This window comes from Xenopus laevis, chromosome 4S (genome assembly GCF_017654675.1).
Source record: "Xenopus laevis strain J_2021 chromosome 4S, Xenopus_laevis_v10.1, whole genome shotgun sequence".
Classification (NCBI taxonomy): domain Eukaryota; kingdom Metazoa; phylum Chordata; class Amphibia; order Anura; family Pipidae; genus Xenopus; species Xenopus laevis.
In genome coordinates, this window is record NC_054378.1 from 107,572,020 (window position 1) to 107,716,198 (window position 144,179).

Genomic DNA, 144,179 nt, shown 5'->3' on the forward strand with positions numbered 1-144,179 from the left:
ATAAAAATATATACTCATTAATTCAGATTAGGCACTGAAGGTCGATATAATAAACTACAAAAGCTCTGTTCCTCATTAGTGCTCATTAATTTCCAGATATGAATATTAATATTATACAAGTGTGATTTCCAGAGAATGCACTTTAGAATCTAATGGCACATTCCGATGGGTAATGTACAGGCAAAGTAACATTATGGGGGTTATTTACTAAGCCCCGAATGCAAAAATCACTAAAAATTTGTGATTTTTTTTAATAAAATCTGGCTTTTAAAAAAATCACGAATTTTTCGGAATTTATTAAACCCCGAGGGTTGAAAACTCCTAATCTGAAATCCCGGCATCTCAGACCTGTCGAAGTTGCATATAAGTCAATGGGAGAAGTCCCAATGATTTTATTGATTTGCGCTGGGTCTCGTGCCCAGAAGTTTTCGGAGGTTTTGGGCAAAAATCTGAGGTTTTGGGGGAAAACTCAGAAAAAATCATGAAAACCAGGTGAAACCCCTGAAAAAAGCGTGAAAATCAGATTTTTTACCATAAAGCAAATTTTTGGGAAAATGCAATATTAAATAAGCGTTAAAAACCCGAGCGGCTTAGATCGGAGTTTGTAGCAGCAAATATTGAGATAAATTCGCACCTTGATAAATAACCCCTTATTGTCAGTGTCAGGGCCGCCATTAAAAATCATGGGGCCCTGCACAACAACATTTTCTGGGCTGCCCACCCCAGCACCCAAGCACCACCCCAGATCTCGCCCTACCCACACCCCAAGACCACACAGACATCAGCGCTAAAAACAGTAAACCCCCCCACAAGCAACAATGAGGGCCCTTTACAGTATAAGCTAAAAAAAATGGTGGCGCTAGGGCCTCCCCCCCATAAAAGTTTTTTAAAAAACATTGGTGGTCAGGGCCCCCCTATAAGTGAAAAAAAACATTGGCGTCAGGGCCACTCATAAAAGTTTGTTGTTAAAAAAATATTGGAGCCAGGGCCCCCCGTAAAAGTTTTTAAAAAATGATTGGTCGTCAAGGCCCCCCAAAAGTTTAAAAAAACCTTGGCACCAGGGCCCCCCCGTAAAAGTTTTTAAAAAATCATTGGTGGTCAGGACCCCATAAATTTGCAAAAAAAATGCTCCAGGCCCATCCATAAAAGTTTTTTTAAAAAACATTGGCGCCAGGGTCCCCTTACAAATTAATAAGAAACATTGGGGTCCCAGCGAATATTTTTTTTAAAAACATTGGTGGCAGGGGCCTATAGACTATTAAAATAATACATTGGTGGTCAGGGGTTTATAATGGATTTGGAATAAACTCTTAAACTGGGTTCATATGGGCACATGAAGCCAGCCGACATCTTCAAACTTTAGCTGGATTGAATCAAGGTAAATTGAAGTTGGCCAATGATCATATTGGCAGATGTAAATCATGGATCTCTTGATTTGGGGGGAATTATTAGTAAGGTTCTCGCTTTCATATACTTCCTCAGTTTTGAAAATGAAAGTTGTAGGCCACATCCTGTCCATCCCACCCTAACCCTGTCCAGAAGGCCCCTAATCCACCAGAAACCTCAACTGCTTTAGGGCATGCAATTTGGACTGTACTTCCTAAATCAGGGTGATTGGGGGGTTCAGAATTCAGATGTTGTTGAATTAAAACTGTTTTCGCTGACTGCCCCTGACCATTGCCTGGTTTTTGACTTTGTCACTGTTCTCGCTGCCGGCCCCTGAACATTGCCTGGTTTTTGGTGACGTCTCTTGCTTAATCCTTGTCTGTACTAAGCTATCGGAATCCCCTCTGTGTCTCAAGCTCCATGTTGATCCTGCAACTGAAAGTTCCTGGGCCCCAAAAGGGCGTTTGTGAAGACCGTGTTGGCAGGGGTTCCTTTTTGCACTAAGAGGGGTTTTCCCAGCAGTCATAGGGCTTCTGATTAACGGTTACAACTATTTGCAGCACTATGTGAACATCATGCATTTCCAGGGACGGGCAGGTCTTCTTTTTGGTTTACCCACCTTGTTGAAAACATCTCCACAACCTTGGAAACAATCCACTTGGTTCATTAACTGATGGCGATTGCTGTAAAAGATGTTAGTTGGCGAAAATATTGAATTCTTTTGGTGGAATTAATTGTGCTTGTGATTCAAAGGTATTTTTTCCCCATAGCACTATAATACTTGGTGTCTGTTATTCCATGCTAGGAATGTACCCCGTATCGCTTGATTGATTGCATGTCACGTGACCTGTTTTGACCGCTTAAATGTTTCCATGTGGTACACATTAGTCATGCGTCTGACAAAGAACACTGAGACATTTGAAACTTTGCATGGATTTTTCTGGTAGTTGTGAGTGTGTTCTTGTAATGAATGCATTCATGAATTTTTAAGTTTCTGGTTAGGAATTCTGTGATTTTTCCTTAGACTAATAAACTCTTTAGCGTGCTAATTCATGGAAGGTTACATATACAGAAATGCTGCTGTTTGCATTTTACCCAACTATTTTCCCATTAAACTGCTTTTAAACTGTTTGCTCAAAAGATACGGTAACTATCACACTATCATTAGCATCATGTGCAGGCTCCTACCTACTGCCTGTCCTGATAAAGAATTTAAGTAATCAACACTTTGCTGTCTGTTTAAACACTAATCATGTACAGGTATGGAATCCATTATCTTGAAACCAATTATCCGTAAAGCTCCAAATTACAGAAAGGCCATCTCCCATAGACTCCATTTTATCCAAATTATTAAAATTTTGAAAAATTGTTTCCTTTTTCCCTGTAATAATAAAACAGTACCTTGTACTTGATCCAAACGAAGATATGATTAATCCTTATTGAAGGAAAAGCAATCCAATTGGAATCGGATGAAGATATGAAGATCCAGATTATGAAAAGACCCCTTATTTGGAAAACTCCAGGTCCTGAGAATTCTGCATAGCAGGTCATAACAGGTTATTTGGAACCAATTATCCTTAAAGCTCAAAATTACAGAAAGGCCATCTCCCATAGACTCCATTTTATCCAAATTATTAAAATTTTGAAAAATTGTTTCCTTTTTCTCTGTAATAATAAAACAGTACTTTGTACTTGATCTAAACAAAGATATAATTAATACTTATTGGAGGAAAAGCAATCCAGTTGGAATCAGAAGTTGATATGAAGATCCAGATTATGATATGTCCCCTTATTCGGAAAACTCCAGGTCTGAGAATTCTGGATAACAGGTCCCGTACTCTCAAAAGTATACATGTTCAGCCCAAACAACCCATGGAACTCATGACATACATGACATACAGTATGTTGCTTGGGTTTTTTTGCATTTGCAGTACTTGTGTCATTTCACCAGAATTTTCTCAATAGATGCTGGCAGAAACATGTGATTTTAGCTCATTAAAATGTTGGGTTTTGTAACAAATTTAGATGTAATTCTCTGCATCTCCTTGGTAAAAAAAACAGTGATTTAAGGTGGCCATACACGGGCCGATAAAAGCTGCTGACAGACCATGTCGGCAGCTTATTGGCCTGTGAATGGGGCCCCCCGACGGGCAGGCCCGGATTTGCGGCAAGGCCGCATAGGCCCGGGCCTAGGGCGGCAAAAAAATAGGGGCGGCATGCCTCCCAGCCGCACTATGGGGACGCGTGCGTCCCCATTCAATTACAGCAGCTGCGCCGGCGAAAAAACGCCGGCGCACTGGGAAGGGGAGGTGAGGTGGGCGCTAGGACCGCGCGGCCGCCTGGTCGGACCGCGCGGCCGCCTGGTCGGACCGCGCGGCCTAGGGGCGCCGCACATTGAAATCCGGCGCTGCCGACGGACTTCCCTGATTGAGATCTGGCCGAAAGACGGCCAGATCTCGATCGGATGGGACGAAAAATCCAGTTGGATCGCAGCCTCATCTATTCATTGATGCGGTCCCGCGATCCGACCACCCATTACTATTCGTTAGGATCCGATCGTTGGGCCCTAGGGCCAACGATCGGATCAGCCCGATATTGCTGGGCATATCAGGGAGAGATCCTCTCGTTTGGTGACATCGCCAAATGAGCGGATCTCTCCCCGATATGCCCACTTTTACTAAGGTACAAATCCCCCCCAAATATATTTGCAGTTTAGTACTGCTCATTACTAGTTTTACTACTAGAATGAGGAATAGGGATCTGCTCAAACATCACATTTGCCATTTTGTCCATCCAGAGAATGTCATTTTATTCAGTGTCTCTAGTAAATCATGAATATGGGAGATGTACACTAGAACCAGCTGTAAAAAAGACACACTTAACCGAAAGGTCAGGTCATGGGTTGTTGCTAATAATTGACTGTAGGTATATAGGGCAGAGTTACTAGAGGGCAAAAAACTCTATGCACAATGACATAAGATGACTCCCGTAATGTACTAACATGGCTTCTGCTTTAGGAGGGTAAAGAATAAAAGGCATTTTGTTTGGGCTGAAAGCCCATAGGTGTATAGATTACATTTCTAACCCCCTTTGATTATATATCCAATAAACAGTACCATACAGTAAACAAAAAGGACATTCTGAGGCACCAAGCATTGAGTCGAGAGAGAAAACTGCACAGGACCGAGCTCTGATCACTGCCATTGAGAGAGGACAGAGGCCTGATATAAACGGAACACTTTAGACCAGGAAGGCAGCAAGGCCATGTGTTTCAGTTAAAGGAACCCTCCAACAGACAGGGGTCAAATTAAACCTTTATAAGAAACTAGACATTAAGCCTGTTAAATTAACGGGCGCTAGAACATATGTCGTCGCATACCTCCCAACATTTCAGAATGGGTAACATTAGAAGGCAGGGCCCCCTTTTTAGCACTGGTGGCCAGGGGGTTAATGCTGGTGCCCAGGGGGTGTTAACATTGGTGGGAAGGGGGGGTTAACATTGGTGGGTAGGGGGGGTTAACATTGGTGGCCAGGGGGGGTTAACATTTGTGGCCAGGGGGTTAACATTGGTGGCCAGGGGCGTTTAATATTGGTGGCCAGGGGGGTGTTAACATTGGTGGCCAGGGGGGGGTTAACATTGGTGGCCAGGGGGGGTTAACATTGGTGGCCAGGGGGTTAACATTGGTGGCCAGGGGGGGTTAACATTTGTGGCCAGGGGGGTTAACATTGTGGCCAGGGGGAGTTAACATTGGTGCCAGGGGGTGTTAACATTGAGTGCAGGGGTCTTTAACATTGGTGCCAGGGGGTTGTAACATTGGTGCCCAGGGGAGTGGTTAACATTGGTGCCAGGGAGGGTTATAACATTGGGTGCCAGGGGGTTGTTAACATATGGTGGCCAGGGGGGGTTAACATTGGTGGCAAGGGGGGTTAAATTGGTGGCGGCAAGGGGGGCTTACATACTGATGGCAGGGGGCTTAAAACACTTGGTGGCCAGAGGGGGGTGTTTAACATTGGTGACCGGGGGGGGGTTATTCATTGGCTGGGCCAGGCGGGGGTTTTAACATTGGTGGTTGAGGCGCGGGAGTTTACATTGGTGTGGCAGCAGGGGGTAGTTAACATTGGTGGCCAGCGGGGGGTTACAACATTGGTGACCAGGGGGGTACATTGGTGGCTAGGGGGGTTAACATTGGGTGTTGCATAGTAGGGACATTGGTGGCCAAGGTGGGTTACATTGGTGGGCAGGGGGGTTAACATTGGTGACCAGGGGGGTGTTAACATTGGTGGCCAGGGGGGTTAACATTGGTGGTCAGGGGGGGTTAACATTGGTGGCCAGGGGGGGTTAACATTGGTGGCCAGTGGGACTTACCTGTCAAGTTCGCCTGGGCCCTTTCACGCAGTTTCTCCTTAGTGACATCTTCTTCCTCTGCAGTGGCTTCTTCTTCTCCTTTGGCGGCGGTGGATCCTCTCTTCAAACGCCGGCGGTGGAACCTCTCTTCAGACGCCGGCGGTGGATCCTCTCTTCAGACGCCGGCGGTGGATCCTCTCTTCAGACGCCGGCGGTGGATCCTCTCTTCAGACACCGGCGGTGGATCCTCTCTTCAGACGCCAGCGGTGCATCCTCTCTTCAGACGCCGGCGGTGGATCCTCTCATCAGACGCCGGCGGTGGATCCTCTCTTCAGACGCCGGTGGTGGATCCTCTCTTCAGGCGGGGGTGGATCCTCTTCAGCCGGCGGTAGATCCTCTTCAGGCGACGGTGGATCCTCTTCAGGCGGCGGTGGATCCTCTTCAGGTGGCAGGCGGCAGATCCTCTCTTCGAACAGGTAATTCCAGCAGCTAACGGTCCGTGGGGCACATGCGCAGTAGCGAATTCCACGGACACAGGGACTGGACGCAGAGACACTTGGACTTTATTATATAGGATTGTATCATCTAGTTATGCACAATGAGGCAATAAAAAGGTTTTCCTATTACCTTCCATTTATTTTACTGTGCAGCAATTTTTATCAAGGAGTAAATATTTCACTCAACAGCAAAGACTAAGTTAGTATCTTATTGACCCATTTGTGGGGCCAAAACAACAGCCCAATGGACAATAATTGTCTTTATTGTGCAGGTGAGGACAGCATTGGCCCAATGGTTTACTTCTCTTCCAATTGGTCTGCATAGGGCCCTTTCATGGTCTGATCATTGTCCTTGGGGCCAAATGATTGGATTGGCTGAATCAGAACCACGGCCTCTAATAGAGTGAAGAGCATGTGTGTGTGGCTATCTTAAAACTAACATTGTACTGATGAGACATGAAACAAGTGAGTGTGTGCCTCTGGTATGGATGGAAAACCTCACCAATTTAGTAAACAATTCAACAATTGCTCACATTTTGTGCAGACTCTTACAGAATATTGTGGCAGTATTGTATTGTGACAAATTATACAGCAATGGGAATATTGGCCCTCCAAAAATAACACTTTTTGTTAAGAACTGCAGGAGGTGCTAAAAGAAATACAAACATTGCCTTGAGAGCTGCAGAAGGTTTTGTTCTATACTCTGTATGCAATCTTCATGTATGTTTTTATAAATTGTGAACATGCTGGTCAGTATGACATCAAGCTGTCCTGTCCAACTTTTTTCCATTTAGTGAGCCAGTGATCTGGCAGACCCAGATGTTTGGGGGTTAGGTGTTATTGAAACAATGATATCATACAAAATAATGCGTTGGAAGTCGCATGGTTGCCTGGGGTCCGGATGTGGCAGAACTCCAGATGGACAGGTCTGCTAGATACTATATTGTGAATGAACTTATCAAGAATACAAGTCTTATTAATAGATCCTGATTTCAGGTCATTGTGACCATTATTAGAAATGTGCCAACTGTTAGATACTGAGAAGGCAAAGGAAGGATAGGAGCAATGAACTCTGGGCTATGATATGTGGTATCATATTTTGGCCCTACTGGGATGGATGGGACTATGTTGTCTTCATTCTAAGGAAGTAAATCTGTAATAACTTACTGCCCTGGTGGTCCAGCAGTGCGGCAGGGACGCCCGCCACGCCGCTCCTTTTCAGTATGTGCCGGTAACTAGGGCGTGTGCGGCGCTTCTTCTGTATTTATAGGAGCATGCGCGCTGGCAAGAAAGTTGAATGCATTTTAAGGGACATTTTAGATTTTGTCACTGCCCGTTATAGGATCATTCTTTTGAGTTCCTGGTGCTTATGATCTGTGATTCTGTCTGTTATCTGATACCTGTTGTGACCCTTGCCTGTTTTGAATATTCTGATCTCTGAAATCCTGACCCTGCCTGGTAACCGACTCTTCTATATCCGTATCCCTCCTGATTGATCTCCTGGTTTGACCCTTGCCAGTCTGACTCCGCTTGTACTCTGCCTGCCCCGACCCGGCCTGATTTGACTATGCTTTCTGCCTATGCCTTGTACTGTGACCTTCTGCCCAAAAGACTTTGCTTTAACGTCGTGCCCCTTTGCTCGTCCAGAACCCTTCGCTTGGCACCTCTCTTATTAAGACCTGGCGGCATCCGATTAGCCGAGGGCTCCTCCCGAGGTGAAAGGCGGCTGTTAAAGACAGAAGCAAGAGCCGAGAACAGGGTGCTTAGAATTGGCTCTGGATTTAGGGTGCTGAATGTGACACTCTCCTAGTGAGACAGGAACTCATAAAACGTATGTTATTTTATATCATGGTCCATTGTTATTCTGGGTTTAGCAATGGCTTGCATAGTTGGGAGGATATATTTGCATAGACATATTATTATGGGGTTTTTTGCCTTAAATAATTTAAAGGAGAAGGAAAACTACCAAGGTAGTTTATTGCCAATAGATTATCCACAATAGTGCAAGCTACAATGCTATATTTATTCTGTATAATGCTTTACCATACCATACACAACTCTAGAAGCTCTCTCTGTTAGTTTAGGATAGCAGCTGCCATATTAGCTTGTTGTGGCATCACTTCCTGCCTGAGTCTCTATCTCTAGGCTCAGATTACAGCAGGGACTGGAGGAGTGAGGAAGGAGAAAGGAGAGAGGAGCAAACTGAGCATGCTCAAGCCCTAACCCTGGAGTTTGATACAGTCTGATACAGAAGCCCATGTATACACAATAGAAGGGGAAAAAATGCAATTTTAATTTTGACAGAGGACTCAGATCAGCACTACTTTGAGAGTTTACTGGTGTATTTATATAGACCTTTCTGATAAAGCTTAACCTTCTCCTTTAAAGAAGGGCAATTTTTTTTTTGATATCCAAAGGGTGAGAGTTCAACAACTTAAAGGCACAGTCATTACAAATTAATAAAAATTATTCACAGTTGTAATCTTAATTTAGAGTTATTAATCCGTGCACACTTGAAAAGGATGTCCAATATTATCCATTTATGTGGTATTGTACTTACATTATGGCTGGAAAAAGCATGTTACTACTTTTTCCAGCCATGAACACATGTATATAAAGCACAGGATTTCCTGTGACCTCAACTCTGATGAAGTGCCAGAAAGAGGCATGAAACGCGTCAGGTGACCTAACATGTCATAGGGTAGGAGTACATCTGTAATGGATGCCTGTTTGTTGTTTTTAATCACCTTAATAAAGCCGGATTCTTGATTTTATTCTACACGTGTGGAATGGTTTTCTCAACCACTAAACCCCGTATACATGATGTCTACTGGAATGGAGACCAGCTAGAGGAAATCTACACACCGTTTAGAATGGGCACAATGGAGGAGTGGCCTATCTGGCGCGGACATGTGAGTCTTTTTTCTAATCTATGTGCATTGGTTCCCTAGTTCCTATGCATAACAATTTATTTGTTTTGGGGGAGGTGAGGGGCAATCCTGGACAGTGCAATATAGAGAGGAACCAGGAACAAAATAATCACATTTAATTGTGCCATTCTGCATGAAGATTGTTACATTGAAGTAAAATTATCCAGTTCCCAGCCGTTCCACTCAAAATTGTACAGTTGCTTAGGCTGCCTCCAGGGCCATCAGGGAAGGACTTCTAAAGAGTGCTGGTAGGCAGAAAGAAATGCCAGCATGGCAATAATTGACTGAAATCACTTACTATGGTAATAGGATGTAATACTACTTTATTTTAAAAATAAAACTCCCTTCCAAAACACATTCCATCCAAAACACTGTACAGGCAAACATACTTATCTCAGATGTGTCAATGACATTCTTCTACCAAAAATCTTTGTCCTAGTTATGTTCCATTACTCTACTCACAATAAAAACCCCAATTAACTGTCTTCAGTAAATTTAGAGGAGAAGGACAGATAAAGTCAGTGGGGGTGCCAAATTGCTGGGCACCTCCAGTAATTCTAATTGCTTACTTGTTAAGTTGGGCTGGTGCGCCTCTTTTACACCAGACGAGGTGCTGTATATTGAGCACCGTGCTTCCATCTTCTTTCATCTTCCAGTCAGGCTTTGGTGAGCACATGCATCCTACTAGAAGTTGCACAGCGGACATTAAAAAATGATGATCTGGCCTTCAGTAAACAGTACCCTGGGCTTGTAGATTTTTTTAAGAAGAGAAGCACTCTAAGAGGGTTATTTATCAAAGTTAGTTTTTTTTCTGGTTGGACTTTAAAAGGGGAAAACCACAATTTTTCTTATTAAACCCTGATGGTGATAAAAGCCAAAAAAATATGTACTCCAACTCAGACCTGCCGAGTTCATGTAGAAGTCAATGGCAGATGTCCTGAATTGCACAGATGCACTGAATTTTCTGAAAAAAAGTCGCGGTATTCGGGCATCAGATCTGAAAAAGTTGCGGTATTCAGGTGTCAAATCTGAAAAAGTTGGATTTGAATTTTTTTAAGATCTTATAGAGAATTTTTAGGGAAAATGTAATGATAAAAAGGGGGGGAAAGTCCGTGCGGATTTCCAATAATAGTGAGATAAATTTGGATTTTGATAAATATTCCCCCAAATGTATGTGACTGTAACATTGTCACGTCCAGTATCCTAAACCGAGAACAAACAGCAAGGTTCTATCATGGCTCACACTTCTGCCTATTTCAGCCACCTTTCACGTCAGGAGGAGCCCTTCGCTACTCAGATACTGTCAGGTAAGAGAACCAAGGCGGCAGTCGTGGGACAGGCCTGGGTCAACACCAATCAGACCAATCAAACCTCCCAACATTTTGAAAATAGAGGGACAAAAAGATTTGCTGTCCAAAGCACCATGAAATGTTTTTGAGCATGCCCGTTTTGTGGCCACACTCCCTAATTACCATGTTCATTTTAATTTGGCAGCTTATGAAAGTTTGAAAAATATTTCTGTAGTTTTTATGTGTTATTACATTTTTGCTAATGGAGGTGAATTGTCCTTTAAACTGCAAGTCACAGTTTCTCCAAGAGACCTGCTTATCTTAAATTGTTACAAAAATATTATTTGTGGGCTCTCTGCCAAAAGCCAATTAAGTTAGAATTGTTGTTTTGCCTGCGAAAAATCTGCCACGTTGAAAATGCCCATTGACTATAATGCATCAAAATAGGTGCACTTTTGACAATTGTCGCGCGGCAAAATAATTGTGACGCCCATTGACTTCAATGCATTTCGTGAGTTTTTTGGCGAAACAGGACAAATTCGCCCATCACTAGTCAAGAACAAGAAAGCAGACTATACAATAGACCCATGTTTCTGAATTTCATCTCACAGTGCGCTGAAAAAATAAAAGGACACACCAGCGTTTTGATGCGCACGTCAAATGCAAGATGATAGAAGCGGGCGTCCCCACAGTGAAAGTGGAGGGTGTCCCCATCACCCCACTGGACTAGCAGGTATTCTTACAAATAGTTTAGTGATTCAGGGCCAGACTTACTAAATCACTTCCGTAAACATGAGAAGGGGGAAATAAAAAAAGATCTTTTACATTTTTTTAAATAAAATTAAAAAGCAATTGATAAAAAATATAGTTCACAAGAGCTTATATGTAGAGTGTCTCTATAGCGCTGTCCCCCTTTCCTTTACATTGTAATATATTCCATAATTATTGTATATAATGAATTTTTCCCTTCCACAGTCAGCTCTAATCTTCAGATTCAGGATGCTACAAGTTATAATGGAGTGTAATTGCTTTCTCTAACTTCCTGAGAAACCCCACATATGTTAATGTCTGTTAGTTTGTGCATTTGTTTACATATATTATAGCTGCAGCTGGAAAAACATTTCCCATATGCCCATTGTTACTGCAATGGCAGGCTCCTGGGTAGATTTAAAACAGAAGAGAGAGGGGTGCACTCCCATAGGGTCAAACCAAAGATAAGTTTTATTAAGATAAAAAGATATGCACTGAAGTATAAGACAGCTCATCAATGAAATGTCCCAACCAGAGCTTCTAAATTACAGGCCTCTGGCTCTGATTCGGTGTCACTTTCATCCAGAGGCTGAAATTGTTGTTGCAATTGTTTAAACCCCTTAGGAAGTCCAAAGACCGACGAAACGCATTGAGCCATATAATTGATGAGCTGTCTTATACTTAAGTGCTAGTAAGTGTATATATTTTTATCTTAAAGGCAAGTCAACCCCAAAATAAAAAAAATTGCCTAATAAACGAAAACATTATTCTAAGCAACTTTGCAATATACCTTAAAGGACAAGGAAAATCTAAAATAGAATAAGGCTAGAAATGCTGTATTTTCTATACTAAACATAAGCATGAACTCACTGCACGACAAGCCTAATCAAACAAATGATTTATGCTTTCAAAGTTGGTCACAGGGGGCTGTCATCTTGTAACTTTGTTAAACACATTTCCTGACCCTGACCCTGACCCTGCACATGCTCAGTGTGGTCTGGGCTGCTTAGGGATCGTCATAAACAAAGCTGCTTGAGTTCTGCATGGCTGGTAAGTAAGGTGGGGGCTCCCCCTGCTGTTCATAATTATGATTGTTTCCCTGCTCAGCAGTTAGGGACCGTCTGACAATTCCTATCCACAGCAGTAAATGAAGGGAGGATTTCACTGCATACAGTCAGGTTTCTTATAAAAATGGTACACATTTTTTAATTAAAGTATATTGGAGATAGGTTTCTTTTTCATTAAAGGAAGTAAACATGGTATATTATTTTTTTGCCTTTCCTTGTCCTTTAATTACAAATTTTCTATAGTTTTAAAGTTATTTGTATATATGTATTGCTGTGCAGTGATTGTCTGTCCTTTTCTATTCTCTGCCCTGATGGCTAAGACTGTTGATACAGTGTAAGACAAAGCAGCTGATTAACAGCTGGGGAACTAAGGGGAAAATTTACTAAAGGTCGAAGTGACTAACGCTAGCAAAAATTCGCCAGTGTGACGTCATATCGCAACTTCGCCGTTTACTAACGGGCACTGGCGTAAATTCGCTAGCGAAGGAGATAGACTCTAGCGCTACTTCGCACTCTAACGCCAGGCAAATTTTCGCTCTGGCGAATGGATGCACCCAAATTCACTAAGATGCAGATTTTATTGAACGTTACCTCTTGCGCCAGACTTGCCTTCGCCACCTCAGACCAGACGGAGTACAATAGAGTAGATAAGAGTTCCCAAAAAATGCTGGCATCTTTTACTTTTTACAGGGTGATAGGCTGAAAAAGATTGTACATTTTTTGGGGGTACCCTCCTTCCCACCTACATTTCCTAACATATGACACATAAATTATACAGTGGGCTCATGTGTAGGGCAATATAACAACTCTATTTCATTTTATTAAGGTTCCCTGGTCTTGTGTAGTGTAATGTATTTGCTGCAACATATATTCCATTGTACTTTGACTTCACGCCGTATGCTAATTATGCATCGCTAGCGTAAATTCTAATTGCTTATTGTATTATCGCTAGAGCAACTTCGCAAGCGTTTGGAACCCTGTAAGCTTAGAATTACGATTTCTTTTATTAGGCAAATTTTTATTTTTGGGGTTGACATGCCCTTAAATAAAACTTATCCTTGGTTTTACACTATGAGACTACGACCCTCTTGCTTCTGTTCTATTTGTAGTTTATTGTAGTTTGACCTACTACGTTGAGGTGGCTACCTCCATGAAAGGAGAACTAAACCCTAGAAATTAATTTTAAAAAATGCATATATTATATAATAAACTTATTTCACCAGCCTAAAGATTGAGTTTCTCATTAGCAACAATGATCCAGGACTTCAGTTGTATGTTAAAATATGGGATTAGAACTGCTTTCGGGATTGTTCTGCTCCCTGTGAGCAATTCATAGCTGGTCGTCTAACTTTAGAGAAGAACAATGCTTAGGATGATAGATGGCAGGGCTGTAAATACTGTCAAAAGATTAGCAGAAAGCTAATAGGTGTTTATCCTATACATACAATAAGAATGGTGTATTGACAGGAGACAACCAGTTTTAAGAACATACAGGTCATTTATAAACACTGGACATATCTGCTCCTGGCCAGTAACCGATGCCAACCAATCAGATGTTTGCTTATATTGTTCTACCTACAGCTGTCTGATAAATGCTAACCCCTGATTGGTTGCTATGGGTTACTGCCCGGGTGCAAATGTGCCCAGTGTTTATAAATGAGCCTCAGTGACTCAGCTGTCTGTTCTCTGAAATGTTGGCCTGAATTTTTGGGAGAAGGTTCTGTGAAAGAAAATTGCCATGAATGATGCAAAATGTGGTCAAGGGTTCATTTCCCAGATTACCCATCTCTAAACCCCTGCATGGGGAATTGTGCAATGGTCCCGTCACATTGCAGATTTTTCAATATCATTTTCCATCTAATTATTTCTGTTCATGAAGCCCCTTCTGGGACATAATTACACCTTCCCATGATAACCTGCAGCTCTAAATATCTGTAATTATTAACTCTCGTTGCTTCAAAAATGAACAAGAAGCTCATGAATCTTAGTCCCGTAATGAGAAGCCATGCTGTTGGTGATTATTGGCTGTAGCAAGTGCAAGATGCAGAAATGAAAATAGCTAAAATATATTGGGTTGAAATGTTTTCCAGATTTAAACTGGGAAAGCTCAGCCCACTTCTCTGCCTATTCCAGGGTTCTGCTGCATATTGCTTGTTTTTTCCAATAATAAGGTAATATTTTTTACCAGATGTCCTCATTCTTTTGGGACATAACATCATCGGCAGCTGCGTGCCTGCAAGTACATTTTTCCACATCCTAAGATCTAAGTTAGTGCTTCAGACCTTTCAGTGCTACATTCCACCCAATTTTCAGATGACAGTTATCAGAGACAGGGCAGTGATATGGGAAGGCTTAGGCAAGGGATAGAACAACGTTGACTCTTTATCTTCTTTCACACCCCACTGTTTCCAAGAATCTGTCTTAAAGGGGCCATAACACTATGAAATATTGACTCAATAAAACTTTTAAATAAACATTTACTTTATTTTAAAAGACCTATTGAGAGTAAAGAGGTTCTGTATGTAGAAAAAGCCGCACCTCTCACCTTTCCTTTGGTATTCCTTCTTCGGTGGTGCAGAGTTCTCTAGACGGTCGGCACACGTCATAACAATGCAGAAATTTTAAGAGAATCGCACAAACACCAAATATGTTGCAGGTGGGGAGATTCCCATTTTCTTTATTGTGACCACCTGTGCATCAACGTTTCGGGGGGTATTAACCTGACGAAGGGAGGGTCAATCCCCCCCCGAAACATTGATGCACAGGTGGTCACAATAAAGAAAATGGGAAGCTCCCCACCTGCAACATATTTAGTGTTTGTGCGATTCTCTTCAAATTTCTGCACTATTGAGAGTGAAACCATAAGGTATGGCATCTATTATCCAGAACCCCATTATCCAGAACACTACGAAATATGGAAATGCTATTTAGGGACCCATGTTTTTAGTATTTCCCTATGGCTTTAAATCCCTACACTTACTTATCTCCCTAGTTGCTGGGCAGATGCCCACATATTTAGTTACTTTAGTCTACTTCCTCTTTGGCTCCTGGTAGCTGACCCAGCTGGATCTGTTCCAGGTAGCCTGGGTACAACCACGATAGCATGAACAGTCTTGTGCTCCGACAAGGATTTGAAGTCTCTAAATCTGCCAAAGGTGAAGGGGCTGCAGCTGGATAAGGTGTCAGGCTTTAGAATTATTCTCCCTGATTTTTCCACTGTTTGGGATCTTCTGGGCATTCTATCCTAGAGGTGCACCTTAAACTACCCTAACTACATCCATATGGTGCCACATTGAGCTGTCTCTACCAAACTGTCTCTTGCATCATAAGTATAATCCTTGTCTTGGACAATAAAATATTTTTTTTTTGTTTGCTGCTAGAACCTCCTGTCGTCTTTTATTTAATTTTGAAGCACAGTAGCCTATTTGAGTAAAAATACACCGTGACAATCTGACAGAGCAATATACTTTTGCCGCAGGGGTCAGTGACCCCAATCAACTAGATAGCATTTAAATCGCAAATTGGAATATGCAGAAAAAAAAGCAAAACATTAAAAAAAAATACAAAAAAAGAAAGAGGCATTCTATAACATACTGAAATTAAATTTTAAGATGAACCATTCTTTAAGGTTTAATTCAACTCCCTATTATTGTGGGAGTGCATGACAAATAGAAGATGTGATACAGCATTAACTGCTTTTTAGGGGATTGAGGGTACCTAGATGTGTGTAACTTGGCACTCATTGGTGTTATATAAGTGTTGTTAAAGTGTGTAAATTTCCATTACCAACCCTGTAGATTCCAAAATTGTCAGGCAGTGCTTTAACTTTATGGTTAAGGGCCAATCAAACCCCCACAACTGATCTAACAAAATTATAAATATTATATTACTGTATATTATTATATTATTGTAGTCTAGTTGAAACATGTGCAACACAAACTGAATTGTTTGGTTTATCAACTATTATTATGAAATATGATCTGTAGTTAAAGGGGTTGTTTGTTTACCTTTAAACACTTTTTTTCCATTTTAGTTGTTTTCAGATAGCTCCCCAGAAATAAAGACTTTTTCCAATTACTTTCTATTTTCTATTTGTGATTGTTTTTCTGATATTGAACTGTAAAGTTTCCTTTGTCACCTTCTAAAGCAGCTCTGGGAGGGGGGGTCGCCGACTCTTTTTTTTCATTTGTTATCTTTGTCCCTGCTGAGCAGAGTCCCTGAGTTTCATTGAAGGCAGCTGTTAGAATTGATACAATAGTTGCTAATATTCCATAGATTCACTGCTGAGAAATGTATCAACTAAATGTAGCGAATTGTAACAGTTCAGATGTTCCTGGATCACTGAGACACATACATTAAATTAAACTTTAAATTTTGAAAAAATTATAAAAAATGAAAAAAGTCTTTATTTCTGGTAAACAACCTGAAAACAACTGAACTGAAAAAAGTGTTTGGAAGGTGGGGATGCACCGAATCCAGGATTCGGTTCGGGATTCGGCCTTTTTCAGCAGGATTCAGATTCGGCCGAATCCTTCTGCCCAGCTGAACCGAATCCAAATCCTAATTTGCATATGCAAATTAGGGGCATGGAGGGAAATTGCATGACTTTTTGTAACAAAACAAGTAAGTAAAAATGTTTTCCCCTTCTCACCCCTAATTTGCATATGCAGGTTAGGTTTCGGTACGGTATTCGGCAAATCTTTCACAAAGGATTCTGGGGTTCGGCCAAATCCAAAATAGTGGATTTGGTGCATCCCTATTGGAAGGTGAACAAACCCTTTTATATATCAGTGGTTTCAGAATTCTGGTTCAAGCACCCATTTTAGGTCCAACATTTGGCCAGGTCCCCTTAGACCAGGGATCCCCAACCCATGAGCCACATTTAAATGAAAAAACTTGGGGAGCAACATAAGCACGAAAAAATTTCCTAGGGGTGCCCAATAGGGGCTGTAATTGGTTATTTGATAGCCCCTTGTGGACTGAAAGACTACAGGTGGGTCTGTTTGGCAGTATCCTGGTCTTTATGGTTCCAAAACTTGCCTCCAAATCAAAAATCCAAAAATGAGCACCTGCTTTGAGGCCACTGGGAGCAACATAAGGAGAGCAGCATGCTTCTCACCAGCCACTGGTTGTGGATCACTTAGATGATATGTGTTTAGCATGAGGTTGGCTCTCCAAAAGTCTCTGCCAGGTGGCATGAAACATGTAAAGCTTTAATTATGGTTAGGTGCCAGACGGCATGAAACATGTAAAACTTTAGTTAAATACATATCTTTGGAATACATTTTGTTTTACTTGGGCCTGTTTGTGAAGTATTTTGGAGTGCTAACCTTGTATTACACCCATACGACAATCTGCTTCCTTAGCTGAAGGTCTGGGGATTGGCATCAAGACCCCAGGACTCTACTGAGCCTTTCTACTAAACATTACCTCTACACTAGGAATCCCCTCTATCCCTCATAACAATCTTACAGACCAGTGTCAGCCATTTATCCATAGTTCTAAAAATAGCTAGGACAACAAATAAGGGCTCACCTCATATATCTCCCTAACTTCAAGATTGACTTCTAGGAGTATTAAGAGTATCATTCTCACACAATTCTCACAATTTAGTCCATTAGGACTGCAGAAGAGGGCCACCCACAGTTTGGGAGCCTGTGCAGTAGATGAACAGCAATAGAGGTGGGAAAGTTATAAGGCAAACCAGCAGGAGGCAAGGCAGACGAACCAGGAACATGTTTAGTTAGAGAAGTATCAAGAAGCAGGAATAGGAGCAGAAGCAACTGACAATATATACTGTACTGAGAGGCAAGGGCAAGGAAAAATGCATCAAAGTCAAATTATACAGATGAAGATTGAAGAACCAATTAGCAGTACTATATACAAAATCACACGAGAGATAAACATTGAGATGACATTGATTTGTGCAAACAATAAAAACGTAGTCTGTTTTTGAGCATAATAACCCCTCTCTCTCTCTCTCTCTCTCTTTCTCTCACTCTCTCTCACACACACAGGAAAATATACAAAATAAACCTTTTTCCTTGGAAAACAATTATTCTGTTTACCTGTTAACTGTCTGGAGAGATCTCTTTGCTGAATAATATATTCTATCCCTAAGTGCTCTGAAAATGCCTGAAATTCAGGGCTATTTAACTTAAGTTCCTAGGGGGCAAAAGTAAATTGACTTTATCATACACATATGGTACTGTTCTCCTCATATTACATACAACACATTCTTTTTTTTTTTTTTTTCCTTCTGGAGACGGATTCTCTGTCTCAGCAGCTCACTAGACAGACTTTCAGGAGAAGTCGCCTTATTCCGAATTTGCAGGTCAGTCAACTTTTTTTTTTTTTAAAAAAAAAAACAACTTTTTTCCTAATGGAAAACGTATTCATGTTTTGCACGTAATTAGATGTGTAGTAAATGCGTTTTCTTAATTAAATTGAGTTTTCAGCTGATTTTTACAGTGCAGTAAAGGTTTAGTGCACGCTTCTCACTTATGTTGTAAACTGCAGGCTGTTTAACTGGTGCCCGTGAATGTTGTCGTGTTTCAACTCAATTCTTGGTGGCAAGGCAGGATTTTTATAAACTTTCAAAGAGGTTTGGAGAGTCAACAAACAATATAAACAGAAATATACAATTTTAAGAAGACACATGATATCTGCATTTTGGTGTTTAAGAATAATTTGCCTTAAAGGTTTTTGCTGTATGCAGAGAGGCGAGAAGTGTTTTAAGTGAAATATAACACAACTTGGCATAAGTTTAAAAATACCGTAAAAACCTAAGAAGTAGAGCTGCTGGCACTCACTACTGAAAAGCCACTCTAAAAGCATGGGACAGAATTCAGTAGAAGTGATAAAGTTACAAATATATGAATTTATAAATATTTTTTACTTTGCGTGTATCACTAATCTGCCCCCAGAAAAAGATTGCATTTTGGCCAATATTTAGTAAAAACTGCTATGCACTATTAAAAATTTGCATTGTAATCAGTGTGTAAACAAACAATATAAATGAAAAATTACAATATCTTTAATCTTTTATTTTAAAATTTTCTTTACATTTTTAAATTTTCTTTCATTTTTAAAAATGTAAATCCCCTTAGGACTTTATTACCTTCTCCCAATTTGTTTCCATTCAAAAAAATACTTTCAGATGTTGATGGCAGGTCATGTCCTAGTGCAGTGATCCCCAACCAGTAGCTCGTGAGCAACATGTTGCTCTCCAAACCCTTGGATGTTGCTCCCAGTGGCCTCAAAGCAGGTGCTTTTTTTGAATTCCAGGCTTGGAGGCAAGTTTTGGTTGTATAAAAACCAGGTATACTGCCAAAGAGAGCCTCATGTAGGTTGACAATGTACATAAGGGCTACAAATGGCCAATCACAGTACTTATTTGGCACCCTAATAACATTTTTCATGCTTGTGTTGCTCCCCAACTCATTTTACTTCTGAATGTTGCTCACGGGTTCTAAAGGTTGGGGATCCCTGTCCTAGTGTGTCCAGAGGCAAGCATTTGAGATAAGGCCTTTAATGTGTCAGTATCGTAAATAATGGAGGACCACCTGAAGGGATGGGAATTGCCTTCAGCCCAGCATGAGTGACAGAACCAGCAATCCACATACCTAAAGGAATACTGTCATGATTTTTATGGTGTAGTTTTTATTTCTAAATAACACTGTTTACTAGGGTTGCCACCTGTCCGGTTTTGACCCGGACAGCCCGGTATTTTGAGGGGCTGCCCGGGTCTATACTTCCTGCCCGGTTTTCCAAATAATGGAAACCGGGCCAGATTCCCTTGATTGACACGGCGATCGGCCAATCGATGATCGCCACACCATAGCCCCACCCGCTGACGTCACGGGTCCGCCCACTGACATCACAGACAGGCCCACTGACGTCACGTGACCCCCCGCCCGGTCTCAGCCAGACATAAAGGTGGCAACCTTTACTGAACCAGCAAGTGTATTTTTGTAAATTTATAATATTAGTGTGTAGGCAGCCATCTCAGGTCATTTTGCCTGGTCATGTGCTTTCAGAAAGAGCCTGCACTTTAGGATGGAACTGCTTTCTGGCAGGCTGCTGTTTCTCCTACTCAATGTAACTGAATATATTGCAGTGGGACCTGGATTTTTATTGAGTGCTGTTCTTAGATCGGCCAGGGAGCTGTTATCTTGTGTTAGGGAGCTGCTATCTGGTTACATTTCCATTGTTCTGTTGTTAGGCTGCTGGGGGGGGGAAGGGAGGGGGTGATATTACTTCAAATTGCAGTACAGCAGTAAAGAGTGACAAGAGAGCACAAGTCACATAACTGAGGGCAGCTTGGAAATTGACAATATGTCTAGCCCCATGTCATATTTAAAAATTAAATATAAAAAACATCTGTTTACTCTTTTGAGAAATGGATTTCAGTGCAGAATTCTGTTGGAGAAGTACTATTAACTGATGCGTTTTTAAAAAAACGTGTTTTCCCATGACAGTATTCCTTTAAAGCTAAGACCACAAGGGGCCTAAATCAGCCTGCTAAAATGAGCAGGTCGATTTCAGTCCTTACTGCAGGCAGTAGCCTCACTCTTCTGTTCGCATCCAGAACCAATATGTCTGCTTCAGCACGAACGCGCTCAGCGGATTTCGGTGAAGAAACTTGTGACTTTGCATTTTGCACCTAAATCCACCAAGTGTGTGGGCACCAGAGCCGACACAATGGTTCAGGACGCGAAAGAGGAAGGAGGCTACTGCCAATGGTAGGGGCTGAAACCAGCCTGCTGATTTTGGCTCTGTGTGCCCCTAGCCTAAGTCAGGTCGGAGTATGACTTTTAATAAACTCTCAAAAACTGTCATTATTTGAAATGCGTTTTTGGGTAAATCATTTTGACCCCTGTAATACAGTACATTAAAATTTCTTCCCACAATGGAAACTGGCAATGTAAACATGTTGTGCACAACTGAATCTAAACTAATTCCTGGGTTACCTAGTTGTATAATTTAGAATATGAAATAGAAATAAGCAATGCCTTTTGTCTCCTTCCTCATACTAAGGGTTAACACCTTTTATTTTTTAGGGCAGCATCAGATTTAAATCTGGCACTGTCCTAGGAACACCCACCCGTGGCTTCTCCTGTTCAATACGTTTTTTGTTTTTCCGTAGGGATGTTCGGGTCACAACCTTGTGAAACCCAAACAATAATCTGGCCAATAACCACCTCTGATGACAAGGCACAAATATGCCCCCCAAATGTCATTACCACACCCCCATATATCACTGCTCTGCCCCCGATGTCATCATTCCACCCCCTGTTAGTTTATTTTTGCAAAGGTTAAGGTGACAACCCTACACATTTGCAATGGCTCCCACTCTAGCCTATATAGTGGAATACACAGTACCGGTAAGTTTTGGGTTGTTATTAATCATGTAGGCACTTCTGGCTGCTGTATGTTGAGAAGACTGTTGCAGTCTGAATTTGTATGATATAAAGAATAATATGTGCTTATTCTAATCATATGAATCATCTGGTAGCATCTACTGTAAGTGTGAAGACCAACTGCAAAACATTTTTTGAAATTCCACCATCTGCTACATAGTAAAGGTTGATTTTTCTGCAATTTAAACACAGTAAATCTCTCTACAGTCAGTCTGCTATCACAGATTAAGCATAAAAAGGCAGCCAACAATTATGTATATCAGCTTCAAATTGATTCTTGACTGGTGTCTAATTAATTTTATCCTTTTTTTCTAGGTGTTTATTGAGAAACATCAATAAAAACACTATACATTCATTTTACCAGATGTTTTGTGGCTTTATGTGTAACAATGGCCTCTGATATCTGCAGAGACATCTCCACCAGTTTTGTATGCATTGTAGTCCTGCTGCTGCTTGGCTCACAGACATCTCTGGCTGGGAAAGACTGCACAGATGTGGAGTGTAAACCCCCAATAAACTGCATTGAAGAGGCAATTGAGGGAGACGCTTGTTGCCCCACATGTGTACAGTTGGGCTGCGCGTGTGAAGGGTATCAGTATTATGATTGCGTTAATGTTGGATTTAAAGATGGCAAAGTGCCTGAGGGAGAATCGTACTTTGTTGACTTTGGAAGTACCGAATGTTCCTGTCCAGCTGGAGGAGGAAGGATTAGCTGCCAATTTATTCCTTGCCCAGAACTGCCACCGAACTGCATTGACATCCTTCAACCAGCAGACGGATGTGTTCAATGCGGAAGAATAGGATGTATCCATGGGGAAGAGAAGTATGATGCAGGACACACTTTTCATATGTCCTTGTGTAAGTTTTGCCATTGCCCCAATACGGGCGGTGAGTTAATGTGTTATGAGATTCCAGATTGTGACCTGGAATTAGATAGCACTACTCCGCTTATGGATACACCGGACAGTGATCCGGAAAGGCTGTACGATTATCCATACAGTCAAGAACATGATGCCAATGAGTTGGCCAACCCAGCAGCCTCCGAGAAAAACAATAATTACAAAAGAAATGCATTGCAAGGTCACTCACTTTTGGACTATGATGATGGCTTGGGTGACTCTGTAAACTCTTCAACTCTTTATCCTTTTAATGAGGTTGATTTTACCACCTCGAGTTATAAACTACATCATTCATCTGAACGCAAAGGTTTAAATGCAACTTCCATGGTTAATGCATACAGAACAGAGTCCACTACCACAACATTGAATTATAATGAAAGCCACTTGGAAGAAACAACAACACATCAAAATACTTTGCGTCCACATACTGAGCCAGAAGAAATTCTGAAAGATCCAGTCAAGTTCAGCAATGTTTTGCCTATGGACAGCAGTACAAGTAGTAGTACAAGTAGCAGTACAAGTAGTAGTACAAGTAGCAGTACAAGTAGCAGAGGAGACTTAAAAACAGACTTTCAGTCTACTACAACATCATACACAATGTCACCAATGAGTAGGCATGAATCTCCTGAAGAGAAGAGAGAAGAAGAGACTAGCACGCAGTTAAACTCTAGTCCTACTTCTGGTCCCACACCACAGCAGAAAGAAAATAGTCAACAAATGACAACACAGTCACCTACACCTACTACCCTGCCTCACTACATAGAAGAAAGATACAATGCGCCTCACATTTTTAATATCTCCAGATTGCATGATGGTGAGTCATATTGTTCATTTTATTTTATTGGTATTGTTGGTAGAGGTATGGGACCTGTTATCCAGAATGCTCGGGAGCTGGGGTTTTCCGGAGAATGGATGTTTCAGTAATTTGGATTTTCATCCCTTAAGTCTACTAGAAAATCATGTAAACATTAAATAAACCCAATAGGCTGTTTTTTCTTACAATAAGGATTAATTATATCTTAGTTTGGTCAAGTACAAGTTACTGTTTTAGTATTACAGAGAAAAAGGAAATAATTTTTATTAAATTTGGATTATTTGATTATAATGGAGTCTATGGGAGACAACCTTTCCGTAATTCGGAGCTTTCTGGATAATGGGTTTCCAGATAAGGATCCCATACCTGTATTTTTTTTTAATATGAGGAACTTACAAGATTGATTTTTCTTTCTAGTTGCCAGTGAACCCATATCCCATAAACCAGACAATTTAACAACTTAGGCTGAAAAGAAAGGCAACAAATATCAAATGAACAAAACCATATTATAATAAGTTAAGCTTATTATTTAGGAATAATAAAAAGGGATAATAAAGTAATCCCCTATTGTCTTAAAATAGTTGTAAAGTGTTGTCTTGGAGTAATTAAAGGAACTGTGAACCCTCAAAACAAATTACTGTTAAAGTGCAATTGTGGGCACTTCTGCAATTTACATTGTTTTTTGTCTAGTTTTTACTCTGCTTATATAATACATTTGAAATAGCAGTGCCACCTGTTCTTTGATTCAACTAACTGACACAGTCTGTAAAAATATAATGCGCTACTTAGAATTGAGCAGAGAAACATCAAGCGACTCCTCTCTGCTCTCTAACTTCATTTTCTGACCAGAGCTACATTCCTTTTCACACTAACCTAATTGTGCTGTTGTTTCAATTTGCATTTCTGTGTAGCCCTTCTTTAACCTAAAGCTATATATGCTGTCTGACTCCTAGGATAAGGGATGACTGGCAAAGAAAAAAATCAGTCTGGAAGTAATCTTCTACTGGGTATTTGTTCATATTTATTTTATTAGCAGTGTAAAAACTGTTAGTATATCAAAAACTAGAGAAAAAGTAATTAATATAAATTAAATAAGTGTTCAGAAGTTGCACTGAGAGCAATTCTACGCTATTTCGTTTAGAGGGTTTGCAGTTCCTTTAAATCAGATCAGACCATATGGAGTCTTTCTATAACACCAACCCCCATATTTAATAAGAGGCACTAAATTTGATACAATAACCCACAACAACAAATGAGATGTTTGATTTAAAGGAAAACTATACCCCCAAAATAAACACATAAGCAACAGATAGTTTACATCATATTAGGTGGCATATTAAAGAATCTTACCAAACTGGAATATATATTTAAGTAAATATTGCCCTTTTACATCTCTTGCCTTGAGCCACCATTTCCTGATGGTCTGTGTGCTGTCTCAGAGATCACCTGACCAGAAATACTACAACTCTAACTGAAACAGGAAGAAGTGTTGAAGCAAAAGACAGAACTTCTTCTGTTAATTGGCTCATGTGACCTAACAAGTATGGTTTGTTTGGTTTGTTTGTGTGCACCGTGAATTGTACAATCACATGGGGCGGCCCTTATTTTTTAAAATGGCAATTTTCTATTTATGATTACCCAATGGCACATACTACTTGAAAAGTATATTATTATGAAAATGGTTTATTTACATGAAGCAGGGTTTTACATATGAGCTGTTTTATGCAATATCTTTTTATAGAGACCTACATTGTTTGGGGAGTATAGTTTTACTTAAAATCAGATGACCAGTGAATTCTACCTGCTAATTCCTGACTAATAATAATTTCTATGCCACTGCTCTGTTCCATGGATTGCTCAGTGTTATGCAGTGATAACCTTATGCAACCAATCAATGCATGTGTATGAAATATCCCTATTAATGATGTGCGGGTCAGGGTTTTTGTGACCCACACCCGACCCTAACCCGCCCTGCTCCAGCCCGCACCCGCCCGCACCAGCGCTTCCGTGGTCCTTTTATAGACCCATGCCTACCCGCCCCGCCGATGATGTCACGATGACGTCACAAAAGGGGCGGGGTGAGCAGACGCGAGACTATAATACTGGAACCCGGAAGTCGGAAGCCGGCATTTGAAGGTGGCGGGCATGCCATGATTTGCTGTCCTTAAACCATCTGCATCCTAAAAGTGAACAACTGTATACTGAGATGAGTTTATCTTGGAAAAGTAGCAAGGAAGCTCTCAATGGAATGCATGATACTACAGTAAGTGCAGCACTCAACGCTGTTGACATCCAGAAGTGTTATAATAGTGTTCTTTTCCACCACATTGTGCCAGTGTTAAATGTAAACAAGTCCAATCTGTATTTAATAGGAAACAGCCTAAAGTTTTTGAGAGAATTTGAGGTGGGTAAAAAGAATAGAACAGTACATGTCTGTGCAGTTATATCGAATCACTTCACCTCTGCTACTTTCACCAAAATGTCCACTGAGTTGGAAATGGCCAGGGCTAAAACAGTTTATTTTATATTTCTTAAGAGCCTTACACATTTCGTGCCAGCGGGTATGGGGCCTATACACCAGCCTGTATGGAATACTTCAGACAATTAAAAACTATGGCATGAACTGTTTCAACCACTTACCACCTGGACCACTTGTATGGTATGGCGAGTAAACATTACTATGTAACTGTGTAACTCGACCTTTAAAGAAGAACTAAAACCTTGAAATTAAGTATTTTATATACGGAACTTATTGCACCAGCCTACAGTTTCAGCTTTTCAATTGCAGCAATGATCCAGGACTTGAGGTGCCATTAAAGTTATGTATTATACTCTTCACTCAAATTATTTAAAGGAGAACTAAACCCTATAAAAATTAATATGGTTAAAAATGACATATTTTATATTATGAACTTATTGCACCAGCCTAAAGTTTCAGCTTCTCAATAGCAGCAATGATCCAGGACTTCAAACTTGTCACAGGGGGTCACCATCTTGGAAAGTGTCTGTGACACTCACATGCTCAGTGGGCTCTGAGCAGCTGTTGAGAAGCTAAGCTTAGGGGTCGTCACAAATTATCAAGCAGAAAATTAGGTTTGTCTGTCATATAAGCTGATGCTACAGGGCTGATTATTAAATTCTGATGCTAATTATGGTGCTTTTTGTGCTGCCATGTAGTTATTATCTGTATTAATTACTAATCAGCCTTCTATTGTGACATTTCTATTCTATGTGTACTGTATATTGTGAGTGGGTCCCTCAGCTCAGTAAGTGACAGCAGCATAGAGCATGTGCAGTGAATCAGCAGAAAAGAAGATGGAGAGCTACTGGGGCATCTTTGGAGATACAGATCTTTACTGCTAAAGGGCTGTGGTTGTATTGGACTGGTACAGAAGCCCAAAACACAATTTTCAACATTTCTAGCTTCTTCTTTAGTTAAGCTTTAGTTCTCCTTTAAAGAGGGACATGGGGCATTGGCAGCATTTTGTGAGTAATTATCTTTATCAAGTGTTTGGCTTGGCATATTATTTTTACTATAAAATAATAACAGTCTTTGTTTCAACCCAAATGAACTAGGTAACAACAAATGCAACATGCTAAGTCCAAACAAATGTGCCATGTTTTCAATGTTTGCAATGTTCTTTCCCTAAACTACAGGGTAGTTGTGTCTGCCGCAAACAGACACAAAGTTTTACAGAATACTTAAAGATTTGTGCTAGTTAGTGAATTGTGTGTGGCCCAACTGTAGGTGGGTCTGAGATGTGTATGAGCAGTGTGACTTGATGGCAGTGTACCTCAGGTACCTTTATGTTATGGGCAACACCCAGTGGTGAGCAATGGCCCTTTAATTTATCCTCAGATGGGTCATGGCTTGTCTTTTGGTAAATAGATCAACCCGCTTGGAAATAACATCAGTCCAGAGGGTGCTTCAAACCAAATGAACTTCTTTATTGAACAAGACATGCAGTTTAACTGTATCACCATGGTCAAATAGCAGACTTTTCAATCACATTCAGTCCAATCAGCTGAAAACCTTCACACTTTGAGCTAGATTCAGATCAGCCCCTATTAGGTGGTAGCACAACCTGTCTTGGTGAATCTTCCCCAGCACTTGGGATCCCACAGGCTATTTGGCACTTTCCCTGTTTCTGAGCTCACCCACTCATGTCCCTGTCTTGAAGCTTGTTCACTGCAAGGGAACTAATCTAAAGTTGTTGGAGCCAAAGAGCTGCTCTCTAAATAATCTGCCACTAGCTTTAGCTCCTAGAGCGACTATAACAAAGACTTCTATGACTAACAGAAAAGTCCCTAACCAGGGCATGTCACCTGCTCAGACCCACTCCTGTATTCACCTCCCCTCCATGTGTGATCCAGGAAAAGAGCCCTGCACACGTGTGCTTCCTTTTATACAAAATTCTACTGCCACCTACTGGGCAACCTTTGATTAGATCAAATTACTGGTACCATAAGAAAGGGAAATAGCTTTCTAGGGTGAATCAAGGACCACTTAGGTGTCCAAAATACCTGGGAAATGTCTAACCCTCAGGGTCTCTACATGTGCAAGATGTGGGCACACACTTCAGTTGCCTGAGATGGCACAATCAAGTGCCTATAGGCACTGCACGCAAATGGAGATGTACTTAATCCCTGTCAAGCTATATATTCATAATATGGCTCCCTTGTGCCAAAGTTCACTGCGCCTTGCATCTGAACAGACAATGCCAAAAACTATGTATATGGCATTGTAATGGTCATAAAAGCTTTGTTGAGCAAGGAATAACAGCCCTATAAACGTTTACATGCTAAGGCAGTATATCAGTTGTATACAGCAAAGTATTCCTCAATCAGAGTTGTAAAAAAATAAATACCAGTTCATTTTTAGGTGAACAGTCTCTTTTAACCTTTGAATTTATTCAGTTGAAATATTATTTTTAATTTTTTTTTCTCTGTATAAATATTTTTGCTCCGCTGAATCACTTTGCTCTGTTACATTTTCATTCCTGGTTTTCTAAATTCCAGGTTTTTTCCCGTGAGTCTTACACGTTAATCCTTAGCTTGTAACTATAGGTTTTATTGTTCATTCCAAAGTGTATATTTTGGCACTGCTCTTTGTGCATTCCAGACAGTTCATTTACAAGGTTTTTTGCATGGCCCAATGACAATCCAAGAATAAATAATTTTCAAAATTGCTTCCATAAATCACGGTAGTTACTAGTACTTTGTGTCCTAAATTTAATGTACAATGTATTGATTCCCATCTGATGCACTTATAGAATGTCACATAAATACATTGGCTCCACTTCGTGGAATGGCAAATATTTTATTAAAATACAATCTATTAATAATCTGTATTTTGGTGAGATAAATGATAACAGGTGCATGCAGTTTTGCGCATGTTTAAAGCAAAGCCCCATCAAATGGCTCTGTTAAAAAAAATAAAAATTCTGTTATGATGTAAGAGTAGACGTTTTGTATTAACACATTCTTTAATTCAGAAGCTGAAAAGAGTTGTAAGTCCCATATTGAAATATTGGGAATTGTAATTGAACAGTAAGTTGATATGTCAATATGTTTTTTTGGCTTATGTATGTCTATGTAATCTTAATATCAAGTCTGTTATGGGTCCTTCAACATTACTAGGGGAATCATGTGTATCAGGGGTCCCTAACCACCGGACCATGGACTGTGCTAATCCGGACCCCCTCTGGCTCCTAAAAGCTGCAAATACAATTAAAAAAGCCCCAATTACACCAGATACACCAGCCCAGGGCCAGGCCAAGCCAACCAGGTGCCCTAGGCAACCCGATATGGCTAGCCCTGCCCCCCCCCACGCATGCCAAAAGGAAAGGGGAAACGTAAGGGGAGGGACAAAGGAAAAGGAAGGGGAGTGACAGAGGAGGGACAAAGGAGAGGGAAGGGGAGGGTCAGGGGTAGAACTGAAGATGGGAGTGAATCCAAACTAGGGGTAGGCAGAAGAATCTTGAACAGACACCTGCCAGCGCCCCCGCATCGTTGCGCCCTAGGCAGGTGCCTCTTCTGCCTACCCCTAGTTCCGGCCCTGCGCCATCCCCATGACAATAGTAGCACAAATCCTTGGAAACGTTCCACTGATCGCGTAAAGGACCAAAATACTGTTTGGACAGTGTTTTTTGGTAATCCTGAAATGCACCCTTGCATCAGCTCGCCTCCACCCAGTCCTCGAAAAAATTGTCTTGCTTTAAACTGGTCAGCGGCGCAAAAAAGGTTGGGGACTGCTGATTTATATTAGAATACTGTCTGAAACGAATGGCCTTTCCCAGATTTGTACTGTTAACAGGTTGGTTATCAGTTTGGGTATTTAACCTGGGCCTCTTACTTCAAAGAGTTTCAGAGGGACATAATCAAACGGTGCATCTATATTTATAAAATTACTGTATTTAACAATTGTAGGTAGGTAGTTGCAGTTGAGTCTTTAGGGGTCAGTTATGGATCCTTGGGTCACAAGTGATATTGCCCAGGGAATGTTGCCCTCTACTCTTTGTATCAGATTGAACTTGTGTCAAAAGTTGTGTGTAGAGGGCAGGAGGGTTTCATCAACATGCCTTACCTAACCTTCCCTGTTTGTTAAAGCACAGCTAATGTAGAGAGCACTCTATTCATGGGGCTAGCCTCAGGTGTCTGTGCTTTAAAACAGAGTGCAAAAACCTGTATTTCAGAATGAGCAGAATGTTCTGTGCCAAGTGCAAAAAAAGGCCCATTGAACCTTGCACACAGCATTCTGCATTGAAAATGACCCTTGCATCTCTTGTCTTACTGAGGCTCTGATTACACTTTCTTTATCCACACCTGTTCTTTCATCTGCACTTCAGCTCTTTTCTCACTCCTCCAAATAAATATAAATGGCAGAGGGCCAGAGGCAGATGGATAACAGACATTTTAAATGTGGGAGAACTAAACTTCACGGAGACTTCACATCTGGAGTTACATGATATGTATAATTATAATCTAAATTAAACATATGGTAACTGCCTAATTTGATTTCTGTGAAGCCTTACAAGAAGTATTATTGTTGATTAGTGTACGGTATCACTCTGTACTTAAAGGGCATGTAAAGTCTAAAATAGAATAAAGCTAGAAATGCTGTATTTTGTATACTAAATATAAACATGAACTTAATCAAACAAATAATTTATGCTTTCAAAGTTGGCTACAGGGGGTCAACATCTTTGCAAGACTAAGACTGTGCACATGCTCAGTGTGGTCTGGGCTGCTTAGAGATTGTCATAAACAAAGCTGCTTGAGTTCTGCATGGTTGGGAAGTAAGGCGGGGGCTCCCCCTGCTGTTCATAAGTATGATTGTTTCCCTGCTCAGCAGTTAGGGACCGTCTGACAAGTCCTATTCACAGCAGTAAATGAAGGGAGAATTTCACTGCATACTGTCAGGTTTCTTATAAAAAGGTACACATTTTTTAATTAAAGTATATTGGAGATATTTTTCTTTTTCATTAAAGAAAGTAAAAATGGGATTTTATTTTTTTGCCTTTACATGCCCTTTAAGGCGGTACTCTTTTGAATGGCATAAAGTAAAACCATCAAAGTTGTCTAATCTCACAGAAAAATAATATTAATGAAATTCCCTAAAAACTAAGCAACATTGAGTAAGTAGGACAATGCTCTCATGATCCACAGTCAAGGCAGGTACAGAAAATAATGATATATAGATATATATGTAAAGGTCAGTAGAAATGTTACAAGACAACTGCTTACTCCTGTTTTGGGTGAACAACATAGTAATACTCCCAGCAGAATGAATCCAGGGAGGAACCACAATTTTTCTCCTTCTCTGGCTCGGCATTTGCTGATCAGTTGGTTTTACTAATATTGTGGAATTGCTCTGGTATTGACACACATCCTTTGCTTTCAGTAAAGTTTCTTCTTCTATAAATTTGTTATTTAAAGGAGAACTAAAGCTTAACTAAAGAATTAGGCTAGATATGTTGTACATTATGTTTTGGGCTTCTGTACCAGCCCAAGGCAACCACAGCCCTTAAAGTAAAGCCAGTAAAGATCTGTGTCTCCAAAGATGCCCCAGTAGCTCCCCATCTTGTTTTCTGCTGATTCGCTGCACATGCTCTGTGCTGCTGTCACTTACTGAGCTTAGGGACCCACTCACAATATACAGTACACATAGAATAGAAATGTCACAATATAAGGCTGATTAGTAATTAATACAGATAATTACTATATGACAGCACAGAAAACGGTGCAATTAGCATCAGAATTTTAGCATCATTTTATATTACAGGCAAACCTCACGTTTTGCTTGATAATTTACAATGCCCCCTAAGCTCAACTTCTCAACAGCTGCTCAGAGCCCACTGAGCATGTGAGTGTCACAGACACTTTCCAAGATGGTGACCCCCTGTGACAAGTTTGAAGTCCTGGATCATTGCTGCTATTGATAAGCTGAAATTTTAGGCTGCTGAAATAAGTTCAGTATATAAAATATGGCATTTTTAACCATATTCATTTTTAGGGTTTAGTTCTCCTTTAACAGGTAAAACAACATCAATGCTAAATATATACAACGGTACTAAAACTCCTGCTGAGACTTGTAATTACCATTTCTAGTTCAAAAGTGTTCAAGAATTTTTGATGTGCAGAGACCAGCAAGAGAATATGGATGTTAAGTCAGAGCTATCAAACAATATATGACGTTCATCAATTAATTTCTGTGATCATTGTCTCACTGGATTTCTTTCTTTCATGGATTTCTATTCATGTAAGATGAAAGCATCAGTATGTTTAGTAAACATCATATTTCACTTACTTTCTAAACATTCTGTTGGCTTCCAAAGTAATTTATGTGCAAATAGCATAAGCAATTACATTCATTTACATTTGTATCATATTGTATTGCTCTGTAATGTAGTTAATACAGGAACATGGCCTGGAAAAATGGCATTTTCTCATTCTGCACACTATAATATTTATGTTTCCCCCATATATATCAAAATAAACTTACAATTTACATATCAAACTTAATCTCAGAATAATGACTATTACATATTAAAATTTAAAGTACACAAGTTTATTTTGTCTTCTACCATACAAGGGGGTAAGAGGCAGAAGAATGTATGAGACACTGGCTGTAGCATATCAGATATAGTAGGAGGCTGTTGGCTGAAGGCCTGTAGGATAAAGATTTTGGAGGAGGGAGGAGGAATTGATGCCAACAATAGCAATTCAGATGGTTATAGTAGGGAGATGGTGCCTATAATAGCAGTGGGATAATAGTCTCTGGAAAGGGAGTGTGACTGTGGGATAGCAGGTATAGTATGGAGAGATGGTGCCTATAGTAACAGTGGGATAATAGTCTCTGGGAAGGGACTGTGACTGTGGGATAGCAGGTATAGTAGGGAGAGATGGTGCCTATAGTAACAGTGGGATAATAGTCTCTGGGAAGGGAGTGTGGCTGTGGGATAGCAGGTATAGTAGGGAGAGATGGTGCCTATAGTAGCAGTGGGATAATAGTCTCTGGGAAGGGACTGTGACTGTGGGATAGCAGGTATAGTAGGGAGAGGTGGTGCCTATAGTAACAGTGGGATAATAGTCTCTGGGAAGGGACTTTAGCTGTGGGGTAGCCGGTATAGTAGGGAGAGATGGTGCCTATAGTAACAGTGGGATAATAGTCTCTGGATAGGGAGTGTGACTGTGGGATAGCAGGTATAGTAGGGAGAGATGGTGCCTATAGTAACAGTGGGATAATAGTCTCTGGGAAGGGGGTGTGACTGTGGGATAGTAGATATAGTAGGGAGAGATGGTGCCTATAGTAACAGTGGGATAATAGTCTATGGGAAGGGAGTGTGACTGTGGGATAGCAGGTATAGTAGGGAGACATGGTGCCTATAGTAACAGTGGGAATATAGTCTCTGGGAAGGGACTGTAACTGTGGGATAGCAGGTATAGTAGGGAGAGATGGTGCCTATAGTAACAGTGGGATAATAGTCTCTGGGAAGGGAGTGTGACTGTGGGATAGCAGGTATAGTAGGGAGAGATGGTGCCTATAGTAACAGTGGGATAATAGTCTCTGGGAAGGGGGTGTGACTGTGGGATAGCAGGTATAGTAGGGAGAGATGGTGCCTATAGTAACAGTGGGATAATAGTCTCTGGGAAGGGAGTGTGACTGTGGGATAGCAGGTATAGTAGGGAGACATGGTGCCTATAGTAACAGAGGGAATATAGTCTCTGGGAAGGGACTGTAACTGTGGGATAGCAGGTATAGTAGGGAGAGATGGTGCCTATAGTAACAGTGGGGATAATAGTCTCTGGGAAGGGACTGTAACTGTGGGATAGCAGGTATAGTAGGGAGAGATGGTGCCTATAGTAACAGTGGATAATAGTCTCTGGGAAGGGACAGTGGCTGTGGGATAGCAGGTATAGTAGGGAGAGATGGTGCCTATAGTAACAGTGGGATAATAGTCTCTGGGAAGGGAGTGTGACTGTGGGATAGCAGGTATAGTAGGGAGAGATGGTACCTATAGTAACAGTGGGATAATAGTCTCTGGGAAGGGAGTGTGGCTGTGGGATAGCAGGTATAGTAGGGAGAGATGGTGCCTATAGTAACATTGGGATTATAGTCTCTGGGAAGGGAGTGTGACTGTGGGATAGCAGGTATAGTAGGGAGAGATGGTGCCTATAGTAAATAGTAAAATTCATTCTATAGCAATGATATTTATAAAAGCCTTTGGAAATGCACTGTGGCTGTAGAATAGTAGGCTTGGCTGTGGACAGTGGTTGTGGGATAAGAGTTAAAGCAGGTGTGATGGCAAGAATAACATATGAGATGTTGGGATTAGGGATCCCAAAAAAGTTTGCTTTGTACTGGGTCCCACCACTTCCAACATTCCATTGAACCCCAGTGTTCACAGAATTTTATTTCTTATCAAGGGTTGCTGCCAGACTGTATATTTAGATGGACTGATTTACAGGTCTGTTTCTGAACTTATGTTTTTTAAGGGAAATTCTTGCAGTTCTCCCTTGTGGTACAATTTAAAGCATTTGACCTTTTTAGCCTGGGTTTATGCTTGATTTATTCAAGCATGAACCATCAAAAATATCTTGGATGTTTGGTAAAATATTGCATTCTTTTCCTTACATTACCATAGATTTCAGCATATCCTTCATGGGCCAAATCAGACTATAAATATTTAGACACAAAAGCAGAGACAGCGGAACCTAATATCATTTGGAATTCAAGAGGCAATATTTGTGTCTGGCCAGCTAGTTTGACCTAACACTTGAAACCCTTAGTGGCTGCCCACTAACCCGTTCTGTAATTATTATTTTTTTCCTGTGGTATTTGTTTTTCTTGCAATGTTTGAACTCAGCTATTTGATACTAGCAATATTATTGTTATGTTTTGGGTAGCCGAGGATGAGTAGAGTATAACAGTGTTTTATTAGCAGAGTCATGCAGGCATTACACAACAGTAACTTTCACTTTTAAGCTGTCAGGAAGTATGCACAGATAAGTCTGAGCACAGTGACATCTAGAGGCTATTTGTATAAACACCAGATATTCCCCCTATAGTAGGAAAGCATTTGGGCAAATGTAATAAACAACAACAATGCATCTTAAAGCAATAATATACATTATTCACATTACATAGTCCTGGGTCCATGCAGGTAGTTTTCTGATTCTCTCAGTTCGCCTTATAGGTTCACTTTCTTCAAGCCTATTGCAGTTGACATCAGGAGTAGGAAAATGTCCTTCATCAAATGGAGCTTCTCCAAAGTCATATATAACAGGAGCAAGACGACTTGCATTCCATTTGTGTCCATCAGACAGTTCATATGTGTATGGTCCTCACTGGCGTCTCACTTCAAGTGGTGTTGTAAATTTAGATTGTCCTTGTTTCAGTATTCCTGGTTTCTTAATTCTGACTAAAGATCCAGGCTGAAAGTACAGTTCTCTGGCACCACGTTTTCTGTCAGTATATGCCTTGCATTTGGCTTGTTGACGTTTCACAATGTCAGCAGTAGATGATTTTGTAGGCACAGTATTTTGTGGAAGTTTGATATCTGAAACATGTCTGCCATCTAATAATTCAGCTGGAGATGATTGGGTTGTTGCATGGCGAGTTGCTCTGTAGTTATGTAGGAACTCTGTTGTAAATACTTTCCAAGATTTCCCTGTAAGATTTGCTGTCTGTAGTGCTTCTTTCAGACTTCTGTTGAATCTCTCGATTTCTCCATTTGCCTGTGGGTAATACACTGAAGATTTCCTATGCACGATATTCCTCTCTCTCAGAAAGGATTCAAACTCAGATGAGACAAACTGTGGTCCGTTGTCTGATTTTAACTCCTTTGGATTAACTTCTCTGCTGAAGACTGTAGACAGAAATGTTATAACTGTAGCTGATGTTATATGAGAAACAAATGCAATTTCTGTCCATTTACTGTAATAGTCCATCAAGGTTATAGCAAATCTACAATCTATAGGAGCATCTGTAAAAGGACCGACAATATCAATAACAATTTTTTCCCATGATGAATCAGGAAATTGTACAGGTTTTACATCTGGTCTCAACTTAACTTTGTGTGCAAAGTTCTTTGCACAGCCCAGAGAAGTGTTGCTTTGCGGTGACATTTTAGAAACTGGCTGTGTGGAAAGCACTGGTGCTGTAGTAATGAGACCATCAACTAATTGTAGGTTTAAGGCAGCAAAGAGATCCCTTCCAAGTATAGCAGTACCCTTATTCACAATAATAAAAGTCACATTTTGCAGTATTTGATTCAAATTGTACAGTCACTGGCAAGCAACCAAGCACAGGGATTGGATCCTTTAAGTAACTGACCAGTCTCAGGGCAGGTGCAACAAGCGGATCTTTTGCAAAGTATTTCAAGAAAATATCCTTTGGTAGTATAGAAACAGCTGAACCTGTATCAAGCATCAGGTTAATGGAGTGTCCCTTGTCAGCAGAAGCAGTACTGACACTGACAGTGCATATAAACTTGTCTGGAATAAATGTACCAGCTTTATCCACACTTAATACTGTAAAATTTGTAATAGTGACTTCATGAAATTTTTAGCAGAACTACAGCAGATCAAAATTTCCTACTTTTGTGCAGTTGCGGCACCGTTTAGCTTTTGCAGGACATGTAACATGATTTGCAGTGTAGGTGAATCCCTTTCCTTAGCACTGTATTTTGCCTGTGACTGTGCATTATTAGGCCACAGTGCTGAATTCACAATCTGTACATTCCCAGCAGTTCCCTGACTGAGAGTTTTAGCCTCTGCCACTGCTGTTTCAATAGCAACTGTAATAGCAGTTTTTTCCACTATTTTTTTCCACTAATTTTTCGTTTTTTCCACTATTTGGTCTCTTAGCATTTCATCTGTTAGATTCCCAAACTCACAGGTAACAACCAGCTCTCTTAAATTGTTCTGTGGATTTGCCATTACGTTGTCCACATTGGCGGAATTTATATCTTTCAGCAACCACATTTACTCTTGGCACGAAAAAGTTCTTTATAGCAGTAAGAGCAGTTTCATAAGTCTCATCAGCTAATGGTAATGTATAGAATATACGCTGTCCCTCTGCTCCCAGGCAGTGAATAAGTAAAACACACTTTATAGCAGCAGAAATCTCCCCTTGGTCAGCAGCAATAATGTAATTTCAAACATACGGATCCAAGCAGTAAAAGGTATGGTAGGCTCACCAGGATTTGGGAGAAATGGTGCAGGCTGCTGCAGAGGTAGAAGAGCTATCCTTTTCACCATTTGTTATGTTTTGGGTAGCCGAGTAGGAGTATAACAGTGCTTTATTAGCAGAGTCATGCAGGCATTACACAACAGTAACTTTCACTTTCACTTTTAAGCTGACAGGAAGTATGCACAGATAAGTCTGAGCACAGTGACATTTACAGGCCATTTGTATAAACACCACAATTATATTCTAATGGTATCCTCCCTGTAGGAAAGACACATAATTCATTATTGTACTGTATATCTGACAATGCAAATACCATCTGCAGTAGAGAGTTTTGAGAGTTTATGAAGCTAGTCGGCAAGGTTAAAGTGTGCTTCTAAGACTTTAAACGAATCCTAAGGGAAGAAGAAGATGCCAATAGTTTATCAACAGGGGCGTATTTATATAAAGGCACCTGAGGGCCTGTGCCTAGGGTGGCAGGTTTTGGCGGCGGCCCTCGGGTGCCTATAAATGTATTTTTTAAATTAAAAAAAATTGCCCAGCCTCTTCCACAGATTTCCATAGCAAATCCAGTGAAATCACTGGGGGGTGAGGGGTATGGGGCCCGGCTGGTTGGCGGAAGTGACGTCAGTGCGTGTGATGTATGGGGCGTGTTTAGCTCCAGTGCCTAGGGCAGCATCGGACCTAAATACAGTCCTGCGTATCACCCTTAATTTAAATGGTATAATGATATTATTGGACCTACTTACAAACGGTAGGGATAGTGATCAGCATGTATCGATAGGTCAATGCCCCTGATAAAGAATAGAGGTGTATGAAACGCGTTGGGCTTTTGTTATAACCAATAAAAGTATTTATGTGCCACCACTAAGCGATTAAAAGGTACAGAGTGCGAAGTTCATCCCTAATTTTATTAAATAAAGATAAACACACATGCCCAGATTAGGTTGGGCAGTTTTTAGTTTTGACCATACTGCTTGACCATCTTGGCATATATAGGAAATTGGGGGGCATTTCAGTAGATAATCCTGTGATTGTGGTGTATTGAACATTATGGGGTCCATTTATCAATGGTCAGATTTTAGTGGTTTTAGAGGTTTTTGAAACCATGACTAAACTACGAATGTTGTGAGATGAATTGAGATGTATTAAAAACATCAAAATAAAAAAAATACAAATGGAAAATTACGTTGAACGACGCAGTAAAAGATACAAATATCTCAAAAAAAATAAAAAAAATTCTAGTTTTTAGGACAATTCCTAGCAAGAAAAAATCTGAAATCCTCTAAAAGTTCAAATTAATTCACTACTATCAATGCAGCAACCATTAACTTCTATAGGACTGGGACAACTTTTACCTGGCAAAGTTTTGTATTAGTGTTTTTTGTGGTTTTTACACTTATAAAATAAAGCTCGAATTTTTAGAGCTTTTTTAAAAAAAAATAGAAAAATAGGAAATTTTAGAGATTCAAGATTTGATAGTTAGTTAATGACCCCCTATGTGTCTTTATGGAAAATTCTGTGGGGTCAGCCAGCTCCTCTTCAGTGACTGCTGATCACTTGGGTGGTTGGCCCAAGTAAACACAACAATTAAAAAGTTGCCATAAGTTGTCATAAAGGCAACTCATACCATAGCCTCTTATTGGATCAACCTGACCCTTGAGAAGCCAATGTATTGAAACTTGAAATGCAGAATGTTGAAGGTAGGAGGAATTGGCACTACTTCTCTGGTGATCCATCTGGTCAGCCTCTGGGTGAAAAAGCACATCAGAATAATCTTATGGGCAAATCTCATGTTCACCTCAACCAAGGGCTGAACCATTTGTGCACAACCTTATATGTCTGAATTGTTGGACTGTTTATGCCACTCAAGTTATTATTTTCAGGTGAAGAAAATATTTACCTCTTATCAAGACAAATTCTGGGTTGAAACTGGCATGTGTAAAGAGAGGTGTTTCATATATTTAATATTTTTCTGATTTAATAGCGGTGCAACAAACACATGCACTTTGTTCTAGTTGTATTCCTTTATATCTAGAATCTTCTCTTTGGCTGTATCATAATCTGGCACCACTTTTTCAATGCTGCCACATTTTTCCTTTGCACAAGATCCCACTTAACAAGGTTATAAGTAATACTGGTGTAGTATCAGTCATGTGAACATACTTCCATGAACAGTGATTAGCTTGTACCATTTTTAGGATCCACGAAAGACCTTGTCGAAACGTGCTGTGCAGCTGGCCAACAATGGTCCATTGATCATGGAGAATGTGAAAATATGCCATTGAGTGCTTCTGAGGAGTGCAGGTATGTAGAACCTAAACCGCTAAATTTCATCTGACTGCATAATTGTTAAGTTGATCACTATGTTATAAAGAGTCATTTTTAATGGCAGAGAGGGTGCAAAATGCAAAATACAGGTCTAAGAAACAACTTTATTTACAGCCCATTTAGAATTCATTTAGAACCCTCCCCAGTTGTTTTGCCCATAGGTACAGGTCCATGTTCTCTATAATTAAGCACAAAGTCCTGTGCTTTTTGCATGAATACAGTAGCACTGTTTTCATTAGGGGCACAAGATTTTGTCAAGGTAGAAGTTCATTAATTTTAGAAGCTCTGTTTTTTTTTGTACAAAGTTTTATATTGTTTTCAGAAATATATATATATATAGAGGTTTGTTTGCAAGGATCCGCACACCAATGTTTTCATCAAAATGTTTTCATCAAAATAAGTGTTTTATTTAGTACATAGATCCGACGTTTCAAAGGAACCTTGAAAAAGGCCCAAATGTGGGCCGAAACGTCGGATCTATGTACTAAATAAAACACTTATTTTGATGAAAACATTGGTGTGCGGATCCTTGCAAACAAACCTCTATATGAATTTTTGGACCCTGCACCCACAAAGATTAAACAAAGTCCGGTCTTCAGAGTGCGGTCGTTTGACACAGATTATATATATATATATATATATATATATATATATATATATATATATATATATATATATATATCTTTCTTTTTTTTTTTTAAATCATATGAAATGCAATAATTACTCCAAGACAGAAAAAGCCTTGGACTAATTTTTTTGTGTGTGAGATGTTTTATTATTTCCCAAGACATTAGTCTGTGCAGCCAAATTCCATCATTTATTAGTAATTTGTTACTATTCTCAGAATCTATTCTAAAGTCCAAAAATTGTGTCAAAAATCTGGACCTTCTATATTGGCTAAAATCTGAGGAAATGTTACTAATGTTACTGGGAACAACAACAGCAACAAAACACAGCCATGTAGTCTGACAAATGGATGGATGTAAGGAGAAAAATAATGAAGGGAATATAGATGGGGAAATTAATAACAAACAGTTGCTTAAAACAGAAACATTGGGAGAAAAAAGATAAATAAATGGGAAGAAAGAGTAAAAAAAAGAAATGGAGTGAAGAAAGAACAGTAGAATTGAACACAGATGTTGACAGAAGATAGTAGCAGCGAGTGTTTAGTGGGCCTTGTGTATATGGACCCTATTTATCTAAATTTAAATTTGTGTAATTTTATAGTTTTCTATTTTGAATAAATATTCAATTTAAAAAGTTTACTTTTTTAATTAAAAAAATCAGAATAATAAAAATCTGATTGAATAAAATCATGAAAAAAACCTTGATTATTTTGATTCACGTTTCTATTCTACTCATCAGTTTATGGGGGTTATCTAGTTAAGTCCGAATGCCAAAAACTCAAAAAATGTAAGGTTTTTTTTTACTATAAAATTAGAATTTTTTGTGAAAAAAAATGAATCTGAAAATCCGGCATCTCAGAGCTGCTGAGGTTGTATATAAGTCAATGGGAGAAGTCCCAAAGATATACTGTTCTGTACTGGGTTTTGTGCAATAATCTGAAGATTTTGTGGTTTTTGGGCAAATAACCTAAAAAAACAAAGGTGGAAACATCTGAATAATTTGTACAATTTGAATTTTCATTTGATTTTCATGATTTTTTCAAGTTTTCAACACTGGAATTTTTCAGGAAAATGTATTGATAAATAAGGGGAAATAACCAGTGCAAATTTGGTCAGAGTATATCTAGAAAATAATGAGACATTTTAATAAATAACCCCCTATATGTATCTACAAACTTGAAATCAATATGAACAATTTAAAAAAAATCTAAAAACTCAAATTTAAAAAACACTTTCGTTTGCCTGACAGCTCCCATTGACTTCTACATGACCTTGCAAGCTTTCGAGCTTTTCATGATGAAACAGACATTTTGGTATTTGAAAACATAAAGCATTACAATTCATGATATTTAGAGCAAAAATAAATTGAATTTCATTACAAAATAAAATTCAAAAGTTGACAAATCAGCACTTACTGTATGTTTGTCTGGTGGCTCCTACCACCCTAGTCCAACACTGAAGCACTGAATCATTTTGACCTTTGCTTGCTGGGTGTTTGGGGTTTGCATTTCCCTATAAACAGCAGCCATATAACAACATATGTCCAATGCTGAAACTTAGAGATGCCACAATTTAAACAGAAGGAAATCAGATTAACTAGAGAAGTCATGGAAATTCCTTGGCATCTGACTTTATTGTGTCTCCATTTTCAGACATTTCAGCACATAAACTGAGCATGATCGGGGAGAAATAAAAGCTGGTGGGGGTTTCAATGACTTTACAATATAGAGTAAACTATGCAGAAGTCTCATGCATATAGTAAATGCACATGTACACAGTTTAATGATCTGCAGGTTAATTTAAAACAGTAGCATTTTACTGATTTACACTACATTGTGGCATCTGAAATTACCAGCTGAACCCATTGGGAACCTCAGCGTCCCTCTTTCCTGTTTTCTCCTTATGTTCTACTGTTTCTCAATTACCTACATTAATGACCCATACTTGATACGGCAACTGCCAACTTCATTATTACTGTGCCCCAGACTCCTCTCTCCCTCAACTTAGATTTCACTAACTGAGAAATATGAGTAAGACATTACATAATGTTGAGGTCATTCTGCAAAAGGCTAGCACCTACTCCATCGGTCTCTTGTTATTCTTGTGAATTCTGCCCACAATATTTGTGCAACTGGAAGTGAGTTGTCTTAGTGGTTACACAGGATTTATCATTACTTATGCTCAGAAGCTGGAGGCCTGTGAGTATACAAAGCCATTTTTATCAATAAAAACATACATTAGGGCTCATTTAGTAACCTGGGGACAAGCACTAGGAGTGTGATGGGCACAACATTGTTCCTAGACCCAGTGCCGCAAAGAAGAAATCTGCACCTTGTACCATTTGTGCTTTTGTTAATGTATTTAGTACAAGATGCAGAGATAATTCATATTCACAATGGAGTTAGTCAGTTAACAATTGCCCCAAGTCCCACTCATGCTTTCTCCTCTAGAATGATGTTCTTTCAAGGTGTATGTATATGGATTTCAATGGGCCACCCATATAGGACGGGGCAAGTTGACCTTGCTCATTCACTGTTAACCACAAATCTTCACACCTACATGGCGAATTCAAATCTCAGCCTGACAGGAATGGGTACAAAAATGTGGGCGCAATGTACACTGTGAGACTATGGCACTTTGCTCCCCCTTTTTGCACCATTTGAACCATTTGTGTTTTGAATGCTCGATCGTTGTGAACCACGAAGATGATTGTAGGGCTTAAAGGGGACCTGTCATCAATACATACAAAGCTGTTTAAAAAAAGTATTTTTCAAGTTAAACTTGAAACCCAAATTCCTTTTTTTTTAAACGTCCATACCTGTTATAAACACACTTAAAACTCTCAGCTGTCAATCATATATTACCTGCCATAGACGCACAGATAATATCATATGAAAGGAATTTTCGTACGATATTCGGTGCATGTATGGTGGGAAAAGAGCTGGCCGATATCAGCAGAAGACTTGAATATCGGTCGGCTCATCGATCAGGCTGGATGGAAAATTTTGATCAAACATCAGCCATTGTTAGTGCTGAATCGTCACATACAGGTAGAATTCTATTGATTCTACCTGTATATCTGATGATTCAGCTCTGCACGTGTGTATTGAAATGAACAATCTTTCTTGGAAAGATCCTTTCTAAGAAAGAATGTAATTGTTACGTCTATGGCCACCTTTAGGCATAAATCCTGGGCAGGCAATTACTTTCACTTTCCGTTTTGTACTTCCTAGATGCCACTGCACTACCAACATTCCCCTCCCTCGTCTCCATTTAATTGCTTAGCCAGTGCATGGGCATCGGGTGCCCCATTCTGGCACATGAACTAGATTTTGGCATGATGAAAAGCTTGCTTTAATAACAAGGTCCATAAAATGGCGCCTGCCTGCTTGCTGTGATTGTAAATTCCAAGACTAAATGGAACAAGACTTCAATAATTTATATAGTGTGAGTGAAGATTATTTGGCTTGACTGACATCATAAAATAGGATTTGGAATTATTACTTAGGGTGACAGGTCCCCTTTAATTTTAGGGTGGCTATGTTATTTCTATGTCATTTTAACTTCATTGACTAATAGAAAAGAAAAGAATTAGCACACTCACACTGAAGTCATTATACACAAAAATACAAAGATTTACAAAAATTGTAATTGGGATGGCGGATTTTAGCCGCATTCATTTCAGGGGCAGGATTGGGACAGATCAGGATCGGGCTGGAGGGTTTACAAATTTACCGAAAAGTACATAGGCAGTACATTTGTAACACTGGTAAGAAGAAGTAATAGTTCTTAGGTCTTAGCACACGTGCTAGTCTATACATAGATTCATATTCTTGCATTGATAAATAAGAAGGTCCTCCACTGCAGATCAGAAGAAGAAATATATATATATTTGGGAATATATGAGTTCAAGAAAAACATAATTAACATATACAGGTGTTATATTCAATTCAGTTATGAGGTCTGTTTCTGCCAGTACATGTGACAATTTATTTCTTTTGTTTGTTTTGGGATAGAGAAATACACATTTTCAGCAAAATATGTGTATCCTTTGCTTGCACTGGCCTGGAAAGATAAAAAGTTAAATGCAATATCGCGCTGTCCCCATATAACCTAATCATGTCCACCCTTGCCTTGGAAAATGATTGCCAGTTTTGGAAACTTCATAGCGTTTGTATCCTTGAGCACAACAGTTGGCACTGGCACCTGGGCTTATTTTTAAGGAATCAGATACAGGTATGTGATCCATTATTCGGAAACCCGTTATGCTGAAAGCTCCGCATTAGGGAATGGCTATCTCCCATAGACTCCATTCTATCCAAATAATCCAATTTTTTTTAAAAATTATTTCCTTTTTCTCTGTAATAATAAAACAGTAGCTTGTACTTGATCCCAACTAAGCTATAATTAATCCTTACTGGAAGCACAGGTCCCGAGCATTCTGGATAACAGGTCCCATACCTGTACTACTTATTCATGTTAAACTTTTGTGTGTCCTATTATATTTACTGTATATATATATATATATATATATATATATATATATATATATATATATATATGTATATATATATATATATATATATATATATATATATATATATATATATATGTATATATATATATATATATATATATATATATATATATATATAATTTCAACAAAACCAGATGGGACTTATCCTCCAATAGTATGGGCCCAATTATTTGCAAAATACACACATAATCGTATTAAGGAGTAAAGATAAAAGGCAATATTTATTTAACTACCATGCCACAGATACTTAAAACCATTTAAAATAAATAAAAAACAGCGCTGCGCTGGGTTCAGGGATCCCTTTAACCCCAAATAACCACTTATAAAGAGGACTCCTCTATGTAGGATTTGGTGGAAATTTGATTATGTCTAGGTGGCTCAACAGCCAGTATTCCAATCAAGCGTTAGTAGATACACATGTAAATCCAATTGTTCATGTGAGGGAACGAAAGTGCATCCTTATAATTCACATCCGCAAGATATTGCAGAGAAGAAAATCCTGGTTATATAACACTGAATAGCGTGCTGCAGCTTAGTGAAGGTTACTATCTCCCGCGGGTACAATAGTCCCCGTGATGGTTTGCGGTGCAAAGCCAGTATATCAGGTTTAATGTCTTTGCGGGTAACTGGATTTGCCAATGTCTACTGTCCCATCCATATATTTACAGCCGCCTATTGCTCTCAGTGGCCAGCTGAGAGGTTGCGGCTTCGTGATACTGCGATCACTGACAGTCACCGTATTGTGCCAGCCCAGGTGTAACAGTTATCCCGGCTATCACCAGACCCGAAAATAAAGGTATACAGACCACGTGTCTTTGAGAGTTTTTCACCCGATAATTTCCGCGTTCCATCAACTGGCAGGAGATCTTCTGTCTGCGCACTTAAGTTCCCAAAATAGGGGAGCAGGGTATCCCAAACGACTCAGTGTCAGCGCTGTGCCTCGACAGCTGTTTCGCCACTCAACGTGGCTTTTGACAAAGCCACGTTGAGTGGCGAAACAGCTGTCGAGGCACAGCGCTGACACTGAGTCGTTTGGGATACCCTGCTCCCCTATTTTGGGAACTTAAGTGCGCAGACAGAAGATCTCCTGCCAGTTGATGGAACGCGGAAATTATCGGGTGAAAAACTCTCAAAGACACGTGGTCTGTATACCTTTATTTTCAGGTCTGGTGATAGCCGGGATAACTGTTACACCTGGGCTGGCACAATACGGTGACTGTCAGTGATCGCAGTATCACGAAGCCGCAACCTCTCAGCTGGCCACTGAGAGCAATAGGCGGCTGTAAATATATGGATGGGACAGTAGACATTGGCAAATCCAGTTACCCGCAAAGACATTAAACCTGATATACTGGCTTTGCACCGCAAACCATCACGGGGACTATTGTACCCGCGGGAGATAGTAACCTTCACTAAGCTGCAGCACGCTATTCAGTGTTATATAACCAGGATTTTCTTCTCTGCAATATCTTGCGGATGTGAATTATAAGGATGCACTTTCGTTCCCTCACATGAACAATTGGATTTACATGTGTATCTACTAACGCTTGATTGGAATACTGGCTGTTGAGCCACCTAGACATAATCAAATTTCCACCAAATCCTACATAGAGGAGTCCTCTTTATAAGTGGTTATTTGGGGTTAAAGGGATCCCTGAACCCAGCGCAGCGCTGTTTTTTATTTATTTTAAATGGTTTTAAGTATCTGTGGCATGGTAGTTAAATAAATATTGCCTTTTATCTTTACTCCTTAATACGATTATGTGTGTATTTTGCAAATAATTGGGCCCATACTATTGGAGGATAAGTCCCATCTGGTTTTGTTGAAATTTTGAAAAGTATATGTGGACACCTCCAATTAGGCCATTTCAAATTGGAGAGACACCTTGCGCAATCAATTTAAGTATATATATATATATATATGTACAGCTCGAGTAGAGGAGCTGAAACGTTGAAATAAACTTTTTCTTTTTTGTATATGAAGTCCTTGGAGTGCGGTTTGTGACAAATGATATTGTATAGCATTTTTTAACCTGCACCTAGGCATTGATGTTTTTGTGTTTTGAGTGCACTTACCTTGAAGAAACTATATATATATATATATATATATATATATATATATATATATATATATATATATATATATATATATATATATATAAAACGAACAAAAAACCAGCACCAGGGGTCTTTGCAGTGAAAAAAACTTGTATTGTCACATTAGTATGTACAACCGACGTTTCGGTCCCTCTTGGGACCTTTATCAAGGTGATATTACATACATAGAAAACCATTTAAATACCCTCCACCCACATCACGTGACTGTGCCTGCATTGGCTTGTGCAAAGTTAACTCTTTATGGCCTTATAAATAGCAGCAGTGAATCATCTTAAAACAATGATTAAAACAACTTCCAGTTTAATAAAATACATTGTGCCTAAAGCACTAGTGCATTAAAGTGCTGCGTGCTCAAATAGTGATTAGGCTAAAAAAGCTTAAAATCTCTAAAAACATATTGTAACGGCACTTACAGGTTATTACAAACCATGTGTACTTCTAACCCATGTCTAGTTAGTAAAAAATCAAAAACTGTTGCTATGTTACATCTGTAACCAATATTCATATTAACTATTAGCTTGCAACTTATAATACGTATCTAGACAATGTTTCAAGTCCTAGCAGAGGTTAGAACGAGCAAAGTGATTGCTATATTATTTCCTATTTTCTTTTTTCAAATACACATCAAGACTATCTCTTATCCAAAAAACTATTGCAAGCTAATAGTTAATATGAATATTGGTTACAGATGTAACATAGCAACAGTTTTTGATTTTTTTACTAACTAGACATGGGTTAGAAGTACACATGGTTTGTAATAACCTGTAAGTGCCGTTACAATATGTTTTTAGAGATTTTAAGCTTTTTTAGCCTAATCACTATTTGAGCACGCAGCACTTTAATGCACTAGTGCTTTAGGCACAATGTATTTTATTAAACTGGAAGTTGTTTTAATCATTGTTTTAAGATGATTCACTGCTGCTATTTATAAGGCCATAAAGAGTTAACTTTGCACAAGCCAATGCAGGCACAGTCACGTGATGTGGGTGGAGGGTATTTAAATGGTTTTCTATGTATGTAATATCACCTTGATAAAGGTCCCAAGAGGGACCGAAACGTCGGTTGTACATACTAATGTGACAATACAAGTTTTTTTCACTGCAAAGACCCCTGGTGCTGGTTTTTTGTTCGTTTTGTATCAATATTCTACTCCGGGCACAGGGGCAGCTACGAGGTAGCTTTAACTGAAGGTGGGAGCTGTCCTGTTCTACATGTATCTTTGGCACACGAATGCTAATTTGACGTGCACCCCCTCACATTTGACCCAATTGAAAAGCAAGTATTTTTGAACCAAATATCTACATCAAGCATGGAGCCTGTGATGACTACTGCAGGTGAATACAGACCACATACCTCTGAGGAAGTGAATCGCATATTGTTTCCTGAGACGTTTCAAGAAACGTTTGGTAACCTGGGCCCACGTGAAACATTTCATGAACTGTTACGTTTAAAGAGGAGAGAGGTAGAGTTGCACTTACACGGAGTTTCACTCTCTGAGTACTATCGGGAGAACAAGATCCCGAGGGGATTCCGTATCAATAATGTCCCCACCTTGGGCCGCTCAAACACAGACTTTTGCAACAAATGGTGTGCAGCCCTAGATCGCTGCTCACTGGAATTAATGCTATTAGTTATAGAAGAGACGGGACGTGAGCTAAAAATCACGAGAGGAGACATACACAAGTTTGAAGCATTGAATTATGCCACCATAGCGAACGATAAAGACACTGACTGGATCAAGCGCCTTCAGGAACAGGTTACACAGTATAAAGCAGATATACTCGCCTTTAAAAGATCCAAGTTGCTGCGCGTTACACAGGATTACAGGGAGAACAACGTGTACCGCTGGAGACACGGAGGAACCTTTGGAGCGCAAAGACGGAAGCCAGCATACAGGAAACTACGGAAGCCTGCGGGGTATCAATCCAGCAGTGGTGACTCGGAGGGAGACGCGGAAGCAACGCCAGCTCCAACACAGCGCACGGATAATTTTTTAGAGCAAGGCCAAGCCGCAGCCATAGAACCTGGAGGGCACAACGACGCGGGGGTAGGAAACATAAGCACAAAAGTGCCGCTGGGCAAGCCACCTCGCCGGGGGGGGAGAGCAACCCGGAACAAATAATCATTAACATCTCAGGACACCAACTGTCTGACATGGAGGTAAGAGTTTTATCTAAGGGGCTCACATTTGTTCCGACCAACAGGGGACGTATATTTGAGACCATGGTCGACAACTTTAAATTCACACGTAGGCTCAGACTGAAAGAGCATTTTGCAGCATCAGACAATAAGCAGTCACAGATGGAAGGGAATACTGGGCGTAACAAGTTCAAATTGAAAGGCAATTTTGATCCCATCACTAATAATGTTTCTCTCAAAGCCTTTACCAGGGTTATCAATGACCAGACACAAAAAGCAACGCAACAGGTCAAGTTTAGAGATAACTTATCCAAGGATGAGAGAAAAGCACTGAAGGATCTGTGCGATAATAAGGACATTATTATTAAGTCTGCTGATAAAGGCGGAGCAGTAGTTGTGTTGGACTATGCTTATTATCGCCAGGAGATTTTACAGCAATTGTCTGATGCCTCATGTTATCAACCAGTAATGTTTGACCCCACCTCCAAATTTCAATTACAGTTAAAAAAACTTCTGGACATGGCAGTGACGCACGGATGGATCCTGGAGGAAACGAGAGACTATCTTTATGTGGAACACCCGGTAAGGCCAGCATTTTATACCCTACCCAAGGTACATAAGAACCTTACCCATCCACCAGGGAGGCCCATTATTTCGGCTAGAGGTTCCCTAGGAGAGTGCATTGCTAAGTTTGTGGATAAGTGGCTACAACCCGTGGTGCGAGGGTTAAGCACCTTTCTGAGTGACACTAACGACTTCTTACAGCTAATCAATAGCATTCAAAGTGAAAAATTTGACTTTTATTTCGTAACTATGGACGTTAAAAGTTTATATACATGCATTCCCCATGCCCAAGGTCTGGCAGCAGTAAGAGATCTGCTAAGTAATTGTGTTGGGTATGAAGGCCCTCCCATTGAATTCTTAATATCATTATTGGAATATATTCTTTTTAACAATTACTTTAAATTTGAAGACCAATTCTATATACAACTATCGGGGACAGCAATGGGATCAAATGTAGCGCCTACGTATGCCAATATATACATGTATCAATACGAAAGTGAGCACTTGTTGTGTCACCCGCTATTTCGTCGTTTTGGGGCATACTATAGGCGCTACATCGACGATTTGTTTTTTATCTGGTACGGCACCCCTGAGGATTTGATTTCCTTCACTAATGATCTCAATTCTTTACCATCTGCAGTCAAATTAACCCTGAGTTATGATAACATATCAATGCACTATTTGGATGTTACGGTTTATAAAGATGTGCCTAATAAGAAACTTCAGACAAAAATTTACCAAAAATTAACAGACAGGAACACGTTGCTTCACTACAGGAGCAGTCATCCAAAGCATTTGGTGAATTCTCTTCCAAGATCACAGATGTTGCGAGTGGTTAAAATCACGAGTGATCCTGGGGAACGAAAGGAAGCCTTGCAGGCTATGTCGGCACGCTTTTTGGAAAGGGGATACCCCTATGAAATTATTGCACAAGCCAGTGAGTGGGCATTGAGTTTGGACAGATCGACCTTATTGCGAGCCAAAAGTTCGACTCAAGATAGGAATCAGGATGACCTGTTCTATATGAACACCTATGGGCCATGTTCTTCCCTAATCAAAAAATCTCTTTTACAGCACTGGCCTTTGGTCAGCACCGACCCTGACATGTCGAAACTCGTGAACAAGAAGCTCCGTTTTGGCTTTAAACGCAATAGAAACTTGAGGGAACTACTGACACCTGCAGACCCGGCTAAGAAGTATGTACAATCAACAGGAGGCATTACGTTAAAACCTGGAGTTTTTAAATGTAATAACTGTGTGATGTGCAACACATTAATACTTGGGGATCAATTTTTTAATCCACACAGTGGGAAAGCGTACCACATAAAACATAGATTAACCTGTCGATCACAAAATGTGATATATATCATAAAATGCCCGTGTGGCCTGCTTTACTGCGGCAAGACCATGAGACAACTAAGGGACAGAATAAGCATGCATAGGTCAACGATACGGGCGGCATTAGATACTAACTATGACAGCAAAAAGGTGAAACAGGACATATCCAAACAACCCATTGCCCAACATTGGTTTAAAGCGAATCACCCCATATCTACATTTAAATGCATGCCCATTGATATGGTAAAAAGCCCACGGAGGGGTGGTGATATTGACCGGATCTTACTACAAAAGGAAGCATTCTGGACATTTGAACTAGGGTGTGTTGCTCCAAAAGGGCTAAATTCTACCCTCCAATTAAATAGTTTTTTGGATAAGAGATAGTCTTGATGTGTATTTGAAAAAAGAAAATAGGAAATAATATAGCAATCACTTTGCTCGTTCTAACCTCTGCTAGGACTTGAAACATTGTCTAGATACGTATTATAAGTTGCAAGCTAATAGTTAATATGAATATTGGTTACAGATGTAACATAGCAACAGTTTTTGATTTTTTTACTAACTAGACATGGGTTAGAAGTACACATGGTTTGTAATAACCTGTAAGTGCCGTTACAATATGTTTTTAGAGATTTTAAGCTTTTTTAGCCTAATCACTATTTGAGCACGCAGCACTTTAATGCACTAGTGCTTTAGGCACAATGTATTTTATTAAACTGGAAGTTGTTTTAATCATTGTTTTAAGATGATTCACTGCTGCTATTTATAAGGCCATAAAGAGTTAACTTTGCACAAGCCAATGCAGGCACAGTCACGTGATGTGGGTGGAGGGTATTTAAATGGTTTTCTATGTATGTAATATCACCTTGATAAAGGTCCCAAGAGGGACCGAAACGTCGGTTGTACATACTAATGTGACAATACAAGTTTTTTTCACTGCAAAGACCCCTGGTGCTGGTTTTTTGTTCGTTTTGTATCAATATTCTACTCCGGGCACAGGGGCAGCTACGAGGTAGCTTTAACTGAAGGTGGGAGCTGTCCTGTTCTACATGTATATATATATATATATATATATCATTATATTATAGGCTTTATCATACTTGGTTTGGATGCAGCCACTTACGTATTAGAGTAGAACTCGCAGAGTAGAACTCACATTTTATGTAAACGGCAGGACAATGTCAAATCAGGGAAATGCATTATGCATTATATATTGGTGAAACCACAAATAACAAGGGTTAAATGAGGGAAAACTTAAAATCAGGGGATGTAAAATTGAAGTTTTGCTGTTTACATTTAATTTATGTGCTGTCATTCAGTGGTTAATTATCACAACTGTATATATTCTGGTTAGAAGGACATTTATTTTTGTAGTTGGTGTCAGGATATTTCCAGGACAGATTCGAGCTGTATACTTTCTAAGAAACAAGATGCTGCAGTGATGATTTTCCCTTTAGTCTTTGGAGTGTGCCCAAAGACTGTTTAGTCTAGGACTCTGCCTGTGGCCCTTCATACCTCCCGGAGGACATGTTTAATGGGCGCTTGTTATGAGCATGTGGTTTTACTAGCCTGTTATATGTGCTAATTACTGCTTTGCACAAGTTCAGGGTTTGTTAGCAGCATTCACAAGCATGGGAATTATAGAAGGAAGCTCACAAGCAGCAGGCTCATAAATGAGTTCCGGAATGTGACTTTGTCTGTGTCTATTTGTCAATGTGTTACTGTACTTTAAACATATGGGGAGCGGGGTGCGTTTCAAATACAGGTGGCTGTAGAAAACCATCATTTAAAAACATTGCATTTCTTTATATGTGTCATCCATTGTAGTATAGGTATGGGACCTGTTATCCAGAATGCACGGGACCTGGGGTTTAGGTCTATTAAAAAATCATTTAAACATTAAATAAACCCAATAGTATTGGTTTGTCTCAATTAAAGATTAGGGTTGCACCGTATCCACTATTTTGGATTCAGCCGAACCCCCGGATCCTATACTAAAGATTCGGCCGAATACTGAACTGAATCCGAACCTAATTTGCATATGCAAATTAGGGATGGGAAGGGGAAAACATTTTTTGCTTCCTGTGTTATTTGATTAAAATGGAATCTATGGAAGATGGCCTTCCTGTAATTCAGAGCTTTCTGTATAACAGGTTTCTAGATAATCCCATACCATACTGGTACCCCATTGGATTCATATAATTAGACACTTTTGGCTATTAACATGTTAATGCATAAAGATAGGGCCAGATCTATGAGCACATAGAAACCAATGTTTTCTTTTAAACATGTTTTTATGGGTTACTATCCCAGTAACAAGCTTTGCACATTTTATAGCATTTATTTAAATTATTGGCTTATTGTTGCCATACTTCTACAAAGGATTCAACTGGTCACTGTCATCCTAAATGTGTAGCTCTACAGTTTGTGCATGCAGTCATGCTCTGTCTACCAAGTTATTGCATATTTAGCAGAAATAATTACACAACCACTGTTAGTATAGTATAACGTTTAGCATGATGTAGAGAGGGATATTATTTGTGCTTTTTGAGTTATTTAGCTTTTAATTCAGCAGCTCTACGGACTGAAAGTTCACCAACCTGGTTTCAAGGGTCTAAATTACCCTAGCAACCATTCATTGATTTGAAGAAACTTAAATATGAACTGAAGAGGGTCAGTAATAAAAAATGGGAATAACAATACACTTGTAGCCTTACAGAGCATTTGTTTTTTTAGACTGGGTCAGTGACCCCAAATTAGGGAAAAGAGACGATAGATGTTTGTGCAATAAAGTAAAGAGATATTTTACCGCTGTCTGGAGTCCTGTTGAGTGCGTGCCAAACTGCTGATTTCCAAGTCTTGGGGTCAGTGACCCCTATTTGAAAGCTGAAAAGAGTTAGTAGAAAAAGGCAAATAATTAAAAAAAATATACTAAAAATGAAAAAAAAGGCCAATTTTAACAGTTGTTACACACCCAGTCATCTAATTTTAAGCTTGGCCAATACGGCTTCTCAATACAGAAAATCTTCTGTTGGAGGAATCAGCCTCACTTTTCCTTAATATTTTTTCTATTTTAAACAGGAATTTATTCATAATGAATTTTTGATACTGGACTTTTGGCACAATTCATCAACTTTAATTCATTTTAATTGGATGGCACTGAACTATCTACCTATAAATGTGGTTTAACTAATTCATTCAATACATGAAACGCTAAATTAATTGTACATAGATGAATTTATATTAATTGATTTTTCATCATATGAACTACTTAAATTCATGAGGTATAGATGAACTTAAACTAATTTGGTGTTCATTTATAATTTCATATTAAATGTATTAAGTGGTATATTAGATTGATCTATTTCCATATTGGGTAAAGGTGATTAGCAGAAATGATATGGTTTAAATAAAATTTAGTGGATTTTTTAAAGCATCTACTGAGTGCATTGTGAGACTCTTTTTTTATATATACAATTTTAAAAGTTGCTTAGACTTAGCCATTCTATAACATATTAAAGGTGAACCACCCTTTCCCCTATAGGCTAAAAATGTAGTAAAAGGCTCAAAGTTTGCTCAAGTATAATAACCCATATCAAACAATAAGAAATTGGCTTTACAGGTGACCAGTAAATGCTACCTGCTCATTGGCTCTTGTAGGTAATTTGACATTTAAAGGGCACCAATCATAACTAAAATCATTTCCTAAATAAATACACTATGTGAAAGTTCAAGAAATCTGATTTTTAAAACAGTTAGAATTGTTTGTATAATGTAAATGATCAGCTCACTATACCTTCTGCAAGATCTCCCCTATCTCCCCTGCAGTTCTAGCTGAGGCAGGCATCTTGGATTTCACTGGCTCCTCCTACCTATATCTAGGTAGCTCTGAAATCTCGCACATGCTCAGTTGAAATTCCTTGCTTGCTTATCAACCCTTCTAAACTATTTTCAAATCAACCAAACCTCAGTGTTAGCTGTCGTTCAGTAGTGCTGCCACCTGCTGGAAGTTAGTGTGTGCCCTTCATTTGCATAATGACATCACCAGCAGGGGACAAGATAGGGAAATCTCCTGATACTTCTAGTGGAGGAGTTTACTAAAACAAGGCATTCTGGGTAGAATACTCAAAGCAGTGTTACAATCTGAGCATGCTCCTGAAATTTGCATATTAGAGTCTCTATTATAGTCACAGTATGGCCTCCCTCAGTGAAAGAACCCATTTGACAAAGTAAGGGATTTTTTTAAAACCTGCAGTTTTTTTCAAAAAACTATATATGTAGTTTGTTTATGTTGTACTGGTCAGATTGTTAATATGTGTTTGATTTTGGCTGTGATAGGTGCCCTTTAACAAACTTTCCACCTTATATAATCCCAGAATAGTTTTAGACTCAAAAGTGTTTAATTAAGCCATGATGAAGGAGTGGGTGATACCTTTTTAACAAAGTTATTGCATTCACTGAAACATACTCAACACCTTGCAGTGAGCAATAATGCACCGCTCCTGCCTGCTCCGATGAATTACGAACAAGATGCAAAGTACAGAGTCCACACATGCAAGTGTCCCCTGAACTCCTGCCTTGAGCGACTGGTAAATCCAGGGTCCTCAGCTGGGAACTCTGACTCTTCTATTGTATACACTGAAAAAAAGAACTGACTCTGTTACAATCATATTGATACCTTTACCATGTGCTTGGTTGTCACGGGTTACTGCCCAGGTGCAACTTTGCCTTTGTCTTTCTAGATGACCCCCAGAACTGACTCCCCTTCCCTGCTGCCCTCAGCAGCCAATCACATTAGGCGTCACCAGTAGCATAGCCACTCTCTCTTGAGAGACCCTTGTGTTTCATCATCTACTTATAAATTGCTCAGCAATGCAGGCTGCATCCAAACAAAGATATTTGTGATAATATGGGTAAACGATATGACTGTCCATTAAATCATTATTCATTAGCTAAACAGCTGCAGATTTGCTAAACTCTCTCTTCTCTGTCTGCTCCCCCCTCCTATTTAACTTGATATATGTTGACAATTAAAGATGAACAGACTTTGCCCATTGTCAGTAGAATATTTCCCATTTATGTTTATTCCCATGTTCTACTAATCTCCCTGCCATTCCTGCATTGGGCTAAGGTTTCCAACTCACCCGGGTTCCTTGATTAAATGCAGATGTGGCCCATATTTATGTGACATTTTTTCCATCAGTCCTGTCATTGACGGCATGAAAATTGCTGGGGCCTTTTAAAAGTGAACTAAAGTTTTGTGATGTTATCATGTAAGACACAGTACAGTAACATGCAGACAGGGCTGAGGCTTTAATGGTTAATGGTTCCAGTATTTTCAACGAGTGTTTATAGCACTTTGTAACATGATGTAGTTAGAAGCTGAAAATAAAAAAGTAGAAAAGTGCTGCAGCTACATGGACTATATCACTGGAGTGACAAAGACTTCTCCTCAAATATCCCCACTCTTAAGGTTCTCCTTATTTCTTTTCTCTTTTGCCTTTTATACACCTTCTCTGTTCTGCCATTATCCTCATTTCTATTGTTTCTGAAGGTGGTTAAACTGGGATCTTATTAACTATAAAGCTATGTAGTTGCTAGTCAAGATGATGGCAGTGGATGTGGTCAAGCCAAGCTGTGTAAGAACCATGCACAACTCAGTTAATTTCCCTAGCCTTTATGGACAATATAAACAAGGGCAAAGTGCTGTGTTCATCAACAAAAGGCATCTTACGGGGCATTTATGATTGCACCCACAAGTGTGGTTGCTCTAAAATGGACACAGTGTAGAGGGCATATTAACACAATACATTCATGCATTCAAACATGTTCCTGCACTTCCAGGAGAATCCATCGCATCTCTTCTGATGAATATTGTCAGCCGTACCTATTGATGCTGGGTAACCCTCTCCCTGAACCTGGCAGATGCTCTAGGGTTCCCAAAGTGGGTTGCCTCAATAAACACACCAAGCTTATGTCCAATGAATTAGATCCAAATGATGTTTTGAAGAGAAGAAAGAGGAAAAGCATCACTTTTATTATTAACACAATGGTAACATATATTTACTCATATGTCTTTGCATTTTGCAAGTCAAGCATTCAAGAAAGTCTCCAGCTCAAACTGAAACAGGCTGACCAAAGAATGGATTATTTCAGGGGTCAGGAAAAAGCAGACAAGAAGAAAGACCACTTAGAACCATAGCCATTCCATCTTAGAAATTAAAACAAATTTGTTTTGAATTAATTGAGAATATAATTACAAGGGCTCAGAAGATAACAAGACATATGAAGTGTGTAATGAAGCTTGCTGTATTTCTCCTATGTCTGTGGACAGCATTCATGTCCTTTAAGTATATGTGTAGAACATATCATGAACTTCCTCTGCAGCTGCTATGTTTCCTCCCTAGGCCAAATTGCAAGAAATTAGGTTATTTTCTTGATGAAACATCCCAGAACATATGGGAATGATGGAAATGATGACGCTTGCATCTGTATAAGAACTGTACTCCTACATACATGCCTAAGAAATATGCATAGCAGAAACATTTCTTAATTTAACAACTATATTCTGAATCAAGAGTTTAAAATGCAACAAACTACCCTTATTGCTCATTATACAGTGCTGTTTCCCCTCAAGTTTGTTGGATTTGTGGTCAGAACCCTTGGAGATCAAGGGCCCTACAAAAGGGCTCTAATATACATGTCAGGTTAAGAGATAACTACCTAAACTACCACAATTCAAGACCATCTCTGTGGACATTTCTTTACCCACTGAGCGTTGGTAGATGGTATTGGTAGAACATCACAGCAAAGCCACCTAAATCCTAGACCTTTTCTGTGCCCATTTCTTTTCCTCCCATTCCACTTGGTGTTGGTATAGGGGTCCTTTCAGGGACATTTGCACCAAAAATAGGGTGGTTGGGCGGTAAGTTCCTTAGAATCATGGTACTGGAGATGCAGTGTTCTACAGAACCTCACAGTACACCCATTTCTCTAGGGGACCCTTTATTTTTTTGATTTCCACACCAAAGTGAGAAGGGTATGGGGTCAATTGTAGCAATAGGGGGACTCAGTCACCAATACAATAGTGAAAATAAAGTAATTTCAGAATAAACATTTTCAAATTCAAAAAAATAAATTGTAAGTGTTGAATCATAATAACATCAGTGGTATTGAGACATTCTTGAGCAATTCTTCTTGGGAAAGGGGTTTATGTCACAAAATTACAGCTTTTACCAGAAGACATTTTATTACATTCCCTGCAGTTTGGCACAAAATGAAAAGTGTGCAATCTGGTGGTGGAAAAGCTGTTTAATACTTTGAGGATTTGCTAAACATATAAAATAAGCAATAATATGGGCAAAATTATAATTCTACACATAGCACATTTATTTTCCTATCTTGCCCCATCGTTTATTTATTTATGGAAGTTTTCAGTCGGTGACGTAAAGGCACCACGGCCACTTTGCACACAATAAAATAACATCCTTTTTATTTTATCGTTGGTCCTTCATACAAATAGTACATCATCACGTTAGATGTTTTGACATCTTTATTATCAGTGATGAACGTTACCCACAGGTCCCTCAAGGATATACTTTTGTTTTTCCTTTTAACAGAGACTTTCAAAATCACCTTGAGCCATGAAGCAAAATAGCCATTCTTTATATAGATTGTTGGAAAGCCAACATCACCTCTTCTGGACAAGGAAGCAGCTTCCATTTGCCAAGAATTTCTTGGAACAAAGAGCTAAGGAATAGCATATAGCTGAATGCATTGTATGTAGCTTTTATGATTGCCTTAAAATAGCAGCAGAGATGATTCTTGCCCAGCCAGTGAAAGTGCAGCATTGTGCACAAAGGATATAGCTTATGTCTAAATTTAGGGGGTTATTTATTAATGTCTGATTTCTTCTGGTTAGACTTTTAAAGGAGAAAAAAACTTTTTTGTAGGAAAAAAAACTAAAAACTTTTGTGATTTATTAAACTCCGATGGTGTTAAAAGTCTGAATAAAAAAGTACTCCAACTCAGACCTGCCGAGTTCATGTAGAAGTCAATGGCAGATGTCCCGTTGATATCTTGATCTGCGCTGGGTTTCGCTTAATAATCCGAAGTTTTCGTGGTTTTCGTATGCCAAAACCAAAAAAGTCAGAGTTTTCAGGCATCCAATCCGAATAAGTTGCTGTTTTTGATGACAAATCCGAAAAACGAGTATGATTCAGATTTTTTTTCACTATTTTATTGTGTTTTTTTCACAGACAAGTCTGTGCGGATTTGGTCGGAGTTGTTTTCAGAATTTTTCGAATTTTGAAATATAACCCGCTATATGTTATTTGCAATTAAATACGGTTTATTTTATTGATGCTTATTGCCACAGCTATTACCACTAAAAACTGTAAAAGATGTTGAGGTCACATATCCTTAGCAAACTGTAAAATATTTAGTTACTTCGAGGTTGCAGATTTTTTTTGAAGATTTTTTTCGCATGTTAACTCACATTCATAGTAAACAAAGATTTTCATATTCGGATTCTTTTTGTGTTTTTATTTGTTTCTATTCCAATCTTTTTATAAATAAGTAGAGAATTTATAAGAGTATATAGCGAAGTATAGCCTCAAATATTACTTTGGCTGAGGCCACCAAGGGTCCTAAACTAGATTTCATTAGCAGCGTTCCCATGATGCATCCTTGAGAACTTTCTACCCAGAATATTAAAATAGATGCATTTAGATGTGTGTGTGTGTGGTTGCAGATGTATTTTACATTTATTTCAAGTGGAGAAATGCCACAGTGAAAATAAATGGCAGAGAAAGCCAATGCTCCAAACCTTCTGTTAGATACATCATCAGCCGATGGAAACGTCCTCCCAGACACCTACGATTGAATAGAGCTAAAGGCTAAAAATAGGAGAAGCTAATTTTTCTGTCATCAGAAGTGTTTCTCTGCTGAACCCCGGGCTGTACTGAAACCTCCCTCCTGCAAAGGAATTCTAATACTAAAACATTTTTATACTAATCCAGTAATAAGTAACACTGATGCTTTAGAGAAAGAACCCTAACATCGGAACCAAAAACTGAAAAACAAATGTGCTGACCCGGCTTGGTGTTTCGGGTGATAGAGCAGTGGCTATTGTTTTAGAAACACCACACAATTTAACTCCATGATGTCTGCAGCCTCTTCTGGTCAAGCATATGTATAATATAATGGGCCAGATTCAATTCAGTGATAAAAAGATTTATCACATTTAGGGACCTGTTTATTAAACCTCAAATTTTTCTGATTGAGTTTTAATGGAGAAAAACTCAAATTTGTAGAGAAAAGAAATTCAAGTTTTTGAGGATTTATTATACTCCAAAGCTGCTAAAAAATCTGAAAATACTCCAGCTAAAACCTGTCGAACTCCTGTAAAAGTCAATGGCAGATCGTCCCTTTTACGATTGGAAGATTTTTTTGCCTTAATGATGTTCAAAAATTTTGGGCTGTTTCACATTGGTCTATTTGATAGTCTGAAAAATTTGAGGTTTTTGGGTGACAATTCTAAAAAGTCGAACTTTTGCATGATTTTGTTGATACCAGGGCCAGATATCAGTGTCGGACGCCCCTAGGCCGCGCGGTCCTATCGATAGGCCACGCAGTCCTAGCACCGGCCCGTGTGGTCCTAGCCAGGGGCGATCCTACCCAATTTGCCGCCCCGCCTCCCCACGGCACTCACCTTCAACGCCAGACGGGGGTCGGGGGGGTCCACGTTGCTTGTGCAGAGATCGCAATTCTCATGTGGGAAGAGGGGGTCTGGCTGGTCGGGGGCCCATGAGGGTCGGGGCCCACCAGGTTTTTGTCCTGCCGAGTCAGTCCGACACTGCTACAGTCTGTTAAGTCTTGCCTGGTCTATATGATGCTGGTCTTCTTATAATCTCATGCCACTTAACCCATATACACGAATGGTCAAACAAATGGAGGATCACATGTATCTATACTCTCCAGTGTTTCTTCTACAGATTCATGGCATATGTACTGTTTCAATCTTGATAAAGGGTCCAAGAGGCCCAAAATATTATGTATGCCATGAAGCTATAATAAAGTAGAAACGTTGGAGAGATGATATTTGTCCAGTCCTCTACTTGATTGAAGTAGAGTGACCTTGCTACACTCTTCCTATTGGCCTCCCATTATACATAAGGCAAAAACAGCAACACTGAACAGAGGGAGATCTGTCATTATCCATTTCATTAGGGCAAGCCTGGTTAGTTACTAGTTCTCACAGTTTGTAGCTCTTGAGCAGAGAAAAAAGGTTTGGAAGTGCCATTCTTTAATCAAATTGACTGGAGACAATTTGTGCCCATAAAACTATCTTATAGGAACTATGTCTATGTGTACCATGTTGAGCTTTTACCATCAGTGTTATTTCACCTAGCATTCCTGAGCCATAGATGCAACTGCAATGAGGTGCAAAATGCAACCCCAGGCACAATGGAGACCTGTACTTAACATCTGCATTTGACTAGCCATTAAGTCCAGGGTTCTTTTAAAAATAACCAACATATAGCACACAAATAGAATAACGGGATACACCATGGCCTTGAACAGTGGGTAAAAACGGCAGTGTGCGTAATGACACTGGAAAAACCAAGCATCTGAATGTACATGGTGCTACTTATTTAAGCAGTTCTGTACAGCAAAACAATACATTGATAGAATGAAGGGCCATTACAATAATGCATACAAATGGTTACAGACAACCCAAAGATCCCTCTAAAGACCAGCAACATCTTGCTGCAGATGGTGTATCTGTACATGGTTCTACAATTTAATGCAAGTTACACAAAGAACATCTGGCAGGGTGATGAGAAAGAAGTCCTTTCTGCACTCACGCCACAAACAGAGTCGCTTGTTGTATACAAAAGCTCATTTAGACAAGCCACAGTCATTTTGGAACAAAGTGCTTTGGACTGATGAGACAAAAATGTCGTTATTTGGTCATAACAAAAAGCACTTTGCATGGTGGAAGAAGAACACCACATTCCAAGAAAAACACCTGCTACCTACTGTCAAATTTGGTGGAGGTTCCATCATGCTGTGGGGCTGTGTGATTAGTTCAGGGACTGGGCCCTTGTTAAAGTCGAGGGTCGGATGAATTCAATCCAATATCAACAAATTCTTCAGGATAATGTTCAAGCATCAGTCACAAAGCTGAAGTCATGCAGGGGTTAAACATTCCAACAAGACAATGACCCTAAACACATTTCAAAATCTACAAAGGAATTTCTTCAGAGGGAGAAGTACAATATTCTGGAATGCCCGTCACAGTCCCCCGACTTGAATTTCATGGAAAATCTTTGGGATGATTTGAAGCAAGCTGTCCATGCTCGGCAGCCATCAAATTTAACTGAACTGGAGAGATTTTGTATGGTCAAAAATACCACCATCCAGAATCCAGACGCTCATCAAAGGCTATAAGAGGAGTCTAGAGGCTGTTACATTTGCAAAAGGAGGCTCAACTAAGCATTGATGTAATATCTCTGTTGGGGTGCCCAAATTTATGCACTTGTCTAATTTTGTTATGATGCATATTTTCTGTTAATCCAATAAACTTTATGTCACTGCTGAAATACTACTGTTTCCATAAGGCATCTTATATATTAAAAGGAAGTTGCTACTTTGAAAGCTCAGCCAATGATAAACACAACTCCAAAGAATTAAGAGGGGTTCCCAAACTTTTAATATGACTGTATCTATCTATAATATATCTATCATCTATCTATTATACAGTATATCTATCATACACCATATATCTGTTTATCTATTATCTATCTATCTATATACAACACAGAGAGGTGCATCCCAAACATTGTAAAAAAAACAGCTGCCCAGGTACAAGAAAAATGAAAATTAGGGGTCTTTGCAAATTGATAAAAAATATTTATTCTACCATATCATTAGTCCATACCTTTGATTAAATATATGATAAACGGATTATTAAATACATTTTTAGATAGATAGATGATCGATAGATGATAGATAGATAGATAGATAGATAGATAGATAGATAGATGCTCACAAATTGCAATTGCTCTAATATTTCAAGTTTTCATTTCTAGTTTGTTTATGTGTACTGTATTTCATGTTTCAGGCTGGCAGAAAAGCAATGCTGCATTTCCTACATCAGAGAAAATACATGTATTGCGGGAATGATTGCAGCCAAAGAAGATGGAATATGTTTGCCTGCAGAGAATGATATCTGTGAAAGATCTTATTTTAAGGTAGGCCTGTGACATGTGTGCTCTTGTCTAGCCTAGCTGCTTCTCCACTGAACTTGCAGGTTCAGTTTTGCCTAAGCAACCATTATCTCAGTTATTCTTAGCATGGAACCTCTGTATATCACAATTGTCTTTAGCTGTCTGGCATCATTGGGGGCTTGGCCAGCAAGACATTGGTCAGGTAGGTAATACTTGTGAAACAGCAGCAGCAAGAATAGCCACTAGTGAGATACTGTAATAACCGCAGCTTTACCATAAAGTGAGTGTATGTATGCCAACACAAGTATAACCCTGCCTGAAACAGAGTTTGGATGAATAATCCAAAACCAGTCTCTTCTCACCTTGTTACAATACCGACAGCATCAGGTTTCCCCTTCATCCTTTTTGTGCCAGCCAAAGGGATCAGTGAAGAGTCCCTTTCTATCCAATGTCCTGCAACTCATGTTTTTGTCTTCCATGCTTCAGTGCTCACCAGTCTGCAGTAAATTCCCAGCGCAGGAGATTAATACCACATGTGGAATGGACTAATAAAAATCAGAACAATTTATTGACATTTTTTTCTTAAATTAAGCTAAACTGATGAAACCCTAGTGGTCTGGTCTTCATCTTTTACTAATGAGTAGATGAGAATTTATTCAAGTACATATCATTTGGGATCATATGGTCTCTAACTACATGTGTGGCATGCTTTTAACGTTCTATAACTAGACTATAATACTCTATCACTATCAAACAAGTGATTGGAGATCTGATAACCTGCCAGAACAACATGCTTCAGATTGCTCACTCTTAGGGCAGAGACACACGGGCAGATTTGGGGAGATTAGTCGCCCGTCAACAAATCTCCTCTTCTTTGGGGAGATTAGTCGACACGAAGAAGAGGAGATTTGACGCCGGGCGACTAATCTCCCCGAATCTGCCCGCGTGTCTCTGCCCTTAGATCTGTCTGAAGGGCAGCCAACTCCATAGCTTAGGAACCACTGCCTTAAGTGCTACCCCTCCACCCAGTGTCAGACTGGCCCACCGGGATACCAGGAAAAGTCCCAGTGGGCCCAGGTGTCAGTGGGCCCTCATGCTACTTAATATTTGGCCTATTTCATGGTCATTCCCTATTTTTATGAGAACAAAGTGGCTAAATAGATGGAATAACAGGTTACAGTATTATAGTTTGTAAAGAAAAGAGACTAGGAGAATAGAGGTTGAGTGAGGAGAGGAAGAATAATAGTACTAAGAGTGGGTCCCTGGTCTAAGATTAATTGGTGGGCCCCTGGTCAAAGGTTTTTGGGTGGGCCCCTGGTGTTCCAGTCCGATACTGCCTCCACCCAAGTGGACGACAGTTCTACAAAGACAGGTAACACTGGTATATATTATAATAATTTAAAGATGAATTTAAAGACTCTACCCATCTCCTGTCTCTGTACGTCACTGCAGAGGGGCAGTAGGACACGAGAGCTACTTGTGTTCCTTGTTGGTTCTAAATACCAGAGGCCTAACATATCTGAGTGAGAATTAAAAGCCTGTATGCCTGCTCCTAAATTTTTTTGTCATGATTTTACAATGCAGCTGTGCTGTGACTGCTGTTCGTGGGGACTGAAGGTGAAGAAGGAGGGCAGCTCTTGTGAATCCAACCTCAATTTGGGCTATCCCTGCAATCACATGATGATCTTGTGCTGCAATGGGGAAGAGCAGCTCATCCTGCCAGATCCTAAAGTCCCCTCTAAACCTGAGCTCTTGGTTTTGCCTGAGGCAGGTAAGTCCTGGTATTAGCTTGCAGCTCATGTATGTTTAGGGTATTACACTACTTAAGGCAACATATAGAGTTTTTAACTGTGTAGAAAACATATGCATCTGCATTCATCAGTCACATGTATTTATCAGTTTTCTTGTGCGTGAAGCTTGTTTCAGCATTGTTGAGAATTCTGTAAACGGACTGATAATATTTCCATTCAAACCCAGGCTGATGTGTTCCTTGGTTTGAATCAATGTCAGGACCTATGAGCTCCCAAACTTAACACTGACTCCCATCATCAAAAATGTCTTCTTTTTTTGTTGGCTTTAAAGTCTGAGCCATAGAAACTGACCTGGGCTGTCTTCTGATATGAAATATTGTATAGTCAAACCAAAATGAGTTCCTTCCAGATGGTTATTTCCAAATTACTTTGGTATCTATTTATCTATCTATCTATCAATCTATCATCTATCTATCTTTCTTTCTTTCTATCTATCTATCATCTATCAATCTATATATCTATCATCATGTATCATATATCTATCTATCATCTATCGTAATAATCAAAAAGAAATTATTTAACCAGCACACAGGTATTGTTTTTTTGTTTGTCCGTGTGCACCATGTCTAAGCTTTCTATCTATCATCTATCTATATATTGATCATTATCTATCTATCATCTATCTATCTATCTATCATCTATCTATCATCTATCTATCTATCTATCTATCTATCTATCTATCTATCTATCTATCTATCTATATATTGATCATTATCTATCTATAATCTATCTATCTATTTATCATCTATCTATCATCTATCTATCATCTATCTTTCTATCTATCATCATCTATCATCTATCTTTCTAAATATCTATCATCATCTATCTAGCATCTATCTATATATCTAGCTATCTTTATTTCCTTCTTTCTATCATCTATCTATATCTATCTTTCTATCTATCATCTATCTAGCATCTATCATCTATCTATATTTCTTTCTATCTATCATCTATCATCTGTCTATCATCTATCTATCTTTCTATCTATCATCTATCGATCTATATATTTATCATCTATCTATCTATCTATCTATCTATCTATCTATCTATCTATCTATCTATCTATCTATCATCTACCGTATCTATATATCTATCATCATCTATCATCTATCTAGCATAAATCATCTATCTATCTATCTATCTATCTATCTATCTATCTATCTATATATCTATCTTTCTTTCTATCATCTATCTTTCTTTCTTGTTTCTTTCTATGTATCATCTATCTATCATCTATCTATCTATCTATCTATCATCTATCTATCATCTATCTATCTATCTATCTATCTATCTATCTATCTATCTATCTATCGATCTATCTATCATCTATCTTTCTATCTATCATCATCTATCATCTATCTTTCTAAATATCTATCATCATCTATCTAGCATCTATCATCTATCTATATATCTAGCTATCTTTATTTCCTTCTTTCTATCATCTATCTATATCTATCTTTCTATCTATCATCTATCTAGCATCTATCATCTATCTATATTTCTTTCTATCTATCATCTATCTATCATCTGTCTATCATCTATCTATCTTTCTATCTATCATCTATCGATCTATATATTTATCATCATCTATCTATCTATCTATCTATCATCTACCGTATCTATATATCTATCATCATCTATCATCTATCTAGCATAAATCATCTATCTATCTATATATCTATCTTTCTTTCTATCATCTATCTTTCTTTCTTGTTTCTTTCTATGTATCATCTATCTATCTATCTATCTATCTATCTATCTATCTATCTATCTATCTATCTATCTATCTATCTATCTATCTATCTATCTAGAATCTATCTATCTATCTATCTCTCTATCTATCTATCTATCATCTATCTATCATCTATCTATCTTTCTATCTATTTATCATCTATCATCCATCTATAAACAGTTTTGTATCATGCTTTAATTGCAGATATTGATGAATGTGTTCTAAACACACACACATGTGTCCAAGGAGAGCGCTGTGTTAACACTGTTGGGTCGTTTATGTGTATCCAAGAGGAAAGATGTGAGACTGGGTTTGCAGTTGTGAATGGAGTGTGCACAGGTATGTGTTTAGAACAAATACATTCATTGTTTGTGGGGGCCTCTTCCCTGCCCTGTTCATCCACCAACATAAATAGTCTGCATCGAAGAAATAGAGGCAGAACAGGTATGAGATATATTATTTCGGAAACCTGTTATCCAGAAAGCTCCAGTAGACTCCAAATACTCCAAATTCTTAAGAAGGATTTCCTTTTTCTCTGTAATAAATAAAACAGTGCCATGTACTTGATCCAAACTAAGATATAATTAATTCTTATTGGAAGCAAAACCAGCCTATTGGGTTGATTTAAAGTTTACATGATTTTCTAGTAGACTTAAGTATCATGGAAAGATCCCTAATCTGGAAAACCTCAGGACCTGAGCATTCTGGATAACAGATCCCATACCTATAGGTTGCAATTGGTTGCTGTTAAACTTATTAAAGGTTCAAGGTTTGGAATTCAGCCGGGATTCAGCCTTTTTTGGCCAAACCAAATTCAAATCCTTAAAATCCTGTGACTTTTTACTGTGCAGCGGTAGGTCTTTTTAACTCTTATATATCCCAATATGCACATGGAAATTAGGGTTCTGATTTGGTTCACTATTCAACTGAATCCTTCATGAAGAATTCTGGGTTTGTCTGAATACCAAAATAGTAGATATGGAACATCCCTAAAAAAAGTAAAATCGAGAGAAAAAGGTATAACATTTACTTAAAATAAAACAGACCAACAACACAGTGAAATGCATTTAAGCTGAAGTTATGTAAAAATGGTTATTATGTATTAAAATGAATGCTCCGGTAAAGTAACCCATAACAACCAGTCTGCTTTATGAAATATCTGATTGATTTGTAGACCTGGAGCAAACATGGTGCCTGTTATTATACAACTTCTTATCATTATACACAAATGAACCTGCTGTATATTTATGTTGTATCTGCTCGTTTTCCAGATATTAATGAATGTGTTACAAATAGACACACGTGTGCCACCGGGGAGCGCTGTGTTAACACCGTTGGCTCATTCATTTGTATCCAAGAAAGGAGATGTGATAGTGGATACACACCAGTAGATGGAATTTGTACAGGTATGTGGCTACATCAGTCCTGCAATTACCACCCCATTCAGGATTCCACACCATCAGATACACTTGCGTATGATTTCAAAGTAGAGACAGAAGACTCAGTCATGCTTGGGGCAACTAATAGAATTACATGGAGCATGTCTGGTTGCAAGTACCTTTAATGAGTAGTCAGGGGCGATTCAGGGGCTGAGGGAGGGTGCAAGGAGGGAGCAAGGTTCTCATCTTGCCTCATGGCAGGAGCAGCCCTGTAAGAAGTCTCAATAAGAGCAACAGTTGTGTTCATTTTAGCATGACCACTAGTTTCATGACAAAAATCATGAAACTGTGGAAAAATTTGCAACATTTTGTCAAATGCATTGGATTTAATGGGTGTTTTTTCATCTGTCATTGGAATTCAATGACCGTATTTCCAGCGTTTTTTCCCCAGTGCAAAACAAAGATGCATTAAGGAAGCCTAATAATGCAATGTTTTCATTTTTTTTCCTATTGGCATTTCTTCTTGAGTTTTATTCATGTTTTTCCTGTGCAAAACGTTGCAAACTTCTAGCATGATTCATGTAGACTGTCATCACCTTTCTAAACATTCGCTCATTCCACATTTGTGGCTGAATTTGTAAATGACCCAAAGAATGTTATAGGGCCACATTCTTTCCCTGATTTGTGTCTAGGGTTTTATAAATCTGTTATCTGTAATGTTTGGGGCCTGGGGTTGTTTTTGGATTCAAAGTATTAACAGATTTTTTAAGAACAGGCCAGTATCACTTAAAATAAATAAATGTATATATACACACAGGTATGGATCTCATTATCCAGTGGGCCATCTCCCATAGACTTAATAATTAAACAATATAGGTATGGGACCCATTTTCCAGAATGCTCAGGACCTGGGGTTTTCCGGATAAGGGATCTTTCCTTTATTTGGATCTTCATACCTTAAGTCTACTAAAAAATTATTTAAATATTAAGTAAACCCAATAGGCTGGTTTTGCTTCCAATAAGGATTATTTATACCTTAGTTTGGATCAAGTTTGGATCAAGATCGAACGATCGAAGGATTATTCGTTCGATCGAACGATTAAATCCTTCGAATCGAACGATTCGAAGGATTTTAATACAACGATCGAAGGAATATCCTTCGCTCAAAAAATCACAGGCAAGCCTATGGGGACCTTCCCCATAGGCTAACATTGACTTCGGTAGCTTTTAGCTGCCGAAGTAGGGGGTCGAAGTTTTTCTTAAAGAGACAGTACTTTGACTATCGAATGGTCGAATAGTCGAGCGATTTTTAGTTCGATTCGAAGTCGAACTAGTAGTCGAAGGTCGAAGTAGCCCATTCGATGGTCGAAGTAGCCCAAAAAACACTTCGAAATTCGAAGTTTTTTTAATTCGAATCCTTCACTCGAGCTTTGTAAATCTGCCCCTAGATGTCTGCATGATTTTATAGTAGATTTTAGGTATGAAGAGCCATTATCCAGAAACCCCCAGGTCCCAAGCATATAAATATATATATATACGTGATCATTTTGGGTTTGGTAACATCCATTCAATATCCCATGAATTCGTAGGAGCAGCGAATCAGCAAGCATTGTTTCATACAGTAAAACAAATGCGGGTAAAGTCATGCCTGGACCTCAGCTCATTTTTCATAATGAAGTTGTGGAAAGCAGATCCCATACCTGTCACTAATGATATTGCTCAAACTGGCAGGAATTAACAACTCTCTTTCCATTCTCAGATATAAACGAATGTTCGGCCCTGGCCGCTCCCTGCAAACAAGGATTTACTTGTGTGAACACTTTGGGCTCCTTCGTTTGCCAGAGAAAACAATTAAAGTGCAACAAAGGATATCAATCAAACGAGAATGGAACGATGTGCATTGGTGAGAATGTTTATTATGACTGCGGGTTTTGCGGAACATTTTGTGAGCCGCTATTTATTTTCCTGCCCGGGCTAATCTCCACCGAGCCCTGAAACTAATGGAGGGAGTCTCCTTCCTGCACTCATTGGCTCTTATACAAAGTAAATCTAAATGAGACTTGTTTTCCTAAATTGTTTTCAGCACAGGAATGCAGCCTATTTCAATGAGCCGAGGGAATGCAACAATCCGGGGATATCCAAATTATAGAATTGAGGGGCCTGAAATAAGACGACGGTTTTAAACAAAATTCATACTGAACCAGTAAAGATATATACAGAGACAGGACAGTCTTTTCAACTGCAGGGCCCAATGTGGACTATTCTGGAACCTCTAGACTGGGTGTTGCTGCCTTGCAGGCCAAGGGGGTTCCAGGGCTGGGTGGGCAATGGGTCTCCCACTCTCCTACATACCATTTTTGGCCTCTACTGGAATACTGCCTTTTTACCACTCTCTTGTTTGACTGGCCCTCGGCATTCATGACACACTGTGGCCCCCAGGCATTTAATAACAGAGGCAATGACAACCCCTGCCCAAAGCCCTGTGCAGACTTTATCATCAACAAACTCATCTCCAGGCAGATGGTGCAATTTATATAATATAGGGTGGGCCTCAAAGCCTCATCTCTCAAATCACAAGCATTTCTGGTAGGTTAATGCAGAGAGGTGCCCTTGGGTGCCCCCATGGACTGGATATATTCTAGGGATGCACCAAATCTACTATTTTGCATTCGGCCTAACCCCCGAATCATTTGCGAAAGATTCGGCCGAATACCGAATTGGAAGGGGTGGGAAGGGAAAACATTTTTTACTTCCTTGTTTTGAGACAAAAACTGATGTGATTTCCCTCCCTCCACTAGTTTACATATGCAAATTCGGATTCAGTTTGGCCGGGCAGAAGGATTCGGCCGAATCCGAATCCTGCTGAAAAAGGGAGAACCCTGGCTGAATCCTGAACCGAATACTGGATTCGGTGCATCCCTAATATATATTCAAATGACCTGTACTGGCCCTGCACAGTAAAGGGCAACCTGATTAAAGGTTAAAATAGTGATTCATCTCATGCTTAAAGGGGAACTATCGAGAAAATGAAAATTTATTGGATCAAACTGTCAATAATTATCTGACACCCAACTCCTGCATGAAGAGAGAATGAAGAGAAACAGATGCTGAGAGAGGGATAGTGACGATACACAAATTTTAATTGATATTATTTAAAAAGTTTCTTATTTCAGTATGATGAAGCTTATATAACATTTTCATTTTTGGGATAGTTCCCTTTTAAAAGGGTTATTTTGTAAATCCATTCAGTTAATGGATTTTATTTTATTTCTGTCTTGATACCAGAAATAAAATAAATGTGAAAAATGTTCTAGTTCAAAAACCTGCAGACTGTTTTGTGATTTTGTACCTGCGCAAATGATCATAACAAAAACAGGAAGGTTTCTTGGGTTTTGATCAATCTGCCCTAAAACATAGAGCAACATGGATTAGTGCAAGTGCAATGTTAAGCATAGTTTCTCCCCAATGCCAACTGCAAGGTAGGGCAATGTTAGAATGAAACTGAAATTGAGAACTATGGATGCACTGTAGTTAGCATTAGTGCCTTGGGGATCTATTCTGGCTAGGGTAATATCAACAACTGAATCTCTATTGGCCTTTGAGAAACACTTGAGACTGTGTGAATAATTCACCAATAATCTAATTATATATAAAATAGCACAGGGTCCCCCAACCTTTTTTTATCCATGAGCCACATTCAAATTTAAATTAAGGTTAAAGAGCAACACAAGTATCTTAAAAGTACCCTGGGATGTCAAATGTGGGCTCTGGTTGGCTTCTGGTAGTTTCAATGTGGACTAGAAGCCAACTGGAGGCTCTGTTTGGCAGCACATATGTTTGTTATGCATCTAAAAGTGTGTTTAAAGCCAGGAATTCAAAAATAAGCACCTGCTTTGAGGCCACTCTGAGCAACATCCATTCTAATGGGTTGGAACATGTAGCTCACGTGCCACTGGTTGGGGATCACTGCAATAGCACATAGAAAAGCTGTGATTGTGTGTATTTGGCTATAGGGTTTGTGTTTAAATGGGAGTTAGAAAGGGTTATTATCTATTCTGTTGAGGAACAGCACACGTGTATTGTTGGTAATGATTCTAAATTCTACATTCTTCCAGATATTGACGAGTGTAACCTCGGAACCCACAACTGCTCCCAGGAACAAGCCTGCTTCAATCTTCCTGGATCCCACCGCTGTGACTGCAAGATGGGATACCGATATGACTTATTTAGAAAAACTTGCCTCGGTATGTGCACTTTAATTGCCATCATTCCTGTGTTTTTTTTTAAATCTACATTAGTGTACTAAGTGTAGAGGAGCCAATATGTGATTTATATAATATATTAAATGTTCATTTTATTCCTGGGTGCTTCTGCAATGAGGCAAGGTAAGGAGCTGCCCTTCAAGACCAGAATTTTAGATTTTTTAATCAGATATTCTACTTTTCTAGTGTAGCAGTTCATCTCTGCATCAGCGATTTAACCCCTAATGCTTCCATTTAAGTACAGGAGAGGTAAGAATGGGCAGTGAGTGGGGGTCTGCTGCCTCAGACAGTTAGCATTGAAGCTCCTCAATTATATTGAAAGCCACCAATCAGAAGATCCTCCTGGTATAGGATGAGCCTCGTTTGTTCCTCAGCACTGCTCACTTATTATTTATTTATTATTTATTAACATGTATTTATATAGCGCCAACATATTGCGTAGCACTGTAAAGTAAATATGATTATACAACTAAATCACATGAATTATATACATAGAACATATGGAGTAACAAACATCACAATCAATACCAGTACAAAAGGTGAGGAAGGCCCTATGCATAGGCATACAGTCTAAAGGGAAGGGAGTAATACACAAGGTGTGGGAATGGGCAAGATCGAATTAAGTGGGTGAGAAATGTGGTATTGTATGTGGTGTTGCGTTTGGTAGTTAAGCAGAGTGAGGGTAGGCTTCTCGAAAGAAGTGCGTTTTAATAGATTTCTTGAAAGCAGAAAGGTTGGGAGAAAGTCGGACAGACCGTGAGAGAGAGTTCCAGAGGAGGGGTGCAGCCCTTGTAAAGTCTTGAATGCGAGCATGTGAGGAAGTAATGAGAGAAGAGTTGAGTAGCAGGTCAGTGGAGGAGCGTAGTAAGCGGTTGGGTGAGTATATAGAGATGAGTTCAGAGATGTAGGGTGGGGCAGAGTTATGAAGTGCTTTAAAAGTCAGTGTCATTAATTTGAATTTGATTCTGAAATGTAACGGAAGCCAGTGCAGGGATTGACAGAGTGGCGAGGCAGACGATGAGCGGTTGCTGAGGTGTATGAGCCTCGCAGCAGTGTTCATTATGGACTGGAGAGGTGACAGTCTCTGGAGGGGAAGGCCAATTAAAAGAGAGTTACAGTAGTGTAGACACAATATGATGAGAGAGTGAATAAGAATTTTGGCAGCATCTTGGGTGATAAATTATCGTATTTTGGATATGTTCCTTAGGTGGAAGTGACATGATTTAATAAGTGACTGGATATGAGGAGTGAATGACAGAGCAGAATCTAGGATAACCCCAAGGCACCGGGCCTGGGGAGAGGAGGTGATAGTGGAATTGTTAACTATGATGGATACTTCGGGGATGCTACTGGTGTTAGTTGGAGGAAAGAGAACCATTTCAGTTTTAGAGAGGTTTAATTTAAGGTAGCGTTGCGACATCCAGGTAGAGATAGCGGACAGGCAGGAGGAGACGCGAGTTAGGAGTTCTGGGTTGAGATCAGGAGATGAGAGATAGATCTGAGTATCGTCAGCAAGGAGGTGGTAGTGGAAACCATACGAGTTGATTAATTATAATGGTCTTATTATAATGGTCCAGAAAATCCTTAGATTGGAAGGCCCATTTATTAAATGTCGAACTTCGAATTCATGTGATTTTTTTTTATCGAATATACTCACAATTCGACTGGGAGGTTATTTAAGAAAAAATGTGAATGTCTAATATTCGATCAAATGGTTTCCGACTCTAAAATTCTAAGTGTATTTGTTTTGTATTGTCATGAAAAAAAAATTCTAATTATGACAGTTTCCATGTTCGATCAATCTCACACTCAAATTTACATTTGAATAGGGGGATTAAAATTCAAATTAATTAATGTGTGAATTTTGAAACTCGAAAATTCTAATTGAATTTACTGCAGATGGGCCTGTGTCAAATCTGTCACCTGTGCTTAAGTCATAACATTGTAGGGCTTATTTATACAACTCAAGGAAGTGCAGTGGCGATAAATGCGACCTATAGTCTCCATCTTTGTACACCCACTTGCACTTGTAAATAAACCTTTATATACTGAATAAAGAACCACCTATTATCAACTATAACGGAGGAATGTAATGATGGTCGCTAATGCAATGCGTTGGCAAAGTGAAAAATTTTGCCTTTGCTAACACTTTGCTCCTCATCCGACAGTAAAATAGTGATTGCAAATTTTATAATTTGTGATAGTGCGCAGTGTATGTTATAAAACGTCTTAATAAAGTTAAGGTTTACGGGAAGTTCCGCAATGTGCAATTAAGATTTGCAATGTAATAAAAGCCTAATAAAGAATATTACATTGCGTCATGCAAATTTGTATTCGCAAAATTGTTGTCTTTGCGAATTGTATTACTTTTCCCCCTTAGAATATTACAAGTCTCCAAGGAGTTCCCATATAAAAACACGAGGCCAAAAGCTGAGCGCTTCTATACAGGTCATGGAACACCAAGGTGACTTCTAATTTCTATTTATTATAATAAGCAAGTACAAGCACCAATTATAAATGATGCTATCACTAAGCACTGTTAATAAGCATATTATTTACAGGATATTCATGGATCTTGTGTATATGTAACCCCCTATTGTACATTAGAAGGATATTATAATTCACAAAGACATTCCATGACTATGAAGACCTGAGGCATGAAAGTCCACCTTACATTTTACAATAGGGGGTACATTTTTCACTATATAGATTATACTGAATGTACTGCTTCTTACATATACCTTAGTCTTGCAATGTCTTACTATAGTTAAATGGTTATTCACAAGGAATGTGAGCCCTAAAGAATTCTACTTATTTAGTGATAGAGGAGATTGTGCTACATGAGGCAGATATTTGTGTGATATTAAATCAGGACAATGGAATCGGCAGTATAAAAAATGTTTTACTGGAGTCACATATGTTTAAAATTACAAATTTAAAACTCTCGGGAAGATTGTAGGATCTTGTAAAAAAAAATCCTCTAATTTCAACCATATGGCGAGCAAATAAACAGCATGACAAATGGTCTCGCTTCTTTCCTGAAGGTGTAGGTGAAAATCATGAAACAGCCATCAGCATTTTCAGGTCAGCTCCAGTCTAGCTCTGATTAAGGAAAACAAGAGGTGGGCATCCCTACAACTAACCTTAAAGATACGCATCAATGGACACTGGAGAAATCACAGCCTGTGCCGCCTGCCATTGATTAGCCACCTCCTGTCTCCGGTCAAGTGCACATTTCAGTACACACAGCATGATTGGAGCTTTGATGTGGAAGGTTTAAAGGGCATGTAAAGTCTAAAATAGAATAAGGCTAGAAATTTTGTATTTTTTATACTAAATATAAACATAAACTTACTGCACCACAAGCCTAATGAAACAAAAAATTTATGCTTTCAAAGTTGGCAACAGGGGGTCACCATCTTGTAACTTTGTTAAACATCTTTGCAAGACTAAGACTGTGCACATGCTCAGTGTGGTCTGGGCTGCTTAGGGATCGTCATAAACAAAGCTGCTTGAGTTCTGCATGGCTGGGAAGTAAGGCGGGGGCTCCCCCTGCTGTTCATAAGTATGATTGTTTCCCTGCTCAGCAGTTAGGGACCGACTGACAATTCCTATCCACAGCAGTAAATGAAGGGAGAATTTCACTGCATACAGTCAGGTTTCTAATAAAAACGGTACACATTTTTTAATTAAAGTATATTGGAGACAGGTTTATTTTTCATTAAAGGAAGTAAAAATGGGATTTTATTTTTTTGCCTTTACATGCCCTTTAATAACACCACAAAGCTCCAATCATGCTATATATTCCCGAAAAAAGATCTTATTTACAGGTCATTCTGAATTAAGAAAGCCAGTTGGATGAATGGTGAAATGTCTTCAAGGAAAAAAAAACACAGCGAGTTCAGTTGATTTGACTTATTTCTACAGATATACCATGACCTGGATGAATGTGAATCTTCACAAACGTAGTGATGTGTGGGCTGACAAATTGTCGACCCGCTGGTCAAAACTTGCACCTGAGCAGGCCTGTGGATCTGATTCTGTTTATATACATGGACCCAACCCAGTCCTGTCTCTGACGTCACTGAGGTGGCAAGTTGAGCTTGTGTCTATGAATAGATGATGCTGGAGGCAAAAGTGGGGCACAATTAGGTCATGTATAGGGGATAAGAAGTCAGCACTCACCAGCTGGATTCAATGTAGAATGTAGGGCTTTTTTTTGGACAGAAATACAGTTAATCGTGTAAAGGAAGAGCGGCAAGGGGGCAGGAAGAGCTCAGCTTGAATGTGCCCTTGGTCCGAGTACTTTGTGCGAGTGTCGTCCCGAACCTGACCCGTGGGTTCAGACGCTATATTGTAGGAAAAAATGTGCTTAAAATTGCAACTGCGCTGAAGCCTGCCTGCCATAATTTCCGTTGTTTGCTGTGCGAGTGACACGTGTGTATGTTCTTTAGGCACAAGTACATAATTGCAAGACACACCGTTTGATACAAGTACAATAATTAAAGTGGTTTTACACACAACTAACTGCAGGGGAATCTACAGGAGCACAGGAGAATGATTGCCAGTGCACAGCCTTTATAAATAATTGTCACAAAAAATGGGGAGTTAGTGTCACACTTTGGCTAAAATATGTAAGCTCATATGCCTTGTCACTCTCCCCTCATTATGTCCTACACTGCCCATTAGCATTCTAAGGGGCAAATTCACTAAAGTGGCGAATTTTCGCCAGTGACCATTTTGCTGCACTTTGCGCCATTTCAACAGGTGCAAATTCGTTACCACTATGCTAATTCACTAAAATGTGAAGTTGCGTCTCAGGCGAATTATTGCTAGCGGTACTTCGGCAGTGCGAGAATTTCATTGTGAAGTTTGGCTAGTGTTCATTTATGCCAAACGAAACTTCGTTAGTAGTAGTATGCTTAGGTTAATTTGAATAGGGCGGGTATATAAAAGTTGTATTGATGCCTTATTAGAGATGTTGGTGCAAATGCTTGAAGGGGCCAATTTTTATTACAAATGTTCAAGGAAGCATAATAAAGACAAAAGAGATCCTATAATGCCCTAGACATGAACCCACCATTAAACAAATTTGGCATGCCCCTCAAATGTTTGGAAAAAGAATGTTAACACAAAAATGTTTAATAGTTTGGACTTTTGAAGGCTTTTTAAAAAAGTAAAAGTCGCCAGCGTTTTTGACAACTTTAATGCATTTCCGGCATACAGGATATGATGTCACTGACATAAGATTGAGGAAATTTAGCTTCATCTTAACAGTTCTCCTGGTCTGAGGCAACGAAGTAAACTCTGGCGAAAGAGGTAACGTTCAGTAAAATTCGCATTTTAGTAAATTTGCGGATTAAACAAGTAAACCCATTGAAGCCAGTAGGCAGGTAGCATTTACTGAACTGCACTGGTTATAATAATGAAAACATCTGAAGTTTGCTATGGGATCTATAACTCTAATCCTACATTTCCCTTTAACGTGTCTTTGGGTATTGGAGGTTGTTGTGTGTTTTCCTGTATGTTTAATGTATACACCCATTTATTGTACAATGCTGCAGAATATGTTGGCGCCTGATAAAATAATAATAACAATGTGTGTGATTAACATAAATTCAGTATCATTATTTGGGTTTGTTTTTCAGATATAAATGAGTGTTGGATTTATCCAGGACGTCTGTGTCACCATACTTGCGAGAACACTGTCGGCTCCTATAAATGTTCTTGCTTTGCTGGCTTCCAGTTAGGTCAGGATGGAAAACATTGTGAAGGTGAATATATTTTCTTTTAATATTTAGCATCTTAATGAAATTATTTTATTTGGTGGAGGTTTTAGGGTAGGTCAGAGAGGGAGTAGATCACGGGGTACCCAGCATTAAATACAGAGAAACCAAAAAAGGCATAAAATTGTACATGAATGTCAACACATTGGTTCATATTGGTTTCTGATTCTCTGATTCAATAGATGCTCTGGGTTGCCTTAAAGGAGAATTTAACCATAAAAATGAATATGGCTAAAACTGCCATCTTTTATATAATGAACTTATTGCACCAGCCTAAAGTTTCAGCTTGTCAATAGCAGCAATGATCCAGGACTTCAAACTTGTCACAGGGGGTCACCATCTTGGAAAGTGTCTGTGACACTCACATGCTCAGTGGGCTCTGAGCAGCTGTTGAGAAGCTAAGCTTAGGGGTTGTCGCAAATTATCAAACAGAAAACAAAGTTGCCCTGTCATATAAGCTGATGCTGCAGGTCTAATTATTAATTCTTGATGTTAAATGTTCTGGTTTCTGTGCTGCCATGTAGTAATTATCTGTATTAATTACTAATCAGCCTTATATTGTGACATTTATATTCTATGTGTACTGTATATTGTGAGTTAGTCCCTAAGCTCAGTAAAGGTGGCCATACATGGGCTGATAAAAGCTGCCGACAGACTGAGTCTGCAGCTTATTGGCCCATGTATGAGGCCCTCTGACGGGCTTCCCCGATCGATATTTGGCCAAGTGTTGGTCAGATGTTGATTGGGCAGGGGTAAAAATCCCGTTGGATCGCGGACCACATCTGTTCATTGATGCGGTCCCGCAATCCGACCGCCTGTATCTTTTCATTATGATCCAATCCCACGATCAGATAAGCCTGATATCGCCCACCTCAAGGTGGGCATATCGGGGAGAGGTTTGCTCGTTTGGTGACATTGCCAAACGAGCGGATCTCTCTTTGTAAGTTAAGTGACAGCAGCACAGAGCATGTGCAGTGAATCAGCAGAAAAGAAGATGGGGAGCTACTGGGGCATCTTTGGAGACACAGATCTTTACTGCTTAAGGCCCGTGGTTCCAATGGGCTGGCACAGAAGCCCAAAACATAATGTACAACATTTATAACCTACTTCTTTAGTTAAGCTTTAGTTCTCCTTTAAATATTGGACATATTGAAACAAATCCAATTAATAGGATGGTTTTTAGGTTGATAATTGGATTGGTGGTGGTCTACAGCTTATGGGTCTGCTCAGGACTGATCACTGACCCAACGCCTGAAAGACTGGATCAGCCTAATTTGACCCACCACTTGGGTGGTTGAATCTGGCAAACATATTTCAGTGTATGGCTAGTTAATGTTTTATTAGATGAAGGCAGGCCCAGATTTGCGGCAAGGCCGCATAGGCCCGGGCCTAGGGCGGCAAAAAAATAGGGGCGGCATGCCGCCCAGCACGCCGTTCAACTCTTTTTTTTTTCGCCGGCGCGCTGGGAAGGCGGGCGCTAGGACCGCGCGCCGCCTGGTCGGACCGCGCGGCCTAGGGGCGCCCAGAAGTGAAATCCGGCGCTGGATGAAAGCAGACAAAAACCCAGTTCTGTCCCAATCAAACCACAGCAGAAAAAAACAAATGAGAATCATATTTTCCCCTGGATCATTATATTCCTGTAATTATACTAATGGCTGTAACTATGTATACCCATTTCTCCTAAAAAAAATATAATTCTTGAAGCGATCTAACTGAGGTGAAGTGAATTCCACATTTTTACTGGCCTTATCGTGACGAACCATTTCCTGTGCTGTGCGTGGAATCTCCTCCCCTCTAATCCCAACAGATGTCTTAGTGACGTATGAAAAGTTCCTGTTACTTGTCAGCAGGGAAAAAGTTATATGGTAATTTATAGGTAAACTGTGGGCAAGAATGATAGCGACTCTAAATTAAAGTGACTCTAAAACATCATTGTCAGCAAAAAGGCAAATCTTTTTTTTTCATATCATTTTTTGTATACACTGTACTGTACTGGACGACATCCTAAGCAGCTGCTGGAAAATAAGCAAAATATATACTGTATATGCCCTGTGTTCATTACATGTTTATGTTGGGCTGACATGTGCTGCTTAGACCAGGCTACTGGAATCCACCAGGAAGTCACAAAAATGTTTTCCTAAACTTTCAGAAAATATGTTTATAGTATAGGATACATAAGGCTATAGTTACTAGTTTGTGTAAGCCAGTGATAGGGTGAGATAGCATATGTTACAGTTCCATGGGTGAAGATCAGGGCTCAGCCAAATCAGAGCTGAATATTATAAGGTAACATAGTTACATAGTAAGTAAGGTTGAAAAAATACACACATCCATCAAGTTCAACCTTTTAGTTTTTTTTTATCTGCCTAATTGCTAGTTGATCCAGAGGAAGGCAAAAAAACCCCATATGAAGTCTCTCCAATTTGTCTCAGAGGGGGAAAAATTCCTTCCAGACTCCAAAATGGCAATGGGACCAGTCCCTGGATTAACTTGTACTATGAGCTATTTCCCATAACCCTGTATTCCCTCACTTGCTAAACACCATCCAACCCCTTCTTAAAGCTATCTAATGTATCAGCCTGTACCACTGATTCAGGGAGAGAATTCCACATCTTCACATCTCTCATTGTAAAAACCCCTTCCAAATATTTAGTCGGAACCTCTTTTCTTCTAATCGGAATGGGTGACCTCGTGTCAGCTGGAAAGACCTACTGATAAATAAAGAATTAGAGAGATTATTATATGATCCCCTTATATATTTATACATAGTTATCATATCACCCCTTAAGCGCCTCTTCTCCAGCGTGAACATCCCCAATTTGGCCAGTCTTTCCTCATAGCTAAGATTTTCCATACCTTTTACCAGCTTAGTTGCCCTTCTCTGTACCCTCTCTAATACAATAATGTCCTGTTTGAGTGATGGAGACCAAAACTGTACGGCATATTCTAGATGGAGCCTTACCAGTGCTCTATACAGTGGAAGAATGACCCCCTCCTCCCGTGACTCTATGCCCCTTTTAATACAGCTCAAGACCTTATTTGCCCTTGATGCTGCTGACTGGCATTGCTTGCTACAGCCAAGTTTCTCATCTACAAGGACTCCAAGGTCCTTTTCCATAATGGATTTGCCTAGTGCAGTCCCATTAAGGATATAAGTGGCTTGGATATTTTTACATCCCAGGTGCATGACTTTACATTTATCAACATTGAATCTCATTTGCCACTTAGCTGCCCAGATTGCCAGTTTGTCAAGATCATGTTGCAAGGATGCCACATCCTGGATGGAATTAATTGGATAGTTTTGTGTCATCTGCAAACACTGATACATTACTTACAACACCCTCCCCTAAGTCATTAATGAACAAGTTAAATAAAATGGACCCAATACCGCGCCCTGGGGGACCCCACTAAGAACCTTACTCCAAGTAGAGAATGTCCCATTAACAACCACCCTCTGTACCCGATCCTGTAGCCAGTTTCCTATCCATGTGCAAACGACTTCATTAAGCCCAGTTAGGTGATTTGTTGGGTCATTTATACATTGGTCATATATCTGAATACATTGGGGCAGTTGACTGTCTTTAGATTTTGAGAGTTAGCACTTGGGGGGTTATTTATCTCTTTATTCTCAATAATTTCTGCTACAAACTCCGTTCAGATCTGCTCTGGTTTTTTACATTTATTTACTATTGCATTTTGCCGAAAATTTGCTTTGCGGGAATAAAATCAGATTTCCACTATTTTTTTCGGATTTTTCATCCAATTTTTCAAGATTTTTTCAGATTTTTGCCTGAAAACTCTGAAAAACGTCGGGGTTACTGCATGAAGCCCAGTGCACATCAAAAAATCATTGGGACTTTTCCCATTGACTTATATGCAGCCTCGACAGGTCTGAGATGCCGGATTTTCAGATTCTAACTTTTCCATCCTCTGGGTTTAATAAATTCCGAAAAATATGTGATTTTTTAAAAGTCCGATTTTATAATAAAAAAAAAACATTTCGTGATTTTTTTCATTCCGAGTTTAGTAAATAACTAGGGATGCACCGAATCCACTATTTTGGATTTGGCCGAACCTCCGAATCCTTCGCAAAAGATTCGGCCAAATACCAAACTATATGCATATGCAAATTAGGGGTGGGGAGGGGAAAACATTTTTTACTTCCTTGTTTTGTGACAAAAAATCACATGATTTCCCTCCCACTCCTAATTGCATATTCAAATTAGGATTTAGATTCTGTTCCAAACACCCATTCATGATTTTACCTTATTTATCATTAAAAAAAACTCAATAAAAACACCTTGGGAAAAAAAACTCAAAAAACTTGATCTTTTGCTAAAAAAAACCCAAATTTTTCTGGTTTTATGTCAGAAACGTTAGAATTTTTTGTGATATCGCTCGAAACCCACAAATTTTTCAGATTTTTGGACGAAACTCAGTGCAGACCATGATATCTTCAAATTTGATATGGGACCTTTGCCATTGACTTTTACGGGACCATGACAGGTTGGAGATGGAGTATTTTCAGATTCAGACTTTGAGCAGCCTTATGGTATATTAAATCCAGAACAATTTGAAGTTTTTTTCCCTCTAAAAATTCATGTTTTCTAATGATTCTCTCGCCTGACGCATTTCACTGTCAGTCTGCTTCCTCAGAGGCTTCCTCTGTTTCTGTCCGGTTTTTAACCTGTTATTTGAGTGTCCCTCTCACTAACTTGGGGAACGCTTATATAATATTTATTTCTAAGTTTCATACTAGATGTATAGCAAAAAACACATGTGCCTTGGTCTGGCAAAATGCCAGGGAAAACCAGATGTACAGTATTTACTATGCTCGCAGTCTATTCAAACATTCATTTGTGAAATACAGCCAATATTCAGCCTGGTGATTATTTTTCCCTGGACACTTTCTTCTAAACAACATGTTGATGTATTCAGCTAACATTCCAATTCCTTGAAAATCCTGAAAAGGAATCCAATGACTCCCCTAATGGAAATATTAATAATTTCATTTTGAATAAAATATTCAAACACATGGATATGTGCATGTGTTTGGTTCGGCGCAAGTGTGTTTTTGTGTGTACTTTTGTGTGCGGATTTAGCTCTCCTCCTAGCTCCCCAACCAAAAGAACTCCCATTAGTTCAAAAACAAGCCCAGTTTTTTTTCCAGTTTTATCATCCTATGTATGTCCTGCACCTGGGCTTTCCTTTTTGACATTCTTAGATGAGAAGATTTGTCTTAGATTGGCATAAATAAAGAGGATATAAGTATTCCCGCTTTGTTTATTATTATGGGCCTGCAAGAGTTTTCCTACTGGTTGGATGTCCTTCAGCCTGTTTTGCACTGCCCATGGAAATCACTGTTCTCAATGGGGTCCAAGCCCTACCCTGTGCTTAGGGGCACATTTATCAAGGGTCGAATATCAAGGGTTAATTAACCCTCGAATTCGACCCTCGAAGTTAAATCCTTCGAATTCGATAACCGATTTTGAGCAAATACTTCGTTCGATCGAAGTAGAAATCGTTCGATTCGAAGGATTTTAATCGATCGGTCGAACGATGTTTCTTCGATCAAAAAAAAGCTTAGGAAAGTGATGGGGAAGCTCCCCATAGGCTAACATTGTACCTCGGTAGGTTTAAACTACCCAAGTATGTAGTCGAAGTTTTTTTTAGGAGAAAGTACTTCAACTATCGAATGGTTGAATAGTCGAAGGATTTTTAGTTAGAATCGTTTGAGTTGAAGTCGAAGGTCGTAGTAGCCTATTCAATGGTCGAAGTACCCGAAAAAAACCTTAGAAATTCAAAGTTTTTTTTATATTCGAATCCTTCACTCGAGCTTAGTCAATGTGCCCCTTAGTATTAATAAGTAAGTATTCAGGGGACACTGGATTCACTTAGCCATAATGACTTCTAGGGGGTTATTTATCAAAATCCGAATTTATCTCATTATTTCCTGAAATATACTCTGACCAAATCCACACAGGTTATTTCCCCTTATTTATCAATACATTTTCTCGAAAAATTCCAGTGCAGGAAAAAACTAAAAACAAAATTGTGAAAATCGCACGAAAATTTGAATCATACAAATCTTTCAGATTTTCTACCCAAAAAATAAGATTTTTTAGGATTTTTGCCCAAAAACCACGAAATCTTCGGATTTTCGCAGGAAACCCAGCGCAGATCAGGATATCTTCCCGACCTCTCCCATCAACTTATAAACAACCTCGGCAGGACTGAGATGCCACATTTTCAGATTCTATCTTTTTCCATCCACGGGGTATGATAGATAAATCATGAAAAATTTTAATTGTTTTTCAATAAAAATGTTGAATTTTTCTAGTTTTTGGCATTCGTACTTTAATAAATAACTCCCTAAGAGTGGCTGGAGAAAGTGGTTAGTGAGCCTTTTACAGTAACCGTTTTGTTGCTTTCACAGATGTGAACGAGTGTAAGAATAATCCATGTAACCAAGAGTGCACTAATGTATATGGCTCCTATCAGTGTTACTGCAAAGAGGGATATAAGCTTGCAGATGATGGGATCTCATGTGAAGGTAACTGTTTAAAGTATTAGCATGTTTGCAGCCACTTAAGCACAAGCATTTGAATGCATAAGAACCTTCTGATGTGATCATGGACTGAAGAAGCTTTATATTCAGAATATCAAGAGTTTAGTGTGGTGTTAAAGTACATTTATACAGTAAACCTTGAAGGCACTAATCTAACTTTCTGTAAAGGATAAGTAAGCCTTTAAAATAAGTGAATGTAAAATTGATGAGGGTGCTATTCTAAGCACTTTTGTCATTTACATTCATTATTTATTCTTTTTTCATTCCAACATATTAAGGGATATATGTACAGGTATGGGATCTGTTATCCGGAAACCCGTTATCCAGAAAGTTCCGAATTATGGAAAAGCCGTCTCCCATAGACTCCATTATAATCAAATGATCCAAATTTTTTTAAATTATTTTCTTTTTATTTATAATAACAAAACAGTAGCTTGTACTTGATCCAAACTAAGATATATTTAATCCTTATTGGAAGCAGGATGAGCTTGTTGGGTTTATTTAATGTTTACGTGATTTTCTAGTAGTCTTAAGGTATGAAGATCCAAATTACGGAAAGACCCATTATCCGGAAAGCCCCAGGTCCCGAGCATTCTTGATAATAGGTCCCATACCTGTACTGTTAACATGAATTAATTTTGTTCCAACAGCGCCACCTGTTGGTCATTTTCCCACCAGTCTGACCACCAAGTAGTCAAGGAAGTTGACTAGAGAGAAAAAGAGGCTGCTCTGATGTTCTTCTGTTTAGGAAAAACATAGAAACCTTTCTCAAATCAGAGCAGCCTCTTTTTCTCTCTCGTCAACTTCCTTGACTACTTGGTGGTCAGACTGGTGGGAAAATGACCAACAGGTGGCGCTGTTGGAACAAAATTAATTCATATTAACAGTACATGTATCCCTTAATATGTTGGAATGAAAAAAGAATGAATGTCAATGACAAAAGTGCTTAGAATAGCACCCTCCTCAATTCTACATCCACTTGTTTTAAAGGTTTTCTTATCCTTTAACTTTCCAGATTTTGCGAAATATTAGGACAGATGGAATAGTTGGTACAATCTTTGGAAAACCAACTAAAGTCAACTTTTCTTCTGTGTCCCACCATAGTAGATAAGGCTTCCTCACAAGAGAATGATACAACACTGATAAGCTGTAGACCATACTCATGTCTGACTACAAAACATCTATAGAGAAAATTAGCCGAACAACACAAGCTGGTGTAGCGGGGATCTCCCCTGCAAGTTTATTTAGTCAAGTGATGTAACGTTTCGGGGGCGTGCCCCTTCATCAGACATGTCTGATGAGCGAATATATTACCTAATTTCCCCAGAGTCTCTCCTGATAGTCGATGCCTGGTGTTGGCTGGAGGGGTCGGCACCTCTCCCAATCGTATCTATAGAGAAAATTAGATACGATTGGGAGAGGTGCCGACCCCTCCAGCCAACACCAGGCATCGACTATCAGGAGAGACTCTGGGGAAATTAGGTAATATATTCGCTATGAGTACAAAACATAACATTGTTCCTCGGAGAATTCTTCATTTACTAAGCATCTGGATAATTCTAGGATATTTTCTTATTTTCAGATATTGATGAATGTGTCCAGAACTTTGGAAGCCTTTGTGTGTTTGCCTGTGTAAACACTCCTGGTAGCTACCAGTGCGCCTGCCCACAAACTGGTTACACCCTGTCAGCGAATGGACGGACATGCAAAGGTGAGAAGAGCCCTTTACAAAGGGGTGATTGGTTTCCATGAAGTGCCATGGGAAGATACTTGTCCTAGATTTCCCTCTGATATATTGTAGATACTGTATGTATATATATATATATATATATATATATATATATATATATATATATATATATATATATATATATATATATATATATATATATATATATATATATATATATATATATATAGGTATGGGATCTGTTATCTGAAAATCCACTATCCAAAAAGTTCAGAATTATGGAAAGGCCGTCTCCCATAGGCTCCATTTTATCCAAATAATCCAACATTTTAAAAAAAGATTTTCTTTTTCCCTGTAATAATTAAACATTACCGTGTACTTGATCCCAACTAAGATATAATTAATCCTTATTGGAAGCAAAACCAGCCTATTGGGTTTATTTAATGTTTACATGATTTTCTAGTAGACTTAAGATATGAAAATCCAAATTACGGAAAGATCCATTATCCGGAAGACCCCAGGTCCTGAGCATTCTGCATAACAGGTCCCATACCTGTGAATTTAAAGGAGATTTTCAAATAGTAGGGAAAAGGGAAGACCCTTGTAGATCTTGTGAGGTTAACAGGGAAGGAGGCCATTGTGGTAGTGATCACTTATTCATATTAATCGGTTCTATTTCCAATTCACTTAAAGGAACAGTAACACCAACAAATGAAAGTGTATTAAATTAATTAAAATATAATGTACTGTTGCCCTGCACTGGTAAAACTATCGTATTTGCTTCAGAAACTCTATTATAGTTTATATAAACAAGCTGCTGTGTAGCCATGGGGGCAGCCATTCAAAGCTGAAAAGGGAGAAAAGGCACAGGATACACAGCAGATACCAAATAAGATCTGTAGTATACAAAGGGATTCTACATAGCTTATCTGTTATCTACTATTTGCCTTGTGCTTAAATGGCTGCCCCCATGGCTACACAGCAGTTTGTTTATATAAACTATAGTATCTGAAGCAAACATCTCAATTCTACCAGTGCAGGGCAACACTACATTATTTATTCATTTTTTAAAAACACTTTCAATTTTTGATGTTACTGTTCCTTTAAATATGTTTTATTAATGGCATTGTACATTGAAAAAACATTGTCTGCATTATCCACAGATTTTGTAATAAGACCTTCATACAGTATGTGCTCACTCCAGAGTGAATTTAGACACAGGCTGAATTAACTTGGTTGCAGCAACTTTGGTCTTGATCAGGTGGCTTTGGAAAGTCAATAGGCCATTTTCCCAACCTTACATAAAGGAACATTTGTGAAAGTGGGGAATCTAAATACATTTCAAGAAGGTCATTATTCTTCCCATTTAGCAACGTAGCAGATACATGCGACAATCAGGGGGTTATTTACTAAAATCGGAAACATTTTTACCGTATTTATCAATAAATCTACTCACAAATATCTAGTGCGGGAAAATTGTGAAAAAAGAAAATCCGAATCGTATATTTTTTTGGATTTAACACCTGAAAACTCCCAGATTATCGCCCAAAAACCACTAATTAATCGGATTATTGTTCGAAACCCAGCACAGATCATGATATCTTCCATTTGTAAATATCTCCATTGACTTCTTCGGCAGGTTTGAGATGGAGTATGTTTTTTATTTGGACTTTTAGCAGCATCGGAGTTTAATAAATCATGAAAAGTTTAAGGTTTTTTTCTCAGAATCTAGGGTTGCCTTCTGTCCGGATTTCACCAAAAAAAAAGGTGCCAACCCTACTGGAATTATTAATTACTGTTACTGATGTTTTTGCATAGCCACCTGCAGAGGTTTACCATGAGCATTGAGGTTTATTTACAGCCTTGAAATGATGTTTTAAAGATTCTTCTGCATCGTTTCTAATGCAGGAGTTGCCTGAGGCTGTCCCTGCAATGCCACCACCCCCTTGACTTTCAACGCTTTCTTTTTCTGAGCTGGAGGGGGTCGGAGGGTTGCATTGGGGTGCAATTGCGCTCTTTTGCACTAGAAAGCCTAATGTCCAGGTGTAAAATCGGAAATCACTTCTAACAAAGTGAAGTCAGTGTTTTAGGATTAACCCTTTTCTTTGTTCTAAAGATATTGATGAATGTGAAGTGGGAACACACAACTGCTCATCGTCAGAGGAGTGTTACAACATTCAAGGGAGCTACAAATGTCTGTCCTACACGTGCCCAGAGAACTACAGAAAGGTTTCTAGCACGTAAGTCACAACACAGGTGTCTATAGTGGAGCAAGATGGAAATTAACATAACATGATGGAATTTCTGTTTAGCCATTAAAGGAGAACTAAAGCCTAACTAAAGAAATAGCTAGAAATGTTGTACATTATGTTTCTATACCAGCCCAAGGCAACCACAGTCCTTTAGCAGTAAAGATCTGTGTCTCCAAAGATGCCCCAGTAGCTCCCCATGTTCTTTTCTGCTGATTCACTGCACATGCTCTGTGCTGCTGTCACTTACTGAGCTTAGGGACCCACTCACAATATACAGTACACATACAATAGAAATGTCACAATATAAGGCTGATTAGTAATTAATACAGATAATTACTACATGGCAGCACAGACACCAGTGCAATTAGCATCAGAATTTAATAATCTGCCCTGTAGCATCAGCTTATATTACAGACCAACCTCATTTTCTGCTTGATAATTAGTGACGACCCCTAAGCTTAGCTTCTCAACAGCTGCTCAGAGCCCACTGAGCATGTGAGTGTCACAGACACTTTCCAAGATGGTGACCCCCTGTGACAAGTTTGAAGTCCTGGATCATTTCTGCTATTGACAAGCTGAAACTTTAGGCTGGTGTAATAAGTTCAGTATGTAAAATGTGGCATTTTTAGCCATATTCATTTTAGGGTTTAGTTCTCCTTTACAAAATGGGGGATTGTGGGTGCACTCCTAAGGCCATATAAAAACATATTTAAGTACACTAAACCCCTGTCTAAATAATTCAATGAATTTGCAAGTGCATGTATTTAAAAAAGAAAAACAGGGTTTTTTTGTTACAAAGTTTTGATCATAAAGTTGATAAGCCACCATACCACCATTTTGATCACAGGTAAACAAGTTAGGGGCTACTGTATGGGGTTTACCTTGACGCGGTATGGCGGCTTATCAATTTTATAAACATAACTTTGTAACAAAAAAACTGTTTTTCTTTTTTTAGACAGGGGATTATTGTATTTAAATATGTTTTTATATGGCTTTAGGAGTGCATCCACAACCCTCCTTTTTAGTTCTCCATTAACCAAATTTTTTCTCTTATTAGGGTTTGTGAGCGAATATCATGTTTCAATTACCAAGAGTGCCAAAATACCCCCGTACGGATCTCTTATCTGCGACTGAATTTCCCAGCTGGAGTGATGGTCCCAGCACAGATTTTCCGCATAGGGCCGTCTCCAGCGTATGCGGGTGATACTATTGTCCTGGATATCAAAAAGGGAAATGAAGAAAATTATTTCAGCTCTCGAAAATTTAACCCTTACACAGGCACCATCTACTTACAAAGACCAGTCAAGAAAGGCAAAGACTTTTTATTGGATGTTGAGATGAAACTGTTCCGTCAGGGCGTGGTCACGACATTCCTCACCAGGATTTACGTATTTATTACTTCCCACTCTTAAACGTTCATTTCTACCTCTAGGGTTTTCTGCTTATAATTAAGGTATGAAGACAAACATTTTGGTAAGACTGATAAAGCACATTACTCTGGAATTCCAGTTAAGAGTAAAGGCAACATGTGCTCTGTTTTTAAGCAGGGTGTCTATTCCATGTATTTCCCCTTTAAATGGGCAATATCCATCTGTGTTTAACATATTACATTTTGTTGTAACCATTTGTTGTAACATTTGTTGAACCATCAGGGCAGCTTATTCGTTATTAATCGTTTCATTTTACAGTTCATCCAAACGCTTTCTCGAATTTCGAATTGAAAAAAATGTCAAAATTCGAATTCAAAAAGACCAACCGAAATGAGGTCGAAGTTGTTTTTTTTTTTTTTTGGGTCGAATAGGTCCATTTTTGATCGAAGAGGTCCGTATTCGGTCAAATTCAAATCGAACGAATCGAAGGAATATCGCATTCGATCGAATTCGATTCAAAGTTTTCCCCATTTAGCCATAGGCTAAAACAGCAATTCGGCAGGTTTTCGATGGTGAATGGTCGAAGTTGAATTTTTAAAGAGACAGTACAAAGATAAATTTCGATATTCGAATTTTTTTTCAAATTCGAATCGAATTTGGACTATTCCCTAGTCGAAGTACACAATAATTAGCTCGAAATCCGAATTTTTTTCATTCGAAAATTCACCTCGACCTTTGATAAACCTGCCACTTAGTGTGATATAGAATGACCAATTCTACGCAGCTTTCCAATTGATCTTCATTATTTATTTTCTATAGTTTTTTAATTATTTGCCTCCTTCCTCTGACTCTTTTCAGCTTTAAAATGGGAGTCACTGACCCTTTCTAAAAAACAAATGTAAGGTTACACATGTATTGTTATTGCTACACTGTATTACTGATTTTCTATTCATTGTTTTCATATCCCTGTCTCTTATTCAAATCAATGCAGTGTTGCTGGGGTAATTTAGACCCTAGCAACCAGATTGCTGAAATTGCAAATAGAGAGCTGCTGAATAAAAAGCTAAATAACTCAAAAACCACAAATAATAAAAAATGAAAACCAACTGCAAATTGTCTCAGATGATCACTCTCTACATCATACTAAAAGTAAATTTAAAGGGGAACAACCACTTTAAAGACTCTCAGAAAGAGAACTCCTCCTCATCTGTAAACCTTTAGCTCTATTCAAATTGAATAAAGCAAAATAAGGAGGGAGGCAAGAATAAAAACATAAATATAGTCCTTTAAAGCTATAGCTATTGCCATTCTTCCTAAGTTCAAATAATCGTCTGAATATAAATATTTGCTTTGAAGATTTGGTATTTGCCAAGATCAGGTACATTTAAATGTCTTAAGCTCAGCATTACCCTCTATACCCGGCAGCCTGACTAGGCCTATCTGTGAAATAAGCAGAGTTAATGAAGAGATAAAATTTGTTTTGTTTAATACTTTCCTCTTGGTTCTGATTCTGTCTCAAGATCACAGATAAGGAGGAGTTCCTTATGGGTGGGGGGGTGTAACATCCTTTTGTTCTATAATTCTGCATTTTAATACAATAAATAAGAATTGTAAATTCTCTTAGATATGGAAACAATAAAAAGAACCAATTTCCACTGTTACTAGCATCCTATTCTTTCATTTAGAGCCTTAGAAGAAACATTTATTTAGTGCATTTTTCACCTACTACTAAAATATAAGTTACCGGTAGTAAGTATGTGTCAGTGCTATCGACTTGACCATTCAGTAAGGGTTTAATTAATATATCAATGTTGCTCTGAACTTTTAGCCCAGGGATTGGATGATACTGTAACTTATATACTTTATATACTCTCGCTTGGTTTTGAGTCCATTTAATTACAATATACAGATATGGGATCTTTTAACCAGAGTACTCGGGACCAGATAAGGGGTCTTTCCGTAATTTGGATCTCCATACCTTTCTACTAAAAAAAATATTTAAACATTAATTAAATCCAAAAGGAATGTTTTGCTTCCAATTAGGGATGCACCGAATCCAGGATTCGGTTCGGGATTCGGCCTTTCATCAGGGTTCGGATTCGGCCGAATACTTCTGTCCGGCCGAACCGAATCCTAATTTGCATATGCAAATTAGGGGCGGAGAGGGAAATCACGTGACTTTTTGTCACAAAACAAGGAAGTAAAAATGTTTTCCCCTTCCCATCCCTAATTTGCATATGCAAATTCAGATTCGTGAAGGATTCGGCCGAATCCAAAATAGTGGATTCGGTGCATCCCTACTTCCAATAAGGATTAATTATATCTTAGTTAGGATTATGTACGTTGTACTCTTATTATTACAGAGAAAAAGAAAATAATTCTTTAAAATTAGAACTATTTGATTAAAATTGAGTCTATGGGAGATGGCCTTCCCATAATTCGGAGCTTTCTGGATAACAGGTTTTCTGCTCAGTCCTGTGTTATTTTATTCCAATCCCCCTGTTCCCCTGTTGCTCAGTCTGTCAGCATCTCCCAATAAGCCTCCAGCTTTCACAGATGGGGGGGGGGAACGACATCCTCCCAGGTTTAGCCAAAGTCTATATTATATTTGGGTTGGCAGAGCAAATAATATATTAAGCACCTCGATTCCCTTTCTCAATATTTTTAAAACCACGTGTCCTTTTAAATAGTTTTTATCGCCACCTCCTGGTCTCAAATGTTATGATAATAACCAATATTTGGAATATACACAAATATTGTGAAAGAGATATTTAGGACATTTTCTTGCAACACATATAGGGTTCATTTTAATGAAAGTCGATTTCAGCAATCTGGTTGCTAGGGTCCAAATTAATCTAGCAACCATGCATTGAATTGAATAAGAGACGGGAATAGGAGAGGCCTGAATAAAAAGAGGAGTAATAACAAAACCCACATATAGTGGAGAATTTAGCTATACTCTAAGCTTGCCCAGTTTACAGAGTAACCCTAAAGCCCTCTGTGCAACCTGCATAGGCAGCTCTCTGTACAGATATGAGACCTGTTATCCAGAAAGTTCAGGACCTGGGGTTTTCCAAATAACATCTTTCCCTAATTTGGATCTCCATACCTTAAAGGGATCCTGTCATCGGAAAACATGTTTTTTTCAAAACACATCAGTTAATAGTGCTGCTCCAGCAGAATTCTGCACTGAAATCCATTTCTCAAAAGAGCAAACAGATTTTTTTTATATTCAATTTTGAAATCTGACATGGGGCTAGATATTTTGTCAATTTCCCCACTGCCCCTGGTCATGTGACTTGTGCCTGCACTTTAGGAGAGAAATGCTTTCTGGCAGGCTGCTGTTTTTCCTTCTCAATGTAACTGAATGTGTCTCAGTGAGACATGGGTTTTTACTATTGAGTGTTGTTCTTAGATCTACCAGGCAGCTGTTATCTTGTGTTAAGCTGGCCATAGACGCAAAGATCCGATCGTACGAATCGTGGATTCGTACGATTTTCGGACCATCTGTGGAGAGTCCGGACATTTTTCGTCCGTCGGAGATCGGTCGTTTGGTCGATCGGACAGGTTAGAAAATTTCTGTCGGCTGCCGATAATATCTCTGCGTGTATTGCCGATCGTACGATTTTCAGAGGGAGACTGTCACTAGTGTTGTCAGACATAAGTATCGTACGATTGCCGTCAGGGGCAGAACATTGGGTGATCTGTTCTATTTGATCGGAATGGTAAAGACTTTGATCTGAATGGTTAGTGGAGGGTCGGGAGATGGGAAAGTCCGATCATACGTTGATTCGTACGATCGGATCTTTGCGTCTATGGCCAGCTTTAGAGAGCTGCTATCTGGTTACCTTCCCATTGTTCTTTTGTTTGGCTGCTGGGGGGAAAAAGGGAGGGGGGTGATATCACTCCAACTTGCAGTACAGCAGTAAAGAGTGAATGAAGTTTATCAGAGCACAAGTCACATGACTTGGGGCAGCTGGGAAATTGACAATATGTCTAGCCCCATGTCAGATTTCAAAATTGAATATAAAAAAAATCTGTTTGCTTTTTTGAGAAATGGATTTCAGCGCAAAATTCTGCTGGAGCAGCACTATTAACTGATTCATTTTGAAAAAAATGTTTTTTCACATGACAGTATCCCTTTAAGGGGCAGATTTATCAAGGGTCGAAGTGAAAATTCAAATTAAAAATTTTTTAATTTGAAACTCTTTTTTGTGTACTTCGACTACTAGGGAATAGTCCAAATTCAATTTGAAAAAAAAATTAGAAAGTTTTAAAAACTTAGAATCTAATTTGATCGAATGCAATGTTACTTCGATTCGTACGATTCGATTTCAAACGAAAACGGCCTATTCACCCGGAAAAAAAAAAACTTTGCTTTTTTAAATGAAATTCGGTTGGTCTTTTTTTATTAGGATTTTTTTTTTTTTTTATTTGAAATTGGACCCTTGATAAATCTGCCCCTACGTCTATTAAAAAATCAAGTAAACATTAAATAAACCCAACAGGTTGGTTTTGCTTCCAATAAGGATTCATTATTTCTTAGTTTGGGATCAAGTATAATGTATTGTTTTATTATTACAGAGAAAAAGAAATTATTTTTTAAAACTGGATTATTTGGATCAAATGGAGTCTACTGTATGGGAGACACAGCTTTCTGGATAATGGATCCCATACTTGTATTAGGCACAGTACTCCTGACTAAAATCAGAGACTTGTGTAATCCATTAATAAATGAGATTGGGATAATGTCTCAAACACCAGACGCCTATCATTTACTTTAATATAATAGAATATGCTTTATGTAGTCACTAAAGAAAATGTTTTCTTATTTATGCCGTTGGCTCTTATTGTATTTACAGTATAGTTGTATTGCATTTATACACTTTATACACTATGAAGCCTGCTGTACATTATATCTTGTGTCTGTCTGTAGCTGTCAATCCTGAACACAATCCAATATTCCCCTGCATGTTCCCCTACACCTGGGCTCTATATTATTTATGTTTTAATTTATTCAAAGAAACACAGCAGTTTTGTTTTTAAGGCTTGACCATTTCAAGTGTACAGATTTACTTGCAACCAAACATAGAATCTATGAGACAGGCTCTGTCACCAGACATCAAAGATTCTTTCTGACTTTTATTGCTTAAAGGGGTGGTTCACCTTTAAGTTAACTTTTAGTATGTTACAGAATGACTAATTTTAAGCAGCTTTTCAACTGGCCTTCATTTTTCTTTTTTTAATTAAATCTTCTATTGATTCTTTCCAGGTTTCAAGGCAACAGATTTATAGTTATTGCGACTTTTTATTATTCCTCTTTCTATTAAGACCCTCTTCTATTTATTCCAGTCTCTTATTCATAGACGTGCATGTTTGCCAGGATAATTTGGACCCTAGCAACCAGATTGCTGAAACTACAAACTGGAGAGCCGCTAAATAAAAAGCTAAATAACCCAAAATAAACTACAAATAATAAAAAAATTCAAAGCAAATGGAAATTGTCTCTGAATATCACTTTTTATATCATAATAAATGTTTAATTTGTTCTGGAGGAACGCCATTTCATTCCTATGTGCTGTATTTACTTTATATGGCTGAAATGACAATAAATTCCACTTGACTTGAATTTGAAAAGCTGGAAATTTGAATGTTGGAAAGAGGCAGAAGAAGGCAAATAATAAAAAACCTAAGTAGAAATAGAGAGAAAACTAAAGAAAGGCAATTGAAGAGTTATGAAAACATACCAAAAGTTAACTTAGAGCGATACCGACACGTTCCTATAAAAATCATTGGAAAGTGTCCATATCAAAGAGGTGCTGCACGCTAAATATTTACCTCCTAAAGCCGCCCCTAGCCGTGCAAATCTTCGTGAAGCCGACCCTCCGACACTGCTGATGGTTTTCCTGCGGTTGTTTCAGTGGGGACGACACAATCCTTCATAGGCTGATTACAGATGAAAACAGGACTTCAGCCTATGGAAGGATCGCTCCACCCCTCAATACGTTACACTCAATATAAGTTATAAGTATAAATATAAGTTATACTCAAGTTCTTCCCTTCCTGAACTTGTCCCAGTTGACATGTTATGGATTACTAGGGATGCACTGAATCCACTATTTTGGATTCGGCCGAACACCATATCCTTTGAGAAAGATTCGGCCGATTACCGAACTTGCATATGCTGAAAAAGGCAGAATCCTGGATTCGGTACATCCCTATGTATTAATGAACTCCCATTACTGATGAAGTAAGACCACATCTTAAAAGAGGAATTTGTCTATAAATTAACTTAGTAGATTATATTAGGACCATTCATAAACAATTTTTCAGTTGGACCTTTTTTTTTTTTAATTATCTTTTGGATCCTCCATATGCAGCTGAAAATATTGTCAGTAAAATTACAAAGTTCCATGTTCAGAGATGTCTCTCTAATAAGCTTCAAACCACTGTATAACTTGCAGAGAGAGATGAATTAGCAAGAGAAGGTGCAGCGAGACTTCTGGGAATTGTCTAAGTTGTCCTTTATCAACTGCCCATGTGAGAAACACTTTAGAGCAGCCATTCTGTGCAACCTTATGTCTTCTGCTGATTCATCTTTCTACATGATGATTGGGGGGGTCACCAAACCCACCACCACCAAAAATTATCTACTGTGGGGCTTCAGTTTTATTTCCATTCTTGTTACTTTTCTTTTTAGTTCTGCTAGGAACCTTTCATTTTGATTGGAAAACCTCGGGTAATTAACCCCTAACATCCAGATCATGAAAAACAAGATTTGAGTTCCTTCAGACCGATAGCAATTTGCCTTCAGGGGACACATGAAGTAAAAAATCATGGGGATTATAAAAATGGGTGAATCAAAGAGGGACTGGGCGAGTAAATTAAGCCAGTAGTTTTCATATCAATCACCTTGGATTTCTTTTTTCCCCCTTTTAACTTGAGACAAGTGACCAGACCATAGATAAAACAAACATCCAGAAAACGTCTTTAAATTAGTCAATGCAGGTCTCTTACATACTATTTATATCTGCTACATTTGATATTCTCATTAACACTAACGAGACGGGTTCAGAGAGACAGGGGTTCCTTTTCTGAACTGTATTACAAACAGATCACTTTTGACTTTTTTTTTTTTTTATTTCATCAGTGACACCACAGAAAATGAAAAATCACAATGCTGAAGTCCCAGGTTTAACAACAAAAAGTAGAATTATTTAGCGGGTGCAGGTGCTGGGGCGCTGGCTGCATTCTTTGCATTGTTTGCCAGCATTTTCTTAAATCCCTTCTTGTTGTGTTTCTTGGCAAAGCGCATGTTTCTCATGAACTTAGGATCAACCTGAAATCAAGAACACAACATGTGCCATGAGCATAAATACACAATTCATTTCTTCTATATAAAACAATACCAAGCTCTGTCTCTACTCTGCATATTTATCATTTCTTACAGACATTTACATTTTCAGCTTGTCAGAGTCGGGAGGTGTCTGCTTCTTGTGCAATGGATATGAATCTGAATCTGATTTTCAGAATATTTATCAGGTGATGAGCTGATGAGGGAGGTGGGATGAAGGCTGAATGAGCACAACAGAAACATTGAATTGGTGATAATCTCCATGTTTTTATAATGCCGTTTACACAGCTCAAACTTTCTTAAAGGAGAAGGAAAGGCCTATTTAATTGGGGGTGCCAAAAGTTAGGCACCCCAAGTGAATGTATATACTTACCTCTGCTGCGCAAAGAAGAAGCTGGAAGTCGATCGCTCCGTGGTGCTCGCTGGAAGAACCCCAGGCCGGTGCAGTTTTCTGCTGATAGGAGCACTGGGCCGGGGTTCTTCCAGCAAGCACCACGGAGCGATCGACTTCCAGCTTCTTCTTTGCTCACTAGAATGAAAAGCCGAATTGTAATGAAGAAGTCACTTGGGGGAGCCTAACTTTTGGCAACCACAATTAAATAGGCCTTTCCTTCTTGTACCATTTTTTCACCATGCTAATTTAATAAAGATACTATTTGACTTTATATCTAGCAGCTTCCTGGATATTGTTTTTGGTGAATAATTCTGTGGTGCATTGGGAACCGTGGCAAGGCGCTTCTGTTGCCCTGTGCGGACTGGCAAACTGGACTCCCCCCTAAACTAAAAGATATATTTTTTATTTTCCCATTACTGACCTTTGACAAACTCTCCAAATCAAACATTAAACAAGTGGTTCACCGTAAGTTAACTTTTAGTGTATAGAATAATTTACTTAAAGAATGGCTAATTCTAATCAACTTTTCAAATGGTCTTTTTTTTTGTTAGCGTCTTTTGGGTCTTTCCAGCTTTCAAATGAAGGTCACTGACCCCATATAAAATAAATAAATGCTCTGTAAGGCTACAAATGAATTGTTACTTTGTATTACTCTTCTTTCTTTTCAGTCCCTTTCCTATTAGAGTCTAATTTAAATGAATGCATGGTTGCTAGTTGGATCCTAGCAACCTTGAAATAGCAATCTGCAGAGCTGTTCAATAAAATGATAACTCAAACCACTAATAGGAAATGAGAACCGATTGCAAATTGTCTCAGAATATCATTTTCTACATCATTCTAAAAGTTTACTCAAAGGTGAATAACCCCTTTAAACTGCAGTCCAATAGTAGTTGGTGTAGTCGACTGAATAAGGGGTCGAATCTGCTTAAAGGAACAGTAACACCAAAAAATGAAAGTGCTTTAAAGTAATGAAAATATCATGTAGTGTTGCCCTGCACTGGTAAAACTGATCTGTTTGCTTCAGAAACGCTACTATAGTTCATATAAACAAGCTTCTGTGGAGCAATGGCGGAAATTGAAAAACGGCTATATGGCACAGGTTAAATAATGGATAACAGATTAGACAGACAGAGCTTATTTGCTGTCTGCTGTGTAACCTGAGCCTTTTCTCCTTTGAATGGCTGCCCCCATTGCTACACAACAGCTTATTTATATAAACAATAGTAGTGTTTCTTAAGCAAACACAGCAGTTTTACCAATGCAGGGCAACACTGCATTATATTTTCATTACTTTAAAACACTTATTTTTTGACGTTACTGTTCCTTTAAAAGGCTCAGTTTGATGACAGCACTCCTTTCACCTTTGGTCATAAAAAGTCTTCAATGTAAAAGATTACAGATCAGAGATCATTAAGTTAAATGCCAAGAGCAAAAGCCCTACCTTAAAATAAATAGAATCTGTAGTGGTCAGTGGTGATGCCACCAGTATATTGTCAATGACCTAAAACTGGAATGTTACTCTGTGCGTCATTAGTACAGTGAGTGGACAAGAGAGTTCCCTAAAGAATTAGATTGTAAGCTTTAATGTTTAAGTTAAGATTCAAAACCACTTTTTCATACTGCTAGGCAGTGAACCCTATTATCAGAGCAACCAAAACAAAAAAAACAATCCACCAACTCTTACCCCCTTTAGAGATTCATATCTTTGAGATTTGGGTTTCTTGATGCCATTTCTGTGCCATTTGCGAGCTGAAAAACAAAAATCTAATTAAACCTAATTTCTAAGGTATATTTTTTCTCCTTGAATTAAAAGATTTAAATAAAATCTTCACAGGGAAACATTCTGATCTGATCTAAGAGACTTGTAGCAAAAGAAACACTGTACAAATTGCACACTGGAACAAACTGCTGGATGGAGGCCCAGGCAAATGCTGGACAAGGCAAGCCAATGGCTCCATATAGACAGGAACAGTGTGTTTTGCACCTCTGCTCACTGAATCTCACTGAAATGATGAGCCAAGGAGATCAGGAGGCGCATATATACCAACAAGCTCAGAATTCAGTAAGAAGAGGATCAACGGCTGAACAATTTTCTGATTTCCCAGACTTATGGAAACAATAAAATTGTACAATACTTACATTGGTTGTGAGTTGTGTGATTCTTGGACTTTGCCATGATCGATCCTGTTGAAAAAAAAACAAAGTTAGTCCTATAGATAACATTTCAGTTGAGTGCCTGTGATAAAACATTAACATCTCCAGTTACTGGACTGAAACCACAATATTCCATCGCCGAGATCATGAAGGAACAAACATTAAACACAGAATATGTAGATGCCATTTCGGGTTCCTTTAGTAGAATGATCACAACTGCAAGCAACACACTGACACAGCAGACTAATGGAAAACTTATAAACAAGCGCAAGTCACCCAATCAACACGTCTGCCACCCTACTCTGATCCAATGTTCAAACCTGTCAGAGATCAGTTGTAAGTTAAGTAAGTAGGGGGCCCTACCAGGGCCAATAAACCGATGACCCGTCCCTCTGGGTTGAGTTAGTAGGTTTAGTGGCCGATGTATGTCACCAAAAAGTAATAAATAATTGCTGAAAAAGCTACAAGTTCTTAAAAGTCAGTGTCAAAAACTCATTGCAATTCAAAATATAGAAGGCCTAGGCATTAACCTTTACCTCTACATCGTCTCCTACATTCATTGCCATCACTAAATAAACATCCCAACCGTCCCAAATTAACAACTAGTGTTTCTCGTCCCCAATTATACTCGGCACAGTGCTGCTGTCATGTCACTTCAGACTTACTTTCTATTCAGCCACAATATAAAGAATAAACTCTGGAGAATCAGCCATCATTTTCTACTATACAACTACAGTTGTGCCACAGCCACAATCCAATGCCCCCCTTCTCACTTTCAGTGCTCACTGTTTCCATATTTATTCATTATATAGCTTTGACATATACTGTTATTTACTTTACAGAGAATGTTTAACCATCAGCTTCAACTTCAGGCCCAAACAAGATAGATATACTGCAGATCAACATAAACTGCCTTTTAGGACAGGCTATGCAGACTGTCCCAATTAACAAGTGTTGCAGGAGTGCATTCAAACCTTTGCAGCCCTATAAAATATCATTTTTATCAGTGTTTCTAGTAGCAGGGATTTCATGGGAAGACTCATGCACTCTGCTTTGAATGCAAGTGTCCAGCAAACCTAAATGAACTAAATCCCAAATCTGCTCTCCTTGTGATTAATACTTCCACAAAACATAAATATATTTGTTTTAACAATATTCAGCGACTGATTTGCAAGGGGAACTGGGGAAAGCGCCAGCCAATGAGCAAGCACCAAAACTACCAGTGTTAAGGTGGCCATATAATCACCAATTTTGTCGTACACAATATGGTATTCTGAGATGGTATGGCAGGAGATGAGCCGACTGATATCAGCAGAAGACTTAAGCTGGCCATAGATGTTAAGATATTTAAAAGATCGATCGTCATCTTGAGACCACGATTATCTCGAAACGATCGTGCGAATTGTCCATCAACTAAAAAGACCAATTTGCCAGGAAAACAAAGGGGAGCAGCCTGCTTGGCCCTGCAGACATAGATAGATTGCACTGGGAACGACAAAGATTTTTTAACCTGGCCGATCAATTTCCTGACAGATGTCGGCCTAAAAATCGTAAAATGTACGATCGTTCGAATCCCATGATAATTTCGAAAGATTGGTCGGCCTTCGCTAAAATTGGTCGTTCAGCAAGAAAAATCTTAGCGTCTATGTGGAGCTTTAGATATCAGTCGGCTTGTTGATCAGCCCGGGTGAAAAATTTTGATTGAAGCCAGACGAACATCGGCCATTGCTAGTGTTGAATAGTCAGCTACAGGTAGAATTCTATTGTTTCTATCTGTATATTTGATGATTCAGCTCTACGCGTATGTATCAAAACAAACGATCTTTCTTGGAAAGAGCGTAATTGTAGCGTGTATGGCCACCTGAGCCTCAGCCTTTCAGCCAGGCGGGTGCTGCCCAGTTTTCCAGCCAAATTGTACCCAAGTTTTCTTGCCCTAACATGCCAAGCCTGTGTCTCCCAATGCATGTTGGGTGATGTAGTTTTTGTTTAACAATTTGCAGACTGCCAAGTTTAATGTAAGACTACAATACCCAACATGCAATGGGCCTGACTTGTGTAGTCGGGTGTTACCTAATTTTGGGCTTCTGTCACTCTTAAGCATTCTTGCATTTTGCGGTGACTTTCCTCAATTTCAGGGCAAAAATCTATTGGTCTCCAAAATGTCTCATGGGGCCCCTATACCTCTTGGGCCTCCCTCTGAAGTCCCACCCCTGGTGGCAACAAAAGTGTGTATAGATAAATCATACAGTAACTCTTAAGTGTGTATAGATAAATCATACAGATTAACTCTACAAATTAATGTATGTGGTTGTGCAGAGGGAACTAGTCATGAAAGCAAGAAGGGCCCCCAAACTGCCACGGCCATCCCTCTACTGGGCCCTAATTCAGTGAATGAGGGGAGGAAGTGTGTGGGGCTCAGGCAAAGTGATGTGACTCTGGGACTTGGACAGCAATGTTTACAAGATTTTCTATGTAAGAAATGGGCCCCTGACCAAAAGGGGAGCTTGAAGCAAAACAGGCTGAACCTCAGCGGTGCACAGCAAGGCATCAATAGAATTTCTATATAACTGCGTCCCCTATGATCTGTCCGCAGTTTAGGACATTATTCCGCCCAAAGCGTAAACAACGAAAATCAATATCACCCCCTCCCGCCTCCTTAATATCTCCGTTAAACATGCAGCACCTCTCGGTACCAATAACGTGTTCCCTGGGTCAGGATGGCATGAGATTTAGCAAAGCAGCCGGTACTCACAGCGTCTCTCAGCGAGGCTCACAAACCGGAAGAGGAAGATGAGCCGCAGTGCACGCCGGGACGTCACACGTCTTGGTCCTGCAGTAATAACTGCTCCTCCACAACGGAAGCTTTGAAAGCGAGTTCCTTCCATTAATTTTTTTTTTATCATCGTCCAGAAGGGCGCGCGTTAAATGTTCTCTTTATAATGGTTTTGTTTGGAGAATTGAAAATAGTTGAATTAAAACGGTTGCTAATAGTGTAATAGAGCGGGGGATAGGAAATGACTATGAGGTGGAAACCTTGTCACAGTGTCACTTCACTAACAGACAGCTCTGCGGACTTGACCACTGATGATCAATAATAGATTCATACCTCCCAACATTTTGGAAGTAAAAAGAGGGACAAAAAATTATTTTTCGCACATAAAGCAGCATTTTTGACCACACCCCTTCTGTGGCCACACCCCCTAATTACCATGTTTGTTTTACAAAATTTGGCAGGTTATGAAAGTTTGAAAATATTTCTCCTTATCTAAACTGTGTTTTTGTGTCTCAAAATTGTTACAAAGTATCTTATTTGCACCTGTTAGCTGTTCTGGGCTCTCTGCTAAAAGCCAATTAAGTGAGAAACTTTGTTTCTTTTTCTGGCTGTTCAGTGCATAGAAAAGAGGGACTTTCCTGTACAAATGAGGGACTGCGGGTTGAGCTGTCAAAAGAGGGACTGTCCCTCCGAAAAAGGGACAGTTGGGAGGTATGGTTCATGACCATATAAAACCATATACAGGTCATGGAACTCCGAGGTAACTTATAATATCCTAATATTTTGCAACAGGGGGTACTGTATTTATTATAATACACAAGTTTCCGTGAGTCATGTGACAGAAATGACATCAGAACTCACCGTTTCTAACTCATGACATCAGAACTCACCGTTTATAACTGATGACATCAGAACTCACCGTTTCTAACTCATGACATCAGAACTCAACGTTTATAAGGATATCATTTACAAGATATTCATGGCTTTTGTGTATTATATATATAAAATAATTGTTAGACTGTAGTGAGCCCTTCACGATTGTAACATACCTCCCAACATTTTGAAAACAGAAAGTATGACTAAAAGTTTTGCCGTGCGGCGTCATTTTTTGACCACGCCAATATTGAGGCCACATCCCCTAATGACCATGTTCATTTTACAAAATTTGGCAGGTTTTGTGTTATTAAAGTTTTGTTAATGAAGATGAATTGCCCTTTAAACTGCAAGTCCGTTTCCCCAAGAGACCTGCTTATTTTAAATTGTTACAATTATTTCTTTGCCTATCTTAAATTGTTACAGATGTATTTATAAGTGCACCTTCCACATATTCGGGGCTTTCTGCCAAAAGCCAATTTTCTTTTTTGGAAACTTTGTTTCTTTTTCTGGCTGTTGAAGTGCAGGAGATCAAAGAGAAAGTCTGGACATTTCAGTAACAATCCATTGAGCTGTCTGCAGGTTGAGCTGTCAAAATCGAGACTGTCCCCGAATAAAACGGAGCAGTGACGTACCCCGCCAACTCCTTGCCTTAAACATCTAGGAGGTTATTAGAGTTGCCACCTGTTTGGTTTTGACACAAACAGTTCAATTTTTCGGAGGCCTTTTTGGGTCTCAACTTATTTTCAGCCATGTGAAACCTCAATAATAATCTGGTCAATAAATAAAAAGCAGTGGCGGAACTAACGGGGGTGTGACTGCACCAGGGACCGCACCCCCTCAGAGCTTTCTGGATAACTGATTTCTGTATAATGGATCCCATACCTGTTATTAAAGGATTGGGCTTACTCGTAAGGCAGAATATAGAAAGAAGTAGTGTTACCAACCATTCAGTTTTGAATAGGACATCTCAGTTTTTTAAAGGGCTGTCTTTTTAATTCATTGAGAAAGCTGAAAAGAAATGCAGCCAGTTTCATCCAGTGTTGGACTGGCCCACCAGGATAGCGGGAAAACTCCCGGTGGGCCCAGGTGTCAGTGGGCCCTTGTGCTGCTAAACATTTGGCCTATTTCATGGCCATTCCCTATTTCTATGAGAACAAAGAGGCTAAATAGATGGAATAATTGATTATAGTATGTAAAGAATAGAGACTAAGAGAATAGAGGTTGGGAGAGAAGAGAAAGAATAACAGTACTGAGAGTGGGTCCCTGGTGTAAGGTTTTTTGGTGGGACATTGGTGTCCCAGTCCGACACTGGTTTCATCAAAGCAATAACCCACCCTGGCATCATAACTCCACCAACATCATTGTGCCCACCTCTGATGTCATTATGTCCACCCCCAGCATCATTGCCCTGCCCCCTTTGTTCGGGTTTAGCCACCAGCAAAGGTGGCAACCCTATAGATTATATATTGTATTCCTTAAATCATTTTGGAGGTCAGGTCTTGTCTGGATTTTAAAAATACTTTTTAAAACAATATTCATTCTAAAGGCTACACACCGTATGATGCCGTCAGTAAGAACAGTGCCTGCTCCCCGTTCATGTGAAAAGGAAAAATGCAGACACATGACAGGGATCTTGGAGTGTGTTCACATTTACTAGACTACTGCTGATGCGCGGGCTTTGTGATGTAATAATTCTTTGAGAGAAAGCTTCTGCTAAATGTGCTGTTTATTAACCCCCAGATATCATTAAATTAGGTATTGCAAGGCAATATAAAGACTGGGTTATTATCAAATTAATATCAGAAACTACAGTCTCTTACTGCAACAATTCTGTACCATTTCTCCGTAATCATAAAAACTGTGTAGGATACGGGTCAACTATTTTCTGATGATGTTTACTATGCTTCCCCAAGTATTCACTGACCCACCTTTTCTTTATACATGTCTGAGTGTATATAATGTCCCCATCACCTCTGAGAACTAAATCCAAATCCAGAGTGGACCGAAACATCACGTTGGCTGTAACTGCACATATTTAATACAATATTATTCACTAAAACCCTGGAGTTGCTGAATTATATGAAGCTTAACTGTGCACCCAGGCATCATGCAAATATACATATATAAGAAGAAGATCAGGAGCATAAAGACAGGGACACAACGTCTTCAGGCAAGAACACGTTTATTTAGGAAAACTCTTCCAACACAAAGTCACTGGCATACAGGAACACAGTTCATCACACTGGGGATCTCACCATACAGGTTGGCTTCCACACTCTGGAATATTCAGGCTTCTCACTAAGCTCCTTTTACTCTCCCCTCCAGGGATATCAAACTCTCTAGTCTCTTAACCTTTCACCCGGGATTTAGGTTCACCAGCCTCTGGAACTCTCTTGCTGGCAGTAAGTCCCTTTCTGCCGGGCACTGTCTCTCCCAGCAGCACCAAACTTCCCTCCACCCAGGGCTGGATTTACATAGCAGACACCCCTAGTCCCACTGCCATTCATCGCCCCTGTCCCCATCCCTTCCTTTGTGCACAAGCACAAATTTTCATCATCGGGTCCAGAGTACTGGGGATTGGTGCACAGGAAATTTTAAAAACTATTGTATCTCCTGTGAATCCCCAGTGCTTCTGAACCAATGCGGGTGTGGTTGAGCGGCATGCCACCCCCTAAAAATCTGCCACCCTAGGCCTTTGTGGCCTTTCCACAAACCCAGGCCTTCATCCACTCTAGGGGGTATCCAGAGAGCCCTGTAGTGTGGGAACACAGCCATTTTACATTTCCATATATAAAGAAATGAAAAGATAGTAGTGTCCGCTCTCTTACTCCTTGCTTCCTGGGTGCATGGTTAATAGATGTGAATATAATCAAGAAGAGGAACCAGCACTCCAGACTTGTGTTTCAATGTGCTTTGTCTTTATTTAACTTCATGCTGCATGTAAAAGTGGTAGTTATTGTGCAACAAGTCTAAAAAGTTGCAGTTTTCTCCACTGTTCCCGTTTCTTAAACTTGGATCTATTAATACATTTCATGGCATTAGTGGTTTAAGAGAAAGCAAGTTTAGTTGTGGAGACTGTTGATGAATTGGCCTCTACAAGCTTTTCCACTTGCTTCCAACCAAGAGCTGATGAGATGTCCCAGTATACAGTGTCCCACTGGCCTGTCTGTACTGGGATTTTTTCAGGTAGCCCTTGACCTGAGTTGGGCCATTTGCCCATTCTGAAACAGACATGAACTCTTTCCTACCTTTTCCCGCTTCTGCATGTGTTTTTTTCATTCCCAGAAGTCATCAATATAGGAAAGAGTTGCTTTAGAAGTCTGTGATGGGGTCAGGGAAAAGACTGAGGCCAAATTTATAGCCACAGATAAACAGGAGAATCCAGAGAGGCTGTTACTTATCTACGGCTATCAGGAAGAATGTGCAAAGAGTAAATGGAAGAGCAAAAGCCAATACATTCCCCCAAAATAAAATTGGTTTCTCAAAGGGGTGGTTCACCTTAAAGTTAATTTCTTGTAGAATGGTCAGATCTAAGCAGTTTTTCAATTGGTCTTCATTATGTATTTTTTTTATATATAGTTTTTTAATTATTTATCACTCTTTCCAGCTTTCAAATGGGGGTCTCTGACCCCATCTAAAAAAAACTCTGTAGTGCTCTGTAAGGCTACAAATGTATTGCGACTGCTACTTGTTATTACTCATTCTTCTATTCAGGCCTCTCATATTCATATTCCAGTCTCTTATTCCAATTAGTGCATGGTTGCTAGGAAAATTTGGACCCTAGCAACCAGATTGCTGAAACTGCAAACTAGAGAGCTGCTGAATAAAAAGCTTAATAACTCAAAAACCACAGATAATAAAAAATTAAAACCAGTTGCAAATTGTGTCAGAATATCTCTCTCTACATCATACTAAAAGTTATTTCAAAGGTGAACAACCCCTTTAAACATGAGGATAGCAGTGTTTTTATCAGCAAGAAAAAAAACTTTAATATTGCTTTATGGTCGGTGGGTCCTTGATATCAGGCTCTCTGATGGGCCCTTTGTGCCACAATTCAAAACCTTAGTAGGGGTCTGAATTGGCAGATTTTTACTGGCCCAAGTATGAGCAACTTAATTGGATAAGGACACCTGGATTTATTGTAGTGCCAATATGATCAGATTCAGATTAAGACTTTGGGACCTATTTACTAAAATTAAATTTTTTTCACAAATTGATTTTATTCACTATAAATATTTTTTTTTCATTTCTCTAAAACTTTAAAAATTTCAGAAACCCTCTAATACAAAAATTCACCAAGTAAAAGCTGCTAAGCTCCTATAGAAGTCAATGGGAGCTGTACTGATCCTACTGGACCTTTTTTTAGGCAGAGTTTTTTTTAATTTTTCCCACTAGTAACTGTCCAAAAAGTTTACATTTTTAGAGGTTTTCAAGGTTTTTCTTCTTCTTAGAGCATCACTCCGCTTTTTTTTTGTGCTTTTTATATATGCCTCTTTTGTTTACACGGCATTCGTGGTTTTAGAGAAAATTAGCTTATTTGTGGTTTCTAAAATGCACATGTTGATAAATGGGCCTCTTCATGTCACTTATGGTAAGTAATTATATATAAAAAATAAAAATAAATACTTTCAGAACAGCTAGGAATCTAATAATCAGGGATATAACAAAAAATATACAATTAAAGACAAACAAGGAAACAAAAATGATTTTCCTTTTCCCCCCTTGTTTTCTAACTTTCCAGGGTGCCACCCCAGATAATCAATTTTTTTCCTAAAAATGAGCAACGGCCTGGGGATACAATTACCAGGAGAGTTCAGCATGAAAGCAGACTCTTGCCAGACTGAGCAGATTTGAAATATGTTAGAAAGTATGCAGTTAGCCTGAAGAAAGGAGTTAAACAAGAAAGTCTCTCCCTGCGTGAGAAGAAGGAGCTCGTGCAGTATCACCCATTTACCATCCACGTAGCCTGGCCTATAGACACCTGTAATTGTCCCGACTTGTATGTTCATAAAAGTGTCAGCATGACATGCAAATTTATAGTGAGTGGAAGGTTCAGACGGCAGCTCCACTTAGTAACAGTGACTGGACCCAGGCACCTCAAGGGCATTTGGATTTTCATTTTAAAATTGAACAAGACAAACCACTTTTTTTTTGTTAAAGAAAATATGTTTATTTGTAGTAAAAACAATCTCACTTTCCTTCATACTGCAAAATAAGACCTCAATGAACAGTCATTATAGCATTACCATTTATATATATATATATATATAAAATGAATTTAAGTGCTTTATACCCATAGGAGAGAAGTTGTCTTCTATAATGCTTGCCATGCCATGCTGGCACATATCACAACCCAACACAAGGGGGCGGTATTTACTAGCAGGTGCTACTACACTAGGGCACCAATACCAACCAATCAGCAAGGCTAGAAAGTGAAATCACAGATTGGTTGCTATGGGCAACTGCACTGGTGCAAAACACTGGTGTGTTAGTAAGTTAGCCCCATGTTTTCCAGTCTTTAGATCTACTATTTTGACACTTAGGGGCATATTTATCAAAGGTCGAATTTCGAGTTTATGGTAGTTTCTAAAAACTAAATTTATTTTAATTTTTTTTTAAATATATTTGGGTGAATAGGATTGACCTGCAAACTCTAATCGAATTCATTCAAATTCAATTTGAGTTTTTTCTAAAAAATTTATTTTCAGTCCACCAAATTACTGGTTGTAGGAGGTCCCCCATAGGCTAAAACACCGCAGGTTTTAGATGGTGAATATTCTAATTTGAATTCTTAAAGAGACCGTACATGATAAATTTCCAAATTCAAATTTCTAATTTTTTTTTAAACTCAAATCGAATTTGGACTATTCCCTAGTCAAATTACACTAAAATAAACTTGAAATTTGAATTTAAAAATTAGAATTTTCAATTCGACCCTTGATAAATCTGCCCCTTAGAGTTTCGAGATCATGGGAGTTTTTTTAAAACTCTAAATTTGACGAATCGAAATGTAATTAGAAAATTTGGATTTTTCAAAGTCGCGTGAATACTATGGACCTGAATACTCAAATCGAATTCAATTTGAATTGTTCAAACTCGATTTGAGTTTTTTCTGCGCAAAAAATGCGAATGTCAGGAAGGCTGCAAACTCTTCCAAATTGATCCCAGGACGTCTTCCATAGGCTAAAACAGCAATTTGGGCGGTTTTTTGAGGTGGCGAATAGTCAAATTCAAGTTCTTAAAGGGCCAGTGTATGGTAAATTTTAAAAACCTAATTCGCTATTTTTTTAAAAAAAAACTCGAATCGAATTTTAACAATTACCTAGTCAAATTTGACAGTTTTGGCCATTAAAAAAAACCTTGAAAATTCTAATTTTCACTTCGACACTTGATAAATCTGCCCCTTAAACACCACAGGGCACATTTAAGTGAATTTTCGAATTTCAAAAACTTCGAATTTCGAAGTAATTTTTGGATACTTCGACTATCGAATAGGCCAAATTCGATTCGAAGTGAAAAACTTCAACTCCGACACTTCCCCATCTTAAACCTGCCGAATTGCTGTTTAGCCTATGGGGGACCTCCTATAACCTATCTTGAGTGTTTGGGCAAGTTTTAAGAAATCAAATGATTTTTGGTAAAATCATACGATTAAATTGTTCGAATCGTTCAATTCGAAGGATTTCATTGTACGATTTTAAAAATCCTTCGACTTCAAATGTCGGCTGCCCTATTCGATGGTCGAATTTCAATGTTTTTTTCACTTCGAAATTCGTCCCTTAGTAAATGTGCCCCCACATGCAAATATGTATTTTATTTGCACATTAAAACACAATTCTCTAGCCTGAAAACAGAGGCAAAAGGCAACAGAGGACTTCCAAGTGTTGTTAAACTAAAGCTGTAAAGAGAAGGGCCACAAGCTGCCTATGAATAGAATATTTCTCTCAAAGTTTATAATATTTCTCATATGCCCAGCAGACTTTATATACACTAGGAACACTGCATTCTGATTTGGCATTTAGGAACGCTTATGATTTGAACCCCAAGAAGTCAGCATATTGTGCCCCTCTAGTAAACGCAGGCCCGTGTTTTTCCATACACTGATATTTCTAGGCCCCATACCCTTTTTATTGCTTACGTGGGCTGCAAGTTATAGTTACCTACACTTGTAAGTGTTGCCAACCAATCAGCTTGATTCACTGATCCAGCAGCCAAAACCCTTTGCTCTGAGAGGCTGCGATTGTATTGTTGTTCTTACTATATATTACTTCTTTTTCCATTCAGACACTCTTTTATTCATATTCCTGACTTTCTTTCAAACCACTGCCTGGTTACTAGGGAAGACTGTCCCCTAGCGACCTGATTGCTGCTGAAATGCCAAACAAGAGAGAGAGAGCTGCTGATATGAAAGCTAAATAATTGAAAAACCATAACAAAATGCTACGAAGGCAGTTTATTGCGAATAGATTAGCTGCAATGGTGCAAGCTAGAATGCTATATTTATTCTGTAGAACGTTTTACCATACAGTAAAAAGCTCTAGAAGCTCACTGTTTATTTAGGATAGTAGCTGCAGTATTAGCTTGGTGTGACATCACTTCCTGACTGAGTCTCTCCCTGCTCACTTATAGCTCTGGGCTCAGATTACAGCAGAGAAGGGGGGGGGAAGAGAAACAAACTGAGCATGCTCACGCCCGGGGCAAGGAGGTTTAAGCTGAAGGCAGGAAGTCTGATACAGAAGCCCATGTGTACACAATAGAAGGAAAGAAATACTGTTTCTTTTGACAGAGGACTCAGAGCAGCACTACTTTGAGGGTTTTCTGGTATATTTAGGTGGACCTTTCTGATAAAGCTTACTTAGTTTTAACCTTTTCTTTCTCCTTTAAACACATTCAGTCACTGGCTGAATTTGTTTTGAGGTTTTACATTTCCCTTACAGGGCTTCCTTCCAACCAATCATTTCCATTAACCCATGTAACTGTATTACTTGGGGACAATGTCAGATGTTTTCTTTTTCACCTTAAAAACGCTCTACCTGTAAAAAAACCCAAAAATAATAAAACACAGATGAACTAGAATTTCTAGTTGTGACTGTTGAACATGCTTTGACAGCTCGCAATAAACAAAGGCCACATTCAATACTATACAAGCCACATTACTTCTTTGTGCCCTCTATATTGTGCTGGGAACACATTTTTAATAGAAGTCAAAAAATCAAAAAACATTATTGCTGTTATAGTTCCAGAGTTATACACCTGTACACAAAATTGCCCCGTTGTGTAGACATAAACATTATCATTGTATATTATTTATAAACCATGAAGTCTACTAAGTGGCACTTTTTATAATTATATAAAAGCTTGGCAAAGTATACAATCGGTGAAATTTTGTTTCATTCACTGTAGTCAGGCATATGTGGTTTAGGTAGCCCATAGCAACTAATAAGATATTTGTTTTATTACCTGCTTGGCTCTAGGCTGATTAAAGCTTATTTCTGATTAGATGTTATGGCTCTGTATTAAGACTTTAAAATAGTGTTTATAAAGACACGGAAAATTAAAATTTACATTGTAATTGTATAATATATAATATTGTGTTTTTTATATTAGAAAAATATAAAACATTGATGAAAGTATTAATGCTGAATAATATGGCAACCCTGCTGTCTTTCTTTACAGGGTATACTGGGTAAGCATTGACTGAATGAAAAATATTCAGCCTGTTGTGGAACAGAGACGGTATTTTGCCTCAGGCACCAAAGTGACCCCTGGGGGAAAGAAATGGCAATAAGAATTTGAAGGAAATATCATATTGCTCGGCTGTAGCGTAACTATAGAGGAAGCAGACCCCACAGACTGTGGGGTCTGCTTCCTATAAAGGTAATCAAAAAAACCCTAATCCCCAGCCGCTCTCTTACCTGCGGCAAGGAAGGGGGACCCAAGTCAGGAGGGAGTGGGCGGGGTGGAGGTGGAACATGGTTGGAATGGATGTGGGACAGGAAGTGGGAGGGATGATGGGGATCGGAATGCGCTGGGCTAGAGTCCTGCAGCGGGTCGTGTACCCGCGGGTTACCCGCAAAAACCTGTGGTACCCTGCGTGTTGGGAGTAGAAGTGCAAGGTGTGGGTATAGACGCGTCTTCTCAATAGAGATTTTTACTCCTTTTTTCTGATCACGTGTACTTGTGATGATGTCACTTCTGTTTTACAATGATAGCACTTCCTGTTTTACTCCTTTTTTTCTGATCACACCTACTTCCGATGATGTCACTGCTGGTTTACAATGACAGCACTTCCTGCTTCTTGATCAGTGTCGGACTGACCCGGTGCATAATGTCTTTACACAAAATAGATACTGCCTGGTGGGTCTTTAGCTACAATGTAATACAATTATATAGGGAACAGTCCCTAAAACACCTTAAAAAAACATGTTATTTTCAGCAGATGATCAGCTTAATCTTTACAGTAAGACTAAACCAGGATTCGGCCCACAAGCTCTTATTAAACACCCAGCATCCCCCAGATAACCAAGGAAATTGTAGTTCAACAACAGAATGAGGCTGCCAAAGAGGACATTCCTTATGTAAACAAATTCAAGCCTCAATTTGATAAAAAGTGTGCAATCTGCATTTGGTCAATACAAAATATTTGGCATTTATGCAGAAGAAAAGAAATCTATGTGGAAGGCAGATATAATATCATAAGATCCCTTAAAAATATAACAAAAGATTCGCTAACTAGTAATGAAACTTGGCCCCAACACCATTATTGGCATTAATGATTATTACAGTGCTCCTTTTGTTTTCTAGTCTAAAGCTAAAATTCATCAATATTCTTTATACTTCTTTTCTTTTGTACATGAATCAAGTTTAGGATTATAAAATAGGTGGGGTGATGTTTGTCGTAGTCCTGTTTCATTCAGGAATTAAGGCGACTTTTGTGCGTGACACGTATATCGACATACTGAAAAGCACAATGTTCAAATGACAGGACAGCATGACATCAAGATGACATCATGAATGATGAAACAGGATCGTATATACGCATTTAGATATAATAGATTATTTACATGGCTTAGCTCTTGTCTCAGCAGTACTTAATGGCTACTATATCCACATCTTTTACTTTCTTGTTTCTAATAGAAAGTTTAGAAGATGATTGGATAATTATTGTGTTTTTGTCCCATACCCTCAGATTCTATGAAGGTGTTATTGGTTCTGCTTTCAGTTTAAGCCTTGCTGGCCATAGATGCAAAGATCCGATCATTCGAATCCTCAAACGATCGGACTTCCCCATCTCCTGACCTGCCACTAACCATTCCAATCAAATAAAGTAGTAAAAGAACAGATCAGCCGATGTTCTGCCCCAGACAGCAATCGTACAAAAGTTATGTCCGACAAAAGCTAGTGACAGTCTCCCACTGAATATCGTATGATCGGCAATACACGCAGAGATATTATCACCAGCCGACAGAAATTTTTTAACCTGTCCAATCGACCAAACGACCGATCTCTGCCGGATGAAAAATGTCGGGACTCTCCACACATGGTCCGAAAATCGTACGAGTCCTTGATTCATACGGTCGGATCTTTGATTCTATGTCCAGCTTTAGGGTGGCTGGCCACAAGCTTCATAAAGGCAATGGCACAGGGGGGGGCAGTTGTGAGCGTTTTGCCACCCATGTGCGTTCCCATCCAGCTATGCTCACCAAAATTCTGAATCATATTTACCTGACTCATAAGTGCACTCAGGGCTGGGCCAAGCCAGCAGGGCGCCCTAGGCAGTTTGCTCGCGAGTGTGCATGCGCCATAGGAAGAGAAGGGAGGGAGGGAAGAGTAACGAAGGGGAGGTAGGGGGATGGAGGGAGGGGAGAGTAATAGAGGGGATGGGAGGAGAGAAGCGAGAGCAGCAGAGGAGCTAAACACCCGGATTAGGGGTAGGAAGAAGACTTGAACAGGTACCTGCCCAGCGTCCCCACATGTTTGCACCCTAGGCCTGCACAGACATACCATTAAACAATGGTAAAACATGAAATTCCTTATACTAAGCACAATTCTATTTACGTATATAGATGCCCTTTTTTTGGGTCCGAGTCTCAAAACGCTTCAGTGATCCATATTTAGTTTGTGACAAAAAAAATCCTAAAAAAACATCCGATGTGACTTGGATTGTCTCTACCACATGTCATGATTTCTTACTACAAGGCCAGCAATTATAATGCTTTGTGAGATAAGTACTAGACCCAGAAAAATCCGAGCTAAACAAAGTGCATCTGTCCAAGCTTTTCCAACCGTGAACAACCTGAACCAAACCGATAAAAAATCCCCACAAATGTAGGAAAATAAAAAGTTATAAAATTGCTGCAACAGGTTCCATAGTCAATTTACACAGATTTCTTTTCTGGATGGACAAATAATTATTTTAAAACCATTGATAAGTGCAAACGGGTCCATTCCAAGAAGAGAAACAATTCATTGAACCGTTTATGTACATGTTAATACATATTCATTGGCACAAAATAAACACGGTCTTGGCATTTACCTTTCCAACCCACCAATGGGTTTACCTCATTCCATTAAAACTTTGGCTAGTTACAAAATAATTCTGATCATGTAAATTCCAAACCATTGAGTTGAAAGAGATTGCGATTGGTTGGAGTGGTGAAGTACAGCTGAGTCGTTGGGGACCGGATTTCGCAAGGACTTTTCAGCCCCAGAGTCCTTTCGAAATCAAGCAGCTGTCCCATGAAGTTGAAGTTTGGAGATATGTTTGACTTTTTCCTTTTCACAAAATCGTAGGCGTCGTTAAGTGACAAGTTGAGTTTCTGCATGAGGTAAGCGACTGTAACTGTGACGGACCTGCTGATTCCAGCGAGGCAGTGAACCAGGATCCCGCATTTCTTTGAGCGAGCCTCATCTGTAACAACAAATTAACAGTCAATAGGGTGTTGGCCAATATCATTGGGTTTACATCACGGCTCGTGTCTTACAGTGACTTATCAGGACACCAATTACCTGCTAGGGGTTTATTTTCCCATATATTGTTTGCCACAATCCTAGGTTAATGCATACATTTTAAATGTTCTCTGGTCTTGTTTGTCCTGGTTCTACTACACATTTGTTTCCCCCATTTTTCCACAAATGTATTCGAACCCCCAAATATTCTTAGATTGTTTGTCAACAAAGGCAAGCATCCCGTCATGAATATATGGTCAACACTTAGGGCAGAAGTCCCCAACTTTTTTTTTTACCTGTGAGCCACATTCAAATGTAGAAAGAGTTGGGGAGCAACACAACCATGAAAAAGTCCCTTGGGGTGCTAAATAAGTGCTGTAATTGGCTATTTGGTAGCCCCCATGTGGCCTGGCAGCTTACAATAGGCTCTATTGTCTATATAGACACTATACTTTGTTTTTATGCAATTAAAACGTTCAAGCCTGTCACCACATAAGTGTTGGCACAAGTGCTAGTAGGTGATTGGGGTTGGGTATTTGTGTGCCTTGGTGCTGTGCTTGTTTATATAAATAAGCTGCCATGTAGCAATGGGGGCAGCCATTCAAAGGAGAAAAGGCTCAAGTAGCAAATAAGCTCTGTCTGTCTTATGGTGTTATCTTTTATCCATTAGTTATCCAGTGCCATATAGCCGTTTTTAAATTTCCGCCATTGCTCCCCAGCAGCTTGTTTATATGAACTATAGTAGTGTTTCTGAAGCAAACAGATCAGTTTTACCAGTGCAGGGCAATAGTACATGACATTTTCATTACTTTAAAACACTTTAATTTTTTTTGGTGTTACTGTTCCTTTAAAAAAAATGACATTCAAGGTACCATTTTCTAATGGTTAGCTTACTTATTAACACCTTATTAACACTTATTAACTACTTTTAGAGGAAGTAGTGAATAATAATAATAATAGATAACCTTTATCAGTGATAGTAATTGCTTTATCACTTGTAGCTAAGGTTTCCACCTAGCAGGTGTTTACCAGCCTGGCTGATAAAATCTTTACAAAAGATTTTCCACGGGAAGATATGTCGTCAGCGGGTTTTTTTTACGCGGCTGCTGGCGATAAATCTCCTAAAAATGCCTCTCCATTGCCGGTAATTGAAATTGCTGGCAGTATGTCCAACATATTGCTAAATTGGCCAGAGTTTCCTCTGGTGGCAATTTCTGCCGAGCAGATATGTTGGACATACAGGCACTTTTAGGAGATTTGTCGCCGGCAGCCACGTAAATAAAATTGCGGGTGACAAATCTTCCTGTGTGCCACTACCCTAATAGGATAGAAAGCAAAGAGAGATGGAACTTTTAAAAAACTAAAAAATTGTTCATATATTAAATTCAAATAAATGTACACATATGCATTTAAACTTAGTGGTGTTGATTCCTCTGGACATGGGCACACATGGAGAAATGCTGAAAAGCAGAATGTTTCCGAGGGGCCTGGACACCTTTATCAAAGCCACTATTCATTACATGAGACTGGTGCTGTGAGGCTAATGAGAAGCATTATACCAATTATATTTTAGGGCCAACCTAACCTACTTCTCCACATTCTTCCTGACCCCCTCCAACACGTCATCAAGTTAACATTAAACATTATTATCTTTTATTTTAATAGCTCTGACCTGTTATCCAGAGCTTTACAAATTACTAATCAATGACATCAGTCCCTACCCCATTGGAGCAGGGCCGGGCACCCTAGGCAAGGGCTTCAATCAGTGCCCCCCCACCTGGTCATACATTACCATTTCCCACCTTATCATTCATGTTGCCCCATGTACCTGTACCAGCAGCCATCATGTTGCTCCATGTACCTGTATCAGTACCTATCATAGTGCCCCGATTTGTACCTGTGCCAACGGCAGTCAATCCCCCAGATTTCTCCCAAGCCCCCAATCAGTACCTATGCCAGAGGCAGCTAAAAAAATTCATCATATTGCCCCTAATTTGTACCTGTGCCAGCAGGAGCCAAAAATCCATCATATTGCCCCAAAAAATCTATGTACCTGTGCTAGCAGCCACCATATTGCCCCATATACCTGAGCCAACAGCAAAACAAATCCCAGTACCTGTGCCAGCAGCAGCCAAAAAATCCACAAAATTTCCCCCAAATATGTACTTTTGCCAACAGGAGCCAAGAGGGAGGTTGGGAGTGCTTCTGGCCGCAGTAGAAATCACAGGCAAGAGGGGTTTGGAACAGGCAGTTTATAAAATTTAAAAACTATTAAAGGCGAAGCTAACCAGGGTTTAAAAAAGAAAAAAATCCCCTTAAAGGTGCGCCCCGTCCCATGATTGCGCCCTAGGCAGGCGCCTACTCTCCCTACTCCTAGTTCCAGCCCTGCATTGGAGCTTCTAGTCTAAGCTCCTCACACTAGGTCAGTTATATGGGAGCCAATGAACCTGTATGTTCTTAGAATGTGCAAGAGAGAAAACATACACACTCCTGGCATACAGTGTCCAGAATCACGCCATACACTACCAAGTGCAGGGACAAGCAGCAAAGGACTAATCCATAGAACACCTTTTCACCTAAGCCAGAAATACTAACTGCATAGACACTAATGGGGCCATTGGAGAAAGGCATACAATAGTGTTGAGGGAGGCAGTGCAAAGTTGAACAAATGTTGCAGTTAACTTCATCCTAAGTGCAAGGTCACAAGGGGCGTTTTTACGTACAGCCGACAAAATGAAGCCCTATTGAAAATAATAGAAATGCAATTCCCACGGGGCGCTTGCGAGCCAAAATCCACCAGTATTTGCGTTTTTTTAGCAGAAGCGCCAAAACACCATATTATGGGATCGCAGGTTTGGAAATACACTTTGCGTGTTTTTCAACATGGCAGCCAAACTCTTGCAAGATGCTGTAATATATTTACGGCATTGTGTGCTGCTGATGTAATTACGTTGCCTATTGACAAACAGTGTGGCTACATTCTGCATGTAAATTGTTTTCCACTTGGCTTTTTTTCGCAAAACTTTCCTAAAATCCTTCTGAGTGGAATTGTGCGGAACGAGAAAAAACAGAAATGCATGTCTGTAAAAGAAAACTACAGGCCGAAAAACACATATTATCATGCGTTTGTGGTTTCACTGGCGTATTAACGCTGGACCGCATGTTTTTAAAAACGCAACGTAAAAACGCCACACTTGACCTTGCCCTGATAAGGTCCAAAGCTCTATCCTTCTGTCATTAAAATGGAAATGCGTGCTGATGTCGTGCAATTAACAGTATGTATTATTTGTGAGCTCTCAAACCAATTGGGTTGCGCATGCTGACTGGATGGGATGGCTATGCTTTTCCTAATTATGATATCCCAGGTTAAACACCTCTAGGTGTGGCAGTCTAAATGTATAATTGCTCCAAGGTGTGGCTTTGCAAACACGGAAATTCCAAGGTGGCTTCCGTGAAGCAATATTAAAATGAACTTGTACACCCACTTTTATAGTGATTCTTTGCAACAACATGCTTCCCTTGTACTTGTTTCCTTTTCCCCCCACTAGTAACCTTACATTAGTACATACTGGTAAACTAATCTCAGAAAAATGCCTAACTGGGTAGAATAATCATTTTTAAACTTTGTTTTTAGACAAAACACATTGACTGGCTTCATTATGGATTTCTTAAACAATCTACAGCTATTCTATGGGAAATTGTAAAATTTTATATTCTTATAACAGACATGTTAATGATTAGGTTGCATTATTAAATCCTATTCATATTCCAGTCTCTAATTCAAATCAATGCTTTATCACTAGGGTAATTTGCACCCTAGCAACCAGATTGCTGAGAGCTGCTGAATAAAAAGCCAAACAACTCCAAAACAACAAATAATAAAAAATCAAAACCAATCGCAAAATATCTCAGAATACCACGCTCTACAGCATACTAAAAGTTAACAACCCCTTTAATGGGAGAAGGAGATATGGTTGAATGCGTATAAAAATAAAGTGTTCCTTCTATTTCGCCATTATGCAACAAAGACTGGCTGCACTTTGACAGAGCAATTCCTTTAGATATTGTGTTATTGCATTTTTCCAGCACCCGGCCAGAGCAACGGACCTTTGCACTACTCATTTGCTGATATCACTGTTCCAAAGTGCTCTTAAAGCATAGGAAAAGTTAAACAAATTGGAAAATGCTTTGGTATTATGAAAGACCTATTTTAAAGGGCAACTAACATTTGTCAGCTTGTCATACCTATGGGAGGTACATATCTTTTAGTGTATATATTTTCTAGATATCTCCTTAAATCATTTCATATCTCCTTATTTTTAGTTTTACTTATTTAATTCCATTATGTACATCCATCTCTATACCTCTACTTGTCCAGATAATACTTTATCTCCCAATCTTTATTCAGACCTATCGGTCTCTCCGTTTCTAGAAAAGATATGTATTATGTAGATATTATGATGAGTGTATAAAAGAACTATCCCTCTAGATGAAAAATGTGAATGTACTTATTATTATAACTACTGCTTTTTAAAGAATTGTTTTTAAATATGAAAATAAATAAAGCAAAAGGCGACATGTTGAGATATAGAAGATACATATAGTTGAATATACTCTCTTCTTCTTGTAATATTCCCCTTTAAATATCCCTTTAAGATTTTTTGTTAAGGTGTGGGGGTGTCTATAAAGCTGTGTGTTGTGATTGCAATGATATACTCTGAGGAAGTGCCTGCTAGTAAGGGCACAAAACGCATCAGTAGTGTGTTATATGCACTGTGCCATTGCTGACAACTTTTTAAATATGAACAAATAAAAGATGTGAAGATTTTTAACGTATTCCTATCACAATTCCCCACTAGGCTGATACAGCTTAACAAAACAACCCTGGAAAAAAATAAGCCACTCTTATGGTGCTTACGGCAGACATTCCCCAGCCCACTGGAAAAGACAGAAGTGGATAAGGGACATCCCTGAATTGGATGAAGAAATGTGGAAGGATGCCTTACAACAAGTACCAGAGCTAGCAATCTCAATGAGCGACAGGTTTATACAACTCAAATTTCTTAATAGAGTATACTACACCCCTACAGGCTAGCCAAACTGTACCCCACAGTCTCCAACGTCTGTCCAAACTATAGAACTTCTACAGGAACATACCTTCATGTTTTCTAGGAAGGCCAAGAAATACAACTGTGACACAGTATATTGTGGGAGAGTTTGATCTGCCCGACATCCGCTCCCCTCTTTACCTGCCTCCTTGGCATAATGGCAGACTTTACATTAGGTACACACAAGAGGCTATGTTATCTACAACTACTGTACTATGCTAAAAAAAAGCAATACTACTACAGTGGAAATCGACGGTTGCCCCTATCCTCAGTTTTTGGAAACCACTAATCAATGACTCGCTTACAAAGCAGAAACTAACCTACATAGCCAGCGGATGTCCCAGGAAGTTTGATGCGGTGTGGGGCACCTGGGTAATGGCCCAGAAATAATAGAGTGAAAACTATTTATCTGTATGTAATAATGTTCAACTCATTTGATATTATCCCTTCTGGCCCTTGAGACCCTTCTCCTTTCTGCCTACTTTCTCTACTGTTATGTTTATAATAAATTAACCTTAAGAATAAATAAAAGCTTTAAAAAAAAAATAAGGGGAAACTAAAATCCAGATTACATATGCTGGCATAAACCACTTTATTCAGTTTCATTCAGAAAAATAAAAGCCTTTCTCACAAGCAAACTAGTCCCCTGCCACACATCCTAGCCTGCGGGACAAGAGCATAAGAGTTTTAAAAGGTGCTCAGTGTTTGTTGAACACACAGTAAAGCTCTGTGATGGGAGTCCAAATGGGGTGAGTAGAGCCGGCCACACCCATACTGATAAAATCATACTATACAAACCATTTTTGGTATGTTTATGGCGGCCTGCCAATCCCAACAAATATCTACAGTATGTGCTAGGGATATCTGTAGGTGATTGGGGAGAATGGTAGTAAAAAAAACTAGTACTTTCTAAGGAAAGAGTCCGGAATGTCTCTACCATGCTTCAAGCCAGCCCAGCAATGCTTACAACACTTATACCAGGCAATGTTTTATGATAACTTCCCATAATAACACTGACTTTCCTCCTCTAAGGAGCTCACTACAAGGACACCAAACTTCTACAAAGATTTTTAATCTGCAACAGTATTTGTGCTGCTCTCAAACGGAACCTTACCCACAGGCCACAGCTGTAATTATTCCAGAATGCATCATTTATCTTTGGACCAATGCATTTGAAAACACCCATGTCTGCCATGACTACTTGCCCAATTGCCAGTATGTGCCCCCCCCCCCAAAAAATGGGTCTGTTGACAGAAATGCTCTCTCTGGACTGCAAATATACAGTCACAACTACAGGGTGGGAGGAAATGTTACTACATAGAAGGATTAAACCTTGCATTATTTGTAGGCCTGCCATGATACTTTTGATCTAGCCTTAAATGATGTACTGAACTTCCCAAATGATAAATGTGCTTTCTGTCTTTGTCCAGCAAAGCTTGGAGCTCTATTGTTCTGAAGATGAAGCCCCTCAGTTTGCTGTACCAGCTTTATGCTAATGATATGCAAATGTGTTTATTGCAGCCATAAACTTACTCCATCTGTAAAGTCTGAAATGTTTACTGGGCTGTGATTTCATTCTGGATGTCCGTTCACAGGGTGCAAAGTGAAAAAAAATCAAAACTGGCACAAGCCACCATGTTTTTTGCATGTTGCACCCTCTTCCGACATCAGCACCTGTGCAAGGACCTGCATTCCCCATGAATACAGCACCGCCTTGTATTTAATGAGGGGTGGGAGCATGCATGTTGTCTCCTAACTTTTTTCCCATATTATTTTATTTTTTTACAAATACCACGTTTTTATTTCTCAGCTTCAATAAGCCCTTCATACTTCTTCCTCCTTTAGCCAAAAGTGGTGTGCAGGTCTAGAAATCCACAACCCGCACCCTCCCAACCTGCCGTTCCCCCTCTATTTAAAGACAAGAGTCCGCCCCGCATTGACAGGGTGGGTGGGGGCAAGGCTATAAATTCAGGTGCCGGAAGCCAGTGCTAAGTCATGGGCGGGGAGAGCAGGAGAAGAGCTCAACCTGGACCCACCCATGGCCCGAAGATTTTGTGCATGAACACGACCTGCGGGTCCCACAGGTTTCGAGCCTGCCCGCACATCACAGGGGGATCAGTCACTGCTCCTTGTGGTTCACTAGAAACAGTTTTTATTGTTTGTTATGGGGAAACTTTACTTTTGAGAGAACTGTCCTGTTATATAAAACTCATTGTGACAGAAATTATGTAATTTTAGCTTCATGACTACCAGGAAATGCAGGTTTTCACACCTGCGGGACATGAAAGTAAATCACATGACCTGTACCAGGAAATGTAGGCATTCACCCAAGCAGGATATGAGAGAAAATCAATTACATGACCGCCAGGAAATGCAGATAACACCCATTACACAGAATACTATGATAAAATACTGTTATTGTTGCACTACAACTCCAGAACAGAGTAAACACTGGTACTCACGGCAGGTTCAAGCAGGTATGTACCCTTGCGTTTTTATTTAGCAAACGTGCAACATTTCGGGTTTAAATCCCTTTGTCAAGCATCAAACTTAGACAAAGGGGTTTAACCCCGAAACGTTGCACGTTTGCTAAATAAAGACGCAAGGGTACAACCCTGCTTGAACCTGCCGTGAGTGCCAGTGTATACTCTTTTCTGATTTGATGTGGAGGGTGCCGATCCCCCCAACACCGTGCACCAGACGCTGATATTCTGAAGGCCAGGGAGTGCGAGCGGGCTACATCACTTTGCTCTAGAACTCCAGCCATAGCCAATCCCTCTGCTGAGGGATTCATTTATTTATTTTTTTACTTCTAAAGAGAAGAGCATTGTGGAGGTTGTTTTGCTTATGGCCGGGATTCTACTTACCGATAAAGGAAATGGCCTCAGGAAAAAATTGTGAAAGATTTTGACTCCAGTGATCTGAGATGGGGATCTGCTTGTATTTGAATTCTCCATTGTGTTCAAACATGTTTGGCAAGTTAGGAGTCACGTTGAGGATGTACTTGATGTTATATTTGGCCAGAATATCAAGATTGGCGGAATCCTTCGCACAGCCAAGGTATAAATGAGGAAGGATTTGCACAGGGAATGTTGATTGACTGGTGAGGGTTGGACTTCCTTCCGACTCAGTTGCACTGCTTGGTTCTCTGTCAGATTCTCCATCAGAACATTCTGAATTTATCTGTAAACTGCCTAATCCAAGGACCTTTTCAGGCGAAGGTTCATTGGGGCAAACATTATCCAAGCCAGTCTCGCAACGTTCTGGATATTCCCTCTGAAATCTAGTATAACCACCTAAAAACAAAACAAGTAAAAATAACTGAAATGTATATAGTATGTACAGTATATGTGTATAGAAATGTATATAGTATGTATAAAAAGATTATTATAAAATTATTATAATAATTATTATTATAAAATTAGTACTTGAGATCCAATTACCCCATTGTACAAATAAATTTCATTTGTGAACTATTGCTTTATAAAAAGGGGAAGGAAAAGTCAAATTACTGGGGGTGCACTAGCCAGTGACTGTAGTTACTTACCTGCTAAAGAGGGAGAAAGGAAATGGTAGTTCCGTGCTCAGTGAACACTACCCAGGGTGGTGGGAGTGAGGAACTGCCATTTTCTGTCTTCTTCCCAGATGTACCCCGTGAGACTTCTAGTAGGGTTCATCTGCAGTAATGTGAATGTGCTCATCCAAGTTTGACAGGGGACACACGGAAGACTGGAAAAGGGTGATGGTGTGGTACTCAGTAAACAGGTTTTTGGTTTTTTTTTAAGAAGAGGAGTACCAGTCTGGCGTAAGTGCTAAGTGACTAAAAACTTGGCACCCCTACAGAAAACAGCAGTGGGTAAAACGCCACTGTCTACTGGATGTTGCTTCTTGTTTTGCCAAGCCCCTGGCTGATGCACATAGCCTGTATGGTATCTCAGAATCCAGAACAAATGCCAATGTCCCGGTCTAGGCTCACGCTTCTGCCTATAACAACCACCTTTCACTTTGGGAAGAGCCCTCCGTTACTCGGATGCCGCCAGGTATTAATGTGAGAGAAACAAGGTGAAAGTTCTGGGCAGACAAGGAAACTTTAACGTACGTCAGGTAGGACGCGGAACAGGAAGCATAGGGACAGGTCAAGGACAATATCAATCAGACAATGCAGTACTGAATCAGGAGCCAATGGCATAGTCGAGGTCAAAGGTCGAGGTTAAAGTGATACTGAGACTAAAAATTTTATTTTCAAAATATTAATCTACATTAAAAGTTACATATAGGTCACATTGGTCGTTTATTTGCTGATAGTTCTGCTTTTGGAAGTTATTATTACTTGAAGATCCTAAACCTGACTGTTTTGCCAACCTGACTGTCCCATCTCAATATTTCAGTTAGAGTGTCTAATGCTAACAGATATGGCAGCCCCCTCATAGAGGAACGTAGGGGTAAGAAAGGTAATGTAAAAGCATCAGGCAAATACTTTTATGGCAAAAATATAAATAGCATTCAAAGATAATTTTATGATGGATATAAAAAAAGGTTATTTTCTGATGTCAGTATCTCTTAAAAAACAATGAGTAAAGCAGTACAGTGCCTGTGTGAACTTAAGAGGCCAATTAAATGCGCCTTCCAGAAGATCAGAAGTGACAAAATTTGCAATCAATATAATGCCAATAACAGATAACGATTGGTAAGCCAGCTGGAACAAAGTGAATATTGACCTTGTTGCAAAAGGTCAAAGTCTGTCTTGCAGAACTGGGATGTATTGGGGGTGAAATTCCAATTCCACCCAGTCCGGAATCTCTACATGGCCTACTTACTCTCCAGACATGCTTTACCTTCTTGATTGTTACCCATTGAAACTGTTTACCATATATTACAGTAGAACTCCCATGTTGTGTTTTTCAGGAGACAAAAAAAATGTAAATGAACTAAAATGTTGAGTTTTCACTGTGTTTTCTTCGGGGCTTCAGTCAACTAGTACATCCCTGGATGACCATTGGCTTGTGGACAAGGTGCCACAGATATTTTTGGTCATACTTTGGTGCAAACAGCAGTTTAATAGAAAAACTGGGTTGACCACAGATCTTATTGGAGTCATCACTCACAATAAATTAAAAAAATCCCTAGATTCAGATTATTTTAGACAGATGGTATATACTTCTTTATTAACAAATAATTTTTTTTTTATGAACTGAGCAAAAAAAGAAGAAGCAGAACATAGGATTGGAGGATTCAGCCCAGTGTTCTCAGCATGTAGTTATCACCCTGCTTCCTAGTGTCTGGCAAGTTCACACAACAGTGTAATGACCCGTTGGTTATTCATTATCAGAGGTGAATCGAGGAAATGGACTCCCAGCCTGTAAACAAGATTTCCAGCTACAGAGCCAGATGAATTATAAGAAACACAAAAATGTCACATCACGCAATTATCCTGGAGGTTTCACTTTGCATTTTGTAAACATTTCTGTTATTTTTCTTTCCTGTTTTTTTTATCCATGTAGAACAAAGACTGGTCACTGTTTGTTTACATTGAACTGCACGTACTAATGGAACCTGAATGGCTGTAACTTTCAGTAGGACTATGTAAATAGCAACTGGGTGATCAGTGGAAGCTGCAACATTCAGCAATTCTCTGCTATTAAGTCAACTGCACCACCTAGTACAGGTATGGGATCAGTTATCCAGAAACCCTTTATCCAGAAAGCTCTGAATTACAGGAAGGCTGTCACCCATAGACTCCATTTTATACAAATAATTGAAATTTTTAAAAACAAATTCCTTATACTCTGTAATAATAAAACAGAACCTTGTACAGGAGCCAAACTAATTTATAATTCATCCTTATTGGAGGCTAAACAAGCCTTTTGGGCTTAATTAATTAAACAAATGGGTTTAAATTATTTTTAGAAGACTTAAGGAGAAGGAAAGTCTTTTTGCACTTGGGGGTGCCAAATGTTGGGCACCCCCAAGTGATTGCATTGACTTATCTGAAACCCCGGGCCGGTGCTCCTATCAGCAGGGAACTTTTTAAAAAAACTGCATAGCATTCAGATGGTGATAGCTTCCATAGTAAACACTGAATAACTTTTGGTATGAGGTAGAGATTGATATTCAGAGACAGTTTTTTTTTTTATTACTTGTGTTTTTTTTCAGCAGCTCTCTAGTTTGGAATTTCAGCAATCTGGTTGATAGGGCATTTACTACCCTAGCAACCAGGCAGTGGTTTAAATGAAAGGCTGGTATATAAACAGGAGAGGGCCTAAAAACAAAGATAAGTAAGCAAAAGTAACAATAACAATAAAATTGTAGCCTCACATGAGTTGTTTTGCTTCTGGTGTCTATGTAATGCTTTCACCATTTAAAAGCTAGAAAGAGTCAGAATAAGAAGGCAAATTAAAAAAAAACTATAAAAAGTAAAAAATGAAGTTGCTTAAAAAGTTGCTAAGAACTGGCCATTCTATAGCATAATAAAAGTTAATAGCCTCTGCAATTATATCACACAGAAAATGACCTTTTCTAGTGGAGCCAAAACATTATTTTCTTTTCTTTTTATAATGCATCAAGCATTTAATACATTTGCAAGCTTATTGGTTACGAAGCCCATTGTTGTCAAACCTCTCTCTCTCTCTCTCTCTCCACATACATATCACACAGTTATGTTAATAGTTGCTACTTTAGCACAGAACTAATGTACATGTACCATGGACAAAGCTTGGCCCAAGCCAAAATTTCGTACTACTTCAATGTAGGTAAGTAGTATAAATATATATATATATACATATATATATATATATATATATATGTGTGTGTGCAAAAGTGACACAAAGAACATGATGCATGATCAAACAAGTTGAAGGTTCGAGCTGAACGTTAGGACAAATATGTAAGTTGTCAGCTCCACCTATTCTGCTAGTAAAGACACCATTCTATATGAAAAGCTGCCTCCCACGCAGAGTGTGCTGTCTTCTGTTAACCCATAAAGAGCAGGAACCTGACAATAACAAAACACTAGGGTATGTGCTCAACCATTCAATAAATATATATATATATCTATATATAGATATACTGTATATCCTCCATGTTGGACTATGTTTAATATGTTATAATAGCACCTGGCCAATTATTAGCTGTTGAGAAATATTATATATATATATATATATATATATATATATATATATATATATATATATATATATATATATATATATATATATATACTCACTTATAGAGTTACACACCTGGCTGCACCTGGGTAAGTAACTGAATATCCACTTGTAAAAAAAGGCTGATACACACCAGGATTTATCTTAAAAAAAACTTATTTATTTCATCAACGTTTCAGTCCTCACCAAAGGTCCCTGGTGAGGACCGAAACGTTGATCAAATAAATAAATTGTCTTTTTTTAAGATAAATCATGGTGTGCATCACCGTATTGTTGGTAGGGTAGGCACTCAAAGAGCAATCCTCCAGGCAGTAGTAGTAAAAAAGGTCTTTATTGAAGTATAAGAATGCTCGGGACCTGGGGTTTTTCCAGATAAGGGTTATAACTTGGGTCTCCATACTTTGTCTGCTAAAAAACATTATTGAAACATTAAATAAACCCAATAGAATTATTTTGCCTCCAATAAGGATTACTCCTATGTTAGTTGGGATCAAATACAAATTAATGAAAAAGCAATCTATGGGTCTATGAAAGCTGGAATTTTCTGGATAAGGGGTTCCAACGGTCTAGAAGCACCAGTTATTCCTTAACAGAGTGGTTTGACGGCTAACCAGCCTGACACAATTTTAACATTATGGCCAATGGCAAACATCAGCATGAGTGGTGTAAATTGAAATAACATTGGACCTGGAGCAGTGGCAACAATTCGCGGAAGACCCCGTTCACGAGCCACATTCACATTCATAGACAATGAGTTTGCTGAGATGGGAATGAGACAACTGGACTGGCCTACACAGGGCCCTGGTCTCAATCAAACTGACCACCAGTGGGATGAACTGGAACACTGATCCAATGTTCCCATCATCACTGCCCGGCCTCAACAAATACAAAAACAACAAAGTTCCTACATAGAGGCGTGGAGGTACAGGTATGGGACGTGTATGGGACGTGTAATCCAGAATGCTTGGGACCTGTGGTCTTCCGGATAATGGATCTTTCCATAATTTAGATCTTCGTACCTAAAGTCTGCTAGAAAATCATGTAAACATTAAATAAACCCTATAGGTAGGCTGATTATGCTTACAGAAAGGATTAATTATTTGATGGAGGTGTTGGAAAGGCAAATGTCCACATACTGTTGATGATAAAATATGTGTACAATGATATATACTGTATATGTGTCATTGCCATTGTGGAATCAAAAAGACGTTCCCAGTGAGGCTGAATCAGCTGGCCTGCGGGTGTTTGCCATTCAGCACTGTAACTGCCGCCCCAGAATCGCCCCTGCCTGAGGGACTTTATATGTCTTCCTCCTGCTCAATCTGAGAAGTGTTTGGAAAGGTGGAACTGAATCCCAGGGGGTGCCAGGACCTGTTGATTCTCATTTTTTGGGATGCTTAGTACTTTTAGGTACTCACACCCACTGCCTCTCGCTGTATGCAATGCACCAATTGCCTTTCACTGTATTTAAGTTGCTCTGAATGCAAAGACCCATTGACTCTCATTGCATACAGTGTGCCTATGTTGTCTCTTTCTCTCTTTGTAATGCACTTGTGGTGCCCATACCCACTGGTTTTTACTGTATAATGTGCTTAGGGTGCCCTACCCACTGCCATATTCTGTATATTGTCAATTCTCTCCTGATATAATTTGATATCCCTTTAATTGTGTTCAGGGGTACTGCCATCTCCAGTCTGGGCCTAAGCACCTGCCCATGTCTCAGTGAGGCTCATGTCACCTACTTGGCACATAGTTGCAATATCACCCCCCTAAAATATACTGCTCACAGATCAAAGACATACAACCTCTGTGTTACAGGGTCCATAGCTGGAATGGTAATTGGCATCAATGAAAATGGGCCCATGACTTCAGAACAGCTTAGGGGCCAAGGTTTACTTAATGCACAAAGTGTGGCAGTATGAACAAGGCCTGTTCGGAAGAGCGCTAGCATTACCCTCATTATTGTGAGGGTGACCTGATTCACTTGGACTGACCCAAGAAGTCCAGCCTGATTGGGAGACACTTAACGTGTCCATACAAGGGAAGAACCACTAATGTGATGAAGTTTGCTACTTTGGCCACTACTGCTGGACCAAGTCAGGCTGATTCAATCCCACCCAGGCCAACAATGGCATCACATGGTGGGTATGAGCAGAGCCTAAGTACCATTTCCATACACTGATGCAGCCCATCAACCTTGCCAATCAATATTTGAATGATCCAATACCAAATACAAGGGGGGGGGGATATCATTTTAGCCCGTAGCCCAATATGGAACTCAAACACACTGATTCGTACAGCCTGATAAACAGCAACACATGTAACATCCCTTACATCAGATCCTGATATTAGTGTCTGTGCTTCTGTCTGTCTCACCTGTGTCTGTCCCCCCTGTGTCTGTACTTGTGTTTGTCCCCCCCCTCTGTCTGTACTTGTGTCTGTCCTACACATGTGCTTGTATCTGTCCCCCGTGTCTGTACTTTTCTGTCCCCCCTGTGTCTGTACTTGTGTCTGTCCCCTCTGTGTCTGTACTTGTGTCTGTCCCACACCTGTGCTTGTGTCTGTACTTGTGTCTGTCCTACACATGTGCTTGTATCTGTCCCCCCTGTGTCTGTACTTGTGTCTGTACTTGTGTCTGTCCCTTCTGTGTCTGTACTTGTGTCTGTCCCACACCTGTGCTTGTGTCTGTACTTGTGTCTGTCCTACACATGTGCTTGTATCTGTCCCCCCTGTGTCTGTACTTGTGTCTGTACTTGTGTCTGTCCCTTCTGTGTCTGTACTTGTGTCTGTCCCACACCTGTGCTTGTGTCTGTACTTGTGTCTGTCCCCCCTGTGTCTGTGCTTGTGTCTGTCCCCCGTGTCTGTACTTGTGTCTGTCCCTTCTGTGTCTGTACTTGTGTCTGTCCCACACCTGTGCTTGTGTCTGTACTTGTGTCTGTCCCCCCTGTGTCTGTACTTGTGTCTGTCCCACACCTGTGCTTGTGTCTGTACTTGTGTCTGTCCCCCCTGTGTCTGTGCTTGTGTCTGTCCCCCGTGTCTGTACTTGTGTCTGTCACACATCTTTACTTGTGTCTGTACCCCAAATGTCTGTACTTATGTTTGTCCCACACCTGTGTCTGTATTTGTCTCTGTCCTCCCTGTGTCTGTCTCACACCTGCGCTTGTGTCTTCCCCCAGTGTGTGTAGTGACTAGTGTAAGTGGAGCAGGGCTGTCATTGCTGAGGAGGCTGGGAAATGTAGTTACTAGTGGTGAGTGCAAGTACCTTTGAGATAGTAAGCTCTGCAGCCTTCCTCCCTGAGTTTGTGCAGCAGCAGCGCCAGTACGGAGGAGCCGTTCTCCTGCCAGTCGTGCGTGGCCTCGTCATACAGCAGCACCGTGTCCGCATTACAGCGCCTAGCGAATCGCTCCTTGTCCAGGTCGTTGGGTATAATGGAGCGGATGGAGAGGTTTCCCTTGCGCAGGCGGCGCAGCATCAGGCCAGGGATGGTGAGACTGATGGCCGCCTCAATGTGCGACGACTGGTAACGATCGTGGGGGCGGCAGTCCAGTATGAGCACAGAGCTCTCGCGGCCGGACTCCAGTTCCTCCTGCAGCCACTCAGCGCTCTTACTAGGCATGGCCATGGCTCAGAACGGGGTGCAGCAGGCATGGAGGAGGGTAGAGTGGTGCGGGTCACCAGGAGCAGCTGGGCACTACTGGGGCACAAAAAAGTGGCAGCGGACTATTATTACACAGGGTTAATCCCCGAGTGACAGGACATCGCAACCCTGTATGGCAGCTCCCCACTTCCTTACTGACATAAACACCGCCTCCTGATTGCAAAACTCTCCAGCCCGCCTTCTTCCCTCCCTGTATCTCCCTCCCGGTGCAGCACAACTCTGGCCAGCTTTGAGCTGGGGATCGTGTCAATTTGCATGCCTTTCTCTCATTGGCTGCCAGTGCTGTCAGTGCTGTCACTCTAACTGTGGAAAGCCAGCATTGGTGCTTCAGTAGCAGAAGACTTGCACGTTATAGTGACCACTGAATGGCAATGGAGACTTTTCACACAGTCTGGAGGAAGGGAGTTAAAGAAGGGGGGGTCTCTATGAATCTCTATGAAGAAGCAGATGCCTCTGCCTTTGGGAGGTTGGGACGGGGCTTGGTCAGAAGAGCACAGGAGGTGAAATTCTGTGTAAATTCGGTGTCAGGGATGGACTGAAGTTACCGGCACTGTATTTACATGCGTTTGCTGGAGCCAGGGGTTGGGAGAGAGCAGACGTTTTATACATTGGTCTGAGGAGGAAATCTGCAGTCCACAGGGTTACCCGCAAAAACCTGCGGTACCCTGCGGGTTGCAGTTAGAAGTATCAGGAGTGGGTATAGATGCGGGTCGGTGGTTCTCCAGGTTTGCGGGTCGCTGATCTTATCAAAAATGAGTTTTACTCCTCTTTTTCTGATAACGCCTATTTCTAATAATGTGACTTCTGGTTTACAATGACAGCACTTCCTGCTTCTTGATGGTCAGTGGGTCGCGGATAAGGTACTTGCGGGTCCAAGCGGGTAAGAATGCGGGTCTGGATTGCGAATACGGGTCGGGTTCCAAAAAATGGACCTGCGCAGGACTCTACCACAGACTGCAGCTTTTACCCTTGTATCGGACAAACGATCGGACGTCCCAAACTTCCGACCTGCCACTAAACATTCCTATTAAATAAAGTAGTAATAGAACAAATCAGACGATGTTCTGCCTGTGACAGCAATTGTACGACAGTTATGTCTGACAAATTCTAGTGACAGTCTCCCATTGATATCGTCAGATAGGCAATACATGCAGAGATATTATCATTTGCCAACAGAAATCTTCTAACCTGTCCAATCGACTTAAACGGCACCAATCATAACTAAAATCATTTCCTAAGTAAATACACTATGTGAAAGTTCAAGAAATCTGATTTTTAAAACAGTTAGAATTGTTTGTATAATGTAAATGATCAGCTCACTATACCTTCTGCAAGATCTCCCCTATCTCCCCTGCAGTTCTAGCTGAGGCAGGCATCTTGGATTTCACTGGCTCCTCCTACCTATATCTAGGTAGCTCTGAAATCTCGCACATGCTCAGTTGAAATTCCTTGCTTGCTTATCAACCCTTCTAAACTATTTTCAAATCAACCAAACCTCAGTGTTAGCTGTCGTTCAGTAGTGCTGCCACCTGCTGGAAGTTAGTGTGTGCCCTTCATTTGCATAATGACATCACCAGCAGGGGACAAGATAGGGAAATCTCCTGATACTTCTAGTGGAGGAGTTTACTAAAACAAGGCATTCTGGGTAGAATACTCAAAGCAGTATTACAATCTGAGCATGCTCCTGAAATTTGAATATTATAGTCTCTAGGGCCAGGGCCCGCACCCCCTCAGGGCCCCCCGGCAGTCTGTTCGCCACTGAAAATGCCGGCAAATGCAGCCGTACGGAGGGGGGTGTGGCCCGGCTGCGCGTCACGCACCAGGGCCCGCCCCCCTCTAGGATCGCCACTGTGCCACTGGGTAATCATAAATAGAATATCGCCTGGCATCGTACGATTCACGGTGCACACAAACATACCAACAAACCATACTTGTTAGGTCACATGAGCCAATTAACAGACAGAGTTCTGTCTTTTGCTTCCACACGTCTTCCTGTTACAGTTAGAGCTGTAGTATTTCTGTATATCAAAATTGGGAATCCGCCTCTGATTTACATTTGGTGAAGCCTTAGGTACTCGCCCCAGTTCACAGGCGACACATATATCAAAATTCCTTGTATCCAAAAGGTATCAAAATCTTTGAGGGATTAACCCTATTGTGTTAATTACTCTTCAACCATGCCTATATGGGGTTTAATTTCTTAATATTTTTCTTGCGTGAATATTTATAAATCCAATTACTAAGTATATATAATAGTCACTATTTATAAATTCAATCCTTAGGTATGTATAATAGTGTATCTCACAAAATTAGTATAATAACCAAACATCAGTACCACTCACTTCCTTTGCATTTGTTGTTCCTAGACCGTCAATTGCTCCCTTTTTAATCTAGATAACAGTATTAACCTTTTCACGTATAGCAAGTAACATCAAATTCATGATTAAGTCCTAAGGGCAAACGCGTGCTCAGATGGAATATCCAGAATACTTCTCTCCTCTCCAAGAGGCTCAACTGATCTCCCCCTCTTTCCCCCAATCTGACTCTCTCTATCCCCTGAATACTAAAAGATTCTAGGGAATTTCCATTACATGTATTAAAGTGCCTAGTGACATTGCTCTTTTCAGCCATTCGCGGGTTCTTTATCTGACTCAAATGTTCCCTAGCTCTTTCCTTCAGTTTCCTAGTCGTACAGCCTACATATTGTATTTGACATTTAAGGCAAGTTATCAGATATATTACATAAGTAGTATTGCAATTAATGTAGCCCTTAATGTCAAATTCCCTCCCTGTTACCGTTGATTTGAATTTCTTTGATACTTTCATGTGCCTACACGTTATGCATCTCTGACTTCCACACCTATAGTTCCCAATTGATGTAAGTGGCCCCAGATCTCGTCCCTGGTCTCTCTTTTTGAAATGACTAGGTGATAACATATCCTTCAGAGTGTGGGCTCGCTTGGGAATCACATTAATCCCTGGATTCAACACTCTGAAAAAGTGCTCATCCCCATAGAGAATAGGTAAAAATTTCTTAACAATCCTCGAAATTTCAAAAAATTGCTTACTGTACCTAGTAGTAAGTACTACTTTGTCTGACCAATTAGAGCTCTTATCTTGTTTCGTTTTCGTACTTAGCAGGTCTTCTCTAACACTTCCTTTTGCCCTCAATAGAGCTTTCTGTATAGTTTTATGTTTGTAGCCTCTCTCCGCAAATCTCTGCTGCATGTCCTGTGCCTGGTTCCCAAAATCCTTACCCGTGGAGCAGTTTCTTCGGAGCCTCAGAAACTGTCCCACCGGTATTCCTTCTATTAGTTTTTTTGGGTGACAGGAAGAGGCATGCAAAAGAGTGTTGCCACTACACGGTTTACGATAAATACTCGTGTTTATTACCTGATCCTCTGCTGTTAGCTTTACATCCAAAAATTCTATTTGATTTGGGCTAAATTGACTAGTAAAACCAAGGTTTAAGTCATTCTCATTGATGTCCTTCACAAAATTACCAAACTCCTCCTCAGTCCCTTGCCATATACACAGAAGATCGTCTATATAACGCATATACAGCTTTAGATGTTCCTTCTGTTTCACATTAATATGGGTTTCCTCCCACCACCCCATATATAAATTAGCAAAAGAGGGAGCGAATTTCGCTCCCATCGCTGTCCCTCTCTTTTGTAAATAGAAACTCGCATCAAAGGTAAAATAATTATGTTTCAAAAGGAACCCGACAGCTTCTAACAGAAACTGTATGAGTTCATCCGAATAATCACTGTATTTATTTAAGTGATACCGGATTGCTTGAATGCCTTTATCATGTGGTATCGAGGAATATAAGGAATATATGGGGATGAGCACTTTTTCAGAGTGTTGAATCCAGGGATTAATGTGATTCCCAAGCGAGCCCACACTCTGAAGGATATGTTATCACCTAGTCATTTCAAAAAGAGAGACCAGGGACGAGATCTGGGGCCACTTACATCAATTGGGAACTATAGGTGTGGAAGTCAGAGATGCATAACGTGTAGGCACATGAAAGTATCAAAGAAATTCAAATCAACGGTAACAGGGAGGGAATTTGACATTAAGGGCTACATTAATTGCAATACTACTTATGTAATATATCTGATAACTTGCCTTAAATGTCAAATACAATATGTAGGCTGTACGACTAGGAAACTGAAGGAAAGAGCTAGGGAACATTTGAGTCAGATAAAGAACCCGCGAATGGCTGAAAAGAGCAATGTCACTAGGCACTTTAATACATGTAATGGAAATTCCCTAGAATCTTTTAGTATTCAGGGGATAGAGAGAGTCAGATTGGGGGAAAGAGGGGGAGATCAGTTGAGCCTCTTGGAGAGGAGAGAAGTATTCTGGATATTCCATCTGAGCACGCGTTTGCCCTTAGGACTTAATCATGAATTTGATGTTACTTGCTATACGTGAAAAGGTTAATACTGTTATCTAGATTAAAAAGGGAGCAATTGACGGTCTAGGAACAACAAATGCAAAGGAAGTGAGTGGTACTGATGTTTGGTTATTATACTAATTTTGTGAGATACACTATTATACATACCTAAGGATTGAATTTATAAATAGTGACTATTATATATATATATATTAAGAAATTAAACCCCATATAGGCATGGTTGAAGAGTAATTAACACAATAGGGTTAATCCCTCAAAGATTTTGATTGGTTTTAAACAAAGTGGGAGGGACTGATAGGGTATAAATCCCGCAGAGGTTGTGTGGTCTACAGATACACCTATGACTAAGCGCCGGAAGGTGCGAAACGCGTAAGGTGGGCCTGGGGGGACTGAATGTAACCAAATATTTTTAATGATAATTTAAATAAAGGAATTTTTTACGGAAAAGCAAGCCTTTGGGACAGCTATCTTTTGGATACAAGGAATTTTGCTGTAGTATTTCTGGTGAGGTGATCTCTGAGGCAGCACACATAGTCGAACCGGGGGGTCAGGGCCCACCGGGGCTGCCACATCAGGGCCCCCGTAACTCCCCAAGCCCCCAGTCACAGGCCTCCCCAGTCGCAGGCCCCCCTCCCCAGCAAACCCCCCCTCTGCCCTCTCCTGCCCCCCTCGCAGCATGTACCTACTTAGTCTCATTAGTGGGCGGGGTGGATGGAGCAAGCGGGCAGAGTCGGGCAACCGGGAGGAGCAGAGGTCACTATGTGGAGTGGGTCTGGGCCTGAGGGGCCCACGAGGGGTGGGGCTCACCGGGTTTTGTCCCGCCAGCCCAGTTCGACACTGTGTGTATGTCTTTGAGTATGTGTGTGACTGGTTTTGTCTCTATATGAGTGTGTCAGGTTGTGTGACTGTGTTGCGTCCCTGTGCTTGCCATATTACCTTGGGGGGTAATGTGATGTGGGGGGACTGATGGGTATATACATGTAACCCTTTTGACACCCCTATTTTTAGTGTAACACTCCACATGGTTGTAGTATATTGTAGTATATTGGTTGGACAGTGCACTCCAGGGCCTTCTTAGAACAGAATCGCTAGTTTCCAATTCAGCATTTAAAGCAAATTTCCTTTATTGGAAATAAATGGGTCGCTTACCTGATGGCATGGGACAAACCTGAGCCACTCTGCAATGATATTGGCAGATACTGGGTACTCTGCCTATTGGGATCCGCGAATGAACCTACAGATGGCCCCACTAGGAAACACAATAATAATTCACTGACTCACACAGAGGAGCATAAAGACTGCACGTAGAAAGCACTTTTGTTCAAAGCCAAAACCAGTGCAGCAATTAACCCACAGCCCACAGCCAGCTATTTATTCGCAGCACAGCCCCTTTCAGGGTAGAACTCCACGGGAGATTTTACCTGCGATACCTTCCGTTCCGATCTGACACGACTGTCGGATGCAAACGCTGCATGTTGCGTCTTCACCGAACAGTCATGTTGTATGCAATCAGCTTCTACGTGTGACATTACTTACATTAGATTTGGCGCAACTGACGCAACACCTGATATTACTCTCATGGCGTCAGAACGGAAGGTATCGCAGGTAAAATCACCTGTGGAGTTCTACCCTAAATGTGTTTTTTGTTATTTGTTCAGATAAACAGGGCAACAGAGACACTGAAACTATTTAAAATGTCCAACTTTTTGGTTCTTGCCACAACTGTGGGAGGGAATTGTAGCAGAATGCCACGTCTTATTTTTAAGTCACAAAAATAAAGGAAGGGGTGGTATATTCAGTGTTCATTATCTCTAATTAAAGAAAAATTATACCTTCAGAATGAATCAACAGATAATTTATACCATAATCAGTGACATTAATATCAGTAATTGTTGCCATTTAACTGATCTGTGGAGATCACCTGACAGGAAATAATGCAGCTTTTACTGTAACAGGAAGTGTGAGAGTAATAAACAGAGCTCTGTCAATTCAATTCATAACCTAGCATGTATGTGTGTGAACACAGCAAATCGCATGAGCTAGGGGTCGGCCCACAGTATTTAAAACGGCATTACATGTATTACATACGAGCTGTTTGATGTAATATATTTTTATACAGACCTGCAATGTTCATGGGTATAGTTTCCTTTTAAACATAGTCAGTTAATTATGAGCGGGTGGAAAGCAGGTAAAAACAAAGCAATGATCAGTTAGTGCTTTATAAATGGATAAAAAGGGTTTTATTTCACTAAGTAATAGGGATATACCGAATCCACTATTTTGAACTTGACCGAACCCCCTGACTCCTTTGTGAAAGATTTGGCCGAATACCGAACCAAATCCTAATTTGTGTATGCAAATCAGGCAAGGGTAAAAAAAGGAGAAAGTTCTTCAAAACTTTTTTACTTCCTTATTTTCTGACGAAAACCAAGTGATTTTTAGGGGCAAATTTACTTACCTCCGTAGATCCGCCAGCATTGTCTTCGCCGCACTTCGCCAGGCATAGATTCGTCAGGACATCACAAATTCACGAAGATCCGAAGTTCCGCACAAGTTACCGATCGTTTCCGAAGTTGCGCTATCGAAGTTACGATGATCGGTCCGAAGTTGCGCTAGTGAAGGCTAATTTGCATACGACGCCAAATTTGAGTTTCAATGGACGTGTATGCAACAGCGCATACAGAACACTACACAAGCGCAGGGAAACTTAATAAAAGTTTATTTAGGTGTTCTAATGCCCTACACATGTGCCCACAGTATAGTTAAGGTGCCACAAATGTAGGGGGGAAGGTGGGCACCCTAAAAATTTTTTCAATATTTTTCAACCTATCACCCAAAAAACGCCAGCGTTTTTTGGGACTTAGAAAAAATTTCAACTATTTTGGGACTTCTTCGCCTGCTACAACCTGGCGAAGTAAACTCTGGCGAAGGAGGTCACATTCAGAAAAAGACCAATGTTAGTAAATTTGTGTATTTTCACCCCATTCGCCAGAGTGCAACTTTGCAAGCGTTAAGGTGCAAAGTTGCGCTAGGCTATCATCATCGCTGGCGAATTTTTGCCAGGGTGACTGATAGTAAATTTGCGAAGTTGCGAAATTACTTCACGCTGGCGAATTTTCCCCAGCTTTAGTCACTTCGCCCTTTAGTAAATTTGCCCCTAAAGATTCAGTTTGGCCAGGTACGAGGATTTGGCCAAATCCGAATCCTGCTGAAAAAGGCAGAATCCTAGCCGACTATCGAATAGAATCCTGGATTTGGTGCATCCCTACTATGTAGGGATGCACCAATTATTATTATCAATTATTATTAACAATTATTGTTATATTATTAAGTACTTGTAAATGTATATATAATATACAGTAATGTGCCCTAATACATGTATGGGTTTTACATTTTCAATTAGATACACCCTATTAATTTTCCAGCTGGCTTTTTCTATAATTGATCATGTTATCACTTATGTCACAATCACGCTCCATATAAACACTCTCTGGAGTTGAATGCAGGGGGAGTTATAACAGAGTTTAGTGTGGGTCATGTGACCAATGATGTCATAATGCTGACTCCAGATACAAACTTTCTTATAGCGTCTGATTTCAGTTGTGTCAGTTAGAGTGAGGAAGCTGAAGAGTGTGGATGTGCAGGTAAGAGACCTGCAATATATTTATATTTGTGATGATCTAAAATATATGTTAGGGCATCATGGCCATTCACACCACTTAGGTGCTGTACTAAAAGAGAATGTGGTGTTCCCCACACTATAACTTCTCCAAAAGGACTGTTTAAAAAGATGGTTTAGTTAGGAGTTGAATGCAGAGGGAGTTATGACAGGGTCATGTGACCAATGATGTCATAATGCTCACTCCAGATACAAACTCTCTTATAGCATCTGATTTCAGTTGTGTCAGTTAGAGTGAGGAAGCTGAAGAGTGTGGATGTGCAGGTAAGAGACCTGCAATATTTTCATATTTGTGATGATCAAAACTTCATCTTAGGGCATCATGGCCATTCACACCACTTAGATGCTGTACTAAAAGAGAATGTGGTGTTCCCCACACTATAACTTCTCCAAAAGGACTGTTTAAAAAGATGGTTTAGTTGGGAGCTGAATGCAGAGGGAGTTATAACAGACAGGGTCATGTGACCAATGATGTCATAATGCTCACTCCAGATACAAACTCTCTTATAGCATCTGATTTCAGTTGTGTCAGTTAGAGTGAGGAAGCTGAAGAGTGTGGATGTGCAGGTAAGAGACCTGCAATATTTTCATATTTGTGATGATCAAAACTTCATCTTAGGGCATCATGGCCATTCACACCACTTAGATGCTGTACTAAAAGAGAATGTGGTGTTCCCCACACTATAACTTCTCCAAAAGGACTGTTTAAAAAGATGGTTTAGTTGGGAGCTGAATGCAGGGGGAGTTATAACAGACTTTATGGTGGGTCATGTGACCAATGATGTCATAATGCTGACTCCATATACAAACTCTCTTATAGCGTCTGATTTGAGTTGTGTCAGTGTGAGTGAGGAAGCTGAAGAGTGTGGCTGTGCAGGTAAGAGACCTACAACTGAACTGAACAGAAATGTTAAAATGTAAAAAGGGTCACTTTTATCTGAATTGCACAAAAAAGATAACACCATGCCTCTCACTATAATATCCCTGAAAGTAGTGGTTAGAAAAAAGTTACACCTAGACTTACACCTCCTCAAAATAGATTGTGTCATCATTTGCAATTGTGTTTTAGTATTTGGGAAAAAGTGGCAACTGAGGAAGGCACATTGGGTGGGATGAGTTTACGATTGTCTTGACTGGTTCAGGAGATTTTTTAAATTGTTCTTTAAGTTTTAGAGACCGAGTGAATTTGTAAACATCCTGCATTACTTCAAATGAGTTACTATAATGGAAAAAAATATTTTTGGGAACAACAGCCTCTCTGGTGATATTAAAGTATGATTAGACAAAGGAAAAAAAAATCACCATTTCTCTTTCAACCATCTGGGAGGGTAACCTCTTTGGGTAGTAAGCCCCTTCCTAACAAGTCAAGTTTTCTGTTTGGTATGTCTGTGATTAATTGGGACCATGTCATAATGTTGGGTCCTCAAAGTAACCAAGTTTCCCCCCACCTGTTAGCATTTGATAATTAGGGTCAAGGGTAGCTGAACTTATATTGCCATGCCCATCTGGTATGATTTCTTGTTCATATGATTCTGTTGGCAGAAGGGTTTATATGATGCAGACATGTTTGATTGGTGTTACTCTGGTAATGTTGTTGGATGGTATAATCATCAGTCAATAAGTTTTGAAGATGCATTTCTGGCCATAAATGTCGCAGTAAAAATTTGCCATAATAACCGCCATAAAACAAGACTATTTTATAGCATAAATATTCGCAAAAACTTAATTTTTCGGCAGAAAATTCGCAACTCGCTAAAATTACCGCTAACGTGAGATGGTTCCTTAACGTAGTTACCGCAAGTGATCGCAATGACTTCTGAGCGCATCGCCGTTTAGTAAACTTAGTCGCTGCGAATATTCTGGCGTAAAAATATTCTCAGCGATAACATGCGGAAACTTAAAGTCAGATTAAACACACTTTAGTAAACGGACCCCTAAGAATAAGTTGACATGCAGAGAGTGTCTTATTGAGGTTGATATAGAGCTTTATGTTGTTGTGGTGGTCATTTGAAATTGATGCGGTGTGGAAATAGGTGCAAATAGGCAGTATTGCAGGATTCATGAACATAGAGGGGCGGAGAGAGGTGGTATCAGCGGGGGTGGCGTGTGCCTGGGACTTTTGCTTCACACACAGGTCACTCCATGGCCCTTTCCTTTACTCTTGCATCATCCAGGAGCAAAGTAATGGGACTCACTGACAATTTTGAAGGCTAAGCCGAGCCTACCTTTAATTTGACTTTTCTCCTTTTAAGGGCTAGTCCACACCGGGAGATAGCGACGCGTTTGCGGTCGCGGCGACAAAGCGCCGCGACAGTCGCCGCGACCGGCGCAGGCGACAGTTTTGTATGGGCGCCTATGTAAAAACGCCTGTGCTAACCACACGAGGCGATGCGCTTTTCAACAGTCGCCTGAAAATGCTTTTTCAGGCGACTGTTGAAAAGCGCATCGCCTCGTGTGGTTAGCACAGGCGTTTTTACATAGGCGCCCATACAAAACTGTCGCCTGCGCCGGTCGCGGCGACTGTCGCGGCGCTTTGTCGCCGCGACCGCAAACGCGTCGCTATCTCCCCGTGTGGACTAGCCCTAAGAAGTAGTAGGTAAAAAGTGCTTAGCAGCTCATAGACTCGGCCGAGCATACCTTTAATTTCACTTTTTTCCTTTTAATAAGTAGTAGGTAAAAAACCTGGGGGCACAAAGGCTCGGCCGAGTCTACCTTAATTTGACTTTTCTCCTTTTAAGAAGTAGTAGGTAAAAAGGGCTGATTGGCTCAAAGGCTCGGCCGAGCCTTCCTTAATTTGACTTTTCTCCTTTTAAGAAGTAGTAGATAAAAAAGGGCTGATTGGCTCAAAGGCTCGGCCGAGCCTTCCTTAATTTGACTTTTCTCCTTTTAAGAACTAGTAGGTAAAAAGGGCTGATTGGCTCAAAAGCTCGGCCGAGCATACCTTAATTTGACTTTTCTCCTTTTAAGAAGTAGTAGGTAAAAAGCACTGGGCGGCTCCTAGAGTCGGCCGAGCCTACCTTTAATTTCACTTTTTTCCTTATAATAAGTAGTAGGTAAAAAACCTGGGGGCACAAAGGCTCAGCCGGGTCTACTTTAATTTGACTTTTCTCATTTTAATAAGTAGTAGGTAAAAAGCGCTGAGCAGCTCATAGGCTCGGCCGAGTCTACCTTAATTTAACTTTTCTCCTTTTAAGAAGTAGTAGGTAAAAAGCACTGAGCGGCTCCTAGAGTCGGCCGAGCCTACCTTTAATTTGACTTTTCTCCTTTTAAGAAGTAGTGGGTAAAAAAAAGGGCTGATTGGCTCAAAGGCTCGGCCGAGCCTACCTTAATTTGACTTTTCTCCTTTTAAGAAGTAGTAGGTAAAAAGCCTTGAGCGGCTCATAGACTCGGCTGAGCATACCTTTAATTTCACTTTTTTCCTTTTAATAAGTAGTAGGTAAAAAACCTGGGGGCACAAAGGCTCGGCCGAGTCTACCTTAATTTGACTTTTCTCCTTTTAAGAAGTAGTAGGTAAAAAGCGCTGAGCAGCTCAAAGGCTCAGCCGAGCCTACTTTTAATTTGACTTTTCTCCTTTTAATAAGTAGTAGGTAAAAAACCTGGGGGCACAAAGGCTCGGCCGAGTCTACCTTAATTTGACTTTTCTCCTTTTAAGAAGTAGTAGGTAAAAAGCGCTGAGCGGCTCCTAGAGTCGGCCGAGCCTACCTTTAATTTGACTTTTCTCCTTTTAAGAAGTAGTAGGTAAAAAAAGGGCTGATTGTCTCAAAGGCTCGGCCGAGCCTACTTTTAATTTGAATTTTCTCCTTTTAAGAAGTAGTAGGTAAAAAGCGCTGAGCGGCTCAAATGCTCGGCCGAGCCTACTTTTAATTTGACTTTTTTCCTTTTAATATGTAGTAGGTAAAAAACCTGGGGGCACAAAGGCTCGGCCGAGTCTACCTTAGTTTGACTTTTCTCCTTTTAAGAAGTTGTAGGTAAAAAGCGCTAAGCGGCTCAAAGGCTCGGCCGAGCATACCTTTAATTTGACTTTTCTCCTTTTTAAGAAGTAGTAGTTAAAAAGCGCTGAGCGGCTCCTAGAGTCGGCCGAGCCTACCTTTAATTTGACTTTTCTCATTTTATGAAGTAGTTGGTGAACAGAGCTGAGTGGCTCCTAGAGTCGGCCGAGCCTACCTTTAATTTCACTTTTCTCCTTTTAATAAGTAGTAGGTTAAAAACCTGGGGGCACAAAAGCTCGGCCGAGTCTACCTTAATTTGACTTTTCTCCTTTTAAGAAGTAGTAGGTAAAAAGCGCTAAGCGGCTCAAAGGCTCGGCCGAGCATACCTTTAATTTGACTTTTCTCCTTTTAAGAAGTAGTAGTTAAAACGTGCTGAGCGGCTCCTAGAGTCGGCCGAGCCTACCTTTAATTTGACTTTTCTCCTTTTAAGAAGTAGTAGTTAAAAAGCGCTGAGCGGCTCCTAGAGTCGGCCGAGCCTACCTTTAATTTGACTTTTCTCCTTTTAAGAAGTAGTAGGTGAAAAAAGGGCGGATTGGCTCAAAGGCTCAGCCGAGTCTACTTTTAATTTGACTTTTCTCCTTTTAAGAAGTAGTAGGTAAAAAGCGCTGAGCGGCTCAAATGCTCTGCCGAGCCTACTTTTAATTTGACTTTTTTCCTTTTAATATGTAGTAGGTAAAAAACCTGGGGGCACAAAGGCTCGGCCGAGTCTACCTTAATTTGACTTTTCTCCTTTTAAGAAGTAGTAGGTAAAAATCGCTGAGCAGCTCCTAGAGTCGGCCGAGCCTACCTTTAATTTGACTTTTCTCCTTTTAAGAAGTAGTAGGTAA

General features: G+C 39.6%; 4 protein-coding genes across 5 annotated transcripts; 2 read left to right on the forward strand and 2 right to left on the reverse strand.

Moving 5' to 3' along the window:
* The first annotated feature begins 17,905 nt into the window (after positions 1-17,905).
* Positions 17,906-90,227, forward strand: LOC108715035 (fibulin-2). The gene is made up of 14 exons (XM_041561700.1): positions 17,906-18,598; positions 22,002-23,399; positions 39,294-39,399; positions 62,873-63,002; positions 64,563-64,749; positions 66,726-66,860; positions 67,793-67,927; positions 69,660-69,803; positions 72,016-72,144; positions 77,811-77,936; positions 84,385-84,501; positions 86,099-86,227; positions 88,323-88,446; positions 89,516-90,227. Exons 2-14 carry the CDS (start codon positions 22,076-22,078, stop codon positions 89,868-89,870), a joined length of 3,141 nt encoding a protein of 1,046 aa, XP_041417634.1. The 5' UTR covers positions 17,906-18,598; positions 22,002-22,075; the 3' UTR covers positions 89,871-90,227.
* Positions 48,859-51,800, forward strand: LOC121393360. The gene is made up of 2 exons (XM_041561701.1): positions 48,859-49,425; positions 50,482-51,800. Exons 1-2 carry the CDS (start codon positions 48,859-48,861, stop codon positions 51,127-51,129), a joined length of 1,215 nt encoding a protein of 404 aa, XP_041417635.1. The 3' UTR covers positions 51,130-51,800.
* A 6,577-nt stretch (positions 90,228-96,804) lies between the features above and the next one.
* rpl29.S (ribosomal protein L29 S homeolog) lies at positions 96,805-102,588 on the reverse strand. 2 transcript variants are annotated; one of them, XM_018259645.2, is made up of 4 exons: positions 102,414-102,588; positions 99,716-99,760; positions 99,261-99,325; positions 96,805-97,167 (listed from the first exon to the last, which is right to left on the reverse strand). In XM_018259645.2, the coding sequence occupies exons 2-4, from the start codon at positions 99,750-99,752 to the stop codon at positions 97,042-97,044; spliced, it is 228 nt and encodes a 75-aa protein (XP_018115134.1). In that variant the 5' UTR covers positions 99,753-99,760; positions 102,414-102,588; the 3' UTR covers positions 96,805-97,041.
* Positions 102,589-114,849: 12,261 nt separating this feature from the next.
* On the reverse strand, positions 114,850-131,625 carry dusp7.S (dual specificity phosphatase 7 S homeolog). The gene is made up of 3 exons (XM_018261332.2): positions 130,862-131,625; positions 123,304-123,732; positions 114,850-115,290 (listed from the first exon to the last, which is right to left on the reverse strand). The coding sequence occupies exons 1-3, from the start codon at positions 131,220-131,222 to the stop codon at positions 114,983-114,985; spliced, it is 1,098 nt and encodes a 365-aa protein (XP_018116821.1). The 5' UTR covers positions 131,223-131,625; the 3' UTR covers positions 114,850-114,982.
* Between the last annotated feature and the right edge of the window lie 12,554 nt (positions 131,626-144,179).

Excerpts from the sequence above, each read along its gene's own strand:
- LOC121393360 (XM_041561701.1), top strand. The coding sequence starts at position 48,859 with ATGGAGGTAAGAGTTTTATCTAAGGGGCTCACATTTGTTCCGACCAAC. Across the intron at positions 49,426-50,481 it reads ATCTTTATGTGGAACACCCG|CACTGGCCTTTGGTCAGCAC; the intron begins GTAAGGCCAGCA and ends TCTCTTTTACAG.
- LOC108715035 (XM_041561700.1), top strand. The coding sequence starts at position 22,076 with ATGGCCTCTGATATCTGCAGAGACATCTCCACCAGTTTTGTATGCATT. Across the intron at positions 69,804-72,015 it reads GAATGGAACGATGTGCATTG|ATATTGACGAGTGTAACCTC; the intron begins GTGAGAATGTTT and ends ACATTCTTCCAG. Across the intron at positions 84,502-86,098 it reads TGATGGGATCTCATGTGAAG|ATATTGATGAATGTGTCCAG; the intron begins GTAACTGTTTAA and ends TCTTATTTTCAG.
- dusp7.S (XM_018261332.2), bottom strand. The coding sequence starts at position 131,222 with ATGGCCATGCCTAGTAAGAGCGCTGAGTGGCTGCAGGAGGAACTGGAG. Across the intron at positions 123,733-130,861 it reads CAGAGCTTACTATCTCAAAG|GTGGTTATACTAGATTTCAG; the intron begins GTACTTGCACTC and ends TTTTGTTTTTAG. Across the intron at positions 115,291-123,303 it reads TGAGGCCATTTCCTTTATCG|ATGAGGCTCGCTCAAAGAAA; the intron begins GTAAGTAGAATC and ends TTGTTGTTACAG.
- rpl29.S (XM_018259645.2), bottom strand. The coding sequence starts at position 99,752 with ATGGCAAAGTCCAAGAATCACACAACTCACAACCAAT. Across the intron at positions 99,326-99,715 it reads TCACACAACTCACAACCAAT|CTCGCAAATGGCACAGAAAT; the intron begins GTAAGTATTGTA and ends TTTGTTTTTCAG. Across the intron at positions 97,168-99,260 it reads GATATGAATCTCTAAAGGGG|GTTGATCCTAAGTTCATGAG; the intron begins GTAAGAGTTGGT and ends TCTTGATTTCAG.